General features: G+C 37.6%; 1 protein-coding gene across 2 annotated transcripts; it reads right to left on the reverse strand.

Moving 5' to 3' along the window:
* Positions 1–619: 619 nt before the first annotated feature.
* Positions 620–63,975, reverse strand: PTGFR (prostaglandin F receptor). 2 transcript variants are annotated; one of them, XM_082420845.1, is made up of 4 exons: positions 59,972–63,975; positions 56,623–57,492; positions 50,235–50,306; positions 620–5,718 (listed from the first exon to the last, which is right to left on the reverse strand). In XM_082420845.1, the coding sequence occupies exons 2-4, from the start codon at positions 57,418–57,420 to the stop codon at positions 5,428–5,430; spliced, it is 1,161 nt and encodes a 386-aa protein (XP_082276971.1). In that variant the 5' UTR covers positions 57,421–57,492; positions 59,972–63,975; the 3' UTR covers positions 620–5,427. The 2 variants fall into 2 exon arrangements, with proteins under 2 accessions (XP_082276971.1, XP_082276970.1); XM_082420844.1 differs by lacking the exon at positions 50,235–50,306.
* Between the last annotated feature and the right edge of the window lie 80,204 nt (positions 63,976–144,179).

Below are 144,179 nucleotides of genomic sequence, written 5' to 3' on the forward strand. Positions count from 1 at the left end.
AATGAAATTAAATACGAAACTCTAAGACTGAGTTTCCATCCTAAGTAAAAATGTAAAGGGCACTTCAAATCCAAAATATAGTTCCTTTAGATTTCAATAATTCTACCTTTCCTTTTTATGAATAAGATGTATATAAAACAGTATTTTCATTATTCTTTCATAAACTATCTAGATTATTAACTAAAAAGTATACTTTAACAAATATGAGATTTTGATAATGTAAAAACCTTCCAACTACTTTTTCATAATTGCATATCATAACTTTATCATATTACTTTCAGTTGATATTTTTGCAGGGCAGAAAGACAGCTCTGCCAGAAATTCTTTGCAATAACGCCCTACAGAATCTTTGAACAGGACACTTAGTATATATGAACTTACATCTCAAGATTCCTAAGATTTAAATTTAGCCAAGTTTCTGATTCATTTCATATACTGTCATGTTTGGGTTCAAAATGAAGAGACTTGGAGAAAAAGAAAAGAAATGTAGTTTAATCTTGTTCTAGTGCTATTATACTACTTTGGGTTTTCTGACAGTTTGATAAAATTCAATGGCAAAGAGTATATCAAGGTATCAAGATATTCAATTATAAGGAGACTGAAAATGCAAAGGCAAAAATAAATTTCAAATATCCTCATTTATTAGAAAAGCAACTATTTCAGACAGTGTTGCAACTAAGCTATTCTTAGGCATTGTACAGAAAGGTCCCACTGCCTGCATTTTTTTTTACTTCTTTATTGGAGTATAATTGCTTTACAATGGTGTGTTAGTTTCTGCTTTATAACAAAGTGAATCAGTTATACATATACATATGTTCCCATATCTCTTCCCTCTTGCGTCTCCCTCCCTCCCACCCTCCCTATCCCACCCCTCTAGGTGGTCACAAACCACCGAGCTCCCTGCATTTTTAAGAACCAAGTTTTTCTCTTTTTATTCTATGGTGTTTTGTTTTGTTTTGTTTGTCATCTAAAATTTCTATTAATTGCAAAAAGCTTGTGGAATATATAATGGCATTCATTCTGTCTTATCTTTATAGATTACAAGATTCTTAGGTGAATGAGACCTAAATGTTTTTAATCCCACGGTGTTTCTAAATAAAAAAAAAATTTTTTTTTAAACCTGGTTCCAGTTTGAATGCCATTAGAAAGGCAATAATGAAAAAAAAAATTACCTAATGTGGAAATCACTAGTGCTATCTACCAATTATTTTCAGTTCTCCTCCTGGACATTTTATAGTATTGCATCTACCTGCCCCGCTTGAAGTTAGTGGGACCATATTACTTGCTTTGGCCAGAAATGTGTGAGCAAAAGTAATATGTATCACCTCCAGGTGTAAGCGCTAAGAGCCAGTGCATGATTCAGCAGGCTGTTGTTCCCTTTAGCACTGCAGACAGCAACATATAAGATGATGGCTGCTTTGTCGCCTGAGGTCTCTGAGTGGTTACAGTGAACAGAGCTCCCCTTCTGAGTGGACAGCATCCACAGGTGAGATACAAACCTTTCTGGGTTTATGGCACTGAGATTTGCGGGTTGTTTGTTATCACAGGTATACTTGGGCCACTGTGTTTTGGAAATGATCAGATTCCCATCAGAATTATGACCTACCTACATAAAATGAGGCACAGGAAAAAGAAAGAAAGCAGATGTCACAGAAGAGTGGACAGGAAAGGGATAGCAAAAGGTAATAATGGAAAACAAGCTGAAATTCTTCCCATCTAATAGCAGGTAAAAATGGAAGTTTAGGTAGGTTCAAGAGTTCCAAGTTTTATATGATCTTCCTAAAAATAACCACTCTTGATAAACATCAGTCCAAGTTTATTTTTTAAAAATCATTTGTTTAATGCTTTAAAGTAGTCAAAGCACTAAAATTACATGAGTTGCATACTGATGGAAGCCACAAAATACACATATCACTCTTTACTCTCTTATACAATCCAACAAGTATGAAGAGAACAAAATACATTTATTCACGTAACACATTTCATCTACTGTTAAAATATGTCAATAACAAGTTGAAGTCCAACACTATTCTTTACCAGGTGGTAAAATATTCTGACCTCCAGATGAAGAAGGAGGAAAATATACACTCCCATCCTTTATACTCTCACCTTAGACAATTAATTTAGAGCAATAATGGTGATATAGGTGACGCTAGCAATAAGTTTCACAAAAAGTTCACTTTATTTATTTAACAAATAATCTTATTTGGATTCTAAACTCAGATTAGGACAAAACTAAAGTAGGTTTTTCATTTTAAGACTGAAAATGATCAAACAAGACCATCTGTTTTACAAGACAGATATATCTATGTATATATATGTGTGTGTGTGTGTGTGTGTGTGTTAACTTTTAAGTATTTTCCACTTCAGCAGTACAGATAGTTAGAAGCAACTTTCTGCCTTTAGAAAAAATGTTTAAAGAACATATTTCTATCATCTAATTAAATCCATCAGCAAAAAATCTGATGTTTTGGGATACACTTACAGCTAATTATGAATCAGCGTTATCTGTCTCTGCATTCACAAGCATGAAAACCCATGTGCTGTTGGGGGTTTTTTGGTCTCATTTTTTTTAAAGTTCACTAACATCAGGAAAAGTCTGGTATTTTCAAGTAATTTGCCTAGAGTAATATAATTCCCCAGAAATAATTTGATCAAACTGCATGTGAAGTTGCCTAGCTACTACTTTATCCAATGAGAAGGGAAATTCAATTACTCTGATGGTCTAATGATAAATTTTAAAATAGAGTATAAAACTTCAAAACTGGTAAACTTGCTGAACACTATTTACTTCCAGTACTTTGAACAAATATATGAAAATTATTGGTAGATGCTCCATTTATTATTCCTTATACAATAAATTGTCAAACTACACTGAAATACATATAATAACAGAAATACAATTAAGTCAGATATGCATATTGTTGTGTTCACTTTATTTCACTTTCTGTGGACAAAAAAGCCTAACACAATGTAAACACACATATTCTTTGACTAATTTTTTTTTCAATTTTTGGTGTTTATTTTTTGAGTTTAACAGCATCATAAAACCAATTTAGTTACCCTAAACCTACTCTCAGATAATAGAGATAACTCTTCCAGGTTGTGCAGAGAATGACCACCCTGTCACTCCCCAAAATCTTGCATGCGAAGCTCATACTCTCCCACACATGGTCATGTCACAATATCTCCTCAATGCAGACACACATGGCCAGAGTGACATCATGGCAACAGAGCAACAATTCTGTCATTTGAGTAGAAGCCACAAGGAGAAGAGGCCTAAAACTCTGAATGAGGGTTTCTCCTCCACATCTCTCCCAGATCAGGCTCTATGGGAGTGTTCGCTGCAGCGTGCTACCCAGCCTGAGGAGAAAGGATGGAGCTTTGGTTCCTTGTGCCTCATCTCACAATATGTCAACACTCTCTCAAGCAACTGTAGGAAATACATATCTCCTCTAAACCGTCTACAAGTTCTTTTAGTCTCTAAGTGCTCCTAAAACACATGAGAACATTTCTGTAATACAACAATGATAACAAACTGCAATGGCTTTTTTTTAAGTATATACACTGAAGATATATATATATATATATATATATATATATATATATATATATATGTATATCTTAAAATAACCAGTATGTAGTTGCCAGTTTAAAAATGCACAAAAACTTTGCACATCCATGCTCATTTGCACCAAGAAATTCTTTCCAGTTTTGGCAAGTATCAAGCACCTACTCTGTACTCTATATATGAGAATGACCTGCATTTGTATGATTCATCATTTACTGGTCATAAACTAAGAATATCATATGCCAGTGTGTATATGTGTGTTGCCCTACTTTAAATTCATTGGAAAAAAAGATAGTTGTCTTTAAATCTTCACTGAGGCTATTTGCTTAATTTCTTTTAATGTATTCATTACAATTTACCAACATTGACCAAAATTAACAATAACTTCCAATGTAAATTACCAGTCAAAAGCAAAAATTTGTGAAAATAATAATTTAAGTCTAATTGAACTGCACAGATTTCCTAGAGAATCTAAAATCAGTCTCACAGGGAAGATTAATTTTAAAACAGACCCCAGTTAATGAAGGGACTCTTTTTACAGAAATGCATTTCCCTATTATAAAGCAGAACTAGCTACCCTATGCTGTGATAGACCCATGACATTTTGAATGATTACTAAAATTCTTTGGGTTAAGTTATACAAACAAGCAAAGATAAAGTTTAAAATATCACTGAGAAATTTGGGGAAAGATTTCAACCCTTGATCTCTTGGTTAGCCATTATAAGGGTCTCAAAATGCCTGCTAATTGCCAACCCTCTCCTTGGCATTGGTAGCACAGGCTTTAGAAGATGCCACATTACAGATTTAAGGAGCCCTCTTCAACTGAAATTTCTGATGTTCTTTGTGTGTGTGTGAGAGTGTGTGTGTGTGTATGTGTGTGTGTGTGTAAGTGGAAAGAACCACACTAGCTGCAGACGGTCTTTGAATATTATTCTCTAGAGGTTGTGTTTCTTTTGTTCCCTGACATAGAAATGACACCGTGTCAATGACTCTGAAGGTAAAGCGCATTTGCCAATGTTCTTTGCACCTATCACTTGGGGTTTAAGTTCTACTTGTTTGCATTATCCATGGCAGAGCTTCTTAGGAACTGATATAATGCATGTCACCTATACACGTGCTCACAGAGCCTTTGTTTCTCTAAAAATTATTGACTATACACTAGAATTTTCAGAGGAAATGGTGATTACTTGAAAACTATGACTTAACAAGAATATCTTCAAACAACACTTGACCTCCGTAATAATAAATGCAAGCAGTCGTATCTGTCAAATATGACAAGGATAGGCTCATTCTAAACAGGCTCACAAGACCAGGCAAACTGACAGCCACACCTCACGTACGTGGAAGTCATTATAAAAAACCACAAGGAATCCACTGTGACGTGACAACACACTAATTGAGGCTACATAATCTGGGGTAAAACAGACCAGATCAAAAGAGGGCGCTCCGCTTCACTGTGCCTAGTCTATAAGGAACTGCTATAGAGCAGTGACACCCCCAAATAGCCATTTCACTGCACAGGTAGTAGGCCAAGTAAATGCTACAGGCTTCAAGAGAGTCACTTGTTCCAAAAGCATCAATAACACAGATAAGCCCAAAATTGTTTTCAATTTGACTCCTGTGGCATTATTTCATCACGTTTACCTCCGGTTGACAAAAACATGTGAAAATACGCAATTATACAGTTAATTTAACAAATTTCGAAAGCCAAATCTGACAAAAGTGCCCCCCAGACTATCTGGCTGAGGGTTGATTTTTTCCAGTTAGGCTCTCTATATTTATACATTAACTGAAATATTGCCAAAACTTTCCTTAATTTGGTCCTAGACCTACACTGATTTACCATCCTACTGAACTAGGTGCTTGTTTGCTGAGTTACTTTCTCTGTAACTGGTGACTCAGAAATAGCAGCAACCTTTAAGGAATTTTTAATGGAGCTGAGCTCCCAAACATGTAAGCTGATGATATGTACTCCACAACAGCGTCTGGTAAATGTGTAGAGACTCTTAAGGACAGCCTTCCGTAGAAGAATATACACCCAGGGATCTAAGATTTGATTCCATGTTGCCATTCGAAGAGTAAAAAGGGTTCTTTCACAGGCACCCATAAAATCTTGCCTATTCATTCCAATGCTGGCCATTGTCACCTGCAAAACAAAAATACGGAAATCAGCTGAGAGACATTTTCTCAGTCCTATAGTTTTGTGGGTTTTTTAAACATCTTTACTAGAGTATAATTGCTTTACATTGTTGTGTTAGTTGCTGCTATATAACAGTGAATCAGCTATACGTATACATATATTCCCATATCCCCTCCCTCTTGCGTCTCCCTCCCACCCTCCCTATCCCACCCCTCTAGGTGGTCACAAAGCTCAGTCCTATAGTTTTTTAACTGAACAGACTGCTTTATGCTATTCATTTCACTTTCCACAAAGTGATGTTATTTTGCAAAATACTGAGAAAAAGAAATGAACAGTCACAGAAACATTGATGTAGACATCTGAATCCTTTGAATTCAAATTGACATCAGAACTACAAAAATGATAACTTATCTGGCAAGTCAAATGTGCACAAATAGAATGACCCAAGAGAGGACAAACACTGATCCTAGTAACAGACCTTTTCTTACTTCTGGGAAGAGAAAATTCAAAGCCAACACACATTTGTAAATTTCAATGAAAAAACTACAGTTTATTTATGCAAATAAAGTATAGATAAGCTAAAGTTTGGATAAACTATAGGGTTTTTAAAAATTTATTTAGAGCATCTGATACTAATTTGCACATGGTATGTTATATTGTTCTGGAATGTTACTTTTAGAATTTTCTGCTTGGTAACTACAATGATACCAATGTCTTCTCTTTCATATTTCCTTTCCTTCATCTCTTACCCTACCCTTAACTTGGCTAAAATATTCCAAAATGCAATGGGATTTCCTAAGGGCTTTGAGGAAATGGGTTCCCCTCTTCATTACCATTGAGACTTAACAATAACAATGTAGATTTTGGTCTCATGTGTCCATTTCCTGACCACTCATGATGTTAAAGAGATCATTTTGTAGAATAAGTTCCATAAATGGTCCCAGCTATAGGTTAGAACTGGTCTAATCACTGAGCCCAGCTTTAACTTCTAAACGAACAACTGCAGAGCAAACAAGATATCTTTGAAAACACCTTGGATATAAAAACAAGTAACAAATAAATGAACAAAAGGTAAAACTGAAAACTTAAGGGAGACTTAGATTATTATGTCACCAGGATTAAGAGAAGATGTAAAAGCCTAAAACCCAAATGAAAAGAAAATCAAGTCTTCTTGGTCTTCTTGATGGATCATTATCAAGAAGAAATATCTTAATTTGGCCTGGTGATACTAATGGTTGAAGGAAAAATGTCCCTTACCAACACCTTCATTATCTACACAACAAAGTAGAAACCCCTTAATTGCCTTCTTGATGATGCATCTGAAATCCTCCTCTATAACCTTGTCTCTCCTGCCAACACCCTCTGCTCCAACCGCTGTAAAGGCCTCATCTGTCCCAAATGCACCATTCCCTTCTGAACTTTGGCTTGTGTAAGTCTCTTCATTTTGAATTTCTACTCCCCCTTTCTCTGCCTGACAAACTCCTACCCATCCTTCAAACCCCATGTCAAAATGGGCTCGCCTCCATGAAACTTTCCCCGACTTCACCGAGATGAATTAGCAAGTTGTGCTGCCCCAGCACCCTGTCTATACCCAGTTGTATCACTTGCCACACTGCCTGATAATTATGTATTATCCAGTATATCTATGATCATCTCTTCTTTTTATTTTTATTTCTAATATCTGGTACAAAGCTGATACCTAAGATGTTCTTAGTAAGTGCTGAAATGAATAAAATTGTATTATTTTTTATTCATTGAGGCTATTTCTAGAAGCACAGCAACTAGTCATCAGAGAAACATCTGCTTATCCATCACAGAGGTCTAATATTTTGAGGCTTAGAATGCTTCTAAAAGTTTTAACACAACACCATCTGCTAGTAAAGGATTCCAAGGTGGTTTGTTGCCACTAAAAGGAACAAGATCTTGCAGTCCACACAGATCCTTTGGGAACGGGTTCTTTCCTTTATGGGTCCTTCTGTAGGGGAAAAATGTATCAAAGTGCAGGCTTAATGATTCTCTAACTAAATAAGGCCGGCCAAGTTTCAACACAGAGAAAATTAGTCCCCATACAATAGTACCTTGGTCAGGTCCAGAGTCCTATGTCCCTGCTCCCCAAGTTAGCCAGCAGGATTGAAGAAATAAGCCTATATGAGCCCTGTTTCTCTCAGAAGAAAGCAGAGCCAAGCCCCAGTTGGCTATCGGATTGAGATATTGGGTTGGCCAAAAGTTCGTTCAGGTTCTCCATAACATCTTACAAGAAAACCTGAACAAACTTTTTGGCCAACACAATATTTTCACTTCATGTCTTTTCTTTACTCATCAAATATGTGTTGATTATCTGCTATGTGCCAGAAAATGTGCTAGGCACTGAGGACACAGTGGCAAACAAAGTAGACGTTTCCTGCCCTTATGGAACTTAAAATCTATTTGCTGAGTTTTGGGAGGGTTTTTTTGGTTCAAGAATGAAGGAATCAATCTTTCTCTTGCCTCATGAATATTAAGTGAATGCATTTCCTATTAATGACTAGGTGTGTTCCTGGAGATCTCAGAGCCCAGCCAAGACATGGCTTTGTGTAGTCGGGAACAAAGATGCTTGGTGCAATTGCATGGAACAGCTGGGCCTAGTTTAGAAGCAACCTGAAACTAACACAACATTGTTAATCAACTATACTCCAATATAAAATAAAAATTAAAAAAAAAAAATGCCTGAATTACATGACACACACTTCTCTGACTTGACTCTCCTCCCTCGCTGCAAGCAGCAGTGTGGTCACCAGCTGTGAAAAGCCATTGAGTCCTCTGCTGAGGGCAGCCAGTACACAGGCTTCTCTCCAGAACACCAGGGCAGTGGCCAGGCACACCCTCTCTCTCCCTCCCTTGACCCCCAGCCCCAACCTGGAAGAGAGGTTGCTCAAGGGCCTAGCTTGGGAGAAGCACCAACCACTTACCCACCAATAAAGATGTGGGTGGAATATTCATGTAAAAGAACGATCATAGCATATTGTTGACAATAGTATATTATTGAAAATTCAGGACAACCAAGTATGCAACAAAGGATAAATTATGCTAATTTCATGTAATGGGAAAAAATGCAAGCATTGATGTTTGTGATTCAGTCTTAATTTTTTTTAAAGCAAGTTACCAAACTTTGCCATACGACATGTGCGGCATCTTAGTTCCCCAACCAGGGATTGAACCCATGCCCCCTGCAGCGGAAGCAGAGTCTTGACCACTGGACCACCAGGGAAGTTCCGCAAGTTACCAAACTGTATTCACTGTATGATCCCAATTTTGAAAAAAAAAATACATAATTTTGTGCATGCATAGAAAAAAAACCTGGGGTGTATTTCAATGTTTTCCTTTGTTAACTCCAGATAGTAGAACTACAGAAGATTTTGATTTTCTACTTTGGTTTGTCTCTAATTTACTAATTTGTTAGATAGATTGTGCATTGCTTTTGTAATCTGTATCTTTTTTTCCCATGTAATTTGTTGAAATATACAGGCGTACCTTGTTTTATTGTGCTTTGCTTTATTGCACTTTGCAGATACTGCATTTTTTTCTTACAGATTAAAGGTTTGTGGTAACCTTGTGTTGTCAGATGATGGTCAGCATTTTTTTTCGCAATAAGGTATTTTTAATTAAGGTATATACATTGTTTTGTTAGACATAATGCTATTGCACAGTTAATAGCCTACCATATAGTGTAAATATAATTTTGTATGCCTTGGGAAACCATAATTTCATGACTCATTTTATTATGATATTCAGTTTATTGCAGTGGTCTGGAACCGAACCCACAATATCTCCAAGGTAAGCTTGTACTATGGTACTAAAGAATCAGAGCTATTGTTAATCATTTGTGAATGTCTATGTGTATGTGAGAGAGGTGCTGCAGAATTGCTGGGGAATTTCAGCCCTGATAAGCCTGGTGGAAGTTTGGGAGTTGGGGTAAGAACAGGAGTGTCTACCATTTTCCCTAGGCTCCATCAGCAGTCACCTCACAAGCCCTGAAAGCATTCTTCTCCAGCCAGCCCACCGGAACTTGGATTCCAGAGAGCCGTGCACAGATTCTCATCACACACGCAGCCTTTCATCTAGTTTCCAAGAGCTACCCGACACATAAGTATTATGTGTTATTTTCTAAAATATTTTCCATTGGACCTTGGCAGGTTACAGTTGGTCATCTTTGTTTATGATTAGAATTCTAACTGAGAAGTGGAAAGGCCAAATGTTTGGATATTCTATGAAAAAATAAATGAATTAACCTGATAACTTCTCAAGACACTCAACATTAAGACAATAGAGAAATGATGAAATCAAAGACGTGTATGGGCCAGAGTGTTTATGTTCATTGCTAGCTGCAAAGAGCAAAACAGACAGATGATACAATAAAATCTCCATTTATTTGGGCCCCATAGTACAATTATATCAACTGTTAAGGTCACCAAATTAATGAATCTAACAGGCTACTTTACTCACAGATAATAGAGCTCATGGTCACTAAAGTTTTATTCTGGAAGTTACTCCATCATCCCCTACCCTAAGTCTGTATATTTGTTGACTGGTATCAGCACTCCAGTGGCTGTTCACAATTAAAAGCAATGGTAAATTCAAGAATTATACTTCTGTTCCTTTGAGTAATCACGAAAGTAAATCAAGCCAGCAGTGAGTAGTTTGAGTGCCTACTATGTCCTGGCCTTGTGGTAGATGCTAGTGATGCAAAGAACAATATTTAGAGAAATCCCAACATATGATATATTTTGCTTCTTTATCTAGTTTTTACTTCTGTCTCTGCCACTAAAATATCACCTTTAAGGTATGTATTTTTATCTGGTTCTCTGCTGTATCCCCAGCACCTGGCATAGAGTAGGGCAGGTCAGTATTTGTTGAATGAATTAAATGAATGAAGTCCCTATGATGAGAAACTGATGAGAAGGCAAACAATTATAATTTGTAAGTAATATAATAAAGACATATAAAAGGTACCACAGGCAGAGCTATTTGCTGGTACATGATCACAGATGCAGTAATTAAAATGATGAGTTTTTGCAATTTTTCTAGTATATCAAAACTTCATTTATTCAGACTTGACTAATTTTGAATTTTGTTTCTGCTAGAGTTTGTCTGTATTTCTCCTTGGCACCATTTTTTTAAGGAAATTTAAATGAATACATAATCAAAAAACCATTTCTGGTAGAATGTCCAACTTCCTTAGATACCAAGCCATTTTCTAGCATTTTATTAACATCTATTTTCATATGAACAATGTCTATGACAACTATACATGGTTCTCATCTAGTCACGAAAGCAGGTATTTTCACACATAGCTTTCTTATTCCAAGAAGCAGACCATTCCTGTCCTCCTTTCTGTCATCATAAAAGACTTAGTTCGGGGACACTTTCTTTAGGGGCTGAAAGCATACACAGAAGTACAGTTCACTGATTTGCAAGTTCTTGTCCCTTATAGCATGGTCATCCAGAGACTGATCTTTAGGGTTGGCACTTGAATAACCACAGAGATGGGGGCTAATTGTGATTATGCGATTACAGTCCAGTCTTACCAGATGATGACAGTGGTCCATCTGGAAGCTTTACCAAGGAACCATTTCATTACACCTCCAAGTTTGAGAAGTTCAATCTATGTGTTCATTTGGATAACTAGTGAGTAAAGAACCAGGTATAGATGAATGATTTTTAAATGTCACAGCACCTATGAGTATTGCAAATTAGAAATTTCATTTAATTTCATTTCATGTTCATTTAAATTGCCTTAATGGCAATTTTGGAAAAGGTACATTATGTAAATCACTGAATCCATCTCAATGCAACAGGTAACTTTTAGAGTTGAATATATTTGTGGTGATTTAACTCTGTAGCATTTATTCTTAAAATAGAATATTTTAACCTCTGCAACAGTGACTACAAGAACCTTGAGAAAAAAACTTACTCTAGTGTAACTCCCAAGTAATAGATTTTTTTTAAAGTAACAAATTGTAATGTAGAGGCTCTAACAGGATACATCTTTCAACTATGAACTTTTCCCATACCTGAATTTTATAAACTTCTACATTGTTGAATATAGAAGGTAATATTTCAATCATTTCCTATTTATTGAATACTCATTAAAATTAAGACAGTGTTTGCACATGGTGAATGATTCAGAGATAAGTAAGACAGAAATATTATAGTGCAGGGAGAAATGGACAAAAACGTGTGGTATTTCTTATACCACAACTCTAGAACAGCTGTGAAATGTTGTGTACCCCTAAAGTATACATCAGTGCTGCAAAATACAAACACTTGTACAATAAATTTTTTTTCTGTTTGATTTGATAGAGGATTAACCAGTGGTCTGATTGACAGCGCATTTTTGTCTCTGCCTAAAGACATTGACAGTTGCAAAGAAGTGAGACAACAGGGCATGCTATATCAAGATAGCTCCCCCTAGAATGGGACTGTCCTAAATCATAATATTTTGTATGCATCTTTGCTGCTTCATGCCGGCTGAGGAAATCAGGTGCAAAATGAAGAGTGGGAAAAATTTTCAACTGAACAGTACATAGAGAAGAAAAAAAGTATAATACTTGAAAAAACAAAATATTAATCTTTCTAGAGAAGGTTCATTTGTAGAATCTGTGTATTTTCATTTCCCATTCCAGTATCTTCTCCCAGGCCTGCACTTTTTTTGAGTCTGTTTAGAGGGAAAATTTATGCCAGAACTCCTAGGAATAATCGTCCACGTGGTCCCCTGCTGCTAGGCCTTAAAAAAAAAAAAAAGTTGTATTTTTTTTTTCTAACACTTTTCAAAGGAATAAAATACAGTCATTTACCCCAGAATACAAAATATAACAAAAATTTTAAATAAATAAAATGTTTATACACACACACACACATATACATATATATCACATGTGATTTCTTTAAGGAAAAAAATACAGGAAATGTGAAATGAATACAATCAAAAGATATGTTCTACACACCAAATAGAGATTGTATTGAGCTACAATGAGAGAAACTTACTCATAAATGAATGAGAACAAACTATACAGTTAAGAGAACATCTTTATTACAATTGCAGACTCTATCATAGAACTGGACCACCATCAAAACACAGGCCAGCATCAGGCCATAAGAACTGGTCATCCTGGCAGTTATGGGATCCTAAATCATGGAAAAGGCAGAAAGTCTCCTGTAAACCAGAACAACATGCTATGCCACCTACGAGTGAGAGATACAGCCATGAATAATAACAACTAAAATTAGAACTGAGTACTGCCCTGTGCTAGGAAAGCTCTTTTTATGTATTAGGTCAAATAAACCTGAATGAAAGCATGTCCAGGGCCTGTCCCTTCTAATTACTACACCAGACTGCCTAAGGGCCCTGCAATTTACTTGCTCAATATTCTTACCAAACTTCACTCAGGAGAGTAAACAAAGCTTCCTAGGGAGTGGGAGACACAGAGAGACACGCCTGAGGGCACAGAGCTCTCACCGCAACCAGGCCTAGAGAAGGCGGCCCCTGGAACCTGCTGCTCCAGCCCACCTCTCCATCCACCCCGAGGCAGTGGTGGGGATGGAAGAAGACAGCGGTGCAGGATTGAAGCCCTGCTCCAGTTGTAAAAATGCCTGAAGAAGCCCTTCTCTTTTTCCCTTCAGATTAACACAGATATACCCAACTTGCCCCTATGAGAGGCCAAGAATAAGGCAGAGGCCATAAAACAAGGGTTAGGATTGATGTCTCTGAGTCAGAGGGGTCCGAGGAACTATGCTAAAGTTTCTCGGCCCAAATCTAGTCATGAGCTACAGTAAATGATTATGTGTTTTTGTGATCACTACCACTAAGACCTACGTTCATGTTTCAAAGAAAGCAAAAATATAATTTAATTGATTCTGAGAGAAGGGAAAACAAAATGTCCTTCATTTATTACGTACACATGGACCTGTCTACATCACTTCACCTGAGAAGACAGAATCACAAAATCTTAGTGAACACAGGAAAGTTTCCTTTATCTAGTCCAGTCTTCTCCACAAAGCACAAATTCCTTGCAGGTATCCTTAAGTAACTAGAGGGAAAGACTCAGCACTACTCATGCAAGAATCTCTGCCATTTTAACTGTGTGATTTGTTGAACATTCTCTATTATCACAAGCTAAAATTTATTCTATGTATCTTAATTTTTCCTCTCCGGAGCATCATGGCATAAGTGCACTTGTTTAATGTCAGCCTTTCACATACTTTAAAGATAACGCTGGTCTTATATTTTCTTCATTTCTTCAACTGCTCTCCATACAACACAGTTTGCAAACTCCTGGCTGTCTACCTCTTATACCCTAATTTCATTCTTCCTTTTAAAAATTGCACTGGTCAGAAATAAAATTAACATTCTATAAATGGTCCAGTAAGTACAAAGCTCAACGGAACAATCATTTCCTGTGATCTGGACAAACTACCTACCTGTGCTTCCAGGAGTATGTCAGCTAGTTTCTCCTTGGCATGCAGCCTATGAATGGATCCTAACTCCTAGCACATTACAGGAAATAAGCTTCTTACTTATTAATTATACTCTTAGTGAATATGTAGAGTAAGATAACCTTCACTTTTCCCTGCTTGTTTCCAAATTATTCACACTTAGATATATGAATATATAAATATGCATCAATATATTCATACATCTAAATATATGCAGAGTTAGAGTCACAGATTTATGACTCTGTCAGTGGATTTACTTCATGGTATAAACATCCAGTTCCAGAGCCTCATATGTCAAACCTGAGGCAGCACCAATGCATACGCTCTTTGATCCACTTTGATGATGTCCCTCAAACCCACATCCTGCTCCCTCTTCAGTGTCTTATCACTTAAAAACCAGAACATTATATTTCAGGCTCTTAACTGGTCTTCCAGACACAACTTTTTAATTTATTCATTTATCTTATTTCAACTTCTTTATTCTTTTATCAAATATTTCATAAATGCCAAAAACATGTCATTTTCCTGTCCTTCCCTCACTGGGAATGACCTATCCTTCTATCTTTCCTACCCCATCTTCTCCAGGAAGCCGTCCCTAAGCTCTCTATAGCTTGGTAATCTCTCATTCTAAATACATTCCCATCATGCTTGGCACCACTTCATGAGCATTGACCGACATAGTATCAGTGTAATATGAAAAATATAATGAGATAATGTCAGTATATGTGTAATAGTCCTTCAATTTTATTGTAAGTGCCTTGAGGATAGCAATTATGTCTTTCACTTTCTCAAATCCTTCTCCTCCACCTTACACAGGAGAATAGGGAAAAGACTCCCACAGCTTAGGTGAGAAAGACAAGAAGAAACAGGCAATTTCAAGAACAGAAGTTCAGAGATTTAAGCAGAAAGCAGGCCTGACAACCACAGATCCAAGTCAAGGATTCAAGGTGAAAAACAACAGACATAAAAGAAAGCTTATGTGGACATGTGTTTCAAGGAATGCCTCAGATATTTGAGACCATTAAATTTTAGTCTGCCCAAAAGTGCTTATTTACTTAAAGGGAACTGGTTAGTTACACTGAGTTTTAAATATTTAATTTTTTTAAGGTTAGAAATCAAACATCTCTCCAGAAATCTTTCCTGTCCTTAGGGAAGGGTCATAGTCTCTGGTCAAAACTGAGAATGATATGGGAGGGTGAAGAGGAGAGATACAGATGCAGAGATTTCCACTGGCCAGATCCCAGAAGGACTTGGGAGCTTGGAAATGGGAGGCAGGGGGAATGGGTGCATTCAAGGTGCTACAACAGAGACTTCTCTGTCTTAGAGGTTAAAAAGCTTGTGCCGATTATCATACTAAGTGAAGTAAGTCAGACAGAGAAAGACAAATATCATATGATAGCACTTATATGTATCTAAAACGATGATACGAAAGAACTTATTTACAGAACAGAAATAGAATCACAGACATAGAAAACAAACTTACAGTTATTAAAGGGGAAAGGGGGAGAGGGATAAATAGGGAATTTAGGGTTAAGAGATACACACTACTATACATAAAATAGATAAACAACAAGGACTTACTGTATAGCACAAGGAACTATATTCAATATCTCATAATAACCTATAATGGAAAAGAATCTGAAAAAAGAATATATATAAGAATATATAACTGAATCACTTTGTTGTACACCTGAAATATTGTAAATCGACTATACTTCAATTTAAATCAATAAATAAACGCCAAAAATACAAACAAAAAAGAAACATTGTATATCTATACAAGAAAGTACTGTAAGAAAAAAAAAAAAGATGTGAGACACTCTTGATATATTCTAATAGGGCTGTCTCCATGGCACATTGTTAAGGGTAAAAAAGCAAGGTACAGGAAAGCATATATTACATTTTGTATGAAGGGGAAAATAATGTATACATATATTTATGTTTACCTGCATATTCATAAAATGTTTTTGGAAGAATAAATAAGAAACTCATATCAGTGGTTGCCTGTCAGGGATGGGACAAGAGTGAGAGAGACTTACCTTTTTAAAGTTTTTGAATTTGAACCAAATCAAAACATAATGCAAACAGTAATTCCAAAGGAATTACTGTGCTGGCCATTGGATATTCCTTTCAGTGTCTGACACCTCCAGTCACAAGAGTGGTACAGGAAGACCAGGCCCACTAAGGTGGCTTGGGTATAGTAGGAATAATAAAATTCCTTTACCCCAATCTGTCTTCAATGGAGGGTAGAAAGGGAAAGGAAAAGTCATGTTGGCACTTGATATATATTAACAAAACTCCCAACGGTAGTTACTATTTTTCTGATACTGCAGATCACAAAGACATTAACTTGCCCAAGTTTGCACTGCTGGTAAATGGCAGAGGCAGGATTTAAATCCAAGTCTATCTGGCTTCTAAGCCTGTGATCTTTACCATTCCCAGTAATGAGACCAGTAGTGCTATGTTACATTCATGAACAAGAAGATGATAAAAAGAAAATAACATTAACATTTAGTGAGTAGTCACTATGTTCCAGGCACTGTTTTAACACTTTATACCTAATATCATTTTTAAACCTGTTAACTCTTTGAGGAAAGCAGTATTATCCCTATATTAAGATGAAGGAACTGAAGCACTGAGAAGTTAGGTAATTCGCCCCAGGTCACCCAACTAAAATGTGGTGGAGTCAGGATTTGAGGAGCAGGAGATGGTGAATAAGGATTCATGTACTGGTCTCCCTGGCGTTGGTAGGTCTCATTTTTAAATCTCTAGGTTTCTATTTCTGTCTGCCGATGTCTAGTTGTCTTTCTATCTGATTCTAGCACTCTCTCACTTGGTATTTCTTTTAATATACTTTCACTAGTAACTTTTATTTAAATCGGGAACATATAAATGTATTGCTCCAAATCTCTTGTGCCATAACAGATGTAACTAACAGGTAAGTGACATGAGTTGGGTACCAACTGAGGCTCAGAAGGACGGTTGTCAAAAAGCTGCAAGGGCAGAGGAGAGCTATTTATCCAGAAGGGAAAGGTATTTTTTTAAATATTAACTAATAGATGTAAAGTGATAGAATAGACAAAGCTCAGCATCGTTTTTTTTTTCTTCTTCTTCTTCTTATCTACCCCATGATAAATGGCATGATTATCATTTTATTAGTCTCTTTCCTCTCATCCTTTTGACTGGTCTTCAAATACTGTTTTGGATCCTTTTTTTAATTACTTTTTTAATCCACACTTCTAATTGTTATCCTTAGTTGATCATTTCTGTTCTCAGGCAACATTGAAAATAAAAAATCAGTAGGAAAAAATTTTAGGTCTTAGAAAAAGAAAACGTGTATGAAAATATGTATGTTTCTTTATATGTCCTACCTTGTTATAAAAGTGAGTTGAGGCATTTTACTTTGAATTATGCTTTTAGCAGTATTGTAAACTCTGGGTTTTTCTAGCTATGATTATCTACCTTAAACCCATAGTTAGGCTAAAGAAATATTGGTTATGCTCTAAACATTAGCAATGAGAGATGCATAAGATGTTTTCATCCTAATCAAGAAATGTTTATCTAAAATGTCATGACTAAGATAATTATTAACAACTCACCTATGATTTAAAGAGAGGACAACTAGTTGGAAATCAATTGTATTGGAGGTGCACTGTTTTGGGAATAAAAGACTACTTTGACTGCTGGCAACACTTTTTTTTTTTAACATCTTTATTGGGGTATAATTGCTTCACAATGGTGTGTTAGTTTCTGCTTTATAACAAAGTGAATCAGCTATACATATACATATATCCCCATATCTCCTCCCTCTTGCATCTCTCTCCCATCCTCCCTATCCCACCCCTCTAGGTGGTCACAAAGCACCAATCTCCCTGTGCTATGTGGCTGCTTCCCACTAGCTGTGTATTTTACATTTGGTAGTGTATATATGTCCATGCCACTCTCACTTCGTCCCAGATTACCTTTCTCACTCCCCGTGTCCTCAACTCCATTCTATACGTCTGTGTCTTTATTCCTGTCCTGCCCTTAGGTTCTTCAGAACCCTTTTTTTTTTAGATTCCATATATATGTGTTAGCATACGGTATTTGTTTTTCTCTTTCTGACTTACTTGCTCTGTTTAACAGACTCTAGGTCCATCCACTCACTACAAATAACTCAATTTCGTTTCTTTTTATGGCTGAGTAATATTCCATTGTGTATATTTGCCACATCTTCTTTATCCATTCATCTGTCGATGGACACTTAGTAGCAACACTGTTTTAATAGCAAAAGCAGACTGTAGCAGTAAGGTGTTTCAGGACGGATGTTAAGGTGTTTCAGTAAAACATCTGCCCTGAAAAACATTATGTTTTTCCAAAGAGAAATTTCCTACAGGCAAAGTCGGTTTATTACTACAGAAGTTCGGAAAGATTTTCTAAAGCCTTCTCTAGGCTCTAGCACAATAATTTATTATGTAATAGGAGTTTTTAATGAAATGAGTGTCCCTTTAAAGAGAAAAAACATCCACCATTTTTAAGAGAAAATCAGTCATTGAAAAAGGCAACCTAAGCCCACAGACCAAATGCAAAGGCTCTCAGCAACCTTATGGGTAAGTTTGTTATATACTCTTTACAGATGAACAAATTGAGACACAGAACACATAACTAGGTAGAGTCTGGGTCAGGATTATAACCAATGTCTATGTAAATCTAAAGCATAATATGAGTATAGTTCAAAATGAAATCAACATATACTTCTGGTCAGGAAAAAAATTCAGACCTTGCAGATTATCCAGTCAATTTAATTAAAAATAATTCCATTTCATGACAGCACTTGAGTCAATCTGGTTGTTTTGTCACCAAGATAAGACAACTCGTTAATCAATGAGATTTCTTTTTTTACTTTCTGAACTTAATTCTCTGGAGTGATGTAGTTACACTTTTAATTTTTCTTTGGGGTATCTAAGTAGCAAACTGAAATTCGTCTTCCTTAGTTGTAAGTCAGTGTATACACTAGCATTCTCTAGACAACAGTCTACTGGCCTAAATCCAAACAAATTCACTCTCTCCCATGTGATTTTCAACACTTAGCCATAAAGCTCTGTTCCAAATCTGTTTCCTCTATGAAACAATCCAGTGCAATCATTATACTCCACATGGTTCTTTCTCATCACACTTTGTTATGTATTACCCAATTTTCAACTGTTTCAGAAGCACATATCATGGCTCCACTAAACAGTAAATTCTATCAAGAAAAAGACTTTGTCTTGTGGACTCCTTTATCCCAAGTGCCTTGTTCAGTGTGCGGTACACAACAGGTGCTCAATAAATACCAAATAAAAGAATGAATGAGAAGAAATTTTATGGTCCATGGAGGCCACAAACCATGACTCTTATTTTACAATGCGCTGGGCACATAGTGAGTGCCTAACTGTGAATTGATATACAGTCTTCTCAGTAATGCAGAAAACCATCCCAATTTGCTGCAATGGCCACATCATATCATAAATAAATGAATAGCCAACATTCATCAAGTTCATGATACTTTTATGTTCAGCATCCAATAGAAGCAGAATTAATGGGTTGTAGCGTTTGGGGAAAGGGGATCTTTTTAAATTTATTTTATTATTTTATTTTAGGTAAGAGACTCAGTTATTTGAAGTGGTAAACTTAGACCTTAAAAGTTTGGCATAAGCATGTCATTGATGTGTCTCTTTGGCATGATTTTGGGAATGCAATTAAAATGACATTTTTGCATTCCATTAATCATCACTTCCTTAAGACCTCAGAAAGGCTGTCATTTACTGGTGTATTAGCATCATCATCATCATCATCAAAAATTACAATAAATTCTTTGGTTAGTTTAAGATACAGTTAAGACTCAGAGGCTAGCAATCAGTGTCTAAAAACTAAACCATTTTACGACAATATGAAAAATTACTGCATTTATACCATTTAAACCTTTAATCCCATAGCTTTTTTAAAAGTCATAAAAATTCAACTTTTAAATACAAACAAAAACTCTACAATGCACTATATACAATTATTAGGTTGAGTTGATGTTCTTTCTGAAATAAAGTACTGACTGGGGGACCTTCAAGATGGCAGAGGAGTAAGATGTGGAGATCACCTTCCTCCCCACAAATACATCAGAAGTACATCTACATGTGGAACAACTCCTACAGAACACCTACTGAACGCTGGCAGAAGACCTCAGACCTCCCAAAAGGCAAGAAACTCCCCACGTACCTGGGTAGGGCAAAAGAAAAAAGAAAAAACAGAAACAAAAGAATAGGGACAGAACCTGCACCAGTGGGAGGGAGCTGTGAAGGAGGAAAGGTTTCCACACACTAGAAGCCCCTTCGCGGGTGGCAGAGGGGGGAAGCTTTGGAGCCACGGAGGAGAGCGCAGCAACAGGGGTGCGGAGGGCAAAGCGGAGAGATTCCCGCACAGAGGATCAGTGCCGACCAGCACTCACCAGCCCGAGAGACTTGTCTGCTCACCCGCCAGGTTGGGCGGGGGGTGGGAGCTGAGGCTTGGGCTTTGGTTGGATCGCAGGGAGAGGACTGGGGTTGGTGGCGTGAACACAGCCTGAGGGACAAGTGCGCCACAGCTAGCTGGGAGGGTGTCCGGGAAAAAGTCTGGACCTGCCAAAGAAGCAAGAGACTTTTTCTTCCCTCTTTGTTTCCTGGTGCGCGAGGAGAGGGGATTAAGAGCACCACTTAAAGGAGTTCCAGAGATGGGCGCGAGCCACGGCTATCGGCGCAGACCCCAGAGACAGGCATGAGACGCTAAGGCTGCTGCTGCCGCCACCAAGAAGCCTGTGTGCAAGCACAGATCACTCTCCACACCTCCCCTCCCAGGAGCCTGTGTAGCCCACCACGGCCAGGCTCCCGTGATCCAGGGACAACTTCCCCAGGAGAACGCACGGCACGCCTCAGGCTGGTGCAACGTCATGCCGGCCTCTGTGGCCGCAGGCTCGCCCCGCATCCATACCCCTTGCTCCCCCTGGACTGAGTGAGCCAGAGCCCCCAAATCAGCAGCTCCTTTAACCCCGTCCTGTCTGAGCAAAGAACAGATGCCCTCAGGCGACCTATATGCAGAGGAGGGGCCAAATCCAAAGCTGAACCCCAGGAGCTGTGCGAACAAAGAAGAGAAAGGGAAATCTCTCCCAGCAGCCTCAGGAGCAGTGGATTAAATCTCCACAATCAACTTCATGTACCCTGCGTCTCTGGAATACCTGAATAGACAACGAATCATCCCAAAATTGAGACAGTGGACTTTGGGAGCAATGATATATATTTTTCCTTTTTCTCTTTTTGTGAGTGTGTATGTGTATGCTTCTTTGTGTGATTTTGTCTATATAGCTTCGCTTTTACCATTTGTCCTAGGGTTGTGTCTGTCCTTTTTTATTTTTCATTTTTTTAGTATAGTTTTTAGGGCTTGTTATCATTGGTGGATTTGTTTTTTGGTTTGGTTACTCTTCTTTCTTTTTTTTATTTTTATATTTTTTAATTTTTAATTATATTTTATTTTTTATTTTAATTATTTTTTCCTTCCTTCCTCCCTTCCTCCCTTCCTTCCTTCCTTTCTTCCTTTCTTTCTTTCTTTCTCCCTTTTTTTCTGAGCAATGGGGATGACAGGGTCTTGGTGCTCCAACCGGGTGTCAGGCCTGTGCCTCTGAGGTGGAAGAGCCAAGTTCAGGACATTGGTCCACCAGAGACCTCCTGGCTCCACATAATATCAAACGGCAAAAGCTGTCCCAGAGATCTCCATTTCAACACGAAGATCCAGCTCCACTCAATGACCAGCAAGCTCCAGTGCTGGACACCCTATGCCGAACAACTAGCAAGAGAGGAACACAACCCCACCCATCAGCAGAGAGGCTGCCTAAGATCATAATAAGGTCACAGACACCCCAAAACACACCACCAGACACGATCTTCCCCACCAGAAAGACAAGATCCAGCCTCATCCACCAGAACACAGGCACCAGTCCCCTCCACAAGGAAGCCTACACAACCCACTGAACCAACCTTAGCCACTAGGGGCAGACACCAAAAACAACGGGAACTACGAACCTGCAGCCTGTGAAAAGGAGACGCCAAACACAGTAAGTTAAACAAAACGAGAAGACAAAGACATATGCAGCAGATGAAGGAGCAAAGTAAAAACCCACCAGACCAAACATATGAAAGTTAATAGTCTACCTGAAAAAGAATTCAGAGTAATGATAGTAAAGATGATCCAAAATCATAGAAATAGAAAGGAGAAAACACAAGAAATGTTTAACAAGGACACAGAAGAACTAAACAGCAAGCAAACAATGATGAAAACACAATAAATGAAATTAAAAATTCATTATTATTCAGAATAACTGAGGCAGAAAAATGGATAAGAGACCTGGAAGATAAAATAGTGGAAATAATTACTTCAGGGCAGACTAAAGAAAAAAGAATGAAAAGAATTGAGGACAGTCTCAGAGACCTCTGGGACAACATTAAATGCACAAACATTCGAATTATAGGGGTCCCAGAAGAAGAAGAGAAAAAGAAAGGGACTGAGAAAATATTTGAAGTGATTATAGTTGAAAACTTCCCTAATATGGGAAAGGAAATAGTTAAGTCCAGGAAGTACAGAGAGCCCCATACAGGATAAATCCAAGAAGAAACATGCCAAGACACATAATAATTAAATTATCAAAAATTCAATACAAAGAAATATTAAAAGCAGCAAGGGAAAAACAACAAATAACATACAAGGGAATCCCCATAAGGTTAACAGCTGACCTTTCAGCAGAAACTCTGCAAGCCAGAAGGGAGTGGCAGGACATATTTAAAGTGATGAAAGGGAAAAACCTACAACCAAGATTACTCTACCCAGCAAGGATCTCATTCAGATTCGATGGAGAAATTAAAACCTTTACAGAGAAGCAAAAGCTAAGAGAATTCAGCACCACCAAACCAGCTTTACAATAAATGCTAAAGGAACTTCTCGAGGCAGGAAAAACAAGAGAAGGAAAAGACCTACAATAACATACCCAAAACAATTAAGAAAATGGTAATAGGAACATACATATCGATAATTACCTTACATGTAAATAGATTAAAGGATCCAACCAAAAGACACAGACTGGCTGAATGGATACAAAAACAAGACCCATATATATGCTGTCAACAAGAGACCCAATTCACACCTAGGGACACATACAGACTGAAAGTGAGGGGATGGGAAAAGATATTCCATGCAAATGGAAATTGAAAGAATGCTGGAGTAGCAATTCTCATATCAGACAAAATAGACTTTAAAACAAAGACTATTACAAGAGACAAAGAAGGACACTACATAATGATCAAGGGATCAATCCAAGAAGAAGATATAACAACTGTAAATATTTATGCACCCAACATAGGAGCACCTCAATACATGAGGCAAATGTTAACAGCCATAAAAGGGGAAATTCACAGTAACACAATCATAGTGGGGGAATTTAACATCCCACTTTCACCAATGGACAGATCATCCAAAATGAAAATAAATAAGGAAACACAAGCTTTAAATGACACATTAAACAAGATGGATTTAATTGATATTTATCGGACATTCCATCCAAAAACAACAGAATACAATTTCTTCACAAGTGCTCATAGAACATTCTCCAGGATAAATCATATCTTGGGTCACAAATCAAGCATTGGTAAATTTAAGAAAATTGAAATCATATCAAGTATCTTTTCCGACAACAATGCTATGAGACTACACATCAATTACAGGAAAAAAACTGTAAAAAATACAAACACATGGAGGCGAAACTATACATTACTTAATAACCAAGAGATCACTGAAAAAATCAAAGAGGAATTCAAGAAATACCTAGAAACAAATGACAATGAAAACACGATGACCCATAACCTATTGGGTGTAGCAAAAGCAGTTCTAAGAGGGAAGTTTATAGCAAAACATTCCTACCTCAAGAAACAAGAAACATCTCAAATAAACAGCCTAACCTTACACCTAAAGCAATTGGAGAAAGAAGAACAAAATACCCCCAAAGTTAGCACATGGGAAGAAATCATAAAGATTAGATCAGAAATAAATGAAAAAGAAATAGAGGAAACAATAACAAAGATCAATAAAACTAAAAGCTGGTTCTTTGAGAAGATAAACAAAATTGATAAACCATTAGCCAGACTCTTCAAGAAAAAAAGGGAGAAGACTCAAATCAAAAGAATTAGAAATGCAAAAGGAGAAGTAACAACTGACACTGCAGAAATACAAAGGAATATGAGAGATTAATACAAGCAACTCTATGCCAATAAAATGGACAACCTGGAAGAAATGAACAATTTCTTAGAAAAGCACGACCTTCCAAGACTGAACCAGGAAGAAATAGAAAGTATAAACAGACCAATCACAAGCACTGAAATTGAGAGTATGATTAAAAATCTTCCAACAAACAAAAGCCCAGGACCAGATGGCTTCACAGGCGAATTCTATCAAACATTTAGAGACGAGCTAAAACCTATCCTTCTGAAACTCTTCTAAAATATAGCAGAGGGAGGAACACTCCCAAACTCATTCTACAAGGCCACCATCACCCTGATACCAAACCCAGACAAAGATGTCACAAAGAAAGAAAACTACAGGCCAATATCACTGATGAACATAGATGCAAAAATCCTCAACAAAATGCTAGCAAACAGAATCCAACAGCACATTAAAAGGATCATACACCATGATCAAGTGGGGTTTATCCCAGGAATGCAAGGATTCTCCAATATATGCAAATCAATCAATGTGATACACCATATTAACAAATTGAAGGAGAAAAACCATATGATCATCTCAATAGATGCGGAAAAAGCTTTTGACAAAATTCAACACCCATTTATGATAAAATCCCTCCAGAAAGTAGGCATAGAGGGAACTTACCTCAACATAATAAAGGCTATAAATGACAAACCCACAGCCAACATCATTCTCATTGGTGAAAAACTGAAAGCATTTCCACTAAGATCAGGAACAAGACAAGGTTGTCCACTCTCACCACTATTATTCAAAATAGTTTTGGAAGTTTTAGCCACAGCAATCAGAGAAGAAAAAGAAATAAATGGAATCCAAATCGGAAAAGAAGAAGTAAAACTGTCACTGTTTGCAGATGACATGATACTATACATAGAAAATCGTAAAGATGCTACCAGAAAACTACTAGAGCTAATCAATGAATTTGGTAAAGTAGCAGGATACAAAATTAATGCGCCGAAATCTCTTGCATTCCTATACACTAATGATGAAAAATCTGAAAGAGAAATTAAGGAAACACTCCCATTTACCATTGCAACAAAAAGAATACAATACCTAGGAATAAACCTACCTAAGGAGACAGAAGACCTGTATGCAGAAAACTATAAGACACTGATGAAAGAAATTAAAGATGATACAAACAGATGGAGAGATATACCATGCTCTTGGATTGGAGGAATCAACATTGTGAAAATGACTATACTACCCAAAGCAATCTACAGATTCAATGCAATCCCTATCAAACTACCAATGGCATTTTTCACAGACTACAACAAAAAATTTCACAATTTGTATGGAAACACAAAAGACCCTGAATAGCCAAAGCAATCTTGACAAAGAAAAACAAAGCTGGAGGAATCAGGCTCCTTGACTTCAGACTATACTACAAAGCTACAGTAATCAAGACAGTATGGTCCTGGCACAGAAACAGAAATATAGATCAATGGAACAGGATAGAAAGCCCAGAGATAAACCCACGCACATATGGTCACCTTATCTTTGATAAATGAGGCAAGAATATACAATAGAGAAAAGACAGCCTCTTCAATAAGTGATGCTGTGAAAACTGGACAGCTACATGTAAAAGAATGAAATTAGAACACTCCCTAACACCATACACAAAAATAAACTCAAAATGGATTAAAGACCTAAATATAAGGTCAGGCACTATCAAACTCTTAGAGGAAAACATAGGCAGAACACTCTATGACATAAATCACAGCAAGATCCTTTTTGACCCACCTCCGAGAGTAATGGAAATAAAAACAAAAATAAACAAATGGGACCTAATGAAACTTAAAAGCTTTTGCACAGCAAAGGAAACTATAAATAAGATGAAAAGACAACCCTCAGAATGGGAGAAAATATTTGCAAATGAAGCAACTGACAAAGGACTAATCTCCAAAATTTACAAGCAGCCCATGCAGCTCAATATCAAAAAAACAAAAAACCCAATCCAAAAATGGGCAGAAGACCTAAATAGACATTACTCCAAAGGAGATATACAGATTGCCAACAAACACATGAAAGAGTGCTCAACATCACTAATCGTTAGAGAAATGCAAATCAAAACTACAATGAGGTATCACCTCACACCAGTCAGAATGGCCATCATCAAAAAATCTACAAACAATAAATGCTGGAAAAGGTGTGGAGAAAAGGGAACCCTCTTGCACTGTTGGTGGGAATGTAAATTGATATAGCCACTATGGAGAACAGTATGGAGGTTCCTTAAAAAACTAAAAATAGAACTACCATACGACCCAGAAATCCCACTCCTGGGCATATACCTTGAGAAAACCATAATTCAAAAAGAGTCATGTACCACAATATTCATTGCAGCTCTATTTACAATAGCCAAGACATGGAAGCAACCTAAGTGTCCCTCGACAGATGAATGGATAAAGAAGATGTGGCACATATATACAATGGAATATTACTCAGCCATAAAAAGAAATGAAATTGAGTTATTTGTAGTGAGGTGGATGGACCTAGAGTCTGTCATACAGAGTGAAGTAAGTCAGAAAGAGAAAAACAAATATCATATGCTAACACATATATATGGAATCTAAGAAAAAAAAATGGCTATGAAGATCCTAGGGGCAGGACAGGAATAAAGATGCTGATGTAGAGAATGGACTTGAGGACATGGTGAGGGGGAAAGGTAAGCTGGGATGAAGTGTGAGAGTGGCATGGATATATCTACACTACCAAATGTAAAGTAGATAGTGGGAAGCAGCCGAATAGCACAGGGGGATCCTCTTGGTGCTTTGTGACCACCTAGAGGGGTGGGATAGGGAGGGTGGGAGGGAGACTCAAGAGGGAGGAGATATGGGGATATATGTATATGTATAGCTGATTCACTTTGTTATAAAGCAGAAACTATCACACCATTGTAAAGCAATTATACTCCAATAAAGATGTTAAAAAAATAAAAAGTACTGACTGCAACATTTCTGTTTTTTATAAAGCATTTTATCTTACCTAAAAATTCATAGTTGATAATATGAATTATATCAGCTGCCTTTGTGGCTGAAGTGTATGGCTTGTGGTAAAGTATAAGAAGAGGACTTTGAGAATTTGCCAAAGTGTTCTACTAGAAAAGAAACATGAGCCATGCTATCATTAATCCTTAACAAAAGCTACACGGCCTTGTGAGATCTGCCTTTTATGAAGCAGTTTGAGTCCTCCACCTATTTTATGGGTAAGTCCTGGTTATCTCTACAATGAGCACAAGTGCATTCTATCCCTTTTAATGGGTGACTACATCCCATCCATGAAACATCTCCTTGACTCACTACTGACCCCAAACGTTTGCTCTGCCAAAGACACTTCACTCACATTACTCTCATGAATCACGGTGTTTGTTATGAGCATTTCCTTGCCATGCTACTGACTGAGGTATTGCTTACTGCCTCACTGGTAGCTTGCCAAAGAATGACATAGGTGGTGACCCCATTCTTTCTATTTGTCCCAAATGAGGATCTACATCATAAAGAGTATACGAAAATGCTGGTGACCTGGCTTCATTCCAATAAAATCACTGGTGTTCTTGTCGTGCCCTTCAGTGTTCAGGAGGACCTATAGGTGAAACTGTTTGGGACTCTGGATGTCTGTGGCAAACTGGATGTTAGTGCTATCTAGGCTACCTCTACTCTGTCCACTCATACCACACATTTCTATCATTCCTTGCTGACAAATGACGTCAAACAAAGCAAAAGGCAAGAGCACTAAGGCATGCCTAGCAGGATTCAGTCACCTCATTTAAGACTATCTATAGAAATGAATCACGCCTATAATGGAGGTTCAGGAATGTTCCTGCCTTCTCCACTCTCAGTGTGGTGTTAAACTTGATGCTACATCAACCCTACACTTCAGCAGCCTCTCGGAAAAATGTATTGGTTGTCTTCAATTGTTTATCACTGAATAGGACACCACTTTGAAATAAAGATCTAGCAATAAGTTTTTAGTTCCAGTGAATAATTTAAATTGTGTATAGTTCTTGCAGTATGGGGCAGGACCTGGGATTTTTTGTTTGTATGTTTTTGCTTTTAAAGGCATATTGCCAATCTAATATAAATAAGTCTCAGTAATAGACCAAAATCAACAATAGTACTCCTTGGTGCAATCATTATGTAGATTTATTACATAAGCCTATCACTAATTTCAGAAGATTGCTTACAATTTATAACTAGTGAATTGAAACAGTTTCTAAGATTTCAAAACAGCAAACAAAATATTGTAATACCACATTTGGTCCTGTAATATAAAAAAGAATTTGGGTGGCCATTGTCCCCTGGTTCCTGGGCAGGAGCCTCTAAGCCCTTAGAATTTCCCAAATGATAGATGTGTCTTTATTATTCATGATGGGCCCCTGGAATCAGGCCTGAGTTTATGCTAATGAAGTGACTCATGGTGGACCCATAAATAATTTCAGGATGGGATCAGGCCATGCCGGACCACTCATGTAATTAGTGGGTTGGAGCTTGGAACCACATGAGATCAGCCTGACCTCCTGGAGATTGACAGGGTCAATGATTCAATCAATCATTACTAGGTAATGAAATCCAATAAAACCTCTGGACATCGAAAGCTTGGGTGAGCTTTCCTGGTTGGTGCTGCACCTTGACGTATTGGGAGGGTGAAACATCCTGAAGACATGTAAGCTTGGTGTTTAGGACCCTCCCTGATCTTGCCCTATGGGTCTCTTCCTTTGGCTAGCCTGATTTATATCCTCTACAGTAAAACATTAAATGTAACACTTTCCTGAGTTCTATGAGTCATTCTAGAGAATTATCTAACCTGAGGAGGTAGTAGGAATGCCTGACTTTATTTCCAGTTGGTCAGAAATGCAGGTGGCCTGAGAATCCCCAAACTTGAAGTTAGTGTCTGAAGTAAGGGCAGTCTTGCAGGGGACTGTGCCCTTAATCTGTAAAATCTGAAATAACTCTGGCCAGTCAGCATCAGAATTGCATTGCAGGTCCCTTGTTACATCTTCAAGCACATAAGTGTGATAAAGGTTAAGTAAGGCTGGAAATATTATAATAGCCCTGGACTGCTTCATTTTAGGCATCCTGATATTGATCTTACATGTTGGAACTGGTGATTGGGATACCATTTTCATACCATTAAAAAGCAGTCGGAGGATATACATGAACTTTTCAATTAAGTCATGGTGGATACCCTAGGCATAACTAGTAGCAAAAAAAATTCTTGCATTTGTTCAAAGTATAGAGCTTTAGATAAAGTTATTATGATCCCCTTCTGATTGACATAAGACAAATACTTTATTATAGAAAAGTATAAAAGGTTAGAATTGGAAAGAACCTTAAAAATCATGTAGCTTAAATTGTTCATTTCACAGGGAAGAAAATAACTGAGGCCAAGGAGATAAGTGATTTGCCCAATAGCTATTTAGTGTCAGAGCTGGGACTAGATCTGCAACATCTCAAATCATACTGTGATTCCCAAGCTCCTTGTGGCAAAACATATTCAGTTACTGAGACAGATCTATTTTAGTCTAGTTGTCTTGCCAGTGAGAGAGAGAGCAAAAAATAGCATGCAGGATACAATCACATGTTTTGCCTTTCTTCTATGATCATTAAAGTAGCCCTTTTCATGTCTTCTTTACATTTCTGCTGACTTACCTAACAAAAGAGGTAGCCAATGCAGAAATTCACTCGTTTCATAAGCATTTATAAAGCATCTATTATAAATCAGTACTAGGTACTTAGAGATGTCAAGATTAATTATTAAGCCCCTCTTTTCTAGTGAGGAGAACTTCATCCTTCATTAAAAAATAAACACAGCTGTATAAAGTCCTGTGATCAAGGCCTAGAGAGAGAGCACAGAGAAGAAAGCTGGGGATAACATGGGTGGGTCTTTTCTGGCTGACTAAGGAATTCGGCCGTTATTCTGTAGGCCTGACAAGCCATTAAAGGGTTTTAAGCAAAACAAAACAAAAAATAGAAAGAAAAAAAAAAACAAACCTTCCCTAAGGCATACATGGGACATGACCTTGCCAACTTGCTTGAAGCTCTCAATAGAAATGCTTCCTTATCTTGTTGCTTTTCTTTCTACGTGCCTCAGCAACCACAATGGTTTTGCCAAAACTGTGAAGATGGCCAGATACACTCTAACTTAGTATTGTTCAGCCCCTATTATAGAAGTCTTATGATAAAGAAGGTATAACCAATTCCTTGTCTGAACAGTTAAAACTCAGTTCTGTAATTCCTGGTTCAAGTGAGGGCCATGAAGGAATTTGAGCCAGATAGTAAAGGAATCAGGCACCCACTTGATCGTGTAAGCACATTTGAGATCCCTCACAGACCTCCAGCCCACTGAGTCACTGAGGCACTGTCTGGGGGGAAAAAAAGTAAGAGATTTCTGGCTGCAGGAGTCCTTCCAGCATGGAGTTCTCCAGTTCTATAAGAAACAGTGGGAGGCATGTTGCCACTTATATAATCCTTGGGTAGCTTCTCAGGATCCCAGGGATGAAGAGTGATACAGTTCACCAAAACAAACACACAAGTATAAATTAATTATACAAAAAAATGAATTCAGTCTTTGTTAAGAGGCCTAGCAATTAAGTCTATCAGTTTACTATCCAGAGGCAAAGCCAAATTGAGGGGCATCCTACAAAATAAAGACAAGAATACATCAAAAGTGTCAAGGTCAAAAAAGACAAGGAAAGACTAAGAAATTGTCACAGAGACTAAGGAGACATGACTAAGGAGTCACAACAATGTAATGCTAGATCTTGGATTGGACCCTGGAACAGAAAAAGGACATAGTAGAAAAACTAGTGATCCAAATAGAGTCTGTATTTAAGTTAATTATCTTGTACCAATGTGATTTTCTTAGTTTTGATAATTGTTCTATGGTAAAGCAAGATGTTAACATTAGGGGAACCTGGGTGAAGGGGATAGATAGATAGATAGATAGATAGAAACTCTCCTTAACATCTTTGCAACTATTTAGTAAATCTAAACTAAAAAAAAAAAAAAGCTTGTATAGTTTTTTTGGTTTTTTTTTTTGTTTTTTTTTTAAGGAATATAGGTTTTAGAGTCAGAGTCTTGGGTTTAAAACATAGTTCTATTTCTTACTAGCAATGTAGCCTTGGGCAACTTCCTTAATCTCTCTGTGCTTTACTTTCCTCATCAGTAAAATGGGAATAATAAAAACAAGTTTATAAGTGAATAAGGTTAAATAAAATATTTAAACACTTAGTATTACATCAGGTACATAATAAATTCCTAAAAAGTTACATCTAGTATTTGCTTATGAGCATTAGCATAAATATTAAAGATGTCATTATTATTGTTGATATTATTAGGATTTTCTGGTTCTGGAGTCACTTCAAGAACTAATAAAAATGCAGTAATACTGTAGATAGCATGTGTTTACTCTTTTCCTCATTCTGTTGGAGTCAGATGGAGTAAACTGGCTCTAATACCTTCTGGGGTAAACTAACTCATCAAGCCTGGGTATGTGCAGTTGCTGAGTATTCTGAGTGTGGAGGTTGAAGAGGGCAAGTACAGGGATGGAGAAGGTTTCACCAGCCTCTAACAAGTGCTCTCATCAAGTTATATCGTTCTTTTTCAATGAACAGATGATTATACTCAATAAGCTAATACACCAGCTGCCTGAAAGGCACCATCAAGATTAAGGAATCCATACACTGTTTTATGCTATCAACTACAACCAGATCTTTGTGTTCCAAAGAGCTGTTGAGATTTTGTTTCCAGAAATATGGTATTGATATCTTTGCAGAATTGGAGGCCACTTTTATACATGCTAGGAATACAGTTCCCAAAAGTTAGGAGTGTATCAGGACAACATTTGAACTAATGAGTGACCTGAGTATTTTAAAAACCCTCTGGATCACTTCTTTAAACAATGAACCATAGACAGTCCCTGATTTACAAACTTTTGAAATAGCATTCATTTATCAGTTACTTTTTAGAGCACAGAATACAGCTCACATAACAATGTAGAATCTACTTACTATATAAGCTTGTTTAAAATATTGTGCCATTGACACACAAAAAATTAACTAAAACAAAATTCTGTTGCAATGTTAGTAATCCTCACACACACAAAAGAAGAGTTATTTTCTAAATGGAACTTTATGTCATATCTGAAAGCTATGTAGGGTTCTGACCCCTAGATTCCCAATTTCCTAGGTAGTCCAAAGGTACTTATACTTGTCTTTCACATGCTCCTTTTCCCCAGATGCTATTCTCCAACGCAGACTTCTATTCCTGACCACTTCCCCATGAGTTCTGAATTGTACTAATTCTCCTCCTTCCACTGCTTCAAGGTACTGACCACCCTGGGCTCACTCCCTAAAGATATTATTCCATAACTTTAAGTTTTTTAAAAAGTAAGTCAGACTTCTAGGAGAAAGGAGAGGGAAATGTACAAACTAGTTCAGCCTTTCTGTAGGACAACTTGGCAAAATACCTCATACATCTTCATAAGATATTTCCCCTTGAAACTATCAATTCCATGTCTATGAATTTATTCTAAGGAAGTAAATAGAATTAGTGTGCAAAAATCCACAGGATGCACACCTCAATGTTGTTTATAAAACAGAAAAGCAGAAGCAGCCTCCAATAAGCAGGGATTTGTAAAATAGGTTATAGGATACCTACACAATGGAACAGTTTGTAGCCATTAAAATGATGTTGCCTTAGAATGCTTACAGATAAGATAAAACATTTATACTGTAGTTAAGAAAATAAAGAAGATTACAAAATAGTAGCATTTTAGTTTGATTACTATAATAATTATAATAGCTGAAACTTATTGCATAATTACTACATACCTTCTGAAATAGGTACTACTAATATTCCCATTTTAATTATAAGGAAAAAGAGACTAAGTTAATTAACGTGCCCAAGGTCAAATGGTTAGTAAAGATAATCTGGCTCCCAAAATCACACCCTTAATACAGCCTCTCTAATACCTGTGTATATGCTTTGAGAAAAGCATGGAAGAATATCAACAGTACTTAAGAGAGGTTGGGTATGTACCTGTCGTAAGCAAAATTTTTACAGTAGAATGACTCCCTAAAGATGTCCCAACCCAATCCCTGAACACAGTGAGATATGTCTCCCATGATTATGTTATATTAAAAGGCACAGTGGACCTTCACACAGTGCAACTATCACAGGTGGACCTAATCTAACCACAGGAGCTCCTCTAAAAGCAGAGAATTTTCTTCAGCAGGTAGCGTAAGAAGCCAGCGAAGATTCCAAGTGTAAGGAGGATTCAGTACACCATTTCTGCTTTGTTGATGGAGGGGACCACATGAGAAGGGAGTTCAGCTGCCTCTAGGACCAGAGAGCTGCCCGCAGCTGACAGCCAGCCAGGAAATGGGGACCTCAGATCTATTGCTGCAAGGAACTGGATTCTGACAACAACCTAATCAGCTTTGCAGAGAATTCTTCCCCCAAGCCTCTAGGTTGGAGCCCAACCTCACTCTTACCTTGATTTCAATTCCCTGAGCAGAGAACCCAGTTGGACCCACCCAGACTTCGGACTTACAGAACTGTGAGATAATAAAGTGGGCAATTTCACGCTGCTAAGTTTGTAGGACTTTGTTATCTAGCAATAGAAAATTAATACAGTACTTATGAGGGACTTACAATTAGGAAACTAAAATTTGTGTATTAAAAACCTACAACAGCATTATACTTGATGGAGAAAATATAGATGCATTTTAAGATCTGGAACAAGATAAGAACATCTATTATTACTACCATTGCCTAACTTAGTATTATAATTCCTGGACAATGCTATTTTTAAAATGAGGTATATAAGAATTAGAAGAAAAGGGATCAACCTTTGTTGTCTAGAAATGATTAGAATCAATAAATGACTGAAACCAATAAAAGAGTTCAGCAAGTTGCTGAATACATGACCAACTCAGAAAAATTAAAAACACTTCTCACTAACATGAGCAGCCACAGAGTATAAGAAGAAAAAAATAAACATTCAAAATAGCATGGAAATTATAAACTATCTAGGAATTTACTTAATCAAGAAATAAACAAGCCCTTTAAAAGGGCTTACATTTTTCAATTCTCCTTTTTCTGTATTTTCCAAACCATATTTAATGAACACATATTACTTTGCTAATAAAAATATACCATATCAATGGTGATATTCAAAATGTTTAGAACATTGGTACCAATCAATTAGAATGGCACGGGCAATAAAGAAGTAGTTCAGCCATACAGGTATATGCCAGGTGAAGAAGAGCTTCACGACTTATAATTATTAATTAAGTAATTATTATATTTCTCTCCCTGAATTGGCTGGCAAGAACAAACTTCAGCCTTCCACTTTCTTTGAAGAATTTCTCTCAATTAATTATTTTTTCCTGTACTTACAAAGAAAGGTAAGAGAGTGCAATTAGATCAACAAGGCAAGCTGGTTTAATTAAAAAATGCATGAAACAAAAAACAGAACTGGCATAGAAGAGAGAAGGACATGTCTACAGGGATGGCAAATGGGAAAGTAAGAAAGCAAAACCAGGAAATTCCCTGGCGGTCCAGTGATTAGCACTCAGCACTTTCATTGCGGTGGCCCAGGTTCAATCCCTGGTTGGGGAACTAAGATCCCACAAGCTGCACAGCTCAGCCAAAAAACACAAAAGAAATCAAAACCAGCCCATGTGGCCTGCACGTGACCAGCAGGCTGACCATCCTATCCTGCCTGAGGGGACAGAGTAAAAACGTGTAGCTCAAATTACATCTCCTCACATGAACTCAGTCTTCAGAGAATGCAAATGCTGGGGACCTTGCCATTACCTGCCTTAAAATTATGAAATGACCAGGGTAAAAATCCTTGGAGCTTGATTTTCAGACCCCAGAGGCAATCAAAAGATAGTAATTAAAGCATGTCAACATACTAAATAAGTACTTTTACAAAATCCACCAGTGGTAAGTAAATTTAACATAAAAAGCAGCTTAAGAGGTCAAATTGGTGGGGTTTTTTAAAAATCACAATCCTGGTCTCCCCAACAGATAGTTTGTTTCTCCTCTTAACATAGAATTGTTTTAGAAATGTCAAGAAATGACTTCTAAAAAATACTATCTCAGAATTTTGCACTTACTCCTTTCCATCTTCGGATAATTTTTGAAATATTATTTGTGCAGCTAGTTCACTATCACAACATCAGTGGTGCCTAACTAACAATAGTTGGCATTGCACAAAGCCATAAAATATTTAAAACTGAGGAAATGCAAAGATCCACTTTACAAAACAGAAATAGACTCACAGACTTAGGGAACGGACGTATGGTTACTGGGGGGGCAGGGGGGGACTGATAGATTGGGAGTTTGGGATTGACATGTACACACTACTATATTTAAAACAGATAACCAAAGAGGTCAAGTTGTTTTCACTTTATAAACACATTCAAGGAAGGCAATAGAGACACCCTCTGTATACTTTAATCATGATTGATCCCAAACTGAAGGCAGTTTGTTGCCAGATTGCACCAATGATTCATTCATATCACTAAGAAAGGTCTAGTAGGTCTGAAAATGACCATCAAAGGTATCAAGACTGGGCTTCCCTGGTGGCGCAGTGGTTGAGCCTGCCAATGCAGGGGACACGGGTTCGAGCCCCGGTCTGGGAAGATCCCACGTGCTGCAGAGCAGCTGGGCCCGTGAGCCACAATTACTGAGCCTGCACGTCTGGAGCTTGTGCTCCGCAACAAGAGAGGCCGCGATAGTGAGAGGCCCACGCACCGCGATAAAGAGTGGCCCCCGCTTGCCACAACTAGAGAAAGCCCTCGCACAGAAACGAAGACCCAACACAGCCATAAATAAATAAATAAACAAATACTTTAAAAAAAAAAAGGTATCAAGACTGTTCTTGCCACTATCAAACTCTTAGAGGAAAACATAGGCAGAACACTCTGTGACATAAATCACAGCAAGATCCTTTTTGACCCAGCTCCTAGAGAAATGGAAATAAAAATACAAATAAACAAATGGGACCTAATGAAACTTAAAAGCTTTTGCACAGCAAAGGAAACCATAAACAAGACCAAAAGACAACCCTCAGAATGGGAGAAAATATTTGCAAATGAAGCAACTGACAAAGGATTAATCTACAAGATTTACGAGCAGCTCATGCAGCTCAATAACAAAAAAACAAACAACCCAATCCAAAAATGGGCAGAAGACCTAAATAGACATTTCTCCAAAGAAGATATACAGATTGCCAACAAACACATGAAAGAATGCTCAACGTTATTAATCGTTAGAGAAATGCAAATCAAAACTACAATGAGGTATCACCTCACACCAGTCAGAATGGCCATCATCAAAAAATCTAGAAACAATAAATCCCGGAGAGGGTGTGGAGAAAAGGGAACACTCCTGCACTGTTGATGGGAATGTAAATTGATACAGCCACTATGGAGAACAGTATGGAGGTTCCTTAAAAAACTAAAAATAGAACTACCATACGACCCAGCAATCCCACTACTGGGCATATACCCTGAGAAAACCATAATTCAAAAGGAGTCATGTACCACAATGTTCATTGCAGCTCTATTTACAATAGCCAGGACATAGAAGCAACCTAAGTGTCCATCATCAGATGAATGGATAAAGAAGATGTGGCACATATATACAATGGAATATTACTCAGCCATAAAAAGAAACGAAATGGAGGTATTTGTAGTGAGGTGGATGGAGTTAGAGTCTGTCATACAGAGTGAAGTAAGTCAGAAAGAGAAAAACAAATACAGTATGCTAACACATATATATGGAATCTAAGGAAAAAAAAAAAAGGTCATGAAAAACCTAGTGGCAAGATGGGAATAAAGACACAGACCTACTAGAGAATGGACTTGAGGATATTGGGAGGGGGAAGGGTAAGATGTGACAGGGTGAGAGAGTGGCATGGACATATATACACTACCAAATGTAAAATAGATAGCTAGTGGGAAGCAGCCGCATAGCACAGGAGATCAGCTCGGTGCTTTGTGACCACCTAGAGGGGTGGGATAGGGAGGGTGGGAAGGAGGGAGATGCAAGAGGGAAGAGATATGGGAACATATGTATATGTATAACTGATTCACTTTGTTATAAAGCAGAAACACACCATTGTAAAGCAATTATACTCCAATAAAGATGTTTAAAAAAAAAAAACTGTTCTTCCCTTAGGAGGCTGTCAGCAAGCGCTCAGGAAATTTCATCCTTGCAGTACTGTCGAATTGGTTCCAATGCCACTCCCTTCTTTCCATTATATAAATTCTCTGTTATTTTTTCCATCAAGCTACCAAGTTTTGTGGTATTATTTGCAATACCAGAAAACCAAGCCCTTCTTCTGTGGTTATATAGAAGACATTGGATTCCTAAGCAGTTTTGCAAATAATACCACAAAAATGGCCTCGCTTAAAAGAACATGATTTTTCCCAGAAATAAACAAGAGGAGATAAACATATGTAATCAACAAGAAACTAGGCTTTGCATTCAGCTAAGTGTTTTGATAAAGAAGAGCTGAACTAGCCTTCAGATTTCCCTGGTTGGGTTAACCAGTGAAAGATACAAGATCCAAAACCCTGAATTGCAAAGGTCCAAAATCCCAAAAGGTGAAACGATGTCAGGTTGGCATCTTCGAGAAGAATTGACCTTATTAAATACATTCATATTAAGAAGCACATCATGAAAAGAAAGGAGGCAGTACAAACCGAAAATGGTGTTTACTACAAGTTTATGGAAAAGAAATCAGTGTAAGGAAAGGATGAGACCATTTAATCCAAGGAAGAAAAGAAAACAGAAAGTTTATAAATCAATGATTGAATCAAAAGACAAGAATTGCAATTCTAGAAGAGAACTCTGTCTCATGATTGGTAGTTAAGCGCCTATTTCACTAAACCCAAAGACCACCAGAGACCACATAAGCCTGAACTCAAGGGGGCTTTGGTCAAGAACTCTCTACCCTCTATAGTTTGGTGTAGACTAAACATAGATGAAGTTTCCAGCAAAGCTGCTCCTTGGAAGGTCATGGGCACTTGCTCACAGGGTTCTTTTGTAATAGAGCCAGTTCTGCTCCTGCCTCCCCCAAAAAACTACAAATTCCTTTGAAGTTAGGATCTCATTTTATTCATGTTTATATACCCATGTAGCACATATGCAAATAAGTGCCCATGGAAGGCACTTAGTGAATGTTTTTCAAATTACCACTGAGTTCTACTAGAGTATCATTTGGAATAATGGTCAAAATAATAATCAAAACAATCACACAGCACCTTTCGCTGGGTGCCTACCAGATGTCATGTGAAAATTCACAGGTTACTTGGTTAAATCAGTATATAGATATAATCAGTACTGTTAACCATATTTTACAGAAGTTAAAATTGAAGCCTACAAAAATCCTTAATAATTTGTCAAAGGAGATGTGGCTAGCGTATCCAAACTTGGGTAGTGAGAAATTTCTGCAAAAGAATGTATATATATGTATAACTGAATCACTTTGCTGTACAGCAGAAATTAACACAACATTGTAAATCAACTATACTTCAATAAAATTTTAAAAATTTTGAAAAATAAATTTCTGCACACTACAATAGGCTATGGGAACTCACCTAATTAGAAGTAGAGATTCAAGTTTAGGCTACAGAGACTCAGTATAGTCATCATGTTGTGGAGTCAACACTGATGTAGATGCTCATTGATGTAGACAACATAAAAAATCGAGACATCTTTGACTATAGTAGGTGCCTGCTAAATATTTGGTAAGTGAATGCAGAACTAAAGTGGGAAACTCAACAATTTTTCCAAGTCAAAGAATTGTACTGAGGTCCTAACTATGCCATTCAACAGGGAATGAATACTGATCCTTTCTTCCCAGCAACAGAAGCTAGAGAATAGTTAAGCACCTTGACTCAGAAAACACAGCCTCTTCTCAAGTCAGAATTTGCTGAGGCTTGTTATGGTGGGGCTTGCTCTCTTTCTCTGCCCTTAAATACTTTAAGGCCCTGTAGAAAAGCTCTGTAAAATAAAAGGATATGCCCCCATTCATGCTTTATACAGTTTAAACAATGGGAACTATAGTATTAAAATCAATAGTAAAAAAAAAAGAATGTTTTTTATTCCAGAGTCAAAACCTAAAAACCCCAAACAAGGGATATGTAAACTCCTCGCCCATGGTCCATCTGACATGTAATACACACTCTCCTAGAAATGCATGTACATGTGTGTCCTTCATACTGTTATCATAGACACAATAATGGTTGAACATTTTTCTTTTGTTGTAAAATAATTATTAGGGCATTTCAAAGCTGATTTCTCTAGAGCAGCGGTCCCCAACCTTTTTGGAACAAGGGACTGGTTTCGTGGAAGACAATTTTTCCATAGATGGCAGGGGGGATGGTTCAGGCAGTAATGCAAGCCATGGGGAGCGCTGGGGAGCTGCAGATGAAGCTTCACTCACTCGCTCACCTCCTGTGTATGGCCCGGTTCCTAAAAGGCCGCGGACTGGTACCGGTCCCCGGCCCAAGGGTTGGGGACCCCTGTTCTAGGGTCAAGAAACAGAAAATCATTTGTAACTAAAGCATGGAGCTATCAAATTTGTGAGTGTGAGAGTGTGTGTGTGTGTGTGTGTGTGTGTAGCTGTGCAAAACCAAAACCAAAAAAGATTACAATAATAAAGAGAATTAAAAGAGAGCCAAATAACCTCATCTCAAAAGCAAAATAGGATGGATAATCGCATATTTCAACCAAATGAATGTTCATCAAAATGCCCTTTGCTAAGGCAGCAAAGAAGATGTACTGAGATGATAAACCAAGTAGAATAGATAAGATGTAACTAAATGTTTCCTTTAAAACTTTTGCCACACGATATAATTGTATTTTAAGCCTTAAGGAGAATTGTTCTGAAAGTGTTTCCTTTGTTACTCACAAGCTAATCTTTACTTAATAGTGATTTATTATTTGCCTTACTTCCCAATATAAGTGCTAGAAAAGCAATGTATACATCACTTATATTTCAAATGAAATTTTTCAAACAACTGTCTGCTATATTCCTGCTCTGTTGTAATCCATTCTCTGTGTAGCAGCCAAAATGATCTTTTAAAGCCATACATCAGATCATATCTTTCTCTTGTTAAGAAAGTATTTCAACCTAATTTAATCCAAACTCACAGTGACCTAAAACGTCCTCGAAAATCTGACCCTTGCCTTCCTCTCCATCCTCGAATCCTACCACCCTTACCTGTGGTTAGGTTAACCAAAACAAATGGTTTTGTTTCTCATTACAAGAAGCTTATCCCACCAATGAGTTTTTTGTGCTGGTTGTTCCCTCTCGCCGACCACCCTGCCCATATATCTTCCTGTGGCTGACTCCTTTTTGGCATCCAGGGCTAACCTCATCATGAGGCCTTCCCTGACCATCCAACCTAAAAGAGCCCCAGCCCACCCTCTCTCATAGCACATACAGCTATATGAAGTCATTCTGTTAATTTCTTTGTTTACGTCTTCTTCCTCTCTCTCTATCTCTCTCTCTCCCTCTCTCTCTCTCTCTCTCTCTCTCTCTCTCTCTCCCCAAATAGTCCCTACCCCTGGCTATCACCACCTTCAGAAGAATGTAACCTCCATAAAAGAGGGAATATTGCCTGTCTTATCCAGCACCATGCTCCTAGAACATAGAACAGTCTCTGACACATGAAAGGCTCTAAGAAAAATATTTATTGAATAAATGAACATTTCTAAACATATTATATTTATGGATGCATTTTAGGTTTTTTTTAGAGTGAATTTTCACTAAGGCCATATCTTCAGCTCTCTCTAAAAATCAAGGCCGATGGCTTCTTCCAGCTGCAAACATGCCTGGTTATGACTGCAAGACATTTGGAACAAAGAGGCTGTTCACTGAGAGATGAACACATTTTCAGGATAAAAGTTTGTTTTGCTGTAATCAAAATTCTGAAACTGGCTCTTCATGGCACGCTATTCTTGATACTCAATACCAACTAACAGAGCTGCTATTATTTTTTTTTTAATTTACCCAGATAAATTAGGACCCATTTAGCTTGGGGACAGCAGGGAAAGGTAGGAGACTCAGGACATTATCAATAGGGAGAAGAGAAGCAAATTTTTTTTTCTAATTTATTGAAGGCAGAGTTTTTTTAGCAAATTTGTTCAAAGACTTACTCCCAGTCAGGCCTATGTCAGAAAAATAGCAGAGTACAAAAATAATCCTCCTTTTAATCCTGTTCATCTTTCTTCACAAATTACAACCATCTCAATGTCTTTGAGCTATCTTCATGTCAGAGCTCTTCTCTGTGAATCTTGACTTAAATCTGAAGATATTTTAATTTTAACTATATAAAATTTGCATTGTAATACATGGCCAGTGATGTTACAACTGCTCATGATGCTAAATGCAAATAACGTCCAGCTAAATGCAAATAATGTCCAAGAATACGATTGTATTCTTTGGGTAAACCTTCTGAACATACAGAATCGTAAATAGTTTCCATGTCTGAAGAAATATACAATTGCAAAGGTAATAGGGATTCAGTGAGTTAACATCTGTGAAGTGCTAAGAGCATTGTCTGGCATATGGCAGGAGCTATATAGATGAGGGGCTTTAATTAATTCTTATACCACAAAACAGAATTTCTAGGCAAAAACTTTGTTTAAAATGATCACCACAGTTACAGTTTCTAGTTACATTTCAAGAACTTTACTGCTTTTTTCCAAACTAACATTTAAAAATAAAATCCTTATGTGACATCATATGCATTTAATAACCATCATTATAAGGATGTTGCTTCATTCACTAATTTCTTTTGTGATGAAAGGATTCTAATGGATGAGCTGCATTTTCCTTGAACCTCTCCAAGTAGTGTACCACGCACCACAAGAAATAGAGTAGAAACATATGGCCTTGACTCTGTCATTAGGGGCTCCCTGCCCATTGGAGATATTAGACAGTCACAAGACAAGCAGTGTAAATTTACGACTATATAGAGTTTGATGCTATACTTTATCCATAGAAAGAGAGATAAATATGGGTTAGAATAATCAGAACAGGTTTCATGAAGAGAATCATTACAGATGTAAATAAAAACAAATCAAGACTTCCAGAATTGTAATTTCTCTAATAAAAAGAAAATCAGACTTGCATCAGTGTAACATGCTATAGCTACATATTCTCCTAGAGAGATGATCTTTAGCCACCAGCCGTATATACATTTGACTATACTTCATGCTAAACCATGCAACTTCGGCATGTCATTTATGAAACATTAGACTTTCTTCAAGAAATTTTGGAAAGAAAAATACTTAAGTTACTTAATCAACATTCAGATATGAGTGTTCTGATTTTAATTATAAAAGCATTATTTAAGGAACTGTATTCACCTGTACTTAAAGTCATGCTAGCACATTAATTCCTCCGTCCCCTCCTCAGGCTGGGTGGTAATCTGTCACTGAATAGGGAGGCCAAACTTCTCCCTCTACCTACCACAAAGAAGGCTCCTGTTTCCCACAGATGCCAGTGGCATTCAGTGTTCAGGAAAAATGAGCTTAATTCCAGAATACACACCTTCATCCTTCAAGCTGAAACGTTTTGGTTTTGGCTGTTGGAGAGGGGTGGGTAGTGGGGTGGAGGTAACAGAGAAACTCCTCAGGACTCACGAGGCTCTGTTACTCTGCTCAGGACCTGAATATACAGGGCATCCTTCAGAAATCACTGTGATGCGTGATTTTTAACTGATTGCTTACTTGTCTCATTATCCTGTTTAGCAGATACATAAGCTCTGTGAGAGTTGAATTGACATGAACCTGAGCTTTCGGCAACCACGTAAAACAAACCAAGAGGTCCAAGAGAAAGGTGACTCCAATGCTGTGGTTACAGCTTAAGTCAGTTCATACTCAAAGCAGGTATTCGAGACAAGGGCACCGATATAGGTAAAGCTGGTTATTCATTCATCGTAACAGCCAAATATAAAATGGCTTGCCAAATCAAACGTGAAATCCACGTCAATCTAAAACCATCGAAATAAGCAGGCTAGCTTTTGTATTACTACCATTTATCTTAGACAGACAAACCTAAAGTGGGCAATCAGGAGAAGGTCAATAGCACACAATGGAAATTACTCTGAGACAGACTGTTGTCTTCTCCATCATCCAGGAAAGCTTTTAGCAAGCTGGCCCTGGCATCCGTATCCACAGATCAGCCTGCTACAAGCTTAGAGAGATGAACTAGAAAGGCAAAGATGTCCTCTAAATGTCATGCATTTAGAACTGCTTAGTATTTTTGTTTCCTTGATGGAAAACAGCAATTCTTTATATTCCCTTGAAATAAGAAACAGTCTGCCTTAGCTGTCTTTGGACTTTCAATGGAAAAAACAATCACCACACATCCTATAATAGCTTTAAAACCACCTCATGCTAGCGAAGGTTATAAAGGCTATGGAATTTTTTTTTTTAGCTCTTTTGTATGTCAGGTCATTTTTTGATTCAGAAATAGTATATGAGAGAAACACTGAAATGGTCAGTCACAAAAATGTCATTATAGAAGCATAAAAATATTAAACAGTATCATAAACTAATTTTCTGTTCACTGCACTGAACACAAGCATAATGATAGAGATATGTGTTGTTACTTCTGTGTTGCAATTTGGAAATAAGCTTTCATATTAGGAAATGAGGAGAAAGAAGGCATTCACACAGTTTTTTCTTTCTATATGCAATTCTAATCTGGCTTTTCCCCAAAGACTGCATTACTAATTTAAGCCTATCCACAGGATATGCTGAGTTGGAGAAATATTCTCAGAAGTTTCTTCCTAGTGCATAGGTCTTGGGCAATTCCAAACTACAACCTGGAGCAGGGACAGGCCAGTTACAGGTGCTGAGGTCCACTGTGGTCTGTAACAAATTCGTGGGAACAGGTAGAACTGAGCTACTTTCTAAACTGGAAATTAGCCATGCTCTTCCCTTCACTGACCCTGCTTCTTATTCAACTTCATGCTTCCCAAATTAGCAGAACTAAAGCATCCACCAGAATACAGACTACAGAATATCAGAAAATTTACTCCCCATGATGTATTTTCTTCAATGTCAGAATTCTAGAGCTCAGCCAAGTGGTATTGGGGGCATGACAGAGAGGGAGAGAAAAGCTCTTCTTGTTCTGTTTGAATGTTATGATGATGCTGTATTCCATTAATAAGAATGGCACAAAAAGATTCTTAGACTATCCCAATAATAGTAAATGCACAAACAAAATGCAAAATACCCAAAAAGTCTATTGCTTTCATTGCACTAATAATGCTCACCTTCAGTATAAGATAAAGACGAATTCAAGGCAAACTGTCTTAAAAGTGAGAGGGAAGGTTGCTTTATGTTTATAAAAGGAATAATTTACAACAAAGATATAACAGACATGAATTAACCCTGATGACATTACGTTGAAATCTAAATCATCGAAATCCAATGAAAACCATTAGAAATACAAATATAAACTAACAAAACACAAATATAATAAAATTCCAAGTTCTCATACACATTGACAGAACAATTAGAAAGAAAAATAAGAAAATAAGATTCTATAACCAATAATCTTGATTTAATACCTATGTATTGAACTTTGTAACTTAAAAAAGAGTGTAAATTCTTTTCAAATGCCCATGGGATATCTACAAAATCTGATAATAAGAAGTTAACTAAAAAAAGAACAAAGAAAAAAAACCAAGAAGTTAACTAACTTGAAAACAGTAAGATTTGTAAGTTGATGTAAGGCACCTTTTTTTTTTAACATCTTCATTGGAGTATAATTGCTTTACAATGGTGAAGCAACTGACAAAGGATATAAGGCATTTTTAAACTGTTAAACTAAACATCCCTCTGGAAGACTAATTTTAAAAGAAAAATTTCAAATTTTGTGTTATGACGAAACTACAAAATTATTATTCAAAACATGATTATGATCACGAAAGGGGACACTATATTGTAATTGATAAACTGAACATAAGTCTAAATAAAATGTGAAGAAAATGGTAATTGTACATAAAGTTAAAGTTAGATCAATAGGATGAAATAAAGAGTATAGAAAGATCCAAACACATTTAAGAATTTCGTATATAATAAAGGTAGGAATTTAGAACAGCTGCAGAAACACCATTTAATAAATGATTTGGGATAACTAGCTAACCATTCAAAAGAAAATTCATGTTATTAACTTGCAAATTAAACCAACATAAACTATAAATGTATTAAAAACATAAATAAAAAAATGAAAAAGTAAAAGTGCTAGAAGAAAAAAGAAATGAATACCAATGTCATCTTAGCCTGAAAAAGTATTTCTTAACATGAAACAGAAAGCAGTAACTACAAAAGAAATTATTGATTCCTTCACTGCTTGTATAATTAAAATACTAAGATAAAAGGCGAACAATGAATATGGAAAAACAATTGCTTTTATAACAATTGATTTTATAATTATTTTTATATATTAGCATTATCTGGTCTTTGTTATCCAAAAAGTTCTTGAAAATCATTTACAGATACCCACACATTCACAAAAGAAAGGAGATAATGCCCAATACTATAAGAAAAAAAGTTCACTCTGTTAATCAAAGAAATTAAACTAATATGTATTCTGTATCAGATGAGTAAAAGGATGCACCCAGTATGTTAATAGTGTTTATCTCTGGGTAGTCAGATTTGGAAGATTTTTTAAAATTTTAATTTGTAGTTTGCTGTACTTTCTTACAATACAATTTTATAGTTAAAGAAAACATTGCATTTTTTAAAAGTAGCTTGAGGGAATATAACACATGAAATTTAATATTCCTTAATAAGGGTAAGATGCCTGTGGAAATAAAGGGAGGTCTTTCCTTTCCAACAGAGTTCCTATAACATGAGAGCGCCTCTCCACCCTCACACCTATATATGCCAGCTTTCTGCTGCCTTTGCTGCTTCATCCCTGCTTCGCTTCCCATCCTGCATTCTGTCTCTCTGTCATTTGTGTGGTTTTTATTTTCCTTGTTTTCTGGTCCTCTGCCATGAACAAAAATGCGAGAAGCAAAATAAGGGAAGATGTAATCAAAGTAATAACAACAATTACTGTTGCTGCTGCTGCTACAGCAATGTTATTATTTACTATTTAATACTAATACACCTTTGGGCCCAGAGGTTCCTCCACTATTACTAAAGCAATTAACCCTCTACCCTGCTCCCAGGCAAGGTCAGAAAAATACAAATAGTTTTATTTATGTCATACTAAAAGAAGAAAGAGAAGGAAAAGGAGGACACACATAAGAGAGATTGGAGGAGCAAGCACAAAGACTGTGGGTAAATTGAAGGAGCTAGAAAATATGATTCCTAGAATTTGGCTCAGGAATATTTTCCCAGGTAATGTCTCTGTCTCTATGCTTTACTCTCCACCTGGAGAGACACCCAGCCTTTTGTTCAGTAAAAACCTGCTCAAAGAATAAATCAGTGAATAAATTAACAAGTAGATTAAAGCATAAGTGTTTTTTTATTTTCTTCATTTATATTATTAATGTTCATAGCAACTTGTTTTTCTTTATTTTCAGTCCTTGCTAACACTTTCTTAACCTAAATTCTTGGAAGGAATTAGTGGGTTTTGTGATGCTTCATTTCACCAACATTTATTTCTCTTCTATATCCTGAGTCACTTCCCTTGTCAAAAGATAGTATAAAATACTACTTTGAATTATGAAATTTTTATTATCTGATTTAATTTTTCTACTACTCATATTTCATTACTTGAAAAATCTTCTAGCTTTTAATATTAATTTATTACAACCTGCTGTATTCTAATCTTGTTTGAGCCTGTCCCAAATACTAAAGAGTTTGTTATTTGTACACTTTTATATCTCTAGAAATTATATACATTATTATCTCTTTTCTCCTTGTTTTACCTTACAATTTACATTACTTGACTTTGGATCACAATTTTTTCCAGTAATTTTTCCTTCTAAATGATATGCTATAGATATTTATAAGTTATCAAAAATAATCTCATCCACTACATTCGTAACAGTATGCCTGCTACTCTTTTTTTTTTTTTTTTGCCATATCTATTTTATTGTATTTTTTTCAAGCAAAAGCATTTATTTGGTTTTCCATTTTAAACATAGCAGAGGGATAGTTAGGGAGTTTGGGATTGACATGTACCTGCTATTTTATTCTAACATAAAGTATAATCAAATATCTTCATATTTCAATTTTCTATATATGTCTTCCTTTTTCCTTTTCTATAAATACTGTTAATTAAGGCCATAGATATAGTGACCAATTAGATCACAGAGATTGTTATTCTGCATCTAGAACACCGCCTGGCACCTGGCAGGTGCTCAATAAACATTTGTCAAATAAGTAGACAAATAATTCCTTGTGGACCACCAAATTGGAAGTAATGGCTTCCTACTATAGCACCCTTATTCATTTAATAACTAATTAAAAAGTGCCTTTGATCAGCTTGTTGACAGATGATCTTTTGTTGGCTTTTATTGGTCGGCAGCATTAATATTTACCAGTAATAGCAACATAACGATAATAGTATAATAACTGAAGCGTATGGTACTATGTCAGGCACTATTTTAACTTACATCTATTCATTTATTTAGTCCTCACAACAACCCAATGAAGCAATACTATTACTCTACCTATTTTACATGTGAGGAAATTGAAGCATAGAGTGGTTAGGGACACGCAGGAACCGGAAGAAACAGGACGTGAACCCAGGCTCTTAACTACTACACGACACTGAGCTAATATTTTAGCTCCTCGAGTATATCTTTTACTCCAACTAAGTTGTCAGCTCTTTGAGGAAAAAGCTTTATCTTTTAACTCCTGGAATGGGCACAGCCCCAATAGTAGTGCTTTATACATAACAGTCTCAATAGTTTTTTGCTAATTTTAGCTTGGTTCAATAATGTATAAGTTAATATCTAACACATAAGTATAATTATAATACTACATTATTAGATTATTTGAATTCAAATAAGATGTGAAAGATTAACACGAAACATCTTTACTTCTGGTGAGACAGTGAAATGAGGCACAATAATCTGAACCTTCGAGGGAAATTGTTCAGGAACGTTTTCTGATCCCAGCGTGACCAAACCTTCTTAAGAGAGGAGAAATGGAAAACATCTGGACTGAACTCAGATGACTATTTCTAATTGAGATGGCAGGTGGCAATAACAGCAATAGAAGCTGGAGGATCTGGGGATTGCGTTGAGCATTTACTGTATGCCAATCACTATGTTATGAGATTGTAAGGAGGACAAATCATATTTTCCAGTGGTACCTTTAAGTAAGATCTATTATTACAATCAGTTCATGGATGTACAAAATTGGCTTAGAGTAACTCCAGGTCACAGCTAAGAGATGGTGGGGCTGGGACCCTGCCCCCAGCCTGTGCTTAAATAACTAGAGCATTCTAAAAGGAACGCTTGATTTGGGACTGTGCACGAAAAGCTAAAGGGAATCTTTTACACAATCCAGTTGTCTCTGTCTCCTTTGCCATCACACCGCAGCCATACTCTGTTTTGGCATTTCACAGTCTGAATTTAATTTGGGGGTTCAATAGCTTAGCAGGAGTGAGAAAAACCACCTCCCTGTCTGTATAAAGCCACAACTGTACCCACTCCTCTGTGGCATTACCATCCTGACACCCAGGACGGAGGATTGACAGAATGACAAATTTACACAAGCTTTGAAAGGTAATATTTGCAAATATCAAAAGACAAAATTCTCCTATTGAATGAAATCCTCTCTAAATACAGATAAATGGCATTGAAATAACAGGTAAACTCTGGTGTGGCTATAAATGATTTCCAAAGCAAACATAAATGCAATGCATTTTATATACCTCCTGTAAGGATAAGACTAAGCAAATAAAGTTAAAACTGGCAACCCAGAGAGATTTGGGGAAAATCAACATCTTGAATTGCTCTTGAAATGTTTGGGGGCTTAATTTAAAACCCCAAAACACATTAAGCCAGAAGAGTTTTAGATCCATGAGGGTATAAATTTAATCCACATGTTTCTGATTCATTTACACTTGAATCATTCAAGTCATGTTTTGTAAGTGCCGTCTCAATGTCTGATATCTTTGGGCATTTTTATGTCTCTCTCCTTAAAAACCGGAAGCCATATTTTTGCCAAGAGTAAATAAACTTAAAATACCTAAGTATTCCAGACAACCGTGCACAACTAAATCAACAGACTTTTGTGTAAATTCTCCACCTAGCAGTGTCTTTTTTTAATTGATTGACTTTTGCTGGTCCAATTTTGCACCATACATGTCCATGAAGGGAGATCATATACTCAAATGAGTTCAATTCCAAAGGCCTATACATAACTCAATATATTTACCAAATCACACTGTAAACCTATGTGTAATATACTTTATATTTAGATAATGTGTGAACAAATGGACTTCTAGAAGATGGTCCTAAACCGGATTCTGTGGGAAGCAGACTTTGAGACAGAGATCCACATGCAGGCATTTTTCTGAGTACAGTGAGGTGATGAGGAAAGCAGGATCTGGCACAGGAGGAGCAGAGCTGGAATGGAGTTACAAGCTCTGAAGCACATATGACCCTTCAGAAATGTCCCAAATGAGGCAAGGGGGTAAGTGTTTTGGATCCCCACACCCACCTGTCACTGTACACAGAATGACCAAAGAGAGGGGGCACCACCACGGGCAAGGCAGCTCCCTTGGCTGAGGGTACTTTCCCCAGGGGCAAAACTCACCCCAAAGGGGATCTGGGTGGGGCACCAGTGTCTACTAAACAGGTCTGTTGGAGTTTTCTGAGAATTAATCCTCCATGAATATAAGACCTACTCAATCTTTTAGTCTGATTAGCAATACAAATTGAGCCATGTAGTCACTCAATCAGCTGGCAAAGGCTTGAGGTAAGCAAGCCCATTTTATAGAGAAATTTCAACATTTACTATGGAGATTTTATTTATGACAATGTACAACCAGTATCTGCAGGTCTTTACTCAAAGAAATTTTTCCCTTCTGTCTCCTGAAGTGACCCCCTCAAAAATAAAACACCAATAAAAAATACATACATTTTGGGAGAAAAAAATGTGTGCATGTAGAGAAAAAGGTGGTGCTAAAGATAATAATGGGGCAAAAATAACTACGAATAAGTTATATCACCTAATTGTTTCCTTTGCCTTCAGTACTTCGTGTTTAATACTTGGTTCCTTAGTTCATTCATTCAATAAGCATTGGTTTATGACCTACTACTTGTAGAAGCTAAAACACAAACCAGTAATATAGCTCCTAGCTACCAAGGACCATTGAGACTAACAGAGGAAATTGGTATGTAAACATTATAACAAAATAATATCATTCCTAGTTTATCCATGATGCTGACAAAATTCTTAAATTCTAGCACCAGATTCAAATTGTAGAATGTTCAGGATTCTCCAGGACACCATTTCCAACTAATACTCCTGGGGAACCTCTGAACACACGTTCCCCTCTCGGACTTCTCCAATCCAAACCCCAATTCGAAGTATTGGAAGTATTCCCGGGGCCGACCAATTAAGTCCTGACCTCATCAGCAGACTGGGTCCAAAGTGGAAATGAGGGCCATTACCCACTGAGCCCTCCTTTATATAAGATTCATTTAGCAAATACTTACTGAGCTCAACTCTGTGCCAGGCACTGGTCTCAGAACTGAGGACACAGCAATAATTGAGGTCCCTTCCTTCAAGGAGCTTACATGCTAGAGGCAGAAGCCAAAACACAACCAAATAAACAGAGAAATGTACCCCATGTTATCAGATACTGCTAAGTGCTATGAGAGTAAATAAAGCAGAGCAATGGAAGAGAGAAGAGAAAGGGTACTTTTTAAGATAGACTACCTAGACAACATGATATTTAAGAGAGGAGTCGGGGGAGAGCCACATGGATGTCAGGAGGAGAGTACTCCAGGCAAGAGAACACCAAGGCTTCAGGGACAGGAATGTGTTCCCAAATCTCTCAGAACTGCTCCTCTGCCAGCTCCTGTCGCTGACCTCACACCACGTGCTCCATGTCCACACAAACACAAGAGCAGCCTGAATTCCCATCATAGAAACTACATTTAACGTATCTCTAAAACATACCTTTTCTTCTGGATATGAATTTTGAGCTGCATGTGTCTGAGTTGTTTACGAATTTCCTAAAAGTAGAACCTAAGTCTTACCAGTCCTTTCTCCAGACATCATCATTGCTGCTTCCACATTCCAAACCAGGGAGCACTCCCCCTTCACAAAGGAAACCAGCTAAAATAATTCCTTACAAATCACCTCTAAGATCAGCAGCAATGCAAGAATAACCAAAAAGGTCTGACATAAAACTATATGAGAGTGAGAGTCCATTTTGGTTTTAATTTTAGAATGAAACCCATTCGAAGCCCTTTTTATTTGATACGATTAGATCCAATGATGGATCTAATTAGTTAAATTTTTTAACTAATTTAAAAATGAGTTAATTTTTTTAGTTTGGGAAATAATTCAAACATGTACACATTATGTATATACATATTTATACATTTTCCGTATTTTTCTTTTCACTTGAAGCATGTAACTATACATCTGTTCACCATCCTTTTGGTGTAGAGGCAGGTGCACAAGACACATACACAGATTTCCATTACACAGGTCTTACATACGATAATGAGAGCCAGCCTCTCAAAGAAAGCAATCTTCACTAATAGTCAAAATGTTCTATTCTGTTGTGTTGTTCCATCATTTGCCACTAGCTCTGTAAGACCTGGTCATTATGATGCCAATACCTTTAGTAATTCAGTAGAATTCAATTAACCATTCATTTTTTGATTTATATCTGACAAACATCTTAGTGACCAAATGTTTAACTATATGACTAGAAATGCTAGCAGAAGAGTAACAACCTTAGAAAAATCAAATTCAATCTCTACCTACACCAGAAAACACATTTCTTGGGTAAACTCACCTACATAATATCATTTTGCTCTTCATATACTTTATACTTCTTTTCCCAATTCAAAATGAACCTCTACCCTTGAAGAGAAGGTAAACAAACTAAACAGCCTTCCAGAAAAGATCCCTGAAGTTTAATTGTGTCATAACTCGACAGTTGCCGACTTAAGGAACAGACTAAAAATTACCATTTGGTTTCAATATTTGCTTAATTAACGCTCACCTACAGAACTCAGAATCCACATTCTGGTCAATCATTTCCAATCTCTTGACATTCATACTACTTAAGTTACAGTCAAGCAGTCAACAAGTATTTAATACTCTGCCAAACTAGTGAAATAAGCATAGCAATAATAATAAATTCCTTTTAGGACTACATATTCTAGAAATGGAATATTAAAAAGAATCAGTACCTGTGGAAAGACAGAAGCAAAGACTATTAAGGAAATGTTACTTAGAAGGGCTGTTAAATGTCTTCTTTTTCTCCGTCACTCTAGAAACATCAGAAAAAATCTTCAAGATTTATTTATTTGGAAAAAGTGATTACCTAGAATGCATGCAAGACAATTTTATAATTGCCATTTGACTCTCAAAGATTTTTGTATTAACTTGTTGCTAAATGGAATTGTAAGCTAATAAGTACCTATTGTATTTTCCTGGATTTTTCAGTTGGGATTGTAATTAAATGAATTTATATGAGTTAACCATGTTTAAAACTATAAAATTCAGATACTGAAAAATTTTTAAAGTCATTAACAAGTTATATTTAAACTAATATTACAATTGTACTACATTTCTAAATTTCAGTTCCTGAAAATACACATATACACACACACACACACACACATACACACATACACACTTCCCCCTTGGTGGGAAAAAAAAACCATTAAATTAAAAAAAAGCACCATAGGGGATTTTTAGGGTGGTGAAACTATTCTATATGATACTGTAATGGTGGACACATGTCAATATACATTTGTCAAAACCCACACACTGTACAACACAAGGAGAACCCTAATGTAAACTACAGACTTTAGTCAATAATAATGTACAAGTATTGGCTCATCAATTGTAACAAATGTACTACATCAATGCAAGATGTTAATAATAAGGATGACTGGGGGTGGAGGGGTGGAGACATGAGGAGCTATATGTGAACTCTGTGTTTTCCACTCATTTTTCTGTAAACCTAAAACTACTCAAGAAAAATTAAGTCTATTAAAAGAGAGAGAGATTTCTAACAAACATCATGATCATCTTACCTTTGTATTAAAGTCAATCATCAAACTTAATAAAGTATCCCCCTTTTCATCAGCTACAAATTTTTAAAGTTTTAGAAATTATGCCACTATTGATGTTTTGATGCAGTAAATCCTGCCAAACCCAGACACCATCATCCGCATTACTCACTTCCTCCTTTTAGTGTATGCACCTGTACCCCATTCCAGTTTGAGGCTTGAAAATGACAGTGAACACAGGTCAAAGAGTGTCTTCAGATGTTCATTCAAATGACAAATCCAACATTTCATCCTCATCAATCAGACAGAAGGCACATGGTGTAAAGTAGGGCATTGACATGGAAGATGTCACAATTATAGTGCATCTATGGGAATTTAGAAGCTTGGTTTCAGAGTTATTTTTTAAACTAAGAAGCTTTTAAAATATAGGGTGGAGAATAATGGCTCAGTCATTAATACCTATGCAGTTCCTCCTGGGCACTTAGGTGGTAAAGGAGAAATGGTTCAACAGAGGAATCAGTGTTGGGTGTTATTTTGGCATTCCCAAGCCTGGGTTTTTCACTCAGGTTCCATTTAGAGCTGTCTGGGGGTCTTAATGTAATGTGCAAGGCACTTACGCTCAGGCCACAAGTTATAAATCCTTCAACCAGAACTTGCCATGAAGACCCAAGACTCCACAAGAGAAACTGAAAATAATGCTTGAATCAACTTGAAACATCAGTCCAGCAAGGGGTATCTGTGGTAGACCTACTACACATGTAATGCAGAAATAATTTTGCACACTAAGAAGCATTTTAGAAGTATTGATACATTGGTGTCATAGGTGGAGCAATAATTCACAGTTAAATAGAACGCAGACCTCAGAAAATGTTTCACAAACATAAAATTATATCCACTAGGAAATATGTTCAAAGTATGAATTAAATTATAATATATATTTTAACAGTAAAGAAAACCAAAAATTCAGGGAAAAAATTAGAGAAAAACATAAATTCAAAATATCCATGGCGAGGATGAAATTTTGTTACTTTCCATTCCCTTACAGTAGTTAACCTATAACTCCTATTTCTCAAAGTCAAAAGCCAGAACTAAGTAGAATTTTAAAGGTGACTCAGAACAAGCAAAAACCAAAACACCAGTGATTAGCCCAGTTGCCAGATCATCTGTCTCTCATTAAGTTCACTATTTCATGGTTTTCAGGTGTTCTCCAGAGCTAGGACCTTCATTTTTACATTTTCTTTAAATATTTTCAGCTACCTCTTTTCTCCCTTTCTTAGAATTCCCTTTCCAACCCTCAAATTAATTTCGTTTTTGCTCAGACTCACTGTTTATTTTAAAAAGCTACTCTATTCAAAAGTTTAAGAAGAAGAGGAGCATTATTCTAAGGGAATTTCCTTTGTCAAGTAGCATAAATTAAACTCTCTAAGAATGAACACTGAAATGACTCGAAGTGTTGATTGAACTCGTCTCTGCTATTCAGATTCAAACAACTAAACTATGAGCTCAGGTGAGACCCCTAACTGGGGTCACCCAAGGCCTCCTAAATTGACAATAAGCCAGCCTCAAAATGTTGACTTGCCATTGACAGATGTAGCCTATCCTCTCCTCGGTTGGGCCCCTAGGACCAGTTCTGGAACATCACGAAAAAAATATTTAAATGATACAAAAATTCCAGAAGCCAAATTCAAATTGTGAGGAAATAACAGGGATAGAAATAAAGAAATATTTTAAAAGTAGAAATCTTTTTGCAGAATAAAATCAACTACCATAGGATCTGTCTGCAGCAACAGCTCTCAAAGAGTTTTCTGTTCACCAGGACCATCAGGATTGTTCATTAAAACTCTACTGGCAACAATTCTTGGACAATGGACCTAAGGGGGCCTAGAAGAACTGAATTATTAACAATCACCTGCATAACACGATGCAAGGTATGACCATGACCTTTGTGTTATGTCTACCTTTGTCTCACCCTTTTGCTTTACCTCTACCTGGGTATCACCTGTATTACTATCTTTGGATACCAATCTGTTTCTCCACTGGTACAAAAAAAGGGATGAAAATAATCTTTACTGCCATCAGGAGCTACATACAGAAGGATGTTTTCTCTTTCCTTGTATGCTATCACTTTTTCCATCATAAAGTAAACTGTTGGAGAGAGTTATGGTTATACTTATCAATCATAAGTATTTTGTCTTCTACCTAGAAAGTCATATAAATGATTTATGTTTGTTGCTAATTCTTTAAACTTAGCCGTCATTTCCAAATAAAAATACCAAGATGTTAAATATAGCTGCTGGCTAGATTGAAAAAGAGGAAGGAATGAAATGATAAGAGAAGAATCCCTGGCTCTCCTGCCAATCATACCCCTCCCTGCATTACTATCATCCTGGGTTAGTGAACTAGTGATTCTTTACCTTATCTACCCATCTAGTTCACCTGCACTATCCAACTATCTCAACTCATCACCTCCCTTTGCAAGCTGAGACCTGGTCATTTTGTGTTGAGAAGCAGCCTGTCTATAAATTACAAGTCCATGTGATTTTCTATCAAGACTCACTGGAGTCCATTCCAATATTGTTTTATAGCCATTTTTTTTCACATTTTAGAAACTAATCATATTCAGTATATTAAAACTATGTTACTTCTGTGAAAATCACTTTATACCACACTGCAACAGGTAACACTATGGTTAGAATTGTTGAGGGAGATATTTCTTTTAATTCTGGGCTTGTGGGGAAATAACCATCTATGTCATAAATAGCTTAATTCTAAGCCAGAGCTGAGAACTAAAGTAAGTTCTGAGTAGAAGTAAATTCCAGCATTTAAAAGATGAAACAGCATTGCCCATCAAGACTACCAACTTTGAAAAGACAAGAAACCTTGTATTGAATATCGATTAACTGAACAAAGCAAAAATTGTCAAAACCATAGGTCCTTACCAGAAACGGACTCCAGCAAACGCAGGAGACACACATTATACCCAGGAGCTGGATGACCATTTCAAAATGATGAGACCTGCCTTGTCTGTGCTGCTGACTTTTAAATTTAACTCTTAAAAGTGATATTCCTGTGATGGCATTGCAAAAAAATGAAATACCAAGGGCTAGGAGTCCCAGAAAAGAAAAAAGTAAAAGATAAAACCTATCTTCCCAGTCTTTGATGTGATCTGTATTGTAGAAACACCAGGTCTTCGACGCTTGAATTTTATAGTCACGATGCCCAAGGATGGGCAGCAAAGCTACGAAAACAGCAAAAAAGCACACTCCACTCAACATCATTTTAACATGTTTGGATGTAATTTTCGTAGAGTGAAATATTGGTTGGGTGACTCCAATACATCGCTCAATGGCCATCACACTGCCTAGAAAAAGTGGGCACAGACCAGAGAATACCATGCAGATACCAAAAATACTGCAAAGGACGTTTGATTTGTCAAAATGGATCCAGTCTTTATCAGAAGCATATACAAAGACTGCTATAGCTCCATTGATGAGGTGCCCAAAGAAATCTGTGATTACCAGAGCACTAGCCAAAAGCAAAAACGATGACTTGTACTTCTGTCTAAATCTCTGGTATGCCTTCATGAGAATAGCAATAGCAAGGCTGTTTGATAAGATTCCCACTGTCATGAAGGTTATCGAAAAAGATATTGAAAGCTCTTCTTCCATTTGGCAAGTCGTATTTGAAAGGAGCCCAGCTGCAGGAGACACTGGCTGTTTGGAATTGTTCGTGGACATTGTTGTCGAGATAAGAGCTGGCCACTCAAGTCATCTCCCTCTCAAAACAGTGCAGGCTTGCGGTCCAGAGATCTGCAGCATAAAGACAGAGAAATTATGAGCCCTGGATAACTGTTCATCTGACATTGAAGGCCAAAGCACCCCAGCACCCTGGGGTGGGAATCAGATTTATCTGGCCTGTCATGAGCAAGGTTGCATCATACTGAAAACAGCACGCATCTGCCTGCAGTTCCACATTTCATTTTCAAGGTAAAGAAGATACCAGAATTGAGACCCCTTGGTTAACCTCTATGGCTACTCTGCCACTGGGCACTTCCTAAACTGCCTCCTGACACTTCACTGACACCTTAAAACTCCTAAGGTTTATGAAGTCGCTTAACAAGGCTAGATTTAAACCCAGTTGAGTTTTGTTTTTTTTTTTAACATGTTTATTGGAGCATAATTGCTTTACAATGGTGTGTTAGTTTCTGCTTTATAACAAAGTGAATCAGTTATACACATACATATGTCCCCATATCTCTTCCCTCTTGCATCTCCCTCCCTCCCACCCTCCCTATCCCACCCCTCTAGGTGGTCACAAAGCACTGAGCTGATCTCCTGTGCTATGCGGCTGCTTCCCACTAGCTATCTATTTTACGTTTGGTAGTGTATATATGTCCATGCCACTCTCTCACTTTGTCACAGCTTACCCTTCCCCCTCCCCATATCCTCAAGTCCATTCTCTAGTAGGTCTGTGTCTTTATTCCCATCTTACCACTAGGTTCTTCATGAACTTTTTTTTTTTTTTCCTTAGATTCCATATATATGTGTTAGCATACTGTATTTGTTTTTCTCTTTCTGACTTACTTCACTCTGTATGACAGACTCTAGGTCCATCCACCTCACTACAAATAACTCAATTTCGTTTCCTTTTATGGCTAAGTAATATTCCATTGTATATATGTGCCATATCTTCTTTATCCATTCATCCGATGATGGACTCTTAGGTTGCTTCCATGTCCTGGCTATTGTAAATAGAGCTGCAATGAACATTTTGGTACATGACTCTTTTTGAATTACGGTTTTCTCAGGGTATATGCCCAGTAGTGGGATTGCTGGGTCATATGGTAGTTCTACTTTTAGTTTTTTAAGGAACCTCCATACTGTTCTCCATAGTGGCTGTATCAATTTACATTCTCACCAACAGTGCAAGAGTGTTCCCTTTTCTCCACACCCTCTCCAGCATTTATTGTTTGTAGATTTTTTGATGATGGCCATTCTGACCGGTGTGAGATGATATCTCATTGTAGTTTTGATTTGCATTTCTCTAATGATTAATGATGTCGAGCATTCTTTCATGTGTTTGTTGGCAATCTGTATATCTTCTTTGGAGAAATGTCTATTTAGGTCTTCTGCCCATTTTGGGATCCCAGTTGAGTTTTTAAAGTATCATAGTCTATTTTAATAACTAGGTGACTTTCTAAAGTTTCTGCTTTTTTCTCTGATGAGCTTTGTCCCCAAAGTGCAGATTATTCCTTTGGGACCTATGACTGTCAGGCAGACAAAATCATCTTCTCCAAACTTTGGGAGGGTGCAAAGTGGAGCCACAAGCCCACTGGCATTGCATGGGGCTTCTCTGAATAAGTTCTAAAACTATTTAATTAGGTCAAATAACAGCAAACCACACGCATCAGTGACCCCTGGAAGGCTCAGCGTTGAGTCTCTAGGAAGATTTTCTGGTCCAGCTATCACCTGTGCAGAAATGTTGGCTGAAGAGAGCAAAGAAGGCGGGCCGCCCTTACTGTGGGCGCATCTGCCTAGATGCTGTCGATCTAAGTTACAGCTTAAGGGTAGCTATATCCCAGGCGAATTATTTATTTGTCTCTCTTTCCCTAGTGAGTTGAGGCCTGAGTCACAGACCCTCTATACCCGCCACCACTGCCACCCCGCCCCGAGCTATTTCCGCCGGCGTTTCCCCAGCAGCTTTCCGGGAGGCTAGGAATTCCGGAGCCAGCCTTTCCTGGGACCTGCCCAAGTGGGGCCGCCCGGGGCTGCCCGGAGGGCAGCCGCCTCCTCCGGGTCTTACTCACAGCTCGACTTTCGATCACTACTACCCCACTGCCCCCAGGCCTCTGCTTGCAACATCCTTCCCGAACCTCTTAACTGCCTGAAACTTTCTGCGATTGCTCAAACGCCAGAGGCCGGTTTCCCTCCCACCCCGGGGGGCGCCAAAGGCCTGCGCGGGCCCGGATGCCGGAGTCGAAGTGTCGCGGGCGGGGAAGCAAGGAGAGGGAAGGGGATCTTTTCCTTTACCCGTTTCCCTCCTCTGAGATCCGTTCTACCCGGTCCCCAGGCGCGCACCTCAGACTACGGACGGATCAGACATTGCTCTGCGGGTCTCCCCAGCTTGGGGCATCTGGTCCAAATTTGTTGGCCAGCTCAGGCTAAGGTGCCGTCCGGTGCCGCCGGCTGCAGCTGCCGCCGGGCGTCCGGGGTAGGGTGGCTAAACCTCAGTCGGGTTGAGCAACCGGAGGCCAACGCGTGGGAATCCAGCCGCTGAAGGGGTGTTTACCTTGGCATCCCGGGCCGCGGGCAGGGCTCTAGGTGGAGCAGAAGAGCGCGCGGGTCCGTGGGCCATCCCGCGCCCGGCTCCGCTCCGTCGCTGCCGCCGGTTCCTGGGGCGCTGCGCCGCGCTCTCGCTCCGACTTCGGCCCGCGCTCCGACTCTGTCTCGCCGCGCGTGCTTCCGCGCGCTCTCCCAGCGCGGAACCTGCCGGGTGCGCTGGGCTCCTCCGATCCTTTAGCACCTAGCGGCGCTCACCGCCTGGGCGGGGTGGAGGGCGCGGTTGACCTCCGCCCCTTCCTCTCCGCCCCTTTTGCGTTGAGCCCAGAGCCGGACCAGGAGAGACTTGAGCACCGCGCTCGGATGCTACGTCCCCCTCCTCAGCATCAATCAGAGCGGCCCTCTCAGCTGCCCGACCACTTAGGGGAAAGTTTTGTTTTAAACTCATTCTCCAGCTAAAGGCGCCATCTCTACGGCTGTAAAATAGAACCAGGAGAGCTGAGGCAAGCCTGCAGAAAGCTGTCGTGACAGCGTCTTGAACTGTCAGATTGTAGTTTGCAGACAGTTCATCCCAAATCCAGCTCAAAAAGGATAAAGAAACCAGGTAGAAGGAAAGAGATGGTGTATTGGGGCTTAGGGACCGATATCCCCAGGAAGTTAAAAACAGGTATTCGGGCCATTTGTTGTCAATGGAAAGTCACCGCCTTAGGATTCACTGTCACTTAGAGGACTGGACTGTTCCTAGCTTTCTAAAGAATGTGAGAAGGGAAAGGGATAAGCAGTATTCTCACAGGACACATGCAGATAAAACATCAGTAACATTTTAATGATCAAAAAAGCCCAATGGTGAGAGAATTTCTAGTGGTATATTTACCCAAAGAGATGTGACTCAACAACTTTTGTGGAGATTATTTTATGATCAAGTAAAGAAAAATCCACTACTTCGTTAGGAATTATAATTTGAGCCATTTTAATGCTGTAACCACTTTTGCTAATATTGTTTTGATCTGTACCTATTAACTATCTCATTTTTATAGCTAATCACTTACGGAAATCTATTACTGACCTTTGCTCTTTTTATCAGTAAAATATTGCCACAACTTTTGTGAAAAACCAATGCCACATGGAAATAAACCCTCTTTTCTCCATTCTAAAATCAGAAAGGGCCTCTAAATTCCTAGAAATTGGAAAGGATCATAAAGTGCTACAGTGAGATAAAATAAATTAGCCATTAACTATAGAAAAGAATGATTGCACAGCTTTCCCCTGTGGTAGATATTGAGGTTTTTTTTTTTTTTTTTTTTTAATGATATGATCATAACTTGTAAAATAAACTGTTACTCAGGTATGGTCAGGGAATTGAAAAATTTGGTTAACCAAATATTCTGGTTAGTAGAGAAATATTACATCTGGATGACCAGTGTCCAAAAAACAACTATGTAATAAACCACATGGAAAATGTGCATGACACAGAGCACTATTCTTTCCTTTAGTGATTAACAGCACTTAATCACATTAGATGCAATTACCTATTTACTTATATCTCTCCCACTGAATTGAATTCCTGCAGAAGTCTCATTCATCTCTCCATCCTCACCCAGGACTATGCCTGGTCACTTATCCAACGCTGTCTGAATTCATCAATGTTAACAACCGACATTTCCAGTATCACACTTCAAAATCTTGAACAGTCCCCATCTCTCCCTGGCACATCTTACTAACAACAGCTGCTCAATCTACTGGGTAAAAAAAGAGAAAATTCTCATGAATGCAATTTCAAGTCATAATATTTATTATGTAATATATTCAAAACATTATTAATTTATTTTTCAAAGTACTAGATAAATCCCATTTTTTTTAAAAAAAAAAGCATCTACTTCACAAGTATTCTTGGAGTTCCCTTTTTAGAATCCATTCCTTAATCAAGACACATTTCACCTGAGTCTCAATAAAAGATTCTAAAGCATCTGCATCTCTTCTCAAGATAGAAAGAATATATTAGTATCAGTAGAGAAGGCTACTAATTTATATGGAAGATTAAACAACTAACTAACTACATTTAAAAGAAAAAAATATGTCTGGCCTTATCACACCCAAATCTGATCCCCTATTCCAAGTTCCCAATGGCAGCCTCTGCTTATATAAGGAAGAAGAGCTGGCCAATCAGCAGGTGAGAGAAACAGATCAAAAATTGTGTGTGGGGGGGAGGGGATGGCTGATAAACTCTTCTGAAAAGTGGTAGTTGGTATTGTTAGTGCTAAGTGGACGCACATAAAACTCTTAATTTATACATTCATTCAACAAATTTCTTGAGCACCTACTTTGTGTCAGGCACTGTTTCTAAGAGGCAGAGGTACAGCTGTGTGGACAAAGAATCCAAGCCCCTGCTCTGGTATGGCTTCTAGGCTGGGGGAGGGTACTTACTTTTGTGGAGCGTGTGTCCAAAACCTTGATGTGATTTGGTGGCTTCCCTTTAATGGAGGCAAAGCTGATGTCAGCCTGTCTACAAGGAGATAACATACCATGACAGGTGTGTACCTGGCAATCACTTCCTTCAGGATTAGATGCAGAACACTTTGCTCAGAAGAGTGTGCACATTATAATTAAAGTCAGAGAAACTGGGACTCAGTGACACTGAGGCTGAAATAAAAACTCCATAAAAATCAAAGGAAGTGTTGGAAGTTGATTTTTATAGTTTTAATAAAACTGTCTAGGAAAACTTTTCTGGAACTTGCTATTGACATTAATACTAGAAACGACACCCAGCTTAGTAGTAATGAAACTAATAACAACTTCTTTTGTTTTTTTATTTTTATTATGTAACTCTTTGAAACACAAAAAGTAACATACATAATGCATTTGTAAGTTGTGAATTATAATATAAAATAAACACCGATGCACGTACTATCTAATTTAAGGACTGCATTCATTTCCTAGGACTGCTGTTGCAAAGTACCACAAACTGAGTGGCTTAAACAACAGAAATGTATTGTCTTATAGTGTGGAGGTTAGAAGTCCAAAATCAAGGTGTTGGTTAGTTCCTCCTGAGGGCTGTGAGCGAGAATCTGTTCCATAAACCTGGCCTAGCTGCTGATGAATTTCTGGCAATCTTTATCGTTGCTTGGCTTGTAGATGCCTCACTCCAATCTCTGCCTTCATCTTCACATGCCATTCTCTCTCTTTGTCCTCACATGGCCATCTTCTTATAAGGAGCCCAATCATATTGGATTCGGGATCCACCCTACTCCAGTACGACCTGATCTTAATTGATTACATCTGCAACAACCCTATTTCCTAATACCGTCACACTGAGATACCGGGGGTTGGGACTTCAACATATTTGAGGGGAGGGGAGTAATTCCATCCATAACAAGGGCTCTACTAGAACATTACTAATATTGTTACATCTATCTGCATATTTCTGCCTCCATTTCATTCCTCTGTATCCCTCCCCCAGAGATAACCCCTATCCTGAATTGTTTGTCATCATTCTCTTGCCTTTTATTGTTTTTTCACATAAATAACCAGATGAACCAATATGTAATTTAATTTTCCTTGTTTTGTAACTTAACCTTCTGTAACTTGTTTTTTTAATGCAAGATTTATAAGATTCACACATATTGTATGAGTAATAGTTATTCATTTACAAAATTCTATAGTCACTCAATGTTTAGGTATCCAAAATTTTAGAATATCATCCTGTTAATAACCATCGGGATTATTTCCAGTTTTTTGTTCTTAGGAAATAATCTACTATGAATAATCTTGTATTTATCACTTTGTGTAGGAGTTTCTCTAGGATATATACCTAGAGTGAAATTACCGGGTCATAGCATATGAGAATGTCTAACTTGCCAAGATAAGGCTGTGCCTAAGAGTTTTCCTTTACGTTTGTGATAATACTTGGAATTGTCTATCTCTTTAATTATTACCAACCAGATGGTTGTAAAGTGATATCACATTGGGGAACTAAATTATATTTCTCTTTGCATTCCTGTTTCTTCTTCTATGAAATATCTGTTCGTCTCTTTTGTCCAAATTTTTATTTGGTTATTTGTCTTCTTATTAATTCTTTATGTGTTCTAGATACTAATCCTCTATCAGTTGTAGAGCAAACATCTTTTTCCAAATCACAGCTTGCCTTTTAATTTTCTTTACTATCATTTCTTTGCTATCATTCTTTTACATGCAGTGCTTAATTTAATGTTGTCAAATTTAAATATTTTTAATCTCATATTTTATGTTGTACTCTAGCATTTTTTGTGTCACATTTTAAAACGCCTTCCAGAACCTGGATTATAAAGATATTCTACTATATATTCTGTAAATGTTTTAGCATTTTTGCCTTCCACATTTAAGTCTTTAATCCTTCAGATAATTATTTTTGAGTATTTGTGAAGTAGGAATCCAGGGTTTTTCTCCATATGGATAATCAACATTTGTGGTGCCATTATTAAATAATCCCACTATTATGGGTTGAATTGTGTCCCCCAAAATGCAAATATTGAAGTCCTAAGCCCGGCACCTCAGAAAGTGACCTTATTTGGAGATAAGGTCTTTACAGAGGTAATCAAGTTAAAATGAGGCCATCAGGGTGGGCCCTAATTCAATCTGATTGGTGTCCTTATAAAAAGGGGAAATTTGGAGACAGACACACAAGGAGAACACCATGTGAACATGAAGATGACCCAATTACATGCCATGGAAAGAGGCCTTTTCAGACCCCACAGGGGCCAAAAAGGAAGAGAATCATAGCCCTCATAGCCCTCAGAACAAATCAGTGCCACCCTCAGCATCCCTCAGAACGAACCAATGCTGCCAACACCTTGATTTTGGACTTCTAGCCTCCAGAACTGTGAGACAATATATTTCAGTTGTTTAAGTCACCCAGTTTGTGGTACTTTGTTATGGCAGCCCTATCAGATTTGTACATCCTCCCTTCCCCACTAATCTGAAACATATATCTCTCATGGACCGAGTTTCCATATATGCATGGAGAAATTATTATTCATTGACAGACCTACAATGCTCAGTGGTTCCCACTGGACTCTGATCCGCCTCGGAAGTACTATTTGGGAAGTGCTATTGTCATCCTTAGGATAAACTCTGAATTCTTTAAGGGTGGTTTTCAAGGCTCTTCCTAATCTATCCCCCTACTTCTGCCCCAAGGTTTAACTCTCCTTCCCCACTGCTCGAACTCTTTGCCTCAGCAACACTGACATCCTTGACTCCTACAACCTGTCCCTTGGCCTTTGGCCACCTCTATCTTTAGCAATCTTCCTCCAACCCCTCACACATTGCCTGATCCCTATTCAGGCTTCAGTGCTCAAAAGTTATTGTGGTTTCTGTACCTCATGCTAACTGCATGTCTATCATTGCCATTGTATTTCCAACACCTTGCACATGCTGTGGAAGTGCTCATGAATGAATGAATGAATGAATGAATGAAGTAGACATACTACAGAAGTGGAAACCCAAGCACAAAGAAGTAACTTGCCTGATTAGACTGGCAAGTACATGTGACAAAACCGAGTCTGTCTGACCACAAAACCCATACTCTTACCAACTCTTCGTATTGCCTCTGGGTTTAATAAAACATAAAGTGTTGTCCTTTATGCACAGGGTTTGTTGCTGCTAAGCCTACCACCAGAAGGACAGATGCCTGTATTGTTTTTCTTTTGGTGCCAGAAGTTTTTCAATAATCCATCTACATCCTTTCACAAGATCCAAGACCCACGATGCCACTTTTTTAGCACTGATGTTTTTGTTAACTCTTCAAGACAGGCAGAATGGAAAGTCTATGAGGTGAAAAGATAGGAAAGGTTGGAAGGAAGCAGAATAGAAAGATAATATTTATCGATTTCCTGCCCTGTGCCCAGCACTGTGACAGGCTCTTTAAATGCACACATCAACACCACCAGATGGTCACCAGATGGTCATCTCCTCATTACACAGAGGAGAGATGAGGAAACTGAAGCCCATAAAACATAAATTCTTTGTCTAAGATCACACAGCTATGATGAAAGTGAGATGCAACCCAAACCATGAGGTGCTCAGCAATTTGCTTCTTTCAGGGACAGGGGGCCATGCAGATCCTCTTAAACCTCCCGTCTACTCCCACAGCTCCCCATCAGCCTGGACCCTGCCCCCGGCTACTTCCTCTGGAGCCATGGGCACCTATCACCATTCACTATTCTACACATTTATTAGACTCAAACTGAGCAAGGTGCTGTGCTAAGGACTTTTCAGATGCAGGGATCATGTAGCCCCAGCTTCTGCCTTCAAGGAACTTAAAATCTAGACTAGCATGCTAGTTCTTGTTAATGACCGATTTTTCACTTTTCTTTCCATTTCACCTTCATCCTTTTCCAGGCTCCCATTTGCCCTTTTGATACTTTTCTTCCTGATTTATTTGACTTCAATATTTCATATAGATAGCTAGGATCCAACTAAGAAGCAAATTTAATCCACCCAGTAAACTATCATTTTTAAGTGGCCCTGAGCAGGTGAGACACAAGACATACAGTGTTTGACAGAAGTGGAAGTGACAAGCAAGAGTTTGCATCAGGGGAGAGAATGGACCAGATGCAGCATCACAGAAATGCCTGAAGGCACTGGGGACCCCACAGGGGCCAAAAAGGAAGACTGTTATGCAAAGAAACTTTGCCTCCATCACTTTTTTTTGCATGCTTGCATATGAAAAGATATAGAATTTACATCTATTGAGAATTGGCTGTGTCTCAATGCTAAACACTTTACATATATATTCAATTAACTTGCCCTAGAACTCTATTAAAAAAGGCAAAATCATGATCTTCATTTTGCACAGAGGCAACTGAGGCACAGAAAGATTAAGGGGTTAAATTGCTTAACGGCAGAGGAGGAACTCAGTACCAGGTCTGTTCAACTCCTTGACCCTAACCCCTAGCCCGATGGCCTCCCTGAAAATGATAAGCCGTCAAGACACCCCCGCACGCTGTGGTTGGACACACAGGGTTTTCCCAGTATTGGCAGCTGTCACAGAATGTCCTTTTGTGGCTAAGTAGTTATCAGGGGTCATCTTGATTCCTCATCTGCATTCAGTATTTGTCCAGAGTTTTCACGTGAATGTTGCTTCAGTGAAGTTTCAAAACACCCGCACCCAAATCCAAAGCAAATCTGAAACCACCATGAAAGATGATGAGACCATCCTTGCTAAAGTAAAGAAAACCTCCCCTTAAAAAAAAACATTAAAAAGAGTCCCTTGAACTGCAATTTAAGTAAAGAGAGCTTGAAGAAGAAAATAGTGATAGGTTCACTGTTCCTCCAACTCAGCACAAAAGGGAAACTGCTTTTCTTGAAAGATGGAGCCATCTCAGCTGTGGAAACAATAGCCACAAGCTGAACTCCAGAGTAGGAGCGCCTTCTTGGACATGCAGCCAGTGCCACCTTGAAATTTCTTAATCATTTTATCTTTGAACTTGTGTATTTAAGTGAAGTCCAATGGGACAATGGAGCCTGCGCCAAGGGCTTAGACCTCCAACTCCTGTACAATCCCACCTCCCTGGGATGGGCCTCCCTGGGAAGTGTTCTTGGCCACCCTTTCCCCTGTCCCAGACCTCAGCCAGTCTCCTCTGACACCGCCAGCAGGTGACTGCTGCCACTCTTTACCTGGGAAGGGGCCTGGCCACGAGCTTTGGTAGCGTGGAGATCAGGCACGCACTCTGGCATCTCTGGGCCAAGCGTGGCTGCTGCCATTCCCACTCCAGGTGAGACTTGTCTGGGCCAAGGCAGGACAAGCCTCTCACCCCCTCAGCCAGGTACTGAGCACATCCTGGCACAGCGGTTTAAGATCTTTAGGGGTCTCCCATCTACCGTGGGTTGGGGCAGTGGGCCCGTGGAAACAGGGAGCCACCTGGCTAGATTCCCTTGGCCCAAGTCCCCTACTGGGACACTGCACATGGGTCCCTTGTTTGAGGGGAGGAGGAAGCCAGTAGCCATCAGGCCCCAGCAAATGCACACACACCTCAAATCACGGAACGGGACCCTTGGATATCTGTGAGGGTTTTGCACTGGCCCCTGTGCCCCGAGGCCCCCCTCAGCCAGCTCCAGGCTGCCGGATTTTCTCTTCTTCCTTCCAACCTTCCTCATTCAGTCTTGAGTTTGTGTCTGACCAGCTAGAGGCACCCTTGAAGGATAAGCCACAAAATACAAATTGTGTAATTTCGGTGACTCCACCCCAAAGTGAAATGTGATATTTGCATTTGAATTGGCATTGCACCATATAGAGAACAATAAAATTCATGCTAGTAATGTAATATTTTAGTTTCTATTTTCTTAGAACATCAAACAGCAAATAAACAACACCAAGACAAGGCCAGAGACAGACCACAAAAGAAGGAAAAGCTTTATATTTTAGTACCTTTGCCCTTTTTTCAGCTTTTTTTGCATTTCTTTCTCAGCTTACACACATTGAACACTGGATCCTAGTCAGCTGGGTACCCCTAGGCTATAACATACAATCAATAAACATTTGGTAAGTGAATGAATAAATTCCTGTAACAACTTTTCCCTTACGGCACTAAAAGCTTTCTACCTGCTACACTGACAGAGAGGCTGTATCATCTATATTTTTGTGTCTTCCCTAAAACTTAGCACATTTCCTTTATTGATGATCATTAGAGTGTATTGAATCACCACATACATTTGTGTTTTCCCTTGTCTCAGTAACCATATCTCTCTAGACAATGTGAAGTGGAGATCAAAATTATAGACTGAATAAATTAAAACCAAAAAATACTCTCAAGTTATCCAACACACAAGGCAGAAAAAAAAAATTGAGAGGAAAAGTCGTTCTCAGGCTGAATTGTGCAACTAATTAGTCACGTTCTCCACAGCATGTTTCCTACCCAGGCAGAGCTGAGGCATCACATCTCATTTTCAAAAAGGCCAGTTAGAACTTATTCTAATGTGGTTGACATTGTTTCTTCTTCTATCGTAAATTTTTTTTTAATCAAATTGAAAGTTGAAAGCTCTGTATGGTCATGAATTTTTTTTTTAATTCAGAACAATTTTGGCTTTCAGAGTGTGACTTTTCTGACTGTAAGAGGCTCTCATCTTGTGAAAGTGTCAGCCAGAGCCATTTTTCACTAATCAGAGGGAACAATGCTGCTGTCAGAAGGCTGCGTCCTTGACAAATAGAAACTTGGCTCTTTTCACACATGCTGAGAGTTTGTTCTTTCACATCATCATAATTGAGAATAAATCTCTATTCTCAACAGGACAATCATCAGACAGAGATGTCTCCCTTTCCAGAACACCTCTCTTGCACACTGACTACCTTCTGCGTCTCTGCCACAGCTGATGGTTTAAACACAACTGAATGAGGGTCAAACTTTGTATCAAAGTGTGAACATTCTCCTGACATCTCTGTTCCTTTAGACAATCCCAGGTATCCAGCAGGTCAATATATTAGTCATCTTTGATGCCCCCTCTCTCCCTACCCCACCGATAGCTCAACATACCAACTCAGTCACTAATTAGCTGATCATCTTGGACAAGTCACTGGACTCCTCTGATCTTCAGACGTCTCATCTACACACTGGAGAACAACAGGCAAGGGAACAGAAAAAAGAAATGACTAGGCTAGAATGCTCTTTAGGATTCTGTATTAGTTCTCCAGAAAAACAGAATCAATAAGGTGTGTGTGTGTGCGCTTTTGTACGCATGCGTGTGTGTATATATACACTACATATATATATATTACACATATTATATATGTAAATTATATACAAAGTATATATTACATACATATATATGTAATATACTACATGAGCGTTCAGCCCACAGGCAGAGACCCAGAAGGACCATGCTCCAGTTCCAGTCTAAAGGCAGACCGCTGGAGAATTCCCTCTCACTTGGGGATGCCTGCCTTTTTGTTCTATTCAGGTGTTCAGTGTATATACATATACACACACAACTTAGTGGCTGTGTTTCTCTGGAGAACCCTGGTACAAAATCCTAATCCTACTGCTTGGCATCTACATGAAAATGACCCTCCCATACACCATGCACGTGCTCAGGGCACCAGCAGTTAGATAGCATTCCAGACAGAGAACCAGTCACACAAGGAACTAGAGGACAGAACAAGAAACCAAGGGAAAAGCCTGCTTGTAGAGAGTGGGTGAATGAAGTGGAATTAGTGTAAGTCAGCCCACTGGACATGCAAGTGCCTAGGACTCTTCCCACGTACCCCATGGGCAAGGTCTACTCCAGTTCCCCTTTGCTTGTGGTCTAAGTCCACTGATCGCTCCATCAGAACAAGCCCAGGAATCTGCTAGAGAAGATTCTAACAAAGACAGACACTCCCTGCTACTTCTGCCACTGGTTTACTAATTTATTCAACAAACGTTTATGGGTTTAGCTTGAACAAAATTCTGGATATAGTGATTCCAGACTTTCTGGAGTAAGTTTGCCATCAAGTTATATAGCTGAAATTTAAGTGGGCAAGAGACCTTTGATAGAATTGGCATGGTAGACATCACCCAAATATAACATGTGAAGAAGAAAGAGGAGTTGGGCTCATAATCACACCACATCTACAGGTTATTTTAGAACTTAACCACATCAGGGTGTGGTATGGAAAACACTCTGGGTAAACCAGACTGCCACTGAAAGCCTGAAGGTACTTGGAATATGAAATGAACCACTGGGCCAGGATTAGGCTGGCAATCCCTGTGTCGTTGTGCCTTCAATTTACCAAGACATCTGCTCAAATTGGTCAGTCTAGGCTGTTCGGCCATGAGGTCCTGAGGCTGACCCATCCAACTAAAATTTATTGATAGTTACCCCTGCCTCACATGTGGAATCTGCCAGTTTCAGGTACATTAAATCCAGATATAGACTATACCAAAACTGCACACTGTAATCCAAAACCATATGCTAGAAGAAGAAAAAAATTAAGAAGAAATTATTTCATCAGAATTGTGAAGTTTGACCTTAAAATAATCAAAACTTTATAAAATAAAAACAGGCAGTGATATCCACTGAAATTCAGTTTAAGTACAGTCCTTATGTATTTACACTCAAAAGCAATGGAAAACTATTGTCTCACACACATCATCAGTTAATTGATTTCACTCTTCCAAACTGGTGTTTCGAAACTAATTTAGAAGATGTCTCTGGGTCTAGGGTTATCCCCTAGTTTACTCTATCAGTAATTTTTTTCAATTGAAGCCTAATTAACTTAACTGACCAGATATTTATTATCTTCTAGAAAATACCTTCTAGCAAATCTGTAAACTAGTTTCATTTTCCTAACAGTAGACTTTACGATGGCTTACACGATCAGCTAGCAACTACCTCTCTAATCATCCTTCTCTACCTTGTCATCTTAATCACCCTGGCTTTTTTTCCTACCTTAGGGCATGTGTACTGTTGTTCTCTCCGACTGGAATAATTTTCCCACAGATATCCACTTAGCCAACTCCTTTACCAACATCATGTCTTTGTTCTAATCTCCCCTTCTCAATGAGTTCTATTCCTAGTTATACTGTAAACTGTTCTCCCCTTGCCTCACCAGCACCCCTGCATGGATCAGGCCCTCTCCATCCCTCTTACCATGCACTACTTTTCTCTTTTCCATAGTACTTATTAACTTCTAACATAATATATGATTTCTTTCTTTATTGTAACTATTATTTGCTCTCTCCCCCTCTAGGATGACATCTCCGTGAGTGCCTTAGTATCCCATGGCTGCAATAACAAACTGCCTCAGACTCCTTGGCTTAAACAACATAAATGTGTTCTCTTATGTTTCTGGAGGTCAGAAGTCCAAAGCCAGTTTCACTGGGCTAACACAAGGTATCAGCAAGGAGGCTCTGACGAGAGGATCCGTCTCTTTCTCTTTTTCAACTTTTAGAAGCCACCCTCATTTTGTGGCTTGTGGGCCCTTCCTACATCTTCATAGCACATCACTCCAATCTCCACCTTCTCTCCTGAAGGAAAATCTCTCTCTGCCTTCCTCTTGTAAAGACACTTGTAATCACATTTAGGGCTCACAGGGATAATCCAGGCTAACCTCCCATCTCAAGGTCCTTAACTTAATCCTACTAGCAAAGTCCCTTTGCCACAGAAAGGAACCTATTCACAGCTTCCTGGGACTATGATGTCAAGTCCTTTGGTGGGCATTTCTCAGCCTATCCCAACGAGGATAGGAATTCTGTCTGTTTTGTTCCCTCAGGTTATCTCAACCCAAACCTGGAACACAGTAAGAACTCAATAAATACCAGTTGCATTAGTAAAGTTAAACTGTATAAGGTGAAATCATACAAGTAGTTTAAAATATTTAGTTGAGAATTTGACTGTATCATATGTGATCTTGAGAAGCATTCACAGAGAATTTCACAATGCGGTAAAGGCATCCAAAGAAGCCATACTGCCTAGCGTTATTCACATAATTACTTTACCTCTGCCACGTCTTAGAACATTTCTTTCTGGGAAAGAAATGAAGTCTCTATTGAATTGAATCACCCCTGAATGATTAGATAGAAATATGACCCCCTTTTGTTTCCTTTTTAAAAAATTATTCCACCTTTTCGTTTTGTCTATGTGCTGTACAATCTCTGTGAAGGACTACTTTTCGGGGTACATACATTCAGAGTTACTAATTCAGAATGTTTAACTAACCAGTCAACAGTTATTGAATGACATATTAGTCTTGGCATGCTCTTAAAATGCTCTTAAAATGCTCTTAAAATTCTTACCTCACAGAATTCCAACTCCAGATAATAACCCACACTATTGACTCTCAAAAATGTATATTTTACAGTTGATTATTTGAGATTCATAAACCTTGTGGAAACAACCAGGAGCAGTGGTCACTCTCAGTTAATAACTATTGGATCTTTAATCCACCCTGTTAAGCAATTTATCAAGCTATGGATATAGGCTTTATTTATTCATTCATTCGTCTTGCTCCACAAAAGATCTGACTGTAGCCTAAAGGGGGTTGTTTTAATAAACAGATGGCTAATAAAAAGGTAAGTTTATTTTTTAACTTATTTTTTTATTGAAGTATCGTTGATGTACAATATTAAATAAGTTACAGGTGTATAATATAGTGATTCACAATTTTAAAGATTATATTCTATTTATAGTTATTATAAAATATTGGCTATATTCCCCGAGTTGTACAATGTATCCTTGTAGTTTATTTTATATCTAATAGTTTGTTAAATAAAAAATGCAAGCTTATAGTGGGAAGCAGCTGCATAGCACAGGGAGATCAGCTCGGTACTTAGTGACCACCTGGAGGGGTGGGATAGGGAGAGTGGGAAGGAGGCTCAAGAGGGAGGGGATATGGGGATGTATGTATACATATAGCTGATTCACTTTGTTATAAAGCAGAAACTAACACAACCTTGTAAAGCAATTATACTCCAATAAAGATGTAAAAAAAAAAAAGACAAGCTTAGAATTAAAAATCAGGGCTGGGCAAAATACAAATAAGAGAGTAGGATATCAATACCAGGGAAACCTATCAGCATTATAATGCAATTTATCAGCATTATAGAGTTACTGTATTTGAGTCTCATATTTGGATCTAAGCTTCTTAGTAGGTCTCACGTAAAGGAAGAAATAGTCATACAGTTGTTTCAGACAAAGAAGGAAGGGAGAAATGCCAGTTCTTTAAGGTGGGGGACAAGGACTGTTCCTAGCACGTGAATGAGAGATGCCATGATGGGAGATGCATAACATGATGTGACATGTAATGTGCAAAGGTGAATAAGCACACTAGAGTCATAAAGATCTGAGTTTGAAAACTGGCCCCACTACTTAACCTCTGTAAGCCTCAGTTTTCTCACCTATTAATAGAGATTTTTTTTTTAAGTCCCTACCTAAGAGTGTTATTATAAAGAGTAAATTATGTCTTACATGCAAAGCAATTGAACATGGATAGCAATATCTACCTTAAAGGATTGCTGTACAGACTAAGTGATGCAAGTGTGTCAGACACAGCGATAGACACTGCACCAAAAGATTCAAGCAATCTTGGCTATTATTAATATCCACTAGCATTTTATGTCTAAGATAAATGTCCTACCTGGGAACCTAACTGGAAGCTTAAAGTTAAATGTGAGGTTCTAGTGTACTGTTTTGTATAAATAACAATGGGCTGGAATTAATTGGACAATTTCTAAATATTTTGCCCACTTTGCTATAAATAACGGTAATATCTAATATTATTGAGTGTCTGCCATACAGCCAGACATTGTTCCCAGTAATTCACACATACCATATCATTGAATCCTCACTACAACCCTGTAAGGAAAATACAATTCTGTTCCTCATTGTGCAGTTAAAGAAACTGAAGTTCGAGGAGTCTAAGTAGCTTGCCTAACCAATCCCAGCAAGGAAGTAACTGATAACTCTAGTTCTCTCCAAATTTGATTAAACAAATTGTCACAACCTTAAAATAACAGCAGACTGGAAAGTTCAATGAGAGAACATCTAATGTAACTCCTCATTTTAAAGATGGAGAAAGAAGTCCCAGAAGACACTGGGGACTTGTCCAAGATCCTCAGGTAATTATGGCAAAACTAACATAAGAAGATCTTCACTCTGTGGGGGAGAGTGTGTGAGCAGGGAGGTAGCCAATAACCCTCCATGGCTGGGAGAGTTGTGGTTGGTAGGTGCATTCAAATGTATGAGGAGAATGGCTCCAATACTGCTCTGCTGCAGCATACACTTGACCTTCAAAAACAATTCAGTGAAAAGAATTAATTAAACTTAATGTTTGACTAAATGTGATGCTTCTGTTCTAGTGGCTCATTTGATCTCCTCATTAGGCAGAGCCATTGTCTTATTATCCGCACGAACTTAGTAATGAAGCGCAGCCTTAATCATCAGGAGCACAGTAAGCCGGGCCCCCTGTTTTGCTACTTTGTCTTGATCTCCTGCTCTGTGATTAACAAGATGGCTAGATCTCATTCAATTAGAGCAGTCTCTTTATTTCTCTCAATCATTCATCAGACATCTAATAATAGTTCTCATAGAGTATTGCACACTTTGCAAATTCTTAACATTGTCTGTTTTCATAAGTAAACTTTAGGTGGTCATCTGCCTGCTTGGACTTTCAGAAGTAATCAACATTTTTAAGCCTTTTCTATGGTCCCAAGAACTTTCTTAAGTACTTTACTTATATTAATTCGCTAACACATTTTATTCTCAGGACTGTACTATGAGGCAAGTGCTATTATTATCCCAATTTTGCAGATGAGGAAATTATAAAGAGGATAAGTAATGTGTCCAGGGTCTCAAAGTTGGTAGGTGGTGGATTGAGAGACAAATTCAGGCAGTAATATCCAGAGCTTGCGTTCTGAATCAAATTCTGCTAACCCCACAGCAAATATGTCAAAAGAAACTGGAATATATTATTACTGTCATTTTGTTCTAACAAAACTGAAGAGATCAAAAGAGAAAAAGGCAATATATAAGAATGGAGTTCTTCTAACTGAAGAATTTGTACATTGTGCCCTGAAAGGTTAGCTCATCTGCTTCTGTGTTCATCCCAAATTTTCAAACATTTGTACTTGGAACCAGTATTTATAGAGTATCCACCAGCTACGTGCTGTGCTAGACATGGGACATGATAATATCCTCTCGTAACTAATGAGTCCACAAGCTAGGACATTGCTTAGTGCTCACTCAGAGCTTAACCTCACACACAGCAGCTGCGCTCTCATTCTCTCTAATAAAAACAACATGGGACCAAGGATGAAATAATATATGGTCAGGAGGAGTAAGAATTAAAGGATCTAGCAAAACTTAGAGCACAATCACTGCATGTTATTACCCATTTTATGATATACAGCACTTCACGAATTCATAATATTTCCTCACATTACAATTTTAATGATGTAATGTATATTATTTATATTTATAGTTAAAATACTTTATATATTCATAACATTTCTCACATTACAATTTCACTGAAAACTTTAATAACCTTTTCTCACTTTTTTTTTAACATCTTTATTGGAGTATATTTGCTTTACAATGGTGTGTTAGTTTCTGCTTTATAACAAAGTGAATCAGTTATACATATATATATGTTCTCATATCTCTTCCCTCTTGCGACTCCCTCTCTCCCACCCTCCCTATCTCACCCCTCTAGGTGGTCACAAAGCACCGAGCTGATCTCCCTATGCTATACGGCTGCTTCCCACTAGCTATCGGTTTTACATTTGTTAGTGTATATATGTCCATGCCACTCTCTCACTTCGTCCCAGCTTACACTTCCCCCTCCTTGTGCCCTCAAGTCCATTCTCTAGTAGGTCTGCGTCTTTGTTCCCATCTTGCCCCTAGGTTCTTCATGACCAATTTTTCTTTTTTTTTTTAGATTCCATATATATGTGTTAGCATACGGTATTTGTTTTTCTCTTTCTGACTTACTTCACTCTGTATGACAGACTCTAGGTCCATCCACCTCACTACAAATAACTCAATTTCGTTTCTTTTTATGGCTGAGTAATATTCCATTGTATATATGTGCCACATCTTCTTTATCCATTCATCCGATGATGGACACTTGGTTGCTTCCATGTCTTGGCTATTGTAAATAGAGCTGCAATGAACATTTTGGTACATGACTCCTTTTGAATTATGGTTTTCTCAGGGTGTATGTCCAGTAGTGGGATTGCTGGGTCATATGGTAGTTCTATTTGTAGTTTTTTAAGGAACCTCCATACTGTTCTCCATAGTGGCTGTATCAATTTACATTGCCACCAACAGTGCAAGAGTGTTCCCTTTTCTCCACACCCTCTCCAGCATTTATTGTTTGTAGATTCTTTGATGATGGCCATTCTGACCAGTGTGAGATGGTATCTAATTGTAGTTTTGATTTGCATTTCTCTAATGATTAATGATGTTGAGCATTCTTTCATGTGTTTGTTGGCAATCTGTATATCTTCTCTGGAGAAATGTCTATTTAGGTCTTCTGCCCATTTTTGGATTGGGTTGTTTGTTTTTTTGATATTGAGATGCATGAGCTGCTTGTAAATTTTGGAGATTAATCCTTTGTCAGTTCCTTCATTTGCAGATATTTTCTCTCATTCTGAGGGTTGCCTTTTCGTGTTGTTTATGGTTTCCTTTGCTGTGCAAAAGCTTTTAAGTTTCATTAGGTCCCATTTGTTTATTTTTGGTTTTATTTCCATTTCTCTAGGAGGTGGGTCAAAAAGTATCTTACTGTGATTTATGTCATAGAGTGTTCTGCCTATGTTTTCCTCTAAGAGTTTGATAGTGTCTGGCCTTACATTCAGGTATTTAATCCATTTTGAGTTTATTTTTGTGTATGGTGTTAGGGAGTGTTCTAATTTCATACTTTTACATGTAGCTGTCCAGTTTTCCCAGCACCACTTATTGAAGAGGCTGTCTTTTCTTCACTGTATATTCTTGCCTCCTTTTTCAAAGATAAGGTGACCATATGTGCATTGGTTTATCTCTGGGCTTTCGATTCTGTTCCATTGATCTATATTTCTGTTTCTGTTCCGGGACCATACTGTCTTGATTACTGTAACATTGTAGTATAGTCTGAAGACAGGGAGCCTGAATCCTCCAGCTCCTTTTTTCTTTCTCAAGATTGCTTTGGCTATTCAGGGTCTTTTGTGTTTCCATACAAACTGTGAAACTTTTTGTTCTAGTTCTGTGAAAAATACCAGTGGTAGTTTGATAGGGATTGCATTGAATCTGTAGATTGCTTTGGGTAGTAGGGTCATTTTCACAACGTTGATTCTTCCAATCCAAGAACATGGTATATCTCTCCGTCTATTTGTATCATCTTTAAGTTCTTTCATCAGTGTCTTATAATTTTCTGCATACGAGTCTTTTGTCTCCTTAGGTACGTTTATTCCTAGATACATTATTCTTTTTGTTGCAGTGGTAAATGGGAGTGTTTTCTTAATTTCACTTTCAAATTTTTCATCATTAGTGTATAGGAATGCAAGAGATTTCTGTACATTAATTTTGTATCCTGCAACTTTACCAAATTCATTGATTAGCTCTAGTAGTTTTCTGTTAGCATTTTTAGGATTCTCTATGTATAGTATCATGTCATCTGCAAACACTGACAGCTTTACTTCTTTTCCGATTTGGATTCCTTTTATTTCTTTTTCTTCTCTGATTGCTGTGGCTAACACTTCCAAAACTATGTTGAATAATAGTGGTGAGAGTGGGCAACCTTGTCTTGTTCCTGATCTTAGTGGAAATGGCTTCAGTTTTTCACCATTGAGGACAATGTTGGCTGTGGGTGTATATGGCCTTTGTTATGTTGAGGAAAGTTCCTTCTATGCCTACTTTCTGGAGGGTTTTTTATCATAAATAGGTGTTGAATTTTGTCAAAAGCTTTCTCTGCATCGCTTGAGATGATCATATGGTTTATCTCCTTCAATGTGTTAATATGGTGTTTCACATTGATTGATTTGCGTATATTGAAGATCTTTGCATTCCTGGAATAAACCCCACTTGATCATGGTGTATGATCCTTTTAATGTGCTCTTGGATTCTGTTTGCTAGTATTTTGTTGAGGATTTTTGCATCTATGTTCATCAGTGATATTAGCCTGTAGTTTTCTTTATTTGTGACATCTTTGTCTGATTTTGGTATCAGGGTGATGGTGGCCTCGTAGAATGAGTTTGGGAGTGTTCCTCCCTCTGCTATATTTTAGAAGAGTTTGAGAAGGATAGGTGTTAGCTCTTCTCTAAATGTTTAATAAAATTCGCCTGTGAAGCCATCTGGTCCTGGGCTTCTGTTTGTTGGAAGATTTTTAATCACAGTTTCCATTTCAGTGCTTGTGATTGATCTGTTCATATTTTCTAATTCTTCCTGGTTCAGTCTTGGAAAGTTGTGCATTTCTAAGAATTTGTCCATTTCTTCCAAGTTCTCCATTTTATTGGCATAGAGTTGCTTGTAGTAACGTCTCATGATCCTTTGTATTTCTGCAGTGTCAGTTGTTACTTCTCCTTTTTCATTTCTAATTCTATTGAGTCTTCTCCCTTTTTTTCTTGATGAGTCTAGCTAATGGTTTATCAATTTTGTTTATCTTCTCAAAAAACCAGCTTTTAGTTTTATTGATCTTTGCCATCGTTTCCTTCATTTCTTTTTAATTTATTTCTGATCTGATCTGTATGATTTCTCTCCTTCTGCTAACTTTGGGGGTTTTTTGTTCTTCTTTCTCTAATTGCTTTAGGTGTAAGGTTAGGTTGTTTATTTGAGATATTTCTTGTTTCTTAAGGTAGGATTGTATTGCTATAAACTTCCTTCTTAAAACTGCTTTTGCTGCATCCCATAGGTTTTGGGTCATCGTGTTTTCATTGTCATTTGTTTCTAGGTATTTTTTGATTTCCCCTTTGATTTCTTTAGTGATCTCTTGGTTATTAAGTAGTGTATTGTTTAGCCTCCATGTGTTTGTATTTTTTACAGATTTTTTCCTGTAATTGATATCTAATCTCATAGTGTTGTGGTCAGAAAAGATACTTGATATGATTTCAATTTTCTTAAATTTACCAAGGCTTGATTTGTGCCCCAATATATGATCTATCCTGGAGAATGTTCCATGAGCACTTGAGAAGAATGTGTATTCTGTTGTTTTTGGATGGAATGTCCTATATATATCAATTAAGTCCATCTTGTTTAATGTATCATTTAAAGCTTGTGTTTCTTTATTTATTTTTATTTTGGATGATCTGTCCATTGGTGAAAGTGGGGTGTTAAAGTCCCCTACTCTGATTGTGTTACTGTCAATTTCCCCTTTTATGGCTGTTAGTATTTGCCTTATGTATTGAGGTGGTCCTATGTTGGGTGCATAAATATTTACAATTGTTATATCTTCTTCTTGGATTGATCCCTTGATCATTATGTAGTGTCCTTCTTTATCTCTTGTAATAGTCTTTGTTTTAAAGTCTATTTTGTCTGATATGAGAATTGCTACCCCAGCTTTCTTTTGATTTCCATTTGCATGGAATATCTTTTTCCTTCCCCTCACTTTCAGTCTGTATGTGTCCCTAGGTCTGAAGTGGGTCTCTTGTCGGCAGCACATATATGGGTCTTGTTTTTGTATCCATGCAGCTGGTCTATGTCTTTTGCTTGGAGCATTTAATCCATTTACATTTAAGGTAATTATTGATATGTATGTTTCTATTACCATTTTCTTAATTGTTTTGGGTATGTTATTGTAGGTCTTTTCCTTCTCTTGTGTTTCCTGCCTAGAGAAGTTCCTTTAGCATTTGTTGTAAAGCTGGTTTGGTGGTGCTGAACTCTCTCAGCTTTTGCTTGTCTGTAAAGGTTTTAATTTCTCCATTGAATCTGAATGAGATCCTTCGTGGGTAGAGTAATCTCAGTTGTAGGTTTTTCTCCTTCATCACTTTAAATATGTCTTGCCACTCCCTTCTGGTTTGCAGAGTTTCTGCTGAAAGATCAGCTGTTAACCTTATGGGGATTCCCTTGTGTGCTATTTGTTGTTTTTCCCTTGCTGCTTTTAATATTTGTCCTTTGTATTTAATTTTTGATAGTTTGATTAATATGTGTCTTGGCGTGTTTCTCCTTGGATTTATCTTGTATGGGACTCTCTGTGCTTCCTGGACTTGATTAACTATTTCCTTTCCCATATTAGGGAAGTTTTCAACTATAATCTCTTTTAATATTTTCTCAGTCCCTTTCTTTTTCTCTTCTTCTTCTGGGACCCCTATAATTAGAATGTTGGTGACTTTAATGTTGTCCCAGAGGTCTCTGAGGCTGTTCTCAGTTCTTTTCATTCTTTTTTCTTTTTTCTGCTCTGCAGTAGTTATTTCTACTATTTTATCTTCCAGGTCACTTATCCGTTCTTCTGCCTCAGTTATTCTGCTATTGATTCCTTCTAGAGAATTTTTAATTTCATTTATTGTGTTGTTCATCACTGTTTGTTTGCTCTTTAGTTCTTCTATGTCCTTGTTAAATGTTTCTTGTACTTTCTCTATTCTATTTCCAAGATTTTGGATCATCTTTACTATCATTATTCTGAATTCTTTTTCAGGTAGACTGCCTATTTCCTCTTCATTTGTTAGGTCTGGTGGGTTTTTGCCTTGCTCCTTCATCTGCGGTGTGTTTTTCTGTCTTCTCATTTTGCTTAATTTACTGTGTTTGGTGTCTCCTTTTCACAGGCTGCAGGTTTGTAGTTCCTGTTGTTTTTGGTGTCTGTCCCCAGTGGCTAAGGTTGGTTCAGTGGGTTGTGTAGGCTTCCTGGTGGAGGGGACTAGTGCCTGTGTTCTGTTGGATGAGGCTGGATCTTGTTTTTCTGGCGGGCATGTCCACGTCTGGTGGTGTATTTTGGGGTGTCTGTGGCCTTATTATGATTTTAGGCAGCCTCTGTTCTAATGGATGGGGTTGTGTTCCTGTCTTGCTAGTTGTTTGAGATGGGGTGTCCAACACTGTAGCTTGCTGGTCGTTGAGTGAAGCTGGGTCTTGGCGTTGAGATGGAGATCTCTGGGAGATTTTCACAGTTTGATATTAGGTTAAGCTGGGAGGTCTCTTGTGGACCCGTGTCCTGAACTTGGCTCTCCCACCTCAGAGGCACAGCCTTGAAGCCTGGCTGGAGCAGCAACAGCCTTTCATCCTCACTGCTCAGAATAAAAGAGAGAAAAAATAGAAAAGAAAGAAAGATGATAAAATAAAGTAATATAAAATAAAAAAAATAAAGTTATTAAAATAAAAAATAATTATTAAGAAAAAAAATTTTAAAAAAACAAAAAAAACAAAAAAAACTGACAGACAGAACCCTAGGACAAATGGTAAAAGCAAAGCTGTACAGACAAAATCACACACAGAAGCATACACATACACACTCACAAGAAGAGAAAAAGGGAAATATATATATATATATATATATATATATATATATATATATATATCTTTCTCCCAAAGTCCACCTCCTCAATTTGGGATGATTCATTGTCTATTCAGGTATTCCACAGATGCAGGGTACATGAAGTTGATTGTGGAGTTTTAATCCGCTGCTCCTGAGGCTGCTGGGAGAGATTTCCCTTTCTCTTCTTTGTTCGCACAGCTCCTGGGGTTCAGCTTTGGATTTGACCCTGCCTCTGCGTGTAGGTCTCTTGCCTCTTAGGCAGTTCCAGACCTTTTCCCAGACTCCCTCCCTGCTAGCTGTGGTGCACTAGCCCCCTTCAGGCTGTGTTCACGCTGCCGCCCCCAGTCCTCTCCCTGCGATCCAACCGAAACCCGAAACCCAAGCCTCAGCTCCCAGCCCCCGCTGGTCCCAGCGGGTGAGCAGACAAGCCTCTCGGGCTGGTGAGTACGGTTGATAGGACTGGCACCGATCCTCTGTGCAGGAATTTCTCCACTTTGCCCTCCGCACCCCTGTTGCTGCACTCTCCTCTGTGGCTCCGAAGCTTCCCCCTCTGCCTTCCGCAGTCTCCACCCATGAAGGGGCTTCCTAGTGTGTGTAAACTTTTCCTCCTTCACAGCTCCCTTCCAATGGTGCAGGTCCCGTCCCTATTCATTTGTATCTGTTTTTTCTTTTGCCCTACCCAGGTACATGGGGAGTTCCTTGCCTTTTGGGAAGTCTGAGGTCTTCTGCCAGCATTCAGTAGGTGTTCTGTAGGAGCTGTTCCACATGTAGATGTATTTATGGTGTATCTGTGGGGAGGAAGGTGATCTCCGTGTCTTACTCTTCTGCCATCTTGAAGCTCCTCCCTTCTCACTTCTTTTTAAATCAACCTGTTTCCGTATGAAATATGGACTTACATAAATAGTTTTCCATACTTTTCCAAACTAAAAAAATATATACCAGACATCATTCTATTGCAATTTTCTCCTTCTTGGTTTCCGAAGGTCATTTCCCAACTGAATTTCTTATGGATGTCATTTGGGGTAGAGAATCAAGAAGCTCGATGTCCATTTTAGAGTCCATTGGTCTCCCTTCCACTCAATCCCTGCATTGTTTATTAAAGCTTAAGATAAGCATGGGACTCCCCTGGTGGTGCAGTTGTTAAGAATCCGCCTGCCAATGCAGGGGTCACGGGTTCGAGCCCTGGTCTGGGAAGATCCCATATGCCACAAGCAACTAAGCCTGTGTGCCACAACTATTGAGCCTGTGCTCTAGAGCCGGCATGCCACAACTACTGAGCCACGTGCCACAACTACTGAAGCCTGTGTGCCTAGAGCCTGTGCTCCACAACAAGAGAAGCCACCACAATGAGAAGCCTGCGCGCTGCAACGAAGAGTAATCCCCACTCGGCACAACTAGAGGAAAGCCCACATGCAGCAACAAACACCCAACACAGCCAAAAAATAAATAAATTTATTAAAAAAAGATAAGCATAACGCTAATTATTAGAGAAATGCAAATCAAAACTGCAACAAGGTATCACCTCATACCATTCAGAAAGGCCACCAACAAAAAGTCTACAAATAAATGCTGGAGAGGGTATGGAGAAAAGGGAACCCTCCTACATTGTTGGTGGGAATGTACATTGGTGCAGCCACTATGGAAGACAGTATGGAGGTTCCTTAAAAAGCTAAAAATAGAGTTACCATATGCTCCAGTAATCCCACTCCTGTGCAAATATCTGGAAAAGACAAAAACTCTAATTCAGAAAGTTAGATGCACCCCAGTGTCATAGCAGAACTATATATAATAGCTAAGACATGGAAGCAAACTAAATGTCCATTGACAGATGAATGGATAAAGAAGATGTGGTATATACATTCAATGGAATATTATTCAATCATAAAAAAGAATGAAATAATGCCATTTGTAGCAATATGGATGGACCTAGAGATTATCATACTAAGTGAAATAAGCTAGACAGAGGAAGACAAATATCATATGACATCACTTATATGTAGAATCTAAAAAATGATACAAATGATCTTATTTACAAAACACAAACATAGGAAACAAACTTATGGTTACCAAAGGGAAAAGAGGGTGGGGGAGGGATAAATTAGGAGTTTGGGATTAGCAGATACAAACCACTATATACAAAATAGATAAAAAACAATGTCCGACTGTATAGCCAAGGGAACTATATTCTATACCTTTTAATAACCCATAATGGAAAAGAATCTGAAAAAGAATATATATATAAATATATATAAAATATATATAGATATATATATCTGAATCACTTTGCTGTACACCTGAAACTAACACAACATTGTAAATCAACTATACTTCAATTTAAAAAATAAATAAAGCAAAATTTTAAACTGAAAAAGAAAAAAAAAAGGATAAGCAGCACACATTTCTCTGAAGCTGTATTACACACTAAGAGCACAGGTCCTGGCACCAACATTCCTGTTTCAACTCCAGCTTCATCATGTATTAGTTGTGACCTTCAGCAAGGTACTCGATCTCTCTGTGTCTTGATTTCCTTAACTGCAAATTGGCGGATAATAACAGAACTACCACTAGTACTAATACTCTTCAACATGCACCAGGATGCGAGATCTGGCTCTTAAAACATTGAAATACTTTCATGCCAGTAGATAACTAGCTGCCACTCAAGCATTGCAGTGCCCAGGCACACAGCCTCCACCCAGGCCACACCCCCTGGGTCACCTCTATATCGGAAATGTTGAATTTAAACATTGAAAAGCTAACGTCTTAACTAGCAGAAACCTGACTACTCTGCTCCAGCTCTGTGCCCTGAATCCACTCCAATGGGCCAGAACCTACATAGCATCAATTCTTCAGGCTATTTGAAAGACAAAGCAAGTGCTTCTCAGACTAGTGAAAGTCAAGCAGTGAGAAGAATCCCTCTGAGAAAAGCTCACTTGTAAATATGTGAGCTTATTAATATTAATAATACAAAACAAATAGCTTTTCTTAGAATTACAAATATGAAGGGGTTAAGAGTACATCCAATAACAAGTGATGCTGCTATGTGTAGATATAGTTATATTTCTCAGAGTGTAAAATATGGTCTTTTCTAACATAATAAATGCTTATTTAAAGTGTCTTTTCTCTAGAGTCCAATAAGAACTTAATTAAATAGTAAGAGCTCTTTAACACCATTAAAAAGTAAAAGTAAAGTTTTAAAATAATAGCTCAGAGAGGGTTTTTTTTTAAAGTATTAGATTGAATATGTGAACAAAAAAAAGTTGACTTGTATAGCTCAATCTTTAAAAACATTTCATTTTAAAATTACTCAAAAAACTGTATTTACAACGTGACACCATTTTCTCTCTCCTAATGGTTCCCAGGGATCTAAGTTCAAAAACAGAATTTGCATTCGTTTGTGTGTATAGTGTGGAGGGTGAAGTAGGCTGAAACTGGTACAGGCTAAAAAAACCAGCTACAAATAAGAAGTAACAACCAATGGCTCAAATGAATTCACTTTCTTTTAAAACCAAATAACAATTAAGGAAAAGATTTTTAATTACTGAAGCAGTAACAATCTTAACTGTGAAACTATTACTATGCCCACCAGCATTTTCTGGCTATAAGCACTGAAGACAGATTTTATGATTCATAGCCCTCAAAATTCTTCCTTGGTATTTTTATGAGGTTCGAGATGATAATTCTATAAAAACTAAAGCCTAGCTTCTCTGGACATCTTCCAGAAAAGAAAGGTTTAGGGATAATATGAAAAATAATGTTAGCCATTCACCAGCATCTGTAGAAAACTCAGGAATGTAGACCGAGTGATTCAGAGGGACAGAAAGCACAAGTCCAAAGACTCTGGGAGGATCCCCCCAATTCGGGCTGTTCCCAGCAGCTTCAGGCAGCTGACCTGGCAGGGCAGAAGTCTGGCACTGAGCGGTCCCATTCTCCCCACCCACAGGGCCTATGGGGAGAAGTGAGTATTAAACGTCTCTGAACTGACTGTGCAGAAGGTTCCAAACAAATGCTTGGGTCTTACTCTCATTTCCCCGATTAAAAAAAGGAAGAGATGAAAAAGTTCCATTTGAAAAATAGTCATTTTTCATTGCTCATCAAAGGAAAACCTGAAAATATGTATGATTCTAATTAGATTTTCTTTTTTGATGTTTAAAAATCACAGTTTATCAATGGCTAATGGAAACTTAGGAATTTCAGCTAATAGCATATGTTTTACTTATTATTTTTTGAGTAGAAGTTCAAAAATTTCAAAATAAAAATATATATTATGATTAGATTGAAAATATTTCCCAAGAAATGACAAGATAAATGTTCATGAAGAAAAAATATGTTCATGTAGATAAATTTTTTTAACTTTTCCTATTATGTTTTAATGAATATTACAAATCTTAATACGCACACTTAAGAATAAAATATCAAGTTGCAAAAAAATTGGATCACAAAATATCACTCCCCTACTTCTCTCTCCTTCCCTTTTTGAAGTACAAAAATAGTTTGTGGAAAGATCGTAGAAATATAAAGCATACTAGAAAGTAGAATAAAAAAGAATAAGATAGTCAAGGCAGAGAAAAGTAATACTGACAAAAATAATTATTTACAAAATTTTCATAACTGTATAAAAATTGTACAACAGAAATCCATGGGTCCCCTGTCATAAGATATCATTAAAAGTGAAAATGTATTTACTTAACAAATAATTTTTGAGGCATTGCTATGGCATTGGGTAACACTCTGAGAATATAGCAGTGAACAAAACACCAAAATCCCTTCCCTTGGGGAGCTTTCATTCTAATGGGAGGAGACCTGGGCCCTGGATCTAGTTGTTCCCTCTGTCATAACTACTCTTACCGTGTTTTCTGTCGACTCCCTCTCGTACTTCAGGTCTCCAGTTTGGAGGTAACCAGACTAGCTCAGGAAGGATATGATGGTAGCTTGGAACCAGGTGGTGGAAATGTGAGAAGTGGTTGAACATATTTTGAAGGTAGAGTCAGTAAGATTTACTGATGGATTTGACACAGAGCGGAAAGAAGAGCCAAAAATGCCTCCAAGATCTTGGCCAAAGCAACTAAAGGATGGAGTTTCTATTAGCTGAGAAAAGTAAGACTAGGGGTAGAGAAGGTTTGGTGAGGGAGACAGGAATTGTTGCAGATATGGTAAGTTTTAGATGCCTGTTAGAACTACAGGTAAAAGTGTTGAGCAGGCAATTGCATACATAAGCCTGGAGATCAGACTGAAGATGTAAATATGGGGATTGTCTACCTATAGATTATACTTAAAACTAGGGAACCAAATGTGATCACCAAAGGAGTAATAAGTATAGACAGAGGTAAGAAGAGGAAGGGCTTTTACACTGAGTTCAGGTTGATGACGAGGGAACAGGAAAAAAAAAACCTGAGAAGCAGCAGATACGTAGAAGGCAAACCAGACAGATGTGATATTCTGGGGGGCGGGGGAAGTAAAGAAAAAAAAGTAAAGGTAAAGGGCAAAAAAGTAGTCAACTATGACAAATGCTACCAGGAGGTCAAATAAAGTTCTAAGAATTGATGTATAGGAAAGTGGAAATATCTGGTGACTTTGACAACAACAACTGAATACTATATTAAGCTAAATATTATACTAATACTATGTATATTAGTATACATACTATACTAAGTACTATATGTTATGAACTACATACTATATATAAGTAAATATATATTAAATACTAAATACTGTAATTTGTTCTTTGTGCTGTATTATGAGAAAAGTCTGGAACGTGAGTTATGAAGTCAGGTCTCAAACCCAGGTCTTCAGACCTCAAATTTTGTTTATACAATTTATATATACACCAAGTATGTATAGATAAGTGCCAACGATATTTTGATCTGCAAGGCATTCGTATGTGGCTGTTTAGATGCCCAACAAAGGGAGCAAGTGGGGCCCTAAGTGTGTGAATTTGCAAAGCTGAGATCATATTGTGCACTATCGTGTAGGCTACTTTTCTCTTGTACCACATTGCAAACATTTCTCATGCGGTCACATTTGGAGATTGTTGGCATGTAGACAGTGTTTAAAATCATAGGTGAGAGTGAAATAACCTTGGAAGAAATAAAGATAAGTAAAAGAGGAAGGCTACTAAGATGTTGAGCATAAGAGAAACAAAGAAAAGTCAACATAACGTGGAGGTCATTGGTGAATTTAACAGAAGAAGTTTCAATGGGTGATGGGGCTAGAAGCCAGATTGGAAGAGGTTTAAGAGTAAATGGAGGTGAGGAGGAAGAACAACATGTGTAAAAAATGTCTTTCAAAGAGTGCTGTTTTACATGCATTAACTTATTTTATTCTCTCAACAACCTTATGAAATAGGTACTCTTATTATCCTCATTTTACACATGAAGTAATTTGCCCAAGGTCACACAGCTATTAAGTGCTAGAGTTGGAATTTGAAACCTGGTCACTCTAACTCTTAAGCCCATGCTCTTAACTATTATTCAATATGGCAAGCTACATAGCACAAGATAAAGTACAGATTTTGATATACAGTGATTCATTTGTTTAATGTACAAGAGTTAAATCAGACTATAAATTCTTAGATGTTTACCTAACACAGAAGCAATTTTGAATATCTGAAAAACTAGATTTGGTATTCAAAAACTGGTATTTATAATAAGGGACTGAAATGTTAATAAATTCATCAAATATTCACTCATCACTTCCTGTGTACTTAACACAATTGTGAGATAACACCAAGTATAAGACTTGTCTGTTCTCAACTAGCTGAACCCACTTGGCTACTGCATTGCTAAAATGATGAGCCAAACCATCAACACTGTGTTTAATCTAGATAGAATTTGCTTATATTTCTATGTGGGACAGTGGAAAGAGATATTTGCAAGGCTATTATAAACTCATTTTGAAATACTCAAGTCTAGTTTATTTTCCAGGCACTTTTAAAACTGTGAAATGTTAATGTTTCAACACTCTTTATCCATTTTTCTCCCTTATCATCTGATGACTTCAAAATCATATATATTAGGTATATACTCACACTTTACAGGTGATGTGATTATAAAATATGTAGTACCACATTGTTAAATGATTCTTATGTCCTGACTTTCCAACTTGGATTTCAAGAGGTATACAATTGAGTGTTTTATTTCCATTCCTATGTTCTTGAGAAGAATTTCCTTCAGTGTTAAGTTGTTCCAGCAATTATCACGCCACAATGTGTCCAATCTACTACACCAATCAAAATCACAAAGTTCTTTTATTAAATAAATCTGTAAATTTTTATATTCTTCCTTGTGTTGCCCTAATGTTTTTCCAGACCTTTTAATTTTATCACAGGATTTTTCCATGAGTTAACTTCAGCCAAATTCTTAACATTCATGTTTGGTTTTTATACAGCATTGCTTCCCAAATTCTCCACAAGTGATTTACTACTGGACTGACAGACTAGAAAATTCTCTAGGAATTTATGTGTACTTACAAACAGTCTCTGCAATATATGGTGTGTGTCTATTCAACTCCACTAACAATTAGTAATATATATATATATATATACACATATATATCAGTATATATGAATAATATTTTTATTATTATGAATAGTGCCATGTTCTCTGACACATATTTGGAAATAACAAATATTCTCAGAAAATAATTCAAAATAAAATTGATAAGAATCTAAATTCTAAATCAAGGTAGAACAATGCAATTGCTCTATTCCACTTATGTATATATGGAATATGCTATATTCCAGTTATATATAGTTATATTCATTTATTTTACAATTAATTTATTTAAATTATATTAATAAATTTAAATTAAATGAATATATATTGATTTAATATATAATTATATTATATATTTATGTATATATTGTTAGTGGAATAGAGCAATTGTATTGTTCCACCTTAATTTAGATTTCAGACTGTTATCAATTTTACAAGTTGGATTATTTTCCAAGAATACTTGTTATTTCCAAATAACTGTCAGAGAATATGGTGCCTCTATATAAACAGAATGTTGCTGAGCAGCCAGAGTTTGGCATCTTTCTTGACTGGGAGATGCTGCCAGACTTTATCAATCAGTTGAATAGCAACTGAGCTTCTGCTGTTGCTGGAGATCTACTCCCAACAAAAGCTCCCAACACAGCTCCACCGTCATGCTCATATCATTTAAGGAACAGCATGCCCCTGAGATTATGCTCACCAGATCAAGGATAATTCTGGGACTTAGTTGAGAATTGGAAAGGGATTGCAGTCCTCTTTGCAACCCCAGTTATTGGCACACAAACTACTCCACAAATGTTTGCAGAATGAATGAGGATAATGAATAAGAAGGCAGGGTTAATTTAACAGTGTCTCTAATACTCCATTATAATTCTGTACCTCCTTTCCACCAACAGAATAATTTGAAACTGTCTCAGTTTCCCTAATTCTTCTAATGCCCCAATCCCTTTTATCGAATCCATTGGTAAATTTAGTTGGTCCCGCTTCCAATATAAACCCTGACTCCATCTATTCCTCCCCACTTCTCTGCCCCACAACATAGCTCAAGCCACACTCTAAGTCTCGCCTGGAATACTACAATAGCCTTCTTGCTAGTCTCCTGCTTCCACTTTTGTCTACCTCCAATGTTCCATACAACTCCCAGACAGGTTTTTAAAATATAAATCTAAATAATGCCACTGACTTGCCTGACATGCACCAACAACTTCCCAATATGCTTAAATGAAAGCCAACCTCTCTCCCCCAAAATTTCGGCAAGATCTAGGTCCTACCTCCCAACTACATCTTCCACCATTCTTCCCTGAGCTCACACATTTCTAAGCACACGAGCCCAGTTGTAGTTTTCCAGATACACAAAGATCTTCAAGATTTGCCCACATACTCTTTCCTCTGCCAGTTTGAAAACATGAGAAAACCCTTCCCCAACAAGGGCTTGATTCTTTAATGTCAGGGAGGATAGCTAGACATTTTCTGATGAGATTATTTTGACTCCATAGCTGTAAAGAAGATGTTACATACTTACAAAAATAATTTTTAAAAAATTATCCCCAAATGAAAGAGAATCAAATAAGTGTTAGATTTCTATTCTATATTATTAAGTATAAGAATTTAAAAAATAGATCCCTTAGCAGCTACTAGAAAAAAATTGAATTCTGAGAAAAAGAACTGTGACCTCAGAAATATTTGTTAGATCAAGGAGAGAAAAATTAAATAAGGTAACAGAGGATTAGAATAACTCGATAAGCTTGATTTATTAGTATGTAGAATTTTGTACCAAATAAAATGCTCATTCTTTTCAGATATCATGGAATTATCTTAAAAATTAATGATATAGGGGCTTCCCTAGTGGTGCAGTGGTTGAGAATCTGCCTGCCAATGCAGGGGACACGGGTTCAAGCCCTGGTCTGGGAAGATCCCACATGCCACGGAGCAACTGGGCCCGTGAGCCACAATTACTGAGCCTGCGTGTCTGGAACCTGTGCTCCGCAACAAGAGAGGCTGCGATAGTGAAAGGCCTGCACACTGCGATGAAGAGTGGCCCCCACTTACCGCAACTAGAGAAAGCCCTCACACAGAAATGAAGACCCAACACAGCCAAAAAATAAATAAATAAATAAATAAAATTAAAAAAAGAAAAACTGCTAAAATTATCTGACTGTATTCAAAAAAAAAAAATTAATGGTCTAGCAAACCGTAAAAGCAATCATAATAAGTTCCAAAATGTATAAATATTACAGTGTGATTTACTAACCACACTGCAATTAAAGCAATTGTTACCAGCAGGCGTCCTCCACACCCCCACCATCCAGCTAACCATCTGCGACTTTAAAAATCTTCCTCCAAATAATTTGGGTTAAATAGAAATTGATTCCAAAATTATAGAATTTTTAAAGTGAAAGGTAACGATAACATATTGAAACTGTAAGATGAAATCGAGGAGCATGGAATAAAAATAATATAACCCCAAATATATTTATTAGAAAATAAGAAATATCAAACAAGTTAATTCACCATTCTTCTAAAGGAGCTAATGAAGGAAGAACTAAGTAAGCCAAAAGGGAGTCAGAAGAAAGAATTCATAGCGATAGAAGCAGAAATTAATAAACTAGAAATGTAATATTTCTAGAAATTGCCTAATGAAACCTTTTCTAGCATGAATATGACAGATAAATATCTAGCAAATCTGAAGAAAAGCAAAAAAGAGAAAGAACAAATAATATGCAAAATTAGCAATAAGGAAGCCAATATAGTCACAAATATAGATGAAATTGAAAATCTAGATAAAATAGGTGATATTCTAGAGAAAAACAAATTATCAAAATTGGCCCAAGAAGAATTGGCTCAAGATGGCGGAGTAGGACATGCGCTCACTCCCTCTTGCAAGAGCACTGGAATCACAACTAACTGCTGAACAATCTTCCACAAGAAGACACTGGAACTCACCAAAAAAGATACCCTACATCCAAAGACAAAGGAGAAGACACAGGGAGACAGTAGGAGGGGCTCAATCACAATAAATTCAAATCCCATAATCACAGGGTAGGTCACTCACAAACTGAAGAACAATTATACCATAGAAGTTCACCCAATGGAGTGAAGGTACTGAGCCCCACATCAGGCTTCCCAACCTGGGGGTCCAGCACCAGGAGGAGGAATTCCCAGAGAATCAGACTTTGAAGCCTAGTGGGATTTGATTGCAGGAATTCAACAAGACAGGGGAAAACAGAAACTCCACTCTTGGAGGGCACACACAAAATAGTGTGCACATCAGGACCCAGGGGAAGGAGCAGTGACCCCATAGGAGACTGAACCAGACCTATCTGCTAGTGTTGGAGGGTCTCCTGCAGAGGCAGGGGGTGGCTGTGGCACACCACGGGGACAAGGACACTGGCAGCAGAAGTTCTGGGAAGTACTCCTTGGTGTGAGCCCTCCCGGAGCCCACGATTAACCCCACCAAAGAGCCTATAGCCTGCAGTGCTAGGTTGCCTCAGGCGAAACAACCAACAGGGAGGGAACACAGCCCCATCCATCAGCAGACAACTGGATTAAAGTTTTACTGAGCTCTACCCACCAGAGCAACACCCAACTGTACCGACCACTAGTCCCTCCCATCAGGAAGCTTGCACAAGCCTCTTAGATAGCCTCATCCACCAGAGGGAAGACAGCAGAAGCAAGAAGAACTACACTTCTGCATCCTGTGGAACAGAAACCACATTCACAGAAAGATAGACAAAATGAAAAAGCAGAGGACTATGTAACAGATGAAGGAACAAGATAACACCTCAGAAAAACATCTAAATGAAGTGGAGATAGGCAACCTTCCAGAAAAAAGAATTCAGAATAATGATAGTGAAGATGATCCAGGACCTCGGAAAATGAATGGAGACAAAGAACAAGAAGATGCAAGAAGTGTTTAACAAAGACCTAGAAGAATTAAAGAACAAACACCAAGAAGAAGTAAAGAACAAACAGAGATGAATAATACAATAACTGAAATGAAAAATACACTAGAAGGAATCAATAGCAGAATAACTGAGGCAGAAGAATAGATAAGTAACCTAGAAGAAAGAATGGTGGAATTCACTGCTGTAGAACAAAATAAAGAAGAAAGAATGAAAAGAAATGAAGACAGCCTAAGAGACCTCTGAGACGACATTAAACACACCAACATTCGCATTATAGGAGTCCCAGAAGGAGAAGAGAGAGAGAAAAGACCCGAGAAAATATTTGACGAGATTATAGTTGAAAACTTCCCTAACATGGAAAAGGAAATAGCCACCCAAGGCCATTAAGCACAGAAAGTCTCAGGCAGGATAAAGCCAAGGAGAAACACACCAAGACACATAGTAATCAAATTGACAAAAATTAAAGTCAAAGAAAAATTATTAAAAGCCACAAGAGAAAAATGACAAATAACATACAAGGGAACCCCCATAAGGTTAACAGCTGATTTCTCAGCAGAAACTCTACAAGCCAGAAGGGAGTGGCATGATATATTTAAAGGAATGAAAGGGAAGAAACTACAACCAAGATTACTCTAGCCAGCAAAGATCTCATTCAGATTCGACAGAGAAATCAAAAGCTTTACAGACAAGCAAAAAGTAAGAGAATTCAGCACCACCAAACCAGCTCTACAACAAATGCTAAAGGAACTTCTCTAGGTGGGAAACAGAAGAGAAGAAAGGGACCTACAAAAACAAACACAAAACAATTAAGAAAATGGTAATAGGAACATACATATTGATAATTACCTTTAAAGTGAATGGATTAAATGCTCCAACTAAAAGACACAGGCTCGCTGAATGGATAAAAAACAAGACCCATATATATGCTGTCTACAAGAGACCCACTTCAGACCTATGGACACATACAGACTGAAAGTGAGGGGATGGAAAAAGATATTCCATGCAAATGGAAATCAAAAGAAAGCTGGAGTAGCAATACTCATATCAGATAAAATAGACTTTAAAGTAAAGAATATTACAAGACACAAGGAAGGACACTACATATGATCAAGGGATCAATCCAAGAAGAGGATATAACATTATAAATATATATGCGCTCAACATAAGAGCACCTCAATACATAAGGCAAATGCTAACAGCAATAAAAGAGGAAATCGACAGTAAGACAATAATGGTGGGGAACTTTAACACCTCAGTTACACCAATGGACAGAACATCCAGACAGAAAACTAATAAGGAAACACAAGCTTTAAATGACACAATAGGCCAGATAGATTTAATTGATATTTATGGGACATTCCATTCATAAAGAGCAGATTACACTTTCTTCTCAAGTGCACACGGAACATTCTCCAGGGTAAATCACATCTTGGGTCACAAATCAAGCCTTGGTAAATTTAAGAAAATTGAAGTCATATCAAGCATATTTTCAGACCACAATGCTATGAGATTAGAAATAAACTACAGGGGGAAAAAAGTAAAAAACACAAACACATGGAGGCTAAACAATATGTTACTAAATAACCAAGAGATCACTGAAGAAATCAAAGAGGAAATCAAAAAATACCTAGGGACAAATGACAACGAAAACACGATGATCCAAAACTTTTGGGATGCAGCAAAAGCAGTTCTAAGAGGGAAGTTTATAGCAATACAATCCTACCTCAAGAAATAAGAAAAATCTCAAATAAACAATATAAGCTTACACCTAAAGGAACTAGAGAAAGAAGAACAAACAAAACCCAAAGTTAGCAGAAGGAAAGAAATAATAAAGATCAGAGCAGAAATAAATGAAATAGAAACAAAGAAATCAATAGCAAAGATCAATAAAACTAGAAGCTGGTTCTTTGAGAAGACAAAATTGATAAACCTTTAGCCAGACTCATTAAGAAAAAGTGGGAGAGGATTCAAATCAATAAAGTTAGAAATGAAAAAGAAGTTACAACAGACACCGCAGAAATACAAAACATCATAAGAGATTACTACAAGAAACTCTATGCCAATAAAATGGACAACCTGGTAGAAATGGACAAATTCTTAGAAAGGTATAAGCTTCCAAGACTGAACCAGGAAGAAACAGAAAATATGAACAGACCATTCACAAGTAATGAAGTTGAACTCTGATTAAAAACCTTTCAACAAGCAAAAGTCCAGGACAAGATGGCTTCACAGGTGAATTCTATCAAACATTTAGAGAAGAGCTAACACCCATCCTTCTCAAACTCTTCCAAAAATTTACAGAGGAAAGAGCACTCCCAAACTCATTCTACAAGACCACCATCACCCTGATACCAAAACCAGACAAAGATACTACAAAAAAAAAAAAAATTACAGACCAATATCACTGATGAATATAGATGCAAAAATCCTCAACAAAATACTAGCAAACAGAATCCAACAACACATTAAAAGGATCATACACCATGAGCAAGTGGGATTTACCCCAGGGTTGCAAGAATTCTTCAACATATGCAAATCAATCATTGTGATACACCATATTAGCAAAGTGAAGAATAAAAACCATATGATCATATCAATAGATGCAGAAAAAGCTTTTGACAAAATTCAACACCAATTTATGATAAAAACTCTCCAGAAAGTGGGCACAGAGGGAACCTACCTCAAAATAATAAAGGCCATATATGACAAACCCACAGCAAACATCATTCTCAATGGTGATAAACTGAAAGCATTTCCTCTAAGATCAGGAACAAGACAAGGATGTCCACTCCCACCACTATTATTCAACATAGTTTTGGAAGTCCTAGCCATGGCAATCAAAGAAGAAAAAGAAATGAAAGGAATACAAATTGGAAAAGAAGAAGTAAAAGTGTCACTGTTTGCAGATGACATGATACTATACATAGAGAATCCTAAAGATGCCACCAGAAAACTACTAGAGCTCATCAATGAATTTGGTAAAGTTGCAGGATACAAACTTAATGCACAGAAATCTCTTGCATTCCTAGACACTCACAGTGAATGATCAGAAAGAGAAACTGAGGAAACAGTCCCATTCACCATTTCAACAAAAAGAATAAAATACCTAGGAATAAACTTACCAGATGTAAAAGACCTGTACTCAGAAAACTATAAGACACTGATGAAAGAAATTAAAGATGATACAAACAGTTGGAGAGATATACCATGTTCTTGGATTGGAAGAATCAGTATTGTGAAAATGACTATACTATACAGAGCAATCTACAGATTCAGTGCAATCCCTATCAAACTATCAATGGTATTTTTTAAAGAGCTAGAAAAAAATTCTTAAAATTTGTATGGAGACACAAAAGACCCTGATAGCAAAAGCAATCTTGAGGGGAAAAAACAGAGCTGGAGGAATCAGACTCCCTGACTTCAGACTAAAGTACAAAGCTACAGTAACCAAGACAATATGGTACTTGCACAAAAACAGAAATATAGATCAATGGAAAGGATAGAAAGACCAGAGATAAATCCACACACCTATGGTCACCTAATCTATGACAAAGGAGGCAAGGATATACAATGAAGAAAAGACAGTCTCCTCAGTATGTGGTGCTGGGAAAACTGGACAGCTACATGTAAAAGAATGAAATTAGAACACTCCCTAACACCACACACAAAAATAAACTCAAAATGGATTAAAGACCTAAATGTAACACCAGACACTATAAAACTCTTAGAGGAAAATGTAGGAAGAACACTCTTTGACATAAGTCACAGCAAGATCTTTTTTGACCCACATCTTAGAGTAATGGAAATAAAAACAAAAATAAACAAATGGGACCTAATGAAACTTAAAAGCTTTTGCACAGCAAAGGAAACTATAATCAAGATGAAAAGACAAACCTCAGAATGGGAGAAAATATTTGCAAAATAATTAACTGACAAAGGGTTAATCTCCAAAATATACAAGCAGTTCATGCAGCTCAATGTTAAAAAAAAAAAGCAAACAACCCAATCAGAAAATGGGCAGAGACCTAAATAGACATCTCTTTGAAGAAGACATACAGATGGCCAAGAGGCAAATGAAAAGCTGCTCAACATCACTAATTATTAGAGAAATGCACATCAAAACTACAATGAGGTATCACCTCACACTGGTCAGAATGGGCATCATCAGAAAATCTACAAACAACAAATGCTGGAGAGGGTGTGGAGAAAAGGGAACCCCCTTGCACTGTTGGTGGGAATGTAAATTGATATAACCACTATGGAGAACAGTATGGAGGTTCCTTTAAAAACTAAAAATAGAATTACCATATGACCCAGAAATCCCCCTACTGGGCATATACCCAGAGAAAACTATAATTCAAAAAGACACAAGCAAAAAAAAAAAAAAAAAAGACACATGCACCCCAATATTCATTGCAGCACTTCCATAGCCAGGTCATGGAAGCAACCTAAATGCCCATCGACAGATGAATGGATAAAGAAGATGTGGGACATATATACAATGGAATATTACTCAGCCATAAGAAGGAACGAAATTTTGTCATTTGTAGAGACGTGGATGGACCTAGAGACTGTCATACAGAGTGGAGTAAGTCAGAAAGAGAAAAGCAAATATCGTATATTAATGCATATATGTGGAATCTAGAAAAATGGAATGTAGAAATATGGAATCTAGAACCAGTTTGCAAGGCAGAAAGAGAGTCACAGATGTAGAGAACAAACGTATGGACACCAAGGGGGGAAAGGGGAGGGGGGGGGTGGTGGTGGGATGAATTGGGAGATTGGGATTGACATATATACACTAATATGTATAAAATAGATAAGTAATAAGAACCTGCTGTATAAAAAATAAATAAATAAAAAAGAATAAATTTAACTTATATCCACCAAAAAAAAAAAAAAGAAAAATTGGCCCAAGAAGAGGCAGATGACCTGAAAGGGCTAATCCTAAATAATAAAATCAAAAAGCTGTCAAATTTGTACCATCCTAAAAGTCACCAGGCTTTTAACAGCTACCGTTATTAATATTCAATGTAAGCAAGAGGAATTGTTAGCAGTTAGCACTTTTCAGGTACTGTCCTGAGCACTTCACATTACTTTGTTAGGTAACTACCACCTTACTCCATTTTATAAGCAAAGAAGCAGAGATGAGCAAAGTAACTTGTCAGCTTTCACCCGGCTAATAAGGGGTAGGCCTGACATTGGAAGGCAAATATGTACATACTCAGTGTGTGGTATGTAGAGACCACAAAGCCTAACTTGTTAACCTCTAAATTATACGCACGAGTGATTTCACATAAAAACAGGGTATTATTTTTAAAAGATACAGAAGAAACATTGATCATTTCAATAAGAGTAGAAAAGACTTTGATAAAATGCAATATCAATTTCTGAGTTTAAATAGAAACATTCAACTTCCAGGATAAAGAAGTATTTCTCAGAAGCCACCTGCGGACACAATAGTCAAAAGTGAAACAAGAGAGCAGAGTTCCTCAAACTGGTATTAAGGGAGGAGATGCCCGCAGGTTTGTTTAGAAAACTATCATCTTCCCCAGAACATATAAGTTGGTTGTTTAGCTATTAAGCAAATTAAATGGGTTTCTATTATACTGGGGCATTTCTCAGGGGATTTAACATGCTAACGTGTTTGTTCTGTGACTCCCCTGGAAGGGAATTTGCTGTGGTGTTTTCCAAGCTTCTTTGACTACTGAACCCTTTGTTCTCCCCTCTGGGAACTAGTGTCCACACCTACACAGTTTGGAAAAGGCTGTTCTAAAGCCTGATCACGCTGAGGGAATCTGTACTAAAATTACTAACAAAATAAGGATTCCCACTGACAGCTACTATTCACCATTACTCCAGATGACCTAGCCAACGCATAAAAGGAAAAGAATAAGAGGTAAGTATTGGAAAGGAAGAAAAAATAGTATTTGCAAATGATATAATTGCCTACATAGAAAATTCAAGATCAAGATTGTCCATTAAATTATGTGTATAAACTGGTCTCTACACTCAATGAACTCACAATTTATCCAAGTAGATGTATATGTAGTCAGAAAGAGGTGAAAAATAAGGATAAGAGAAGGAAAAAAATCACTGAACATAAATAAATCAGTTAATAATTTCCCCATTTTATCTCAAGAGTAGCAACAAGACTAGAGGAAAAACACATTTCCCTTGTTCTGAATTTTGTATTCATGGAAAATTATATCAATCCACATGATAGTAGATAATACAATTAGAAGTAAATCTGCTTATAATTAGCTGTGTGACCTTTGACGTGGTAACTTACCTAGGTGCAAGATTTGGTTGAATCTCAGAATTAAGAAGAAAATTACAAATCACCTAATATGAACCAAAAGCCTTATAAATATTTACATTGCTATAACATATCCACTTCAGAGAATGTCTCATTAGAAAGAAGTCAAAAATATGCACAACGATGCTCACATCACATTTTAAGAGTGCAACATTGCAAACTTCAATGCACACAGAAGGCTATTTGCTTAAAGAAATTACAATACATCCATACTGTGTACCTAAACTGTGTTTACTAAACTGACCTTAAAAATACCATGACCACATGAGAAATGTTTGCAAAGTGGTACAAGAGAAAAGTAACCTACAGAAGAGTGCACTGTGTGATCATAGCTTTGCAAATTCACACACTTAGGGCCCCACTTGTTCCCTTTTCTGGGCACCTTTGAGCAGAAATAACATAAACAGACACATAGGGATGCCCTGTAGATCAAAATATTACTGGTGCTTATTTTCACATATTAAGATTATATAAAGATGACTTGTATTTTCCTCTTAGGCTTCCCATGTCTGCAAAATCTACACAATTCTTTGTAACCAAAAAAAATTTAATAAATGGTATTTTAAATTATGTAGGTTAACTACAAAACCTGTTTTTAGTCCTCTTGAATAGTACTCCCGGTGCCTTCTTCCCTTCCATGTTCAAAGGTTTCCAATGAGGTGACCTAAGGATCCCCAGGAAGACTTCTCAACTGTGAGAGAATTTGTTCTCGTGTTTAGCTGTAATCTGATTTCCTATAACTTCCATTCAGTGGTCATGGAGAATAAGTTTATTCCTGTTATAAACAATAGTCTTCAAAAGTTTTTAAGATATCAAGCATGGAGCATTTATTCTTCTTTTCTCCAGATAAAATATCTCCTGGTTTTTTTACATCTTTCCTCTTGGTGGCATAGATTTGTAATATTTCCCTCAATGTGTGAAAAGATCTTTCAACATATTTAGAGGGTGAAAGAAGTGAATATAGTCTTGGCTAGTTTCTCCAACAAGAATAGGCATGGTAAAAATAATAGCTGGAGTATCACTTTATGATGTAGCATTCTTGCTACACTGCCTTTGCTAATTTAAAACAACAATGTTTTTCAAATTATCAATCTATTTTTGAAAGAATCAGTGCCTGCTTATCAAGTATGTAAGCTGGGGTTAGGATAAGTCACAGCCTGAAAGTTGTTCAAGTAGCAAAAACTACATTCTTCCTCATTTTGTTCTGTTGTTCAAGAACTCTCATAATGACTCCATCTCTTGGGTAAGGAGTCACCAAAAAGACCTGTTCCACCCATTTCTATGTGGGAGATGAGAGAGAGAAAGAATGAGGCTCATTATTAATGAGAAACTTCTCAGCCCCAAAGATTTATAAAGATTCCTCGTAACACATTGTCTTAACAAAAAAGTTCCAATAAAAGCAAGCAAAAGTATATAAAGCATCCCTGCAGGCTTGTAAAACCTACTTAGTCATACAAGAAGACTTACAGTATAGAGTAAACAGGAGGAAACAGAAGTATGGAATTGAAATATGGGATTGAGGAAAATGTGGTAACATTCAAGTATGACAAAGGCTAAAGGCGTTACCACAGTCACATCTCTGGACAAAGAGTTGGGTGACAGCCATTGGAGGAGGAAGGAGGAAATCATAGCTGTCCTCTCTCACCCTGAAGCCCTTGACTCTCCATCGCTGAGACACTTTGGCGTATAAGGAAGATGACTCCACAAAACAAAGTCCTGAATTGTCTTCAGTTCCCTGTGATAATTTTTCAACTGGGAGATTAAGACAAGGGAATCTTCCCCAAACTGTTTCTGCAGTTATCCCCTTGTCCTGCACTGTCAATCTCGCCACGTCTATTCAATCATCCTGAAGCGTTCAGACATTCTGTAAAAGTCTTCCTTCCTCGGCACCACGCACCCCCGCTACTGTCCCATATTCCTGCTCTGCTTCAAAACAAAGCTTAGCAAAAAGTCTCACAATACCCTGTCACCACTCCTCTATCTTCCGTACCCTTTTCTTTTCAACATTTTTATTATTTTTTAATTAAATAAATATGCTTATTCATTGTACCTAGAGAAGGAATGCAATGGTATAAGGATGTTTTATGTAAGGTCACCAATGTTAATAACGTGGTTTGTATTCATCCACATCCCCTTCCATGTGTGCAAACATATATGCATGTATAGAGGGCCTTTAGGTTTTTGTGGGTTTTTGTTTGTTTTATTTTTATTGGAGTATGGTGGATTTGCAATGTTGGGTTAGTTCCCGCTGTACAGCAAAGTGAATCAGTTATACATACATATACCCACTCTTTCTTAGATTCTATTCCCATATAAGTCATTACAGAGTCCTGAAAAGAGTTCCCTGTGCTATATAGTAGGTTCTTATTAGTTACCCATTTTATATATAGTAGTGTGTATATGTCAATCCCAATCTCCCAATTTATCTCTCCCTCCACCTTTCCCCCTTGGTAACCATAAGTTTGTTTTCTACATCTGTGACCCTATTTCTGTTTTGTAAATAGGTTCATTTGTACCATTTTTTTTAGACTGGAGGCCTTTATTATCATTGCTTGTTCTTACAGAGTGAAATTGCATGGCATAAATTATTTGCTTTACCGATTTGACAGTTCGTGATAGAATCCACATCAGTATGGCTTCTGACCTCCCATGCCTCTGAAAGTACTTGTCAATATCACTATATTACCCCTGTGTTACTAACCACCTCCATGCTGTCAAGTATAACGATCACTTCTGTAGTTTTCACCTTCCCCTGGCTCCCAGCAGAGTATGAAAGGTGACCACCTTCTTAAAGCACAATCGTCACTTGATTTTGTTATGCCTCAATTCCTGGTGTTCTTCCTATCTCTGTGGGTGTCTCAGCAGTCTCCTTTGTTGGCCTCCTCTACTGACACCTAAATGTTGGACGTCTTGGGTTTTTTTTCACTTTTCTACCTCTGCAATCTTAATTTGACATCTAATAGAAATTTTATATTTCTCATGTTCAAAATTGAATTGATCTTCATCTCCAGCTACCCATTCACTCCAACAAACATCCAAGTGGATCATCAGGAAGGTAGTGGTTATACAAGTTTGGAGATCAAGGAAGAGCTGTAATATACGAGTCATAGTAATAGATGATTTTAAAGCCATGGGTGTGAATGAAATAACCTAAGGAGAGATTATACTCAGAGGCTTCCCCAAGCCCTTTGAAGAAATCAAAGAAAGGAGTGTTTTATTAATTTAAAGTTTGAGTGTTTTTTAAAAGAAAAATGCAGCATGGAGACAGCAATAGATTATTTCATGACCGTGGATCAGCCCTTCAGTCCTAAAAAAGAGGCTCTCCTTACAGCTATTTGAATGGCTCAGTGGGAAAGACAAGACAGTCAAGGGTTAGAGATCTACAGGACCCAGACAGAGCCTGGTTGTCTCCAGCTAGGGTGACAAAGGCAGTGCCAGGGGCCCCTTTCCCTAATTGGCTTTCACACACAACCTTTACTCCAGCTGCACTTCTTTGTCAAAAGCCAAAGAGTAACTATCTGATCATCATCTCTTCATTATCTGTAGAAGGAAGCTCATTCCTTGAGCTATATGTTGTTTTGAGAAATATAAGAATAGTAAGTGAGCTTCTCTGGGTTTCTTATCTGAAAATCAATCCCACTGCTAGAGCCAACTGAGCAAGATGAAATGCTGAAATCAAATTGCTGACCTATAGAACATGTGGGCTGAATGACAGTCACATAAAATCAATGAAATAACCATGAATTCTTGTCTGCCAGGTCAAATTAACTCTTAAGTATTAAAAAAAAATGTAGTTATCGTAAACAGATTACACATGATAGTGATCAACCTTTTTGAGGAAGAAAATGTGATTGTGTAGTTTGGGATTTCTGTCTCTCTCTGAGTTGTGGAAAACTAATTTATTGTGAGGCTGAGCCTATATTATAACGAATAACATGTCCAAACAAGTGTTTAATGTCATATATTCCGAGAATCAGGAGAATGAACTACTGTTTTGAGGAAATCAAGAGTATCAACTATGAGTATTCACAAAATAATAGCATTCATATTCTACCTTAGCAATTCATTCCAATTCATTATCACATCAGATATCAAGTAAGTTCTGGGATGGAGATCTACAATCTAGATAGTGACCCAAAGGAGCTATACCTCCAAAAGCAACACTCATTCCTTTGTTCAGTAACAAAACACTGATTGTCACCCACTATGTATTAGACACTCAGCCATGGAGAGACACCTGCATGACACACACCCACTCCCTCAAGGCACCCATAGCCTAGCGGGAACACAATTATGAACTCAGAATATTATATATACAATGATTGGATGTGTATATACTATGAGGATGTGGGGTTTTTTTTACTTTAACCAATTAGAAAGGAGTTTACAAAGGACCAGGGAACTTTAGAACATTAGTAAATTGATGATGGTGAAGAAAGGATTCGTCCAAATCATGGAAATAAGGGGAAAAAAAAAAAGAATTTCCAGAAGGTCACATTTTAAACAGGTCATAAAGAGTTGGATGTAAAGAAAGTTTCACCATGTCAGAGTTGAGAAATTTGGCTTATCCTTAAGAAAACAATGCTAAGTACACAAGAAAATATTCTCCCTTTGTAGAAGAAAGTTCAGCAACCTAGATATCGTGCTGAACAAAGAGTGTCTAAACACCAGAAATACAAAGGACGATGCAGTTTATGAAATAGTGTTGAAGAGCATGGGAGCTAAGGGCAGGGCCCCAGACTGAGTTCCCAGGTTTGAATTCTGACCCCACTGTCTATTATGTTGTGTGATTTATGAGCAGGATATCTAACCTCTCAGTGCCTTATTTTCCTTGGTTGTACATTAAAACTAGGTCAATAATAGATTGTATTATAGATTTATTTTGAAGCTTAAAGTAACTAATCTACTTAAAAAACTTAGCTCAGCTCCTGGCACATAGGCAGGATCCAAACAAATATTTTCTGTTATTACTAAGTTTTCTGGAATAGTCAAACTTTTATTCCTCACATATTTATAGAGTTCACCAAGTAGATTATACTCAGCCTGAGGTGTCACTGAGGAGACATTGAGAGAACAAAACTGACAAGGTCCCTGCCCACAAAGGGCTTACAACAGGCAGGAGAGAGGGAGAAAAAAAATAGGCAATCACAGTGTAATATGAACTTAGAAAAGGAAAATTGTAGTGTATATAATTCCCATAAAAATAAAAAATGAAGGAGACCTTCAAGAGAGTGGAGGAGTAAGATGTGGAAATCACCTTCCTAGTGACAAATACATCAGAAATACAACTACATGTGGAACAACTCCTACAGAACACCTACTGAATGCTGGCAGAAGAACTCGGACGTCCCAAAAGTCAAGAAACACCCCAAGTACCTGGCCATGTGGCTGACAGTGTCTTGGTGCTCCGGCCGCGTCAGGCAGGTGCCTCTGAAATGGGAGACCTGAGTTCAGGACACTGGTCCACCAGAGACCTCCTGGCTCCACGTAATATCAAACACTGAAAGCACTCCCAGAGATCTCCATCTCAAAGATAAGACCCAGCTCCACTCAACAACCAGCAAGCTACAGTGCTGGACACCCTATGCCAAACAACTGGCAAGACAGGAACACGACCCCACCCATTAGCAAAGAGGTTGTGTAAAATCACAACAAGGTGATAGATGCCCCAAAACATCACCGGATGCAGTCCTGCGCACCAGAAAGACAAGATCCAGCCTCATCCACCAGAACACAGGCACTAGTCTCCTCCACCAGGAAGCCTACACAACCCACTGAAACAAACTTAACCACTGGGGTCAGACACCAAAAACAATGGGAACTACGAACCTGCAGCCTGTGAAAAGGAGACCCCAAACACAGTAAGTTAAGCAAAATGAGAAGACAGAGAAACACACATGATGAAGGAGCAAGATAAAAACCCACCAGACCAAACAAATGAAGAGGAAATAGGCAGTCTACCTGAAAAAGAATTCAGAGTAATGATATAAAGATAATCCAAAATCTTGGAAATAGAATGGAGAAAATACAAGAAACGTTTAACAAGGACCTAGAAGAACTAAAGAGCAAACAAACAATGATGAACAACAAAATAAATGAAATTAAAAATTCTCCAGAAAGAATCAATAGCAGAATAACTGAGACAGAAGACCAGTAAGTGAGCTGGAAGATAAAATAGTGGAAATATCTACTGCAGAGCAGAATAAAGAAAAAAGAATGAAAAGAATTGAGGAGAGCCTTAGAGACCTCTGGGACAACATTAAACACACCAACATTCGAATTATAGGGGTTTCAGAAGAAGAAGAAAAAAAGAAAGGGACTGAGAAAATACTTGAAGACATTATAGATGAAAACTTCCCTAATATGGGAAAGGAAGTAGTCAATCAAGTCCAGTAAGCACAGAGAGTCCCATACAGGATAAATCCAAGGAGAAACACGCCAAGACACATATTAATCAAACTATCAAAAATTAAATACAAAGAAGAAATATTAAAAGCAGCAAGGGAAAAACAGCAAATAATATACAAGGGAATCCCCATCAGGTTAACAGCTGATCTTTCAGCAGAAACTCTGCAAACCAGAAGGGAGTGGCAGGACATATTTAAAGTGATGAAAGGGAAAAACCTACAACCAGGATTACTCTACCCAGCAAGGATCTCATTCAGGTTCAACAGAGAAATTAAAAACTTTACAGACAGGAAAAAGCTAAGAGAATTCAGCCCCACTAAACCAGCTTTACTACAAATGCTAAAGGAACGTCTCTAGGCAGGAAACACAAGACAAGGAAAAGACCTACAATAACAAACCCAAAACAATTAAGAAAATGGTAATAGGAACATACATATCAATAAATGCCTTAAATGTAAATGGATTAAATGCTCCAACCAAAAGACATAGACTGGCTGAATGGATACAGAAACAAGACTTGTATATATGCTGTCTACGAGAGACCCACTTCAGACCTAGGAACACATACAGACTGAAACTGAGGGTATTGAAAAAGATACTCCATGCAAATGGAAATCAAAAGAAAGCTGGAGTAGCAATTCTCATATCAGAAAAAATAGATTTTAAAACAAAGACTATTACAAAAGACAAAGAAGGACAGTACATACTGATAAAGGGATCGATCCAAGAAGAAGATATAAGAATTGTAAATATTTATGCACCCAACATAGGAACACCTCAATACATAGGCTTATGCTAACAGCCATAAAAGGGAAATCAACAGTAAAACAATCATAGTAGGGGACTTTAACACCCCACTTTCACCAGTGGACAGGTCGTCCAAAATGAAACTAAATAAGGAAACACAAGCTTTAAATGATACATTAAACAAGATGGACTTAATTGATATATTTAGGACATGCCATGCAAAAACAACAGAATACACTTTCTGGTCAAGTGCTCATGGAATATTCTTCAAGATAGATCATATCCTGGGTCACAAATCAAGCCTTGGTAAATTTAAGAAAATTGAAATCATAGGAAGTATCTTTTCTGACAACAATGCTACAAGACTAGATATCAATTACAGGAAAAAAATCTGTAAAAAATACAACACATGCAGGATAAAAAATACACTCCTTAATAAACAAGAGATCACTGAAAAAAATCAAAGAGGAAATGAAAAAATACCTAGAAACAAATGACAATGAAAACACGATGAACCAAAACCTATGGGATGCAGCAAAAGCAGTTCTATGAGGGACGTTTACAGCAATAAAATCCTACCTCAAGAAACAAGAAACATCTCCAATAAACAACCTAACCTTACACCTAAAGCAATTAGAGAAAGAAGAACAAAAAAACCCCAAAACTTAGCAGAAGGAAAGAAATAAAGATCAGATTAAAAATAAATGAAGGAGAGAATATGGCGGAAGAGTAAGACACGGAGATCACCTTCCTTCCCACAGATACAGTAGAAATACATCTACACGTGGAACTGCTCCTACAGAACACCCACTGAACGCTGGCAGAAAACGTCCGACCTCCAAACAGGCAAGAAACTCCCCCCGTACTTGGGTAGGGCAAAAGAAAAAAGAAATAACAGAGACAAAAGAATAGGGACGGCACCTGCACCAGTGGGAGGGAGCTGTGAAGGAGGAAAGATTTCCACGCACTAGAAAGCCCCTTCGCGGGCAGAGACTGCGGGTGGCAGAGGGGGGAAGCTTCGGAGCCACGGAGGAGAGCGCAGCCACAAGGGTGCGGAGGGCAAAGCGGAGAGGTTCCCGCACAGAGGCTCGGCAATGAGCAGCACTCACCAGCCCGAGAGGCTTGTCTGCGCACCCACCGGGGCGGGCGGGGCTGGGAATTGAGGCTCGGGCTTCGGTCGGATCGCAGGGAGAGGACTGGGGTTGGCGTCGTGAACACAGCCTGAAGGGGTTAGTGCACCACAGCTAGCCGGGAGGGAGTCCGGGAAAAAGTCTGCAGCTGCCGAAGAGGCAAGAGACTTTTTCTTCCCTCTTTGTCTCCTGGTGCGCGAGGAGAAGGGATTCAGAGCGCCGCCTAAACGAGCTCCAGAGATGGGCACGAGCCGCGGCTAACAGCGCGGATCCCACAGCAACAGGGGCGCAGAGGGAAAAACGAAGAGACTCCCGCACAGAGGCTCGGCGCCGAGCAGCGCTCACCAGCCCGAGAGGCTTGTCTGCTCACCCGCCAGGGCGGGCGGGGCTGGGAGCTGAGGCTCGGGCTTCGGTCGGATCGCAGGGAGAGGACTGGGGTTGGCGTCGTGAACACAGCCTGAAGGGGTTAGCGCACCACAGCTAGCCGGGAGGGAGTCCAGGAAAAAGTCTGCAGCTGCCGAAGAGGCAAGAGACTTTTTCTTGCCTCTTTGTTTCACGGCGCGCAAGGAGAGGGGATTCAGAGCGCCGCCTAAACAAGCTCCACACACGGGTGCGAGCCGCAGCGATCAGCGCGGGCCCCAGAGACGGGCATGAGACGCTGGGGCTGCTGCTGCTGCCGCCTCCAAAAATCCTGTGTGCGAGCACAGGTCACTCTCCACACCGCCCCTCCCGGGAGCCTGTGCAGCCCGCCACCGCCAGGCTCCCGTGATCCGGGGACAACTTCCCAGGGAGAACGCACTGCGCGCCTCAGGCTGCTGCAACGTCTCGCCGGCCTCGGCTGCCGCAGGCTCGCCCCGCCTCCTCTGTACCCCTCCCTCCCCGCGGCCTGGGTGAGCCAGAGACCCCGAAGCAGCTGCTCCTTTAACCCCGTCCTGTCTGGGCGGGGAACAGACGCCCTCAAATGACCTACACGCAGAGGCGGGTCCAAATCCAAAGCTGATCCCCAGGAGCTGTGCGAACAGAGAAGAGAAGGGGAAATCTCTCCCCGCAGCCTCAGAAGCAGCGGATTAAAACTCCACAAACAAGTTGATGTGCCTGCATCTGTTGAATACCTGAATAGACAACGAATCATCCCAAATTCAGGAGGTGGACTTTCGGAGCAGGATATATTAATTTTTCCCCTTTTCCTTTTTTTTGTGAGTGTATATGTATATGCTTCTGGGTGAGATATTTGTCTGTATAGCTCTGCTTTATAATAGCTTTATTTTACTTCACTATATTATAGCCTCTTTCTTTCTTTCTATTTTTTCTCCCTTTTACTCTGAGCCGTGTGGACGAAAGGCTCTTGGTGCTCCAGCCAGGCATCAGGGCCATGCCTCTGAGGTGGGAGAGCCAACTTCAGGACACTGGTCCACAAGAGACCTCCCAGCTCCACGTAATACCAAATGGCGAAAATCTCTCAGAGATCTCCATCTCAACATCAAGACCCAGCTTCATTCAAAGACCAGCAAGCTACAGTGCTGGACACCCTATGCCAAACAACTAGCAAGACAGGAACACAGCCCCATCCATTAGCAGAGAGGCTGCCTAAAATCATAATAAGGCCACAGACACCCCAAAATACACCACCAGACGTGGACGTGCCCACCAGAAACACAAGATCCAGCCTCATCCACCAGAACTCAGGCACTAGTTCCCTCCACCAGGAAGCCTACACTACCCACTGAACCAACCTTAGCCACTCGGGACAGATACCAAAAACAATGGGAACTACGAACCTGCAACCTGTGAAAAGGAGACCCCAAACACAGTAAGATAAGCAAAATGAGATGACAGAAAAACACACAGCAGATGAAGGAGCAGGGTCAAAACACACCAGACTTAACAAATGAAGAGAAAATAGGTAGTCTACCTGAAAAAGAATTCAGAATAATGATAGTAAGGATGATCCAAAATCTTGGAAATAGAATAGACAAAATGCAAGAAACATTTAACAAGGACATAGAAGAACTAAAGAGGAACCAAGCAATGATGAAAAACACAATAAATGAAATTAAAAATACTCTAGATGGACTCAATAGCAGAATAACTGAGGCAGAAGAAAGGATAAGTGACCTGGAAGATAAAACGGTGGAAATAACTACTGCAGAGCAGGATAAAGAAAAAAGAATGAAAAGGACTGAGGACAGTCTCAGAGACCTCTGGGACAACATTAAACACACCAACATTCGAATTATAGGGGTCCCAGAAGAAGAAGAGAAAAAGAAAGGGACTGAGAAAATATTTGAAGAGATTATAGTTGAAAACTTCCCTAATATGGGAAAGGAAATAGTTAATCAAGTCGTGGAAGCACAGAGAGTCCCATACAGGATAAACCCAAGGAGAAACATGCCAAGACACATATTAATCAAACTGTCAAAAATTAAATATAAGGAAAACATATTAAAGGCAGCAAGGGAAAGACAGCAAATAACACACAAGGGAATCCCCATAAGGTTAACATCTGATCTTTCAGCAGAAACTCTGCAAGCCAGAAGGGAGTGGCAGGATATACTTAAAGTGATGAAGGAGAAAAACCTACAACCAAGATTACTCTACCCAACAAGGATCTCATTCAGATGTGATGGAGAAATTAAAACCTTTACAGACAAGCAAAAGCTGGGAGAGTTCAGCACCACCAAACCAGCTTTACAACAAATGCTAAAGGAACTTCTCTAGGCAAGAAACACAAGAGAAGGAAAACACCTACAATAACAAACCCAAAACATTTAAGAAAATGGGAATAGGAACATACATATCGATAATTACCTTGAATGTAAATGGATTAAATGCTCCCACCAAAAGACACAGGCTGGCTGAATGGATACAAAAACAAGACCCATATATATGCTGTCTACAAGAGACCCACTTCAGACCTAGGGACACATATAGACTGAAAGTGAGGGGATGGAAAAAGATATTCCATGCAAATGGAAATCAAAAGAAAGCTGGAGTAGTAATTCTCATATCAGACAAAATAGACTTTAAAATAAAGACTATTACAAGAGACAAAGAAGGACACTATATAATGATCAAGGGATCGATCCAAGAGGAAGGTATAACAATTGTAAATATTTATGCACCCAACATAGGAGCACCTCAATACATAAGGCAAATACTAACAGCCATAAAAGGGGAAATCGACAGCAACACAATCATAGTAGGGGACTTTAAAACCCCACTTTCACCAATGGACAGATCATCCAAAATGAAAATAAATAAGGAAACACAAGCTTTAAATGATACATTAAACAAGATGGACTTAATTGATATTTATAGGACATTCCACCCAAAAACAACAGAATACACATTTTTCTCAAGTGCTCATGGAACATTCTCCAGGATAGATCATATCTTGGGTCACAAATCAAGCCTTGGTAAATTTGAGAAAATTGAAATCGTATCAAGTATCTTTTCCGACCACAACGCTATGAGACTAGATATCAATTACAGGAAAAGATCTGTAAAAAATACAAACACATGGAGGCTACACAATACACTGCTTAATAATGAAGTGATCACTGAAGAAATCAAAGGGGAAATCAAAAAATACCTAGAAACAATTGACAATGGAGATACGACGACCCAAAACCTATGGGACGTAGCAAAAGCAGTGCTAAGAGGGAAGTTTATAGCAATACAAGCCTACCTCAAGAAAAAGGAAACATCTCGAATAAACAACCTAACCTTGCACCTAAAGCAATTAGAGAAAGAAGAACAAAAAAACCCCAAAGCCAGCAGAAGGAAAGAAATTATAAAGATCAGGTCAGAAATAAATGAAAAAGAAATGAAGGAAACAATAGCAAAAATCAATGAAACTAAAAGCTGGTTCTTTGAGAAGATAAACAAAATTGATAAACCATTAGCCAGACTCATCAAGAGAAAAAGGGAGAAGACTCAGATCAATAGAATTAGAAATGAAAAAGGAGAAGTAACCACTGACACTGCAGAAATACAAAAGATCATGAGAGATTACTACAAGCAACTCTATGCCAATAAAATGGACAACCTGGAAGAAATGGACAGATTCTTAGAAATGCACAAACTGCCGAGACTGAACCAGGAAGAAATAGAAAATATGAACAGACCAATCACAAGCACGGAAATTGAAACTGTGATTAAAAATCTTCCAACAAACAAAAGCCCAGGACCAGATGGCTTCACAGGTGAATTTTATCAAACATTTAGAGAAGAGCTAACACCTATCCTTCTCAAACTCTTCCAAAATATTGCAGAGGGAGGAACACTCCCAAACTCATTCTACGAGGCCACCATCACCCTGATACCAAAACCAGACAAAGATGTCACAAAGAAAGAAAACTACAGGCCACTATCACTGATGAACATAGATGCAAAAATCCTCAACAAAATACTAGCAAACAGAGTCCAACAGCACATTAAAAGGATCATACACCATGATCAAGTGGGGTTTATCCCAGGAATGCAAGGATTCTTCAATATACGCAAATCAATCAATGTGATACACCATATTAACAAGTTGAAGGAGAAAAACCATATGATCATCTCAATAGATGCAGAGAAAGCTTTCGACAAAATTCAACACCCATTTATGATAAAAGCCCTGCAGAAAGTAGGCATAGAGGGAACTTTCCTCAACATAATAAAGGCCATATATGACAAACCCACAGCCAACATTGTCCTCAATGGTGAAAAACTGAAACCATTTCCACTAAGATCAGGAACAAGACAAGGTTGCCCACTCTCACCACTATTATTCAATATAGTTTTGGAAGTGTTAGCCACAGCAATCAGAGAAGACAAAGAAATAAAAGGAATCCAAATCGGAAAAGAAGAAGTAAAGCTGTCACTATTTGCAGATGACATGATACTATACATAGAGAATCCTAAAGATGCTACCAGAAAATTCCTAGAGCTAATCAATGAATTTGGTAAAGTAGCAGGATACAAAATTAATGCACAGAAATCTCTTGCATTTCTATACACTAATGACAAAAAATCTGAAAGTGAAATTAAGAAAACACTCCCGTTTACCATTGCAACAAAAAGAATAAAATATCTAGGAATAAACCTACCTAAGGAGACAAAAGACCTGTATGCAGAAAATTATAAGACACTGATGAAAGAAATTAAAGATGATACAAATAGACGGAGAGATATACCATGTTCTTGGATTGGAAGAATCAACATTGTGAAAATGACTCTACTACCCAAAGCAATCTACAGATTCAATGCATTCCCTATCAAACTACCCCTGGCATTTTTCACAGAACTAGAACAAAAAATTTCACAATTTGTATGGAAACACAAAAGACCCCGAATAGCCAAAGCAATCTTGAGAACGAAAAATGGAGCTGGGGGAATCAGGCTCCCTGACTTCAGACTATATTACAAAGCTACAGTAATCAAGACAGTTTGGTACTGTCACAAAAACAGAAATATAGATCAATGGAACAGGATAGAAAGCCCAGAGATAAACCCACACACATATGGTCACCTTATCTTTGATAAAGGAGGCAAGAATATACAGTGGAGAAAAGACAGCCTCTTCAATAAGTGGTGCTGGGAAAATTGGACAGATACATGTAAAAGTATGAAATTAGAACACTCCCTGACACCATGCACAAAAATAAACTCAAAATGGATTAAAGACTTAAGTGTAAGGCCAGACACTTTCAAACTCTTAGAGGAAAACATAGGCAGAACACTCTATGACATACATCACAGCAAGATTCTTTTTGACCCAGCTCCCAGAGAAATGGAAATAAGAACACAAATAAACAAATGGGACCTAATGAAACTTAAAAGCTTTTGCACAGCAAAGGAAACCATAAACAAGACCAAAAGACAACCCTCAGAATGGGAGAAAATATTTGCAAATGAAGCAACTGACAAAGGATTAATCTCCAAGATTTACAAGCAGCTCATGCAGCTCAATAACAGAAAAACGAACAACCCAATCCAAAAATGGGCAGAAGACCTAAATAGACATTTCTCCAAAGAAGATATACAGATTGCCAACAGACACATGAAAGAATGCTCAACATCATTAATCATTAGAGAAATGCAAATCAAAACTACAATGAGATATCATCTCACACGTATCAGAATGGCCATCATCAAAAAATCTAGAAACAATAAATGCTGGAGAGGGTGTGGAGGAAAGGGAACACTCTTGCACTGTTGGTGGGAATGTAAATTGATACAGCCACTATGGAGAACAGTATGGAGGTTCCTTAAAAAACTACAAATAGAACTACCATACGACCCAGCAATCCCACTACTGGGCATATACCCTGAGAAAACCATAGGTCAAGAAGAGTCATGTACCAAAATGTTCATTGCAGCTCTATTTACAATAGCCAGGACATGGAAGCAACCTAAATGTCCATCGACAGATGAATGGATAAAGAAGATGTGGCACATATATACAATGGAATATTACTCAGCCATAAAAAGAAATGAAATGGAGGTATTTGTAATGAGGTGGATGGAGTTAGAGTCTGTCATACAGAGTGAAGTAAGTCAGAAAGAGAAAAACAAATACAGTATGCTAACACATATATACGGAACCTAAGGAAAAAAAAAAAAAAAGCCATGAAGAACCTAGTGGCAAGACGGGAATAAAGACACAGACCTACTAGAGAATGGACTTGAGGATATGGGGAGGGGGTGGGGTGAGATTTGACAGGGTAAGAGAGTGTCATGGACATATATACACTACCAAATGTAAAATAGATAGCTAGTGGGAAGCAGCCACATAGCACAGGGAGATCAGCTTGGTGCTTTGTGACCACCTAGAGGGGTGGGATGGGGAGGGTGGGAGGGAGGGAGATGCAAGAGGGAAGAGATATGGGAACATATTGTATGTGTACAACTGATTCACTTTGTTATAAAGCAGAAGCTAACACACCATTGTAAGGCAATTATACTTCAATAAAGATGTTTAAATAAATAAATAAATAAAAAAGAAATGAAGAAAACAATAGCAAAGATCAGTGAAACTAAAAGCTGGTTGTTTTGAAAAAATAAAGAATACTGATAAACCATTAGCCAGACTCATGAAGAAAGAAAGGGAGAAGACACAAATCAATAGAATTAGAAATGAAAAAGGAGAAGTAACAAATGACACTGCAGAAATACAAAGGATATGAGAGATTACTACAACCAATGATACACCAATAAAATGGACAACCTGGAAGAAATTCACAAATTCTTAGAAAAGCAAAGACTTCCGAGACTGAACCAGGAAGAAATGGAAAATATAAGCAGACCAATAACAAGCACTGAAATTGACACTGTGATGTAAAATCTTCCAACAAACAAAAGCCCAGGACCAGATGGCTTCACAGGCGAATTCTATCATACATTTAGATAAGAGCTAACACCTATCCTTCTCAAAATCTTCCAAAATACAACAAAGGGAGGAACACTCCCAACTCATTTGATGAGGCCACCATCACCCTGTTACCAAAATCATACAAAGATGTCACAAAGAAAGAAAAATACAGGCCAATATCACTGATGAACATAGATGCAAAAATCCTCAACAAAATACTAGCAAACAGAATCCAACAGCACATTAAAAGGATCATACACCATGATCAAGTGGGGTTTATCCCAGGAGTGCAAAGATTCTTCAATATACCCGAATTAATCAATGTGATACACCATATTAACAAATTGAAGGAGAAAAACCATATGATCATCCCAATAGATGCAGAAAAAGATTTCAACAAAATTTAACACCCATTTACGATAAAAAGCCTCCAGAAAGTAGGCATAGAGGGAACTTACCTCAACATAATAAAGGCCATATATGGCAAACCCACAGTCAACATCGTTCTCAATGGTGGAAAACTGAAACCATTTCCTCTAAGATCAGGAACAAGACAACGTTGCCCACTCTCACCATTATTATTCAACATAGTTTTGGAAGTTTTAGCCACAGCATTCAGAGAAGAAAAAGAAACAAACAGAATCCAAATTAGAAAAGAGGAAATGAAGCTGTCACTGTTTGCAGGTGACATGGTACTATACATAGAGAATCCTAAAGATGCTACCAGAAAACTACTACAGCTAATCAATGAATTTCGTAAAGTAGCAGGATACAAAATTAATACACAGAAATCTCTTGCATTCCTATACACTAATGATGAGAAATCTGAAAGAGAAATTAAGGAAACACTCGCATTTACCATTGCAACAAAAAGAATAAAATACCTAGGAATAAACTTACCTAAGGAGAAAAAAGACCTGTATGCAAAAAACTATAAGACACTGATGAAAGAAATTAAGGATGATACAAATAGATGGAGAGATATACCATGTTCTTGGACTGGAAGATTCAACATTGTGAAAATGACTATACTACCCAAAGCAACCTACAGGTTCAATGCAATCCCTATCAAACTACCAATGGCATTTTTCACAGACTAAAACAAAAAATTTCACAATTTGTATGGAAACACAAAAGACCCCGAATAGCTAAAGCAATCTTGAGAAAGAATAACGGAGCTGGAGGAATCAGGCTCCTGAACTTCAGACTATACTACAAAGCTACAGTAATCAAGACAGTATGGTACTGGCACAAAAACAGAAATATAGATCAATGGAGCACGATAGAAAGCCCAGAGATAACCCCACACACATATGGTCACCTTAATTTTGACAAAGGAGGCAAGAATATACAATGGAGAAAAGACAGCCTCTTCAATAAGTGGTGCTGGGAAAACTGGACAGCTACATGCAAAAGAATGAAATTAGAACACTCCCTAACACCATACACAAAAATAAACTCAAAATGGATTAAAGACCTAAATGTAAGGCCAGACACTATTAAACTCCTAGAGGAAAACATAGGCAGAACACTCTATGACATGAATCACAGCAAGATCCTTTTTGACCTACCTCTGAGAGTAATGGAAATAAAAACAAAAATAAGCAAATGGGACCTAATGAAACCTAAAAGCTTTTGCACAGCAAAGGAAACCATAAACAACACAAAAAGACAACCCTCAGAATGGGGGAAAATATTTGCAAATGAAGGAACTGACAAAGGATTAATCTCCAAAATTTACAAGCACCTCATGCAGCTCAATATCAAAAAAACAAACAACCCTAATCCAAAAATGGGCAGAAGACCTAAATAGAACTTTCTCCAAAGAAGATATACAGAATGCCAACAAACACATGAACAAATGCTCAACATCACTAATCATTAGAGAAATGTAAATCAAAACTACAATGAGATATCACCTCACTCCAGTCAGAATGGCCATCATCAAAAAATCTACAAACAATAAATGCTGGAGAGGGTGTGGAGAAAAGGGAACCTTCTTGCACTGTTGGTGGGAATGTAAATTGATACAACCCTTATGGAAAACAGTATGGAGGTTCCTTCAAAAGCTAAAAATAGGACTACCATACGACCCAGCATTCCTACTACTGGGCATATACCCTGAGAAAAACATAATTCAAAAAGAGTCATGTACCACAATGTTCATTGCAGCACTATTTACAATAGCCAGGACATGGAAGCAACCTAAGTGTCCATCGACAGATGAGTGTTCAAAGACGATATGGCACATATACACAATGGAATATTACTCAGCCATAAAAAGAAACGAATTTGAGTTATTTGTAGTGAGGTGGATGTACCTAGAGTCTGTCATACAGAGTGAAGTAAGTCAAAAAGAGAAAAACAAATACCGTATGCTAACACATACATATGGAATTAAAAAGAAAATCGTTCTGAAGAACCTAGGGCCAGGACAGGAATAAAGACGCAGACGTAGAGAATGGACTTGAGGACACGGGGAGGGGGAAGGGTAAGCTGGGATGAAGTGAGACAGTGGCATGGACATATATACACTACCAAATGTACAATAGATAGCTAGTGGGAAGCAGCCACATAGCACAGGGAGATCAGCTCGGTGCTTTGTGACCACCTAGAGGCGTGGGATGGGGGTGTGGGAGGGAGACACAAGAGGGAGGGGATATGGGGATATATGTATACATGTAGCGATTCACTTTGTTATACATCAGAAACTAACACACCATTGTAAAGCAATTATACTCCAAAAGACGTTTAAAAAAAAAAAGAAAAAAAACTTCCCTCTTAGAATTGCTTTTGCTGCATCCCATAGGTTTTGGGTCATTGTGTTTTCATTGTCATTTGTTTCTAGGTATTTTTTGATTTCCCCTTTGATTTCTTCAGTGATCTCTTGTTTATTTAGTAACATATTATTTAGCCTCCATGTGTTTGTATTTCTTACAGTTTTTTTCCTGTAATTGATATCTAGTCTTGTAACATTGTCGTCAGAAAAGATACTTAATACAATTTCAATTTTCTTAAATTTTCCAAGGCTTGATTTGTGACCCAAGATATGATCTATCCTGGAGAATGTTCCATGAGCACTTGAGAAGAAAGTGTATTCTGTTGTTTTTGGATGGAATGTCCTATAAAGATCAATTAAGTCCATCTTGTTAAATGTATCATTTAAAGCTTGTGTTTCGTTATTTATTTTCATTTTGGATAATCTGTCCAAAATGAAATCTAGAAAAATGAAAGTGAGGTGTTAAAGTCCCCTACTATGATTTTGGTACTGTCGATTTCCCCTTTTATGGCTGTTAGCATTTTCCTTATGTATTGAAGTGCTCCTATGTTGGGTGCATAAATATTTACAATTGTTATATCTTCTTCTTAGATTGATCCCTTGATCAATACATAGTGTCCTTCTTTTTCTCTTGTAATAGTCTTTGTTTTAAAGTCTATTTTGTCTGATATGAGAATTGCCACTACAGCTTTCTTTTGATTTCCATTTGCATGGAGTATCTTTTTTCCATCCCCTCACTTTCAGTCTGTATGTGTCCCTAGCTCTGAAGTGGGTCTCTTGTAGACAGCATATATACATGTCTTGTTTTTGTATCCATTCAGCCAGTCTATGTGTTTAGTTGGAGCTTTTAATCCATTTATATTTAAGGTAGTTATTGATATGTATGTTCCTGTTACCATTTTCTTAATTGTTTTGGGTTTGTTATTGTAGGTCTTTTCCTTGTCTTGTGTTTCCTGCCCAGAGAAGTTCCTTTAGCATTTGTTGTAAAGCTGGTTTGGTGGTACTGAATTCTGTTAGCTTTTGCTTGTCTGTAAACATTTTAATTTTTCTATCGAATCTGAATGAGATCCTTGCTGTGTAGAGTAATCTTTGTTGTAGGTTGCTCCATGTTTTTATAATGCATAAATATGCCCTCCTTTGTCCCAGCTTTGTCCTCCCCACTGGGATGTGGATACTGTGATTGAGCTTTGGTCCTTCTTTGACCATTTGGGCGAGGCCAAGATCTTGGGATGGAAGAACCTGGCTTCTAAATATCAAGGAGCTGCTCTATCAACATTGGGTTCAGAGTGTTAAATGAAAGAAATATCCATTTCAATATTCTTTAAGCTCCCATATTTTAGAGTCTATATTATAGGATCCTGCACCCTAATTAATGTCAACAATTGCAGAAAGCTACTTTGCCTAAGGATCAATTAGCTAAATTCCAATTTGTCAAATTTACCAAATTTAGGTATTAACCAATTACTTTTTCCTTTGGATTTTTATAAAGTTCTCAAAAATGTATGGTTCTCCAGCAAAAGAATGTGTAAATCCAAGACTCTAATCTCCTTAGACCTCCAACCTCACTCCGTGCCCCCATTCCCTCCCCTGGTTCTTTGCTCCTTAGTCTCCCCACTCTCAAGAACAGGCAGCTAAGATGGCGCTGAGACTGACTCTCCTTTTTTCTAGTAGAGGGTCCCTACCTCTGCCTTGATCCATTTCAGCATGGAGTTGGAAAAGAGACAAACTCAACATTCCTTTAAAAATTGTTATGAAGGAGATGTGGATGGACTTAGAGAGTGTCATACAGAGTGAAGTAAGTCAGAAAGATTAAAGCAAATATCGTATAATAACGCACATATGTGGAATCTAGAAAAATGGTATAGATGATCTTATTTGCAAAGTAGAAATAGAGACACAGACATAGAGAACAAATGTATGGATACCAAGGGGGAAAGGGGTGGGGTGGGAGGAATTGGGAGACTGGGACTGACACATATACATTCCTGATACTATGTATAAAATAGGCAACTGATGGGAACATAGAATATGGCACAGGAAACTCTACCTAATGCACTGTGGTAACCTAAAAGGGAGGGAAGTCCAAAAGGGAGGGGATATCTGTATGTGTATGGCTGATTCATCTTGTTATGCAGTGGAGGCTAACACGACATTGTAAAGCAACTGTACTCCATTAAAAATTAATTTTAAAAAATTGTTATGAAGAAAAAAATGTAAACATCAACACATAACATTCTCAAAAATGCTAAAAGTTATTAAAAGTACTAATATTATCCTATCCAATATAAATTTTTTTTTAACTTATAAATAGTTTAAAGAAACACAGGCATTTAGTAAAAGATAAATTAGGAACTTGGTCATTTGATTGATCCTTTGGTAAATAAGTATTCAAATAATTAATTTCAGGGACTTGGACTGGGATTTCTCCTTCTAGAAACCATGGATTGGCTTGTTTCAGATCTACCTTTTTGCTGAGAACAAAAAAAATAATCTGGACATATTACTATTTTTTAAAAGTCTACTTGAGGGTATCAGTAAGCTACCAGTAGTAGAAGCTCAAGAGAATGAAAACACAGAGGAATTAGCCTGGAATTTGATACTGCTATTCCTCATGAATCATTTACTGATTCACAACCTGCAGCTGAAGGTCTGGAGAGACAAAAATTGAAACTCAGGGCCCACTAAGCAGGAGGGGTCCTGGAAAACAGTTAAAGTTTTCAAGTGGGCCCTTGGAAGCATATACCTTAGAAGCAGAAGTGAAGTGGAACTAATCAGCCCCTACCAAGACTGAAGACCAGCCGTTAGTCAGCACAACCCTTAACTGAATTAAAGAGGTCTGCCCCTAACTGCTTCCCAGAACTAAGAGTAAATTCTCTCTGAAGGAAGAAAACATTATCCAGAGCCTCAAATTATCTCTACAATTCTTCATAAACAGTACTGTTAGGCTGAATTGTATCCCCCAAAAGTCATATGTTTAAAGCCTAACTCCCAGTACTTCACAATGTGACTGTATTTGGAAATAGGGCCTTTAAAAAGGTAATTAAATTAAAGCAAGGCTGTGAGGGTGGACCCTAATCCAATCTGACTGGGGTCCTTATAAGAAGATGAGATTAAGACATAGACAGACACCAGGGATGCACAGAGGAAAGACCATATAAGGACACAGTGAGAATGCAGCTGTCTTCATGCTAAGGAAAGAGGTCTCAAGAGAAACCAAACCTGCTAACACCTTGATTTTGGACTTCCAGCCTCCAGAACTGTGAGAAAATAAATTTCTGTTATTTAAGCCACCCAGTCTCTGGTATTTTGTTATGACAAACCTAGCAAACTAGTACATATGTCCAGAAGTTAATTTTTTTAAAGGAGAAAAGAAGAAAGGAACTGACCACAAACTAAGGGGAAAAAAATTACACAGAACAGGCACATGGGAGATCCAAATTTTGGAGTTAGAAAAAATATTTGGAAGTAATTGTTATTAAGATGTTCCAAAATTAAATGAAAAGATGGAAAATATAAGGAAAGTGAAAGGAAAGAAAAAAATAGATATTCTAGAAATTTTAAAAATACAATAATTGAAATTAAGATGAGTTTAACAGCACATGAGACACAGCTGAAGAGGAAATTTATGAACTGAAAGATTAATCAGAAGAAAATATCCAGATTGATACAAAGAGAGACAAATGGACAAGGTGTAGGGGTCTAATACACAGGTAATTGAAGCTCCAAAAAGAAAAGAGGAAGAAAGAACTGAGCAGAAGTAATATTTGAAGAGACAATAGCTGATAATTTTCCAAAACTGGTAAAAGACATCAAGCTATAGATTCAAGGATTTCTACAAACCACACGCAGGATAAATATTTACAACAGAAAGCATACTTAGGCACCTAGGCATTGTACAATTGCTGGAAATAAAAAAAAACAGAGAAAATCTTAAAAGCTTCCAGAGATTATTGCTGACTTCTCAAAAAACAATGAGATAATCTATACAAAGTTCAGATAGAAAATAACTGTCAACCCGGAAGTCTATATTCAGCAAAAACGTTCTTTGAAAATAAATATGAATAAAGATACTTTCAGAAAAGCAAAAATTTGGAGAATTCATCACCAGCACACTAAAGAATTTATTATCTACATTAAAGAAAATACTAAAGATAATTTTTTGGGCAGAGGAAAATTATCTCAGGTGGAAGCCCAGTAATTGCAGAAGAAATAGCAATAAAAAGAGTAAATACATGCATAAATCTAAATTAATATTGGCCTTATAAAACAATAATTTCTTATGGGGTTAAAAAATACATTGAGTTAAAATGCACAACAATAGTAGCACAAAAGGAAAGAGGTGAGTAAATGGAGCTACAGTGTTCTAAGATTCAGAAAGTGATGTAAGTAATATTAGACTTCAACAAATCAAGGATGTATGGTGCAGAGTTACCACTAACACTATAGTAAAATAATGGATAACTAACAAGATAATTCAGAGATGAATTACCATAATTAATTCCTTAATTAACCCCCAAAAATGGTTAAAAAAGAGAGAGAGAGAGAAAAGAACATAGAACAGTTAGAACTAATAGAAAGCAAATTAAAAGTTGACTAAATTAAAGATATTTAACTGCTATATATCAATATTTACATTAAATGTACCAAAATATTCCAAGTAAATGATTATCAAACCAGTCTCTTTTAAAAAGAGACACATCTTAGGGACTTTCCTGGTGGCGCAGTGGTTAAGAATCCGCCTGCCAATGCAGGGGACATGGGTTCGAGCCCTGGTCCGAGAAGATCCCACATGTCGTGGAGCAGCTAAGCCTGTGCGTCACAACTACTGAGCCTGCACTCTAGAGCCCGCGAGCCACAACTGGAGAAAGCCCGTGTGCAGCAACGAAGACCCAACACAGCCAAAAATAAATAAATAAAATAAATAAATTTATTAAAAAAAAATAAAAAGAGACACATCTTAAGTAAGGGTATATAGCTGATGTTTATATCCATGAGACCAGATGAGATCAGCAAGGCAGTAACTCTAGTTAGAGAGGAGATCTAAGGACTGAGCCATGGAGCACTCCAAAGTTAAGCTATTGAGAGGATAAGGAGCAAAAAACCATACAAGACTGAAAGTGGCTAAGGAAGAAGGAAAACCAGGTGAGTGTAATGTCCTAGAATCCAAGTCAAACAAGGGTTTGAAAGATAAGACAGTGATCAACTGTGTCCAGTGGTCCTAATGAGTCAAGAAAGATGAGCATTAAGAAATGACTATTGGATTTGGCAACATGGCAGTCAGTGGTAACCTTGACAAGAGCAGTTTGGGTAAACTGATGAGAGTAAAAGCATGAATGGTGTGGGTTCAAAACAGAAAGGGACAATGGGTATCAGAGATTACAAGTATAGATAGCTATTTCAAGAAGACTTACTCTGAAGAAGAATGTGGCAATAAGGCAACAGGCAAAGAGGAAGTGGGATCAAGAGAGGTGTCTTTTGGTTGGTGTTTTGTTTTTGTTAAGGTGGGAGGGGAAAAAACAGCCCATCTCTGTGCTACTGGGAATGGATCCAGTAAAGAGAGAAGGGAAAATTGTTCAAGGGGTGTCTTAATCAAGTGATGTCTCCTCATGTACAAGAGGAGAGATTAGCCTCAGATAGGAGCATGGACATTTTATCCATAGTCACACAGGAGACAGAGAGTCTGTGTGTACAGATATGCTTAGGTGAGTGGAAGAAATGGGAGCTTGGGGATGTTTTCTGCAGAATGCTTCTATTTTCTTAGTAATATGGAAAGTAAGGTCAGGCAGGATGGAGGAGGAAATTTTCAAAGTTTAAAGAAAGAGGAGAAGTAATGAAATAATTGTCTAAGAGAGTGAAAGAGAGTATACTACAGAAATAAGGTATGATTGCTGAGCAGCACTGAAGGTTCCAAATAAAGTCAGCTTGCAGGGGTATAGAGGGAGTAATATTAATCTAGCTAAGGTAAGAATTGGTAAGGAGGGAAGGGGAATGAATACTCATAAGCTACTTCTACCTCTTTAGACTCGGAGTCTTGTCTGGGTTCTCTTCACAGACTTTGTTGTCTCACAAATCTATGCCTATGATCATATTTCTTTTGCCTTAAAGCACCCTTTCTCCTCTCTTTTTCCTGGCAGAACTCTTTTTCATTCTCTGTGGCTTCCCCTGATCCACATAAAATCATTGCATTTTTCCATCCTTTATGCCACCACTGTCCCTGGTACATACTTCTATTATTGTACTTAGCATGATGTAGTGTGATATGTTTAATGTTAGACTTCCTGATGAACTATGGGCACCTTCAGAGTAAGTACTATCTTAATCATTTCTGTGTTCTTACCTAACACACTGTGTAGGTATTCGTTAAATGTTTATACAAGGAACTGAATGGATAATGTCCTACCATTAATGAGAGTATCAGAATATTTCTGGACCTTTTTTCCAACAAGGAAAATTAAAACCTGAACAAATTTTTAACAAAAGATTTTTTACATGGACTGTGTAATTATCTGCAAGTGTGATATGAAAAGCATCATTATACATCTCCTTTCTCTTTATTCATCTCTACCAGCTTGTAATGCCTAATAAAATCTACATTACAAATCCATTCTTTCAAGTAAATAATATATAAATAAGAAATACCCTTCTTTTCTTTATCAAGAAAATTAACACTTAAATGTGAGCAATCTTTGTAGTGTGTATCTTTGGGGTTGTCCCCCAGCCCCTCTTTTTCTGAGCACCATCATTCCTCACATCCACCTAGCCTCATCTGCATGGTGAAAAAAATAGCTCCCAGGAGTCACAGTTATGCATATGATTCCCGTCCCCTAGCCACAATTGACCAGTATGAGAGTAAGTATCTTAACCAAGATTGACCAGTAAGAGTTCTGACTCTAAAATTTAGAATTTGGAACAAAAGAAAAATTTAGTCTTTCTTCCAGTGGCTGAACTTGTTATAAGTAAACTCAGAAACTATATGAGCCATGTTCTTCCATGTAGACCAAAGAAGTAGAAACCTACCTGCAGGAGAGAAAAATGATACAGACTCCTCCAAAGAGTAGTTAATGAAAGACACAGAAAAAGCCTGATAGCATTACAGCCCCTGGTTCTAGATGTAACTGCTATGCAATCCTTGGGCACCATGAGCTGTCCATGCATCCTCTTTCTGCTTTATTCTAGCTCAGATGGAATTCTGTTGCTTGCACCAACAGTCATAAGAGAAATTTATTAGAAACTCTCCAACTAAAGTCTAATGCCATTTTTCTTTTTCAACAAAGTAATGTGAGCAACCGTAATTAAATAATACAAGGCATTTCCAACACCCCTCTCCCCAGTGTGATGCTGGCTGTCCACAAGGTAAACTTTGATGAGAGGATTGTTTGGGAACTCCACAGTGGTGGATTTAAGTAAGTGTATGACTGAGAGTGTAGAGTAGGCACGGCTACAGAACACTGAGCATCTGGAGAGAAGCTAAGGATTATAGAGCAGCAATAAGTTTGCTGGGATGGAAGGGGACTAAGGTTGACATTTGCCTACTTTGCGATTCCCAACATGGAACCCAGGATACGGTTATTGAGATATACCCAAGAAAAACAATGAAGTACCAAAGGAAGAGGAAGAGGAGTAGAAGGAGAAGAGGAGGAGGAGGAGGAAGAGCAGGAGGCAGGGAACGATCAAGAGACAGATGAGATGAACTCTAAAGTTCTTTTCAAACTTTAAGAGGAAACACGAGGTGTGAATGGAAAGAGACTAATTCTTGAATATTATAGCTCAACTCTAATAATAGCACTGCTGCAGATTTTTAAAAACAAGAAAACAACATGCCTGTTAAATTATTGGGTTTTCAAATTCTAGCAACTCACTGGAAAAAGAAAATTTGATCTCCCTTACATTTCTCATAATTGCATTGCTTTTCTTCAGTAAAAGAAATAAATGATCAATCATCAGACATCATTACAGTAAAAAGTTTCCAAGGAATGGGCTTAGGAACACTTTGGGTTTGGTGACTATTTCCAGATATTTTTCAACTGTCTGCGGCTTTACCAAACCCCAAATAAGTTTTGCCAAGTACCTTTTTACACAATTTTTTTGAAGTCATGTGTATTTTATGTGAAATTTAGTTCATATGTTTTTAATTTATTTATACACAAATAATCAAAATTTTGTTTTGTAAGAACTATTCGATGTCCATAGAGGCATTTTATAAACAGTCTAAAGTCGTTAATAATTTTAAAGCTTTTTTTTCCTAGAAATAGGCAATTGTTTTCTATGAATTTACTTAGAGCCCCAAACTTAGACCCTCAAAATAATCAAAATATAAAAGCTAGCAAATTTTTGTGTTTTAATTACAAATTAAGGAAGTTCCATGTTTTTCCTAGAACCTGAAGATAGAAAACTAGGGAGATTTTCTTGCTGATCCCTTACTCTACCTTTTCCCCATCCTTTTATTTCCTTTATTCTACATGCTATTAGTGAAAAAAAAATTATGTATGTTTAATGTTTAAAGAACTTGATCGCTGAGAAAAAGTAACAACTTTGGTGAAGTCTGTGTAGCATAGGTAAAGGTAAACAATAATTAAATGAAAAAGTAGCAGTGCAGCACCATATTGTCACTGATAATGCTAAAACCGAAAAGACACTAGACAAAATTGACAAAAAGGCATTGTTGATGGCTAGTTCCCTGAAATAAGATGTAATCAAGGGAGATAATTAAAATATCTTAATGCATCCTTTACCCCTCCATTCTCTCCTTCACTTGCCCCATCACACACACACACATACACAACCATTTTTTTAAATGAAACGTTAAAACTTAACATTTGACATTGTGGTATGATCCTTTTCATCTTTTCTTCTGAATAACCTGGAAGAATTATGCAAACTATCTTTGATCGTTTGGAGAGGCTCTTTGCCTCTCTGTAATATAAATAGCAACAATAATAAAATTTTTATATTTCATTTGAAGATTTAATTCTATAAAATTATTTCTACTCCTACATTAATAGTTTATGCCTTTAGATTAATTTCCAAAATATACAAACAGCTCATACAACTCAATATCAAAAAAACAAACAACCCAATCAAAAAAGGGGCAGAAGACTTAAACAGACATTTCTCCAAAGAAGACATACAGATAGCCAATAGGCACATGAAAAGATGCTCAACATCACTAATTATTAGAGAAATGCAAATCAAAACTACAATGAGTTATCACCTCACACCAGTCAAAATGGCCATCAACAAAAAGTTTACAAATAATAAATGCTGGCTAGGGTGTGGAGAAAGGGAAACTTCCTACACTGTTGGTGGGAATGTAAATTGGTGCAGCCACTGTGGAAAACAGTATGGAGGTCTTTAAAAAAACTAAAAATAAAGTTACCGTATGATCCAGCAATCCCACTCACTCCTGGGCATATATCTGGAAAAGACAAAAAATCTAATTTAAAAAGATACATGCACCCCAATGTTCACTGCAGCGCTATATGCTATAGCCAACATGGAAGCAACCTAAATGCCCATCAACAGATGAATGAATAAAGAAAATGTGAGATAGGTAGATAGATAGATAGATAGATAGATAGATAGATAGACAGATAGATAGAATATTACTCTGGCATAAAAAATAATGAAATAATGTCATTTGCAGCAACATGGATTGATCTAAAGATTATCATACGAAGTGAAGTAAGTCAGACAGAGAAAGACAAATATCATATGACATCACTTATATGTGGAATCTAAAAAATTATACAAATGAGCTTCTTTACAAAATAGAAATAGACTCACAGACATAAAAAAAAATTTATGGTTACCGAAGGGGAAAGGGCACAAGGGAGGGATAAATTAGGAGTTTGGGATTAACAGATACACACTACTATATATAAAATAAACAACAAGTACCTACTGTATAGCACAGGGAACTATATTTAATATCTTGTAATAACCTATAATGGAAAAGATTCTGAAAAAGGAAATATATATATGTTCTTTTATAAATATATAAATACATACATATATATAACCGAATCACTTTGCTGTACACCTGAAACTAACACAGCATTGTAAATCAAGTATACTTCAATAGAAATAATTAATTAATTTTTAAAAATAGTTTATCCCTTTAATATTTTGTTCCTCTGATAAGAATTCTTTCTATTCCTGCATTACTAGAGTTCAACTTCTTAACCTTCTATCCCTTTGCCTAAGTGCTTCATTCTTTTTTTAAATAATGTTTATTGGACACTTACTAATTCTTCTAGGTTCTAAGGATACGGATGTGACAGAAACTGACAAAAATCTCCGTCCATATGGAGCTTATATTCCAGAATATGTTAGTATCGTAAAATTAACTAGATAGAAAGGATAGGTAGTGTTAGATAACTTAAAATTAAGTTTTATTATTAAGGATATACCTCAGTGAATTAACTATGGCCTAACCATCACTTTTGTCATCGTAAGTATTTCATCCTTAAGCTCTTTATAATTTCACCTGATATTTGTGCACTTACCCTAATGTTTGCATCAAAAAAAAATCACAAATAGATAGTAGGACTAAAAAGCACAGTCCTGACAGCTCTATGAGTAGTACATTTTACTCACATTTCTGCCCGTGGAACATACCATTCTTTCCGATCAAGAAACTATTTCAAGGATTCCACCTATGCAGGCTTAAAGAAATTACTTTATCATCATAAGATCACAAAATTCCCAAATAAGTGTCACATTCATAACCCAAAGTTTGGGATGTCAACTTTCCTCAAATTTAATCTCCATAGATACAGATTTGGAAACACTTTGCCAGTGGGAAAACACAGCTTGCCTGCAGCACTCAGCATATAAAGATCAAATTAAGCAATTGGTTAACCATTGTACTTCAAGAGTAGAAAAAGCAAAAAAGTACACTTCTCCCAGGAACTACAAATTATTCCTCAGAATAGATTTTAACAGTAATAAGCTTTTGCTTGAAATTTCTGGCCCAAGATCCCTCTTATCACGAGTCACAAACAACTACCCAACAAATGCACTCTAACAGTCGTGTAGTGCAGCGGCAGAAGTGAGGGCTGTGAGATCAGTTCTGGATTAGAACACCATCTTGACCACTTTCTGGCGGTGTGACATTGGCTGGGTCACTTTAACCTTGTCGAGATTTATACGGTTGTTGTGAGAATCTAATGTACCATATACTACCAGTTTCATCTCATTTAATCCTCACAGCAATCCTGTAATAATTCAATAAGCAACGCCCTGTAATAATCTAACAGGTATTTTAGAGTTGAAGAAAAAATTTAAATAAAATGTTTGCCATGGAACTCGGCACAGAACAAACACTAATTAGTTAGTTCCCTTCCCCTGCTGTATACGAGTGCATGAAGTCCCCCTCGTACGCGTAAGAAGAAAATGTGTAAACGTACAGCTGTTTAGTCACTTAATGCTTGTCTCGATCGTAGTAAACTCCATTCATCCTGTTTACACTCAATTCTTGGATCACTAAGGGATGGCTGTGAAGTGTAGGTCCATAACTTTCTACTGCTTCAGACGAGCTTTTCTATCCTCTCACAAGTCAAAAGCAGCAAGTCTTATTGTAAAGACTAAAGACTAATGAGCTTAGTTAACTTACATTCCAGTAGATGCCTTCCTTTTGGTGTCTCTTTAGGGAGAAAGAAAGGCCAACGTTTAAGAGTGCCATCCCTCATAAAGAAAGGTGAGTGGGCTTGCCTTCCCCTTTCCCTCTACCCTTTCAATAACTGTTATTGTTCATTCAGTTGAAAGCATTAAGGAGGATGGGTGACTATCTTCATTCTTTTTTCTTTTATGTTAAGGGGAAATGCACACAATAGTTTGCTTGGTTAGGAACTGAAGAAAAATCCGCAGAGAGGAGATAAAAGAATCCTTCCCTGGACAATGGACTGGAGCTTTCCTGAAAGGAGCCGGGAGAACACTATGAAAATGCCTCGTGTTATTTAATTTTTGCTGTTCTTACTGTTTTCTTTTCCATACAACACTGAATTCTGAGTCAACGACTCACAACATAAACAAGTGTGCCCACTGGGGAACCCTGAAGAATCAGAGTGTTAGGACAACAACTTTCTTCACCTATCTCGCTGGTCCTCTCTGAAGTTTAAGTCTGCGGTGTTATTCCCACTCTAAGCTCCATGACCCATGGAGACCACCTAATGGTTTTCCTCTTTCTTTTTCTGTGGACTTTTCTTCCTATAATTACAATACTCATACAGTAAGTTAGATGGACTCTCTGGCTATACAATCGTATTTGTATTCTAAGTTTAAACTCCTCTTTGGCAACCTATTTGTATACTTACAAAACTCTTCTGTGAAGAGTTGCTTAATATTTATAAAATATTTTTATTTCGTAAGACCCATATTAACTTCTAATTCATTAATATAATATGGGTCCTCTATCTTTCTACTTAAAAATTCTTGATTTCAGACTTGTTAATAACATTTTTAAAGTGAATTCTCATTGACAGTGAGCAAGCTTCTGGCATACATTTTCAAGTTTTAACTTTCATTAAGCTGTCTAAATAGTTACTAGATATATATTTATTGAAACTCAAGAAATATCAAACTTCTATAGGTGCACAGCACTGCGCCAAGTACTAAAATATTATAATATGTTTGAGATTTAAACCAATGTAACTGCAGCAATGTCCATCCATGTATCATTAATACCAATAATAATAGACTCTCTTAATTCACTTAAGAATGTAATTGAATATAATAATTATTTCTTCCCTATATTAATAGTTTTTAAACCCTTTAATAATCCAAAATGCTTTCTATCCTGCAATATTTTAGTTTAACTCCTTAATATTCTGTGTGTCTAGGATACCAAATAATTTGCTAAACAAAAAAGCAAAATGTGAGCACAATCTTATTTTTCTAAGTGGTGGCCCTATCTCCCACTTCTCTAGAATATATTATAATTACTTAATAAGTACCTGTTTTCACCATGCAGTCATACTATTTTCTTCAGGCAACTGAGTAATTGTTTTTATGTTTAACACTAAATGGTCCAAACGTTTATTACCAATATGAAGCTCAGCTATAAAATTTACCCCATCTTCATAGCAGGGTCCAGCGCTCTGGCAAAAGCAATAACCATATTAGAACTTTATAATTTACAGAAAATTTGATATAGTCCTCCAAATAAATAGACTTAGCTTGTTTTACTAGATAAGTGTTTTAACTTTCTAACTTGGAAAAAAAAAAGCAGTTAATTGCTCAATTCTCCACATCCCTTCATACAGACAAGGCCCACAATATGGGCAGTGCTGTTTATTGCTCACCTACCCGGGCACACAGTGAAAATTTATGTTGAAAAGCAATGAGTCATAATATGACCCAAGAAGAAAACAGCAAGTTAAGAGAAGGTTTTAATTTAGAAGAGTGTCTTCAATTATCCACTAATATATATATATATATATATATATATATATATATATTTTTTTTTTTTTTTTTTTTTTTTACAAAGTAACTTTCTCTACCTTATTTCTAACTAGAAGAAAAGAGTATGGCATGTGATCCACAAAACCAGTATAGAGACTATACTTGTCTGGAAAAGAAATGATAAAATGATGGTTTCAACACAGGAAAAAAAAAAAAAAAGCAATGAGTGCCTCTTATAAAAAGATAATGTAAATATTATGTGACATTACATCATCAGAAATAAAGATCACTTGAGTGAACACAGCAAATGAAAGGGACTTTGAGAAGCTGCCATTAGGTTTTATTCCCTCCCCCTGGAGCTAAAGTCATGCTGGCTGTCCTCTTCTGTGCTTCTTGGTTCCAAACATTCTATAAGACTCTACAAAGTTTCACAAATTTGTGGGCTAGGTAGTCTGGTGGAATTCATTTTATAACTCTGGATGAGGCTTAGATTTTCATTTATGAAGTCTTCATTCTTAATGATTGGAGAAAAGAGAGCCATAAATTTATTTTTGCATAAATCATGTTTCATTTACTGTTGCTTATGTAAGGGAAACTATAAAATCAAACCTCTATTCTATTTATTATAGGAGATTAAAACATACCAACTGGAGGCTTCCCTGGTGGCGCAGTGGTTGAGAATCTGCCTGCCAATGCAGGGGACACGGGTTCGAGCCCTGGTCTGGGAAGATCCCACATGCCACGGAGCAACTAGGCCCGTGAGCCACAACTACTGAGCCTGCACGTCTGGAGCCTGTGCTCCGCAACAAGATAGGCCGCGACAGTGAGAGACCCGCGCACCGCGATGAAGAGTGGCCCCCACTTGCCACAACTAGAGAAAGCCCTCACGCAGAAACGAAGACCCAACACAGCCAAAAATAAATAAATTAATTAAAAAAAAAAAACATACCAACTGAATGATTACAACAACAGGTACCAACATCAGACAATAGCAAGATTCTGGAAACTGAAGTATGTTTTCCCCATTGTAATGCTGATGGCCAAACAGCAGTCAGGGAGTCTGTGATATTATGTGACATACAGGTCACCAGAATAACTTTATACTCAGTTTCAATGCAGATGTAGAGAAAACACTGACAAAATGGAAGGTTCTCGATGCTCCAAGAGACATCACCTAATCGCAGACATAAATACTTGTTGAAATTGTCATGATCTCACTTGTCTCCTGTCCAACAGAAGTTTAAAAGGGGGAAGGGAGACTTTGAAATTGAGACAAGGCAATGATACAAATACATATTAGCTCTTTCTTTCTACAGCTTCCATGTTGGAGACAAATTATCCTCCATATGCAGATTGATTGTTCTAAGATACCAATCTAAATAAAGCTTCATTTCCTGGGCCCCACTCCTGCCTGCTGTGTTTCTGGATCATTCTCTCTTTAGAGTTGATATGTAACCTTCTCAACCTCTCTTCTCAGATTCTTTTTTCTCCATAATGGAAGAGCTATAGTAAGGACTAGGAAGTTTTCCAGCATCTCCAGAATCCACTTTTCCAGACTGACTTGGTTGAAAGAGTTCAGAACCTCAGATACACCTGTACACAAATCCATGAGAAGTCAAACAAAAATTTTTTTAACTATCATCATCACTTCTCCTAAATTAACAAGCTTAATCATGGTCAATAAAATAAGAATGATTATAGAAGTCAGTCAGACTTGGATTTGAGTCCTGGCTCAGACCCCTCGTTGATCATTAGCAAGTTTGATGAACCTTTACAAACCTCAGTTTCCTGTTTTGTAAAATGGGTAGAATAATGCCCACCTATCAAGAAAATTGCTAAATAATGTAACTTAAGTTCCTAACACATAATAAATACACAACAATTATTCTTCTAAACTTGCTATGAAATTATCCATAGAACCTTTACTCCTGGGCCATCATCCTGAGAACTTGCTTGGTCAAGCCACTCACATTCTGTTTTCCCCCTTCATCTAATAAGAAAGTCAAAGTAGTCCAGAGACAATGCCCCTTGGACACTTTTTATGTTCTTTTTGGCAGGCCTTTGCTTTACTACTAACCAGTGCTCATCCTACGCCATTACTAAACTCATTCCTTAAGATCATCTGACAGTGTCTTTCTCATTTCACAGTTTCTGCCCCACTGCATTACCTGTAAGGCAAACTGTATAAACCAACTTTTCTTCTTCCTCTTCTTCTTTTTTGCCTTTCCCTTTCCTTCCTGAACAATTCTCTCCAAAAGGTCTTAGGTGGGGCTGAGCAAGGTAAGCATCAGCACAGGGGCTATGGCACATGGTGGCACCCCACATGGAAAACTGGAGCCCAAGCAAAAGGAGGAGGATGTTCACCTAGGGAAGCAGTGATAGTGGCAGCCCAGTTTGGGGTGATGGAGCCTTGAAATGAGTGAAGAGAATGTCCTTGCCAGGAGACGTCCCAGAGTGGGTTGTCAAAGCCTGAGCACAGTGAGGAAGGTATCCGTGTAGAGGGATGGCCAGGTGCAAGCTGTCCAAATGGAGTGAGGAGGGTCTCTGTGTATATGACAGCACACGGTGTCAAAGCCCAAGCAGAGTGAGATGTCTAAGCAAGGTAAATAGAGCATCAACGCAAGGGGTGTTGGCAGTGGGAGATGGGTTATACACAGGAGAATTGAGCAAATAAATAAATATATTGAGGATGTTGGGAGCTAGATTTCTCACAGTTGGTGAAGGGAGTTACAAATATGGAAAGAGAAAAAACTAGAATGATTCTTGTGGTATTAGATTGGAACTGGAGATATATCTGTGAACTCACTGTTTCAACATTTAGATGGAAATAGAAAAATATGGATGTAAAAAATATATATTAACTCATTTGTTGCTACCCCTGGGCACCTTGAGTGGAAAAAGCTGGGGAATATATATAATTATATATATTAATATATATAAACAAAGGAAGAATATATAATATTTTAATTATATATTCTATATAACAAATAAATAAATAATATATAATTATAATATTATATATTTCCCAGCTTTGGCCATAAGGGGCCTGGGAGCAGCAATATTACATTAGAAACAATGAGCTTACTTAGCACCAAGATCTTGGTTTCTAAATACCATTCTTTAATGAAAGGAATCAGAGGTCCTTGGAGAAATGTATGATTCCAGGACTAAGGCAAGGAAAATAAAAAATGAACCTGGAACCTCTTCTCGTGCCAGAAAGTACAGATGTGTTCAAAGGATAATGGGCTGTCAAAAGGACATAGGAGCCAGCTTGAAGAAGATTCCCCCAATCAAATGAGGGAATAATTTAAGTTCAAAGTAAATAGTGAGAGAAATAGATTATAACCTTTGAATAAAATAAGAATTCATGAGTCTATACTGAGAAATAGAGAGAGCAAGATGATAGATGATAGATAGATAGATAGATGATAGATAGATAGATAGATAGATAGATAGATAGATAGATAATAGAGGGAAGGCAGGGAAGGAGGAAGAAAGAGAGAGAAAAAGAAAGAAAAAGAAAGGAAGGAAGGAAAAGAAAGAAAAAGAAAGAAAGAGAAAGAAAGAAAAGAAAGAAAGAAAGAAAGAAAGAAAGAAAGAAAGAAAGAAAGAAAGAAAGAAAGAAAGAAAGAAAGAAAGAAAGAAAGAAAGAAAGAAAGAAAGAAAAAGAAAGAAAGAAAGAAAAAGAAAGAAAGAGAAAAAAAGTTTGTTAAGGAAAGGGATATCTAGCTATTCTTGAAGTACCGTTTTATAGAACATTCATTAATTACAAAGAGTAATTGCAAAGATAAACCAGCATACATCACCTTAATCAAATGATTAAACATCATTAAATGATTGATGAGCACATCATCAATAATGAAACAAATAGAAATCCTGATGGGATACAATGAGATGAACCCAGCACCACGTTTGTAATATTCCTGCCAAAGACACATAAATAGAACACAAGAAAAATATACATTGAGGACTTCACACAAAATAACTTCCCTATAATTTTCAAGGTCACGAGAGTCAAAAAAAGATTGAAAAAAGACTGAAGGAGACTAAAGAGGCACACATGACAACTTAATGCAACTTGTGATTTTCACATGGATCGTTCTGCTACAAAGGGCATTTTCAAGATAATTCACAAAACTCAAATGGAGTTTGAGGGTTAGATGGTAGTAATGTGTCAGTGTTAATTTCCTAATGTAATGGTGTTATTGTGGTTCATTAAGAGAATGTTGGCAGTAGTAGGAAATACACTAAAGTATCCAGGGGCGATGGAGAACTTGCTCTCAAATAATTTGGGAAAAAAATTCTTTGTACTCTTTTTGCAATTTTTCTATAAATTTGAGATTGCTTCAAAGTAAAATATGTTTTTATAAACAAACACACTGAAATAAATGCACTGATGTACAAGAACTTTCAATACATCATTAGAAACAGAAGTAGAATTCACAGAACCAGTCAATAGTTTCTACAAGCTACCTGACAAGTTTTATGTGAAGGTTAGTAAAAGAAAATCTGCCTCATTGTTCACTGCATGGCCATTTCATTTCTGACTGTCTGGCTTCTGCCACCAAAGCTGATCCTGCCACTTCTTTTCAAGAGGAGTACACAAAGTAGACACTGGAGCAGAAAAATTACTCTCTCTCTAGGAAGAGCACAGTAAGTTTCCATGACAATTTGGAATGCTGAGATTCACCAGGGCAGCTCATGTCTTTTTGTTTAGCTACTCACATGGGAAACCCTTCATGCCATCATGATTTCATATCCAAGCTAAAATTTTACATCTTTATTGGACTATAATTGCTTTACAATGTTGCATTAGTTTCTGCTGTATAACAAAGTGAATCAGCTATATGTATACATATATCTCCATATCCCCTCCCTCTTGAGCCTCCCTCCCACCCTCCCTATGCCATCCCTCGAGGTGGTCGCAAAGCACCGAGCTGATCTCCCTGTGCTATGCGGCTGCTTCCCACTAGCTATCTGTTTTACATTTGGTAGTGTATATATGTCAATGCTACTCTCTCACTTCGTCCCAGCTTACCCTTCCCCCTCCCCGTGTCCTCAAGTCTATTCTCTACATCTGTGTCTTTATTCCTGTCCTGCCCCTAGGTTCATCAGAACCTTTTTTTTTTTTAGAGTCCATATATCTGTGTTAGCATATGGTATTTGTTTTTCTCTTTCTGACTTACTTCACTCTGTATGACAGACTCTAGGTCCATCCACCTCACTTCAAATAACTCAATTTCATTTCTTTTTATGGCTGAGTAATATTCCATTGTATATACGTGCCACATCTTCTTTATCTATTCATCTGTCAATGGACACTTAGGTTGCTTCCATGTCCTGGCTATTGTAAATAGTGCTGCAATGAACATTGGGGTACATGTCTCTTTTTGAATTCTGGTTTTCTCAGGGTATATGCCCAGTAGTGGGATTGCTGAGTCATATGGTAGATCTATTTTTAGTTTTTTAAGGAACCTCCGTACTGTTCTCCATAGCGGCTATATCAATTTACATTCCAACAACAGTGCAAGAGGGTGCCCTCTTCTCCACACCCTCTTCAGCATTTACTGTTTGTAGATTTTTTTCATAATGGCCATTCTGACTGGTGTGAAGTGATACCTCATTGAAGTTTTGATTTGCATTTCTCTAATGATTAGTGATGTTGAGCATCCTTTCATGTGTTTGTTGACAATCTGTATATCTTCTCTGGAGAAATGTCTGTTTAGGTCTTCTGCCCACTTTTGGATTGGGTTGTTTGTTTTTTTGATATTGAGCTGCATGAGCTGCTTGTATATTTTGAAGATTAACCCTTTGTCAGTTGCTTTGTTTGCAAATATTTTCTCTCATTCTGAGGGTTGTCTTTTTGTCTTGTTTATGGTTTCTTTTGTTATGCAAAAGCTTCTAAGTTTCATTAGGTCCCATTTGTTTATTTTTGTTTTTATTTTCATTACTCTGGGAGGTGGGTCAAAAAGGATCTTGCTGTGATTTATTTCATAGAGTGTTCTGCCTATCTTTTCCCCTAAGAGTTTAATAGTGTCTGGCCTTACATTTAGGTCTTTAATCCATTTTGAGTTTATTTTTGTGTATGGTGTTAGGAAGTGTTCTAATTTCATTCTTTTACATGTAGCTGTCCAGTTTTTCCAGCTCCATTTATTGAAAAGGCTGTCTTTCCTCCATTGTATATTCTTGCCTCTTTTGTCAAAGATAAGGTGACCATATGTGCGTGGGTTTATCTCTAGACTTTCTATCCCATTCCATTAATCTATATTTCTGTTTTTGTGCCAGTACCATACTCTCTTGATTACTGTAGCTTTGTAGTATTGTCTGAAGTCAAGGAGCCTGATTCCTCCAGTTCCATTTTTCTTTCTCAAGGTTGCTTTGGCTATTCAGGGTCTTTTGTGTTTCCATACAAGGGTGCCCACTCTCACCACTATTATTCAACATAGTTTTGGAAGTTTTAGTCACAGCAATCAGAGAAGAAAAAGAAACAAAAGGAATCCAAATCAGAAAAGAAGACATAAAACTGTCACTGTTTGCAGATGACATGGTACTATACATATATAATCCTAAAGACGCTACCAGAAAACTACTAGAGCTAATCAATGAATTGGGTAAAGTAGCAGGATACAAAATTAATGCATAGAAATCTCTTGCATTCCTATACACTAACAACAAAAAATCTGAAAGAGAAATTAAGGAAACACTCCCATTTACCATTTCAACAAAAAGAATAAAATACCAAGGAATAAACCTACCTAAGGAGACAAAAGACCTGTATGCAGAAAACTATAAGACACTGATGAAAGAAACCAGAGACGATACAAACAGATGGAGAGATATATCATGTTCTTGGATTGGAAGAATGAACATTGTGAAAATGACTATACTACCCAAAGCAGCCTACAGATTCAATGCAATCCCTATCAAACTACCAATGACATTTTTCACAGAACTAGAACAAAAAAATTTTACAATTTGTATGGAAACACAAAAGACCTCAAGCTAATTTTTAAAAAACAAAATTAGCACTCTGTAGGTCAGTACCAGACAGCTTGTGACACGTGTGGTTTTAAGAATGTGCCATTAAAATGATGGCAGTTACCCTAAGCCAAAGCGGCTGACAAGTTGACGGCCAGAAGCAGTAAACACACAGCCAAAGGAGGTATATAACGGACAGCACTGGTGACATTATTTATAGAATGCAAAATCCCACATTGTAAACACACACACACACACACCAGAGACACACACACAAATTCTTGGACTTAATGTCTCTGGTGTTTAATCATTTGAGAGTTTTCATATAGAAGTGTTCTAAATTAATCTAATTCATGATCTGATACAAAACGTATTTCTCAAACATAAGCTAGGTTTGGACCACTCCAAATGTGATTCTATAGGTAGTAACCACACAGATGTATCTTTGAGTCAACTTAGAAAATACTGCTTCCAACACAGGCTCCCAACTCCAGCAGGAGTTCATAATCCAACCCAGGTAAAGGCAATCTAAGTCATTTTCAAATTAATTATATTTTTCCTATTGTGGTTTGCATCCTATCAAGTTCCCCCCACACCAGGTGATACATTCATTTTATTTTTATTTAAATGGTATCTACTCTATATACTTATTTTGGTCTCTTTCTTCTCCCCTTAGCAGCATATTAAAATATTATAATTATTTCTCATGTCAAGAAACCTTTTTCAGAACCTGACTGCATAGAATTCTCTTAAAATAGATGGACCTATTTTTTTTAACTTGTTAGTTGACATAGAGTTGACAAAAGTTGACTCTCTTTTAATGAATGTTTATATGAATGTCTTTTGCCTAACTCCCTAAAAATGAAATCACTGAGGCAAAATGTGTACACACATTAAGGCTTTGATAGTATTAACAAATTGCCCTCCAGGAACTCTACTCAGTACTCTGGAATGGGCTCTATGGGAAAAGAATCTAAAAAAGAGTGGATATACATATATGTATAACTGATTCACTTTGCTGTACACCTGAAACTAACACGACATTGTAAATCAACTATACTCCAATACAAATTTTTTAAAAAATAGGAGAATAAAAAAACAAATTGCCCTCCAAAAAGGTTCTAACAATTTGTCCTCCCATGAGCCTCTTCCCTCCCCCCTTGCCAGCGCTGAGTATTATCACACTTCAGTGAAATTAGTTGAATTATTAATAAATTAAATAATTGTACCTAATTGTGTAGACCACTCCTTGGGAAAAAATATTGCTTAGAGAGTCAACATCTTTTGAGCTCCAGGGGGTTTTTGTTTGTTGGTTGGTTGGTTTTTTCAGAGAACACTGCTGCCTTAAAAGGCTGGTAATCTGCTTATCTCAAAGAGAACAACCTTCTGAATACTACCATCCTTCATAGAGTTGTCTGGCTAAAGTAAATTGCCCAAAAAGCAAAGAAATGTTTACTTCTTTGGACTTCTTTCTGAGTTCTACACCAGTCACTTCAAGTGTTGCAATTCACTTCTTTTTGCCAAAATCAGCTCATTCACCAACTGTTTTTAATTAGCTATGGCTGTGATGGTGTTTGCATTTTGCCCCATTCCTCTTTTTGAAACACAAATTTCCAAAATAATTACTTATTAGGCTTGAAGTCTCATGCTTTTGCTAAGCCTGAGGGTGAAGTTTTTTGTTTTGGTTTGGTTTGGTTGGTTTTTTGTTTTGTTTTGTTTAGCTTGTGCTTGTTTTGGAAAGTTTGTAAATCCATTTAGTCCTCTTCAATCACATAGCCAAATAAACATAAGTGCCATTTTTGACAGCAGTTATTAAAATACCGTAATTTTTTTGGCTATTCTACTTGGTTTTTGCTACAGGAAGCAGATATGATTATTGACTCCATTCACATTATTATAAAAATGAAGGTGCAAAGATACAAGATAGGCAATTGGGTTTAGCTAATTGAATACATTTAGAGAAAAGTATACTTGAACGTGTATAAACAGACATTTACTTGGGTTTTTCAAAATTAACCTTCCTTACACTGGCAAAAAGTAGAATTTCCTCTCCTCACTATCCCATTATTGTTTTTTATTTGAAATATGTTATATCAATATTATAGAGGGTAATGTAGCATAAAGAAAGACATTGTAAATACAGCGAGGGAGAAATCCATATACTACTATTATTGTGTAGTCCTTTTAATTTTAATGTTTGCTTTGGTATAATGAAAACCTCATGCTAATGTTGCATAAAAATCATTTTTGCATTTAAATTTCCTTGCTCTTACACAAGATCCATTTGGGATAAGACAAATGGAATCACAATTTTGCGTTAATTAAGCTGGAAGAATGAAGCCTCCTGAATGGTTTTCAGGTACTATTGCATGTTCCAAACTATATCCGCACCATAGTTTGGTCTAGCTACACAAGGAGGAAATAACCAAATAGTCGTATTTCTTGAGAACGCCTGAACTGAGCAACAATGTTAAATCAGGAAATGAACTCTGAAGTTTATGAGGCTCCTCAGGATTCAGCTTGACTCTGTAACAGTTCAGAAACAAAAATTTTAAGTTCAGTTTCAAAATGGAGATTTTGATTTTTTGCACATATCCTTTTTCTTTTTTTTTTTTAAGCCTGGAGTTCCCTCATCTGACTCTCTTGAGAACGGATATGGATGATCTTTCTGCAAGAGCAAATAATTTTGATACTTTAGGGGGGACAAATTATTTGCTAGTTGGGCTCAATATGTTGATTAATGACATCATCTCTGCACACTCTGGGGACCAGTTCCCACAGGAGTTGTGCCCACCAAGCTGAGGCTGAGCTCTGGGCACAACAGACAAGCAGGATTACAGGACATAGAGTCAAAAAGACCTGTGATCTAAACCTGTTTCTGCCACTTGCCAGATGTGTGGGCAAGTCATCTGACTTTCAGTTTTCTCATCTGTAAAATGGGAAGGATAGCAATACTTGCTTGACAGGGTTGTTATGAAGATTGAGAAATATGCATACAGAGCAATTTGCAAGGTTTAGAACATTATGTACTGTAAAATTAGTTATTTTTAGTATCCTTTTTATTTTACTGTCTATAGTCCAGAAAACATTAACAGAAAACATAAAAACTGGATTTTTTTCAATTCGTTCAGAATTTTAGCTCATTGAACTGTTTCAAATTTCATCATTTCTTTTCCTTAGGCTACTCATAATATAGCTAGTTTTAGAAATCACAGCATTTCATAAACTTATATTTAAGATTTTTTAATTTAAGGTTTAAATATGAGATTTTCTTACATATGCATTTTCTCACATTTTAAAAAATTTTCCAAATTTAAAAAAAATGACAAAATCAAATGTTCAGGTGGGAAGACTCAGAATAACTTTAAAATGTAAGTACTTTAAAAGTTTTTGAAAATAAAAGAATGCCCTCCAAAAAAACAGTTTCTGAAAACTTTAAAATTATCCATCTGGGAAAAAAATTATCTTAAGGAGGTATACTTTTCCATATTAAGAACTCATTTGTTTATTTTACAAAATTTCATTCAGTAAGCATCATTAAGTACCTACTATGTTAAATACCTACTAATTAGCATTAAGCACCTCGTTCAAGCACCTGTGCTCGTTACTGAGCAGGCGGAAGTAGCTGCCGGCTTCCTCACTGAGCTCACTGACACCGTTCAGCTCATAGAGTTCACAGTCCTGGCAAACTGGATGGGGAGGTCCTAGAATTTAGCTTTTCAAACATATCCCTGTTTTAAAAAATGAATAAATAAAGCATTCAGATTCTATTTGCAACTCAGTTTTTCCTGGAGTCTTTCCCCACTTGACTAGAACCACAATTTCTAAAGTCTGTGAGGAGTATTGATTTAGCCTAACATATTTATAAAAAGCCAATGGCTATGTCTGTGTAATGACAGAGTAAATTATATTTTTAACTTTAACTTCAGCTAAGCTTGTTGTTTGGAATCACATAAACTATCCCATAAGATAGTCTTGAAGATTAAATGGCACAATGTTTATACAACACCTAGTACAGAGTAAGAATGCAATAATGACAGATATTAGCATTCTCATTTACAGCTAGAGCAACAAGGGAGAAGAGTCACAGGCACCTTTTAGGCTGCGGAGCAGTATCTTTGGCCTTGTGTGACTAGCATGCTTCACAGTGCAAATTTAACCTATATGATAACAACTTTCACATTCTATTTTAAAATATTTCTCAGTTATTGGGAGGCCCTCTCTGGTCTATATTTGCATACATCGATTTCTCATAATAATTCTGAAAGGTATGTATTCATTTTGATGTTTTACAGACAAGGAAATTAAGGCTCCAGCAGTGAAATAATCTGGCCAAGTTTACAAGGTTAGTAAGTAGCAGAACAAGGATTCAAAACCTAGAATTCAAACAAGGATTCAAAACCTAGAATTCAAACAAGGATTCAAACCTAGACAAACCTAGATTCAAATCCAAAGTCTTTCCTTTTGCCTCTGTTGGAAGACTTCTGTTAATAAAATTGAATTTATAAAGTTGTTTTTCACACTGTTCTTTCTTCTCGAGTCCAGAATTCCTAGAGACTCCAAAGAGATGTCTGGAATTAGCTAACCACTATTCCAACAAAACCATACACCAAAAAAATTTTCTGCAGTTTGATTTTCTTACACGGAATAATTTCCCAATATTGAAAAAACTGAAAATAATTTTCTAATGACAAAAGCTTCACCTTGACAGTTTAAGGTTTGGACTGATCATATATAGTTCCTTTCTCTCTCCTACTTTGTCTCTTGTATAACAGAAACCTAAGAACAAAATGCAGGAATCTCATGTAGAAATTCCCTCTCTGGGCATCAGCTGAACACATCCACACCACCTTGTGACACCTGCTCTCCTGTCTCATGGTTGAAAAACTAAGGCACCTTTGGAAACCAGATCAAAATTGAGTGACAAACAAATGGAAAGTACAAAATGTCTTTTACTTAAAAATGGGAATATAGTCATGGTCAAAATTGCCACCAGCTTTACTGATATATGTCAGCTTCTAGACTGACGAGGTAATTCTGCAGGGGAAATATGAATGGTTCAAAAGTTGATTCCCATTAGGAGAGAGATGGAAAGGTAAGCTGAGCAGTTACCCCTGAAATAACTAGAAGCATATTCTTAGGGCAGGCGTGGAATCTCCATGAAGTACAAAAATGAACAAGACTTGAAGTGCTCTTTTTTTTAAGGCAGAAGATAAAATTAAATGATTTCATAATGAATCCATGATTTTCTTAAATCACATAGTGGTAATTTTAGGGGCACACATTCATTTAAATTCTCTGAATTTCCTTCCAATCTGATTTTTCATTTACTTCCTGATTTAAGCAATTTCTTAAGATACTTAACATTTATTCACCGATGGTACTTATTTTGTTCAATCTCTTACCTAACTGCAGAACCGTTACTATCTTTAATCTGCTCAGGACTCAGGAATTGTAGTGGAATGAGAAGAAATACCCCAGAGCTCTTTTGTCTGGTCATTCCAATCAGCCTCACAACCTCAGGCAGAGCTGATGGAGCCAAACACATATCAATATAAATAAAACGTTGCAAGAAACTTGGCAGGTTTTCGTGTGTTGTCTGAACATTTTCCACAAAGCAACGCCAGCTCCACCACCTCTTAGCTACTCCTATTCTACTTGCAATCAAAACTCCAACATCTGGAAAGAATAATCATAATTTATAACATGTTAGTCCTTAGAGGACTCATGAGAGAAGAGAAAATAAGAAGCCCCCAAGCCCCAATGTCTAAGTCATTTAGAAAGTTAAGTTGTAAAAAATAGTTTTTCTTTCTCTTATATTTGTAGT

This window comes from Balaenoptera physalus, assembly GCF_965194825.1.
Source record: "Balaenoptera physalus genome assembly, chromosome: 1".
NCBI classification, from domain to species: Eukaryota; Metazoa; Chordata; class Mammalia; order Artiodactyla; family Balaenopteridae; genus Balaenoptera; species Balaenoptera physalus.

Bases quoted from the DNA above. Each gene is read 5' to 3' on its own strand.
- PTGFR (XM_082420845.1), bottom strand. From the start codon at position 57,420: ATGTCCACGAACAATTCCAAACAGCCAGTGTCTCCTGCAGCTGGGCTC. The intron at 50,307-56,622 runs GTAAGGACCTAT...TTATATTCATGG, and splicing joins TTTGCTGGAGTCCGTTTCTG to AGGATTAATTCTCAGAAAAC. The intron at 5,719-50,234 runs GTGAGTTTTGCC...TTTGTTTTGCAG, and splicing joins CCACCCAGATCCCCTTTGGG to GTGACAATGGCCAGCATTGG.